The sequence below is a fragment of the Erythrolamprus reginae genome, chromosome 10, assembly GCF_031021105.1.
Source record: "Erythrolamprus reginae isolate rEryReg1 chromosome 10, rEryReg1.hap1, whole genome shotgun sequence".
NCBI classification, from domain to species: Eukaryota; Metazoa; Chordata; class Lepidosauria; order Squamata; family Dipsadidae; genus Erythrolamprus; species Erythrolamprus reginae.
This window is the reverse complement of record NC_091959.1, coordinates 39647637-39751528: the sequence shown is the minus strand read 5'-3', so window position 1 is coordinate 39751528 and position 103892 is coordinate 39647637. Positions and strand designations below refer to the sequence as shown.

The 103892-nt window shown below is 44.3% G+C and overlaps 2 protein-coding genes across 21 annotated transcripts; one reads left to right on the top strand and one right to left on the bottom strand.

The window, feature by feature from the left end:
- The first annotated feature begins 647 nt into the window (after positions 1–647).
- LOC139173121 (uncharacterized) lies at positions 648–34156 on the top strand. Its single transcript, XM_070762688.1, has 7 exons — positions 648–898; positions 20468–21423; positions 27510–27561; positions 27663–27765; positions 29102–29244; positions 30419–30670; positions 32947–34156. Exons 1-7 carry the CDS (start codon positions 827–829, stop codon positions 33652–33654), a joined length of 2286 nt encoding a protein of 761 aa, XP_070618789.1. The 5' UTR covers positions 648–826; the 3' UTR covers positions 33655–34156.
- Positions 34157–37554: 3398 nt separating this feature from the next.
- CHFR (checkpoint with forkhead and ring finger domains) lies at positions 37555–94314 on the bottom strand. 20 transcript variants are annotated; one of them, XR_011559983.1, is made up of 19 exons: positions 94159–94314; positions 91023–91177; positions 90098–90197; positions 88289–88398; positions 79458–79517; positions 79133–79342; positions 73006–73212; positions 70101–70257; positions 68630–68784; positions 64464–64626; positions 60179–60327; positions 56000–56119; positions 52297–52380; positions 50710–50780; positions 50197–50284; positions 44679–44786; positions 41551–41623; positions 40030–40206; positions 37555–39274 (listed from the first exon to the last, which is right to left on the bottom strand). XR_011559983.1 is itself a non-coding variant. In XM_070762705.1 (18 exons), exons 2-18 carry the CDS (start codon positions 91162–91164, stop codon positions 40164–40166), a joined length of 2040 nt encoding a protein of 679 aa, XP_070618806.1. In that variant the 5' UTR covers positions 91165–91177; positions 94159–94314; the 3' UTR covers positions 37555–40163. The 20 variants fall into 20 exon arrangements, 13 of the variants coding, with proteins under 13 accessions (XP_070618806.1, XP_070618803.1, XP_070618805.1 ...); XR_011559981.1 differs by having other exon boundaries at positions 56000–56140; positions 94159–94248; XR_011559985.1 differs by having other exon boundaries at positions 60185–60327; positions 94159–94248.
- Between the last annotated feature and the right edge of the window lie 9578 nt (positions 94315–103892).

Below are 103892 nucleotides of genomic sequence, written 5' to 3'. Positions count from 1 at the left end.
GGAACAATGCATTCAGTTTTGGTCACCATGATGTAAAAAAAGATGTGGAGACTCTAGAAAGAGTGCAGAGAAGAGCAACAGAGATGATTAGGGGGCTGGAGGCTAAAAATTGGGTACATTATTTTTATGTTCCAATATCTCAGGGGTTGCCACAAAGAAGAGGGAGTCAAACTATTCTCCAAATCCCCTGAAGGTTGAACAAGAAGCAATGGATGGAAACTAATCAAGGAGAGAAGCAACTTAGAACTAAGGAGGAATTTCCCCACGGAACAATTAATCCGTGGAACAGCCTGCCTCCAGAAGTTGTGAATGCCACAACTCTGGAAGTTTTTAAGAAGGTGTTGGATAGCCATCTGTCTGAAGTAGTGTAGGGTGTCCTGCCTAAGCAGGGGGTTGGACTAGAAGACCTCCAAGGTCCCTTCCAACTCTGTTGTTGTTGTTATTATAATAATAATAATTATTATTATTATTAAAAAGGACCCCAAGAAAGCCAAAGGGGGACCCCCTATCCAGCTGGCCGGGCCAAGCCCAACGGCGGCGCCTCCTCCCCTTCTCCCGTTAGCAGAAGTCTCCCCCCCCCCAACAAGGCTGGCTAGAGGAGGGAGGAGGGGAAGAGATCTCTAAGCCCCCCCTCCCCTGCAGGTGACCCGCCCGCCCCGGGGAGGCGGCCAGGAAAGCGACTGGGCGGCCGCGCGGGAGAAGCAGGCAGCGTCGGGGAAGGACGGAGAGGGGAGCCGGGCGCGGGCAAGCCAGCCCGCCCAGGCGGAAAGAGGCTGAGCCTCCGCTGCTTCGCCCAACAGGCAGCGTCCCAACCGGAGAAGCCAGGATGGGCCGTCCCGCCGGCTTGCTTCTGCTGACAGCGGCCACCCTGTGCTGGTCTTGGGGGGCTCGAGGCCAGGTAAGCCCTGGGAAGGGGGATTTTTTTTTGCCAAGGGGAGGGGGTCTCTCCCTCCCTCCCTCCTCTCATTTCTTCCCTTTCTTTCCTTCTATCTCTCTCCCTCTCTCTCCTTTCCTTCTCTCTCTCTCCCTCACTTTATTTCCCTCTTTCTCTCTCCCTTCCACCCCCTCGGCCACTCTGTCTCTCCTTTCCTCCTTCTTTCTCCCCTACCCTCTCCCCCGTTTCCTTTTCTCCTTCTCTTTCTCTCCCTCCCTCACTTTATTTCCCCTTTTATCTCCCCCTCTCTCCCTCCTCCTCCTCTCTCTCCTTGTCTCCCTCTCTCTCCCTCCCTCTCTCGCCTTCCCTCCCTTTCCCTCTGTCTCTTCCTCCCCCTCTCCTAACTCTCTCCTCCTCTCTTTACCTCTGTCTCTCCCTTCCCCTCTCCCTTCTTCCTCTCCTTCCCTCCATCTCTCTCTCTCTCTCCCCTCCCCACTTTCAGACCCCCGCTTCTCTTCCTCTGCCCTCCTCTTCCTCTAACACTGCTTTTCACTCCTTTGCAAAAAACCCCTCCGACGTCGTGGACTCTCTCCTGTTTTTCCTACCCCCAAAAGAACCCCCTCCCAACTCTGCCGCCACCTCCCCTTCAAACAACCCCCCCACGCCAACCTTGCATGGAAAAAGCCTCACCCGACTCCCGCGAAAGCCCAGGCACCTCTCCAAAGTGTGCCGGATTTCGCTGCGTAATTACGCTTCGCCCAGCCGATACTTTTGGAGGCGAGGTGGCCGGGAGGGAAGGAACAGGGCAGTGTGTGTATGAAGTGGGAAGGGGGGGGGGTTATCCGGACATGCCGGGGTGACTTTTCTCCCCCCCCCCCCCAATCTTTCTCCGTTTCCTGGGGCTCGGTGGAAAGTTGCGTGCAGAACAGAAGGGGAGAGGCAAAGCCGGAGGAGAGAGAGAGAGGCGGCGTGGGGGGAGCTTTGGCTCTCCAAACAGAGTCCATGTGGGTTTCATTGAAAAGGAAAATTGGGAGGGGGAAACGGGTGGGGTGGAACCACTCGGGGTTGTTTACGATCCTCGGAGCAGGGAGGGAAGGAAGGAAGGAAAAAGGCAGACGGGACTCGTTTAGGTTTCAAATTCCTCCCCAAAAGAAGCCGAGCTGATTTGGGCAGGGGGCCGCGGGGGCGCCGGAACGCGCTTTCCCGCTTGGAGGTCTCTTGGGAAGCCTTCGCTGTACCGTTAGTTAGCCCTGAAATTGCTAGCCACCTTGAAGGAAGGAAGGGAAGGGAGGGAGGGAGGGAGGGATGGGTGGGTGGATGGATGGATGGATGGAGAGAGAGGAGAGGCGGTTTCCATGCAGAGGTCTCCAAACTCGACAACTTTAAGACTTGTGGACTTCAACTCCCAGAATTCTCCAGCCGGCTGGAGAATGCTGGGAATTGAAGTCCACAAGTCTTAAAGTTGCCTAGTTTGGGGCCCCTGCGGCGGGATGGAAGCAATTAATTCACCCCTCCCCTCCAATGACCAAGGGTTGCTAGCTTCCTAGTTTTGATTCTTGGGGGGGGGGATCTAATATCAGTGGTAGTTCTGAATTTAAATCTCCACTGAAGCATGAAAGTTAGAGTTGATTTGGCCCCACAATCAGTGGTAAAATCCATTTTTAAAAAACTACCGGTTCTGTGGGCGTGGCTTGGTGGGTGCGGTAGGGGAATGATAGTGCAAAATGTATTTATTTATTATTTTATTAATTATATTTATAAGCCCCATTCCCACTCCACTTCAGGGGAAGGATATTGCAAAATCTCCATTCCCTCCCCAATATGGGGGGCCAGACAGATGGGGTGTTTGCCGGTTCTCACAACTACTCAAAATTCCCGCTATAGGTTCTGCAGAACCTGCTGGATTTCACCCGTGCCCACCATGTAACCTACCTGTATCTCAGTTGTGTTGATGCTATAACTCAGTGTTTCCCAACCTTGGCAACTTGAAGATACCTGGACTTCAACTCCCAGAATTCCCCAGCCAGCATTTGCTGGCTGGGGAATTCTGGGAGTTGAAGTCCAAATATCTTCAAGTTGCCAAGGTTGGGAAACACTGCTATAACTGATTGAAAAATTCCTACCTAGCATCTTAACAAAATGACAGCATTGGAAGGGGCCTTGGAGGCCTTCTAGACTAACCCTCTCTGCTTGAGCAGGAGATGCTATTCCATTCCAGAAAAGAGACTGTTCAGTCTCTTCTTGAAAGCCTCCAGTGATGGATCATATAATGAGCCGGAAAGGGGAAAATAGGGTCATGTATCCTATTGATCTTCTTGGAAATAATAAGAACTGGTGGGACCACAGAGGAGGAGGTGGGAGAAGGAGGAAGAGAAGGAGGAGGAGGAGGAGAATGAGAAGGAGGAAGAGGAGGAGGAAGAAAGAAAAGGAGGAAGGAGAAGGAAACAAGAAGGAGGAGGAGGAGGAAGAATGAGAAGAGAAGGAGGAAGAGAAGAGAAGGAGGCGGAAGAAAGAGAATGGAGTAGAAGGAGAAGAAGGAAAGGGAGAAGAAGAGAAGGAGAAGAGAAGGAGTACGAGGAAGAATGAGAAGGAAGGAGGGAGGAGAAGAGAAGGAGGAAGAGAAGAGAAGGAGGCAGAAGAAAGTAGTAGATCCTTGGAACAAACTTCCAGCAGACGTGGTTGGTAAATCCACAGTCACTGAATTTAAACATGCCTGGGATAAGATGCCTGGGATAAGATAAAACACAGGAAATAGTATAAGGGCAGACTAGATGGACCAGGAGGTCTTTTTCTGCCGTCAGTCTTCTATGTTTCTAAGAGAAGGAGAAGAGAAGAAGTAGAAAGAGAAGAAGGAAAGGGAGAAGAAGAAGAGGAGAAGGAGGAGGAGAAGAGAAGGAAGGGAGGAGGAGAAGGAGAAGAAGAGAAGGAGGAAGAGAAGGAGGTGGAAGAAAGAGAAAGAGAAAAGAAAGAGTAGGAGGAAAGGGAGAAGAAGAGAAGGAGTAGGAGGAAGAATGAGAAGAAGAGAAGGAAGAGGAGGGAGAAGGAGAAGAAGAGAAGGTGGAGGAGGAGGAAGAAGGAGGGGAAGGGGGAAAGAAAATAATCTAAAGTGCTCTGGAACTTTAGAATTCAGACAAACAAGCACCTGCCACACAACACCACAACAGTTGTTGATACAAAATACAAAAACACTGGCTAGTGGCTGTGGCGTTAGGTGGAGACAGCAGAATAGAAGAGAAAAAACTGGAGGACGCAGGGAGAAAGCACAAAATATACAACTTGCAACAGAAGAACAACTATGGTCCAAAAAAGCAAAGACGGCACCCATCGTGACAGGCACCCGGCATGCAATCCCAAAAACATCTCTGGGGCAACCCTTGAGCCCCACCAGCACTGACCAAACCCCCATGAGTCAATTGCAGAAGGCAGCTTGGCTTGGAACGGCTGACATCCTGCAACAAAACCTTCCACCCCCCCTAAAGATGGCAACATCTGTCTATCGCAGGTCCTCAACGGGTGGGCAAGAGGACCACGTCTCCAGTCTCAACATCTGGCTGTGTAGGGGACACCAGCCCTAATAACAAAGCATGTGAAGCAAGATGGATTGCCCATCCCCCTCTTCCACCCAGCCTTGCTCCTAAGCTCGGTAAAGTATTTGGAAGGGGAAAAAATCCTTCCGCTCCGAAACTATGTCCCTCAATTAGCAAAGAATGCAGTTTGATTAATAAAGTCTATGACATTTCAGCTATTAAATCTGGCAGCCAGGCCGAGATCACAGCTTGCTGCATTAGCTCCCTTGCCAGATCAACCCAGCAAATAATAGAAGCCAAATCTATGCAATAAATAATGCCAAACATGGGCCCCTTTGGCTTATAATAATAGATGTAGAGTTGTTTTGTAGCCGACAAAGGCCGCCACAATGAGGAAAGATTGGGGGGGGGGGGAGAGAGAGAGGTTGGGTCAACGACATGACCAAGAATGACCACTGTAGAAGGCAGGGATGGCGTACCTTTTTTCCCTCAAGTGCCGAAAGAGCGCTATCATATGCTGCATTCATATGCTGCAACGTCCTTCCAGTCAACGACTACTTCAGCTTCAACCGCAACAACACAAGAGCACACAACAGATTCAAACTTAATATTAACCGCTCCAAACTTGACTGTAAAAAATATGACTTTAACAATCGAGTTGTCGAAGCGTGGAACTCATTACCGGACTCAATAGTGTCAACCCCCAACCCCCAACACTTCTCCCTTAGACTCTCCACGATTGACCTCTCCAGGTTCCTAAGAGGCCAGTAAGGGGCGTACATAAGTGCACTGGTGTGCCTTTTGTCCCCTGTCCAATTGTCTTCCCTTATCTCATTTATCATATATATTCTCTCCTTATCTATATCTATATCTATATTATATATATATATATCATATATATTCTCTCCTTATCTCTTATATCATATATATTCTCTCCCTCCCATCTACTTCTCTTCTTTTTACTTTCTATCGTTATATATATTACTTAATGTCTATTCTCTTCCATATGTATTGTATATTGGACAAAGAATACACACACACAAATGCCAACACCGATATTCAATGTCTGGGGAGGGCAAATACAGCTTCCCCCACCCCAGAGGAAGCCCTCTGAAGGCTGGAAACGGCCTGTTTGTTTCCCAATCTCTGGTGGGCCCGGTAGGTTCGGGTTTCACCCTTCCCAGGCTCGAAAGGCTTTCGTGGAGCCAGGGGATGGTAAAAATGCCCTCGCCCATCCTCCTGGAGGCTCCTTGGAAGGCAAAACCACCCTCCCAGAGCCTTTGTGAGTGCCAAAAATCAGCTGGTCGGCACACACATGGCCATTGGAGCTGAGCTAGGGCAACGGCTCACGTGCCAGCAGATATGGCTCCACGTGCCACCTGTGGCACCCATGCCATAGGTTTGCCATCACTGGTATAGAGGAAAAAAGTTGCTCCTTGGATAATGCCTTCAACAAAGCATTGACATTCTGGGATCCACTCAGTAGAGTGATCTCAAGGGTCCTGCTTTTATCTCCATAGAGTCTATCGGTTCTTCTCCATTCGGAGGCTTTACAGCAGTATTGGGTTGCTACCCGATACGCACCACACTACACATCAGTAGTAAAAATGGAATTGCGCATGCTGCTCCATGTCTCTGGCTTGCACATGTGCACGTACCACCGAGATTTGTTCAAGATTTTTTCGCCTCTTCTTAAGAACCATTTTCCACTTACACACCCGAGCCTCCGAAACTGTAACAGGAAAAGGCAGGGAGAAGCCTCCATGGGGCCTCTCTAGGAATCTCCTGGGAGGAAACAGGTCCAGAAAAGGCGGGGAGAAGCCTCCGTGGGGCTTCTCCTGGGAGGAAACAGGTCCAGAAAAGGCAGGGAAAAGCCTCCGTGGGGCCTCTCTAGGAATCTCCTGGGAGAAAACAGGTCCAGAAAAGGCAGGGAAGAAGCCTCCGTGGGGCTTCTCCTGGGAGGAAACAGGTCCAGAAAAGGCAGGGAAAAGCCTCCGTGGGGCCTCTCTAGGAATCTCCTGGGAGAAAACAGGTCCAGAAAAGGTGGGAAGAAGCCTCCGTGGGGCTTCTCCTGGGAGGAAACAGGTCCAGAAAAGGCAGGGAAAAGCCTCCGTGGGGCCTCTCTAGGAATCTCCTGGGAGAAAACAGGTCCAGAAAAGGCAGGGAAAAGCCTCCGTGGGGCCTCTCTAGGAATCTCCTGGGAGGAAACAGGTCCAGAAAAGGCAGGGAAAAGCCTCCATTGTGCCTCTCTAGGAATCTCTTGGGAGAAAACAGGTCCAGAAAAGGCAGGGAAAAGCCTCCGTGGGGCCTCTCTAGGAATCTCCTGGGAGGAAACAGGCCCAGAAAAGGCAGGGAAAAGCCTCCGTGGGGCCTCTCTAGGAGTCTCCTGGGAGGAAACAGGTCCAGAAAAGGCAGGTAGAGAAGCCTCTGTGGGGCCTCTCTAGGAATCTCCTGGGAGGAAACAGGGCCTCCACCTGCCTTGTGGTTTCCCCAATAGTACGCATCATTTGCTTTTACATTGATTCCTATAGGAAAAATTGCTTCTTCTTACAAACTTTTCTACTCAAGAACCTGGTCATGGAATGAATTAAGTTCATAAGTAGAGGTACCACTGTACAATCGAAAACTCTGGCATTTGGTGGTCCGTAACTTTCTTAAAAGGAAGCAGGGAGGGGGAAATTAAATTATTCAAGACATCTGTGGAGGTTGAAACTCAGAGGAAGCAATCAAAATTATCTTCTATGGCCTGGCCTCTTTCGTTTCCCACATGTGGGTTGTTTTCTTATCCATATGGCCTTCTGTAGCTATGCTCAACATGTGGGAAGGTCCTGGGGCCTACATGAAAGAAAGTCTACTTTGCACTGTTCGAAAACAAAGTCAAGTTTCTGTTTTCATCTCCGCGTGGGGAGAGAGGAGAGGGGAAGGGAAGGAACTGAGCTCTGAAAACACAACTTCTAAAGAGCCTCTCCTAAAAAATTTTCCCCGTGGATTTGATTTGAGCCTCGCTTAAAATTTTCTCAGCAGATTCCTGGGCTGTGGTTATAAGCAGGGGAATCTGCAGGGCTGGGTTTTCTGAAGACAAGACCACTAAATTTATAAATTGGTAAATTAATTAGAAGAACCCAATCAAGGAGAGAAGCAACCTAGGACCAAGGAGTATCAGAATGGTCAGACAACTAGTAACTTCAAATCTCAACCAATAAATGCTCTGTCTTAACACATCGGCAAAAAGAGTCAGAAGACAAAATACAAGCTTGGAGGACACGACCTCTGTCAAGGACCTTGGAGTACTCAACCAATGACCCAAGTGGTAGAGCCCACTGTAACAACATTGCCCAAAAAAAAGCACTAAGAGTTGTTAATCTAATCTCTGGCAATATTACAGTACTAACCAAAACATTTGCTAGACCAATTCTTGAATACAGCTCACCTCTCTGGAACCCCCACTGCCCCGAGTTTTCAGAGAGGGGCGGCATACAAATCCAAATAATAAATATTAGACATCAATATACATGAGAGAGTCCAAAAATATTTCACAAGAAGAATTCTCCACTCCTTTGCTCATAACAGAATACCTTACTTGAAATTTGGGGCTTAGATAGCCTAGAACTTCATCACCTTCGATCTGACCTAAATGCTGTTCATAAAACCATCTACTACAATGTCCTACCTGCCAATGATTTCTTCAGCTTCAACCGCAATAACACATGAGCACACAATCAATTCAAGCTTAATGTAAACCACTCCAAACATGACTGCAGAAAATACAACTTCAGAATGATTGATGCCTGGAGTGCACTACTTGACACTGGGGTTTCTTCCCCAAACCCCCAAAACCTTAACCTTAGAATGTCTACAGTAGATCTCTCTTTCTAAGAGGTCTGCAAGGGGTGTGCATAAGCGCACCATTGTGCCTACTGTCCCTGTCCTATTGCCTAATTTACCGGTACCTACTTGGCTACCAATATCTACTAGCTTGTACATGTTTGATGAAAGAAAGAAAGAAAGAAAGAAAGAAAGAAGGATGGAAGGAAGGAAGGAAGAGAAGGCAAGGAAGGAAAGAAAGTAGGAAGGAAGGAAAGGAATGAAAGGAAAGGAAAGAAGGAAGGAAGGAAGAGAAGGCAAGGAAGGAAAGAAGGAAGGAAGGAAGGAAGGAAGGAAGGAGGAAGGAAGGAAGGAAGAAAGAAAGAAGGAAGGAAGGAAGGAAGGAAAGAAAGTAGGAAGGAAGGAAAGGAATGAAAGGAAAGGAAAGAAGGAAGGAAGAGAAGGCAAGGAAGGAAAGAAGGAGGAAGAAAGAAAGGAAGAAAGAAAGAAGGAAGGAAAGTAGGAAGGAAGAAAAGGAAGGAAAGGAAAGAAGGAAGGAAGGAAAGTAGGAAGGAAGAAAAGGAAGGAAAGGAAAGGAAAGAAGGAAGGAAGGAGGAAGAAAGAAAGAAAGAAAGAAAGAAAAGTCAGTCCCCTCCAACTCTGTTATTCTGATACAGCAACCCAGCTTTTTCAGTTTGGCTCATTTTGCTTGATTTAGACAAGGCTGCCTGGATGATAAGAAAACATCTATCAAACATTTTAAATGTATTGCACACTTATCTTTTTCCCCCCTCCCAAGTCTCCAGGAATAAAATACAGCTTCTGCATTGAGTACAGGTAGTCTTTGACTTATGACCTCAAACAAACCCAACTTTTTCAAAGTGAGTTTTGTCCCATTTCATGACCTTTCTCACCACGGCAGGTGCGGTTCCTAACTTATCTCGTTGCCGGTCCTCTTCCTCCCACACTTCATTTCATTTCATTTATTGGATTTATATGCCGCCCCTCTCTGAAAACATGTCTCGTGGGTGCGGGCAGTCCTCGACTTATGACCACAGTTGAGTGGACTCACGTTGTTAAGTGAGGCATTTCTTAAAGTAAGCTTTAACCCTGTTTTATGATCTTCTGCACTTGTTAAGCGAAGCGGTTGTTGAAGTTGTTCAATTAGTAAGACGGTTGTTAAGTGAAGCTGGCTTCCCCTGGACGGTCACAAAAGGGGATCACGTGACACACACAGACAAAAACACACATCCTGGGGAGGCTACAACCGGCATAAATACAAGCCAGTCGCCAGGTGTCTCAATTTTGACCACATGAGTGCGAGGATGCTGCAACGGTTCGTAAGCATTCATTCATTCATTCATTCATTCATTCATTCATTCATTTATTTATTGGATTTGTATGCCGCCCCTCTCCGTAGACTTGGGGCGGCTAACAACAGTAATAAAAAACATCATATAAATCCAATACTAAAACAACTAAAAACCCTTATTGTAAAACCAAACATCCCTACAAACAAACATAACATACATAAATTGTAGAAGCCTAGGGGGAAAGAATATCTCAGTTCCCCCATGCCTGATGGCAGAGGTGGGTTTTAAAGAGCTTACGAAAGGTGAGGAGGGGGGGGCAATTCTAATCTCCGTGGGGGAGTTGGTTCCAGAGGGCGGGGCCGCCACAGAGAAGGCTGTAAAAAACAGCATGAAAAACAGTCCTGTCACTTACTTTTTTTCATTACCCTTTGTAACTTTGAGCAGTCACTAATTGAACTGTTGCTAAGTCGAGGACTACTGTAGAGGAAGCTGGGTTTGTTTAATGACCGCAGGAGTCACTTACCAACGGCAGCAATTCGCTTAACCGTGGTCAAAGAAACCCCAAACAAACCATGATAATACAGTGAACGCCTCTACTTATGAACTTTTCTAGATAAGAACCGGGTGTTCAAGATTTTTTTGCCTCTTCTCAAGAACCATTTTCCACTTACAAACTGAGCCTCCAAAACTGTAACTGGGAAAAGCAGGTAGAAGCCTCCATGGGGCCTCTCTAGGAATCTCCTGGGAGGAAACAGGGCCAGAAAAGGCGGGGAAAAGCCTCTGTGGGGCCTCTCTAGGAACCTCTCCTGGGAGGAAACAGGGCCAGAAAAGGCGGGGAGAAGCCTCCGTGGGGCCTCTCTAGGAATCTCCTAGGAGGAAACAGGTCCAGAAAAGGCAGGGAGAAGCCTCCGTGGGGCCTCCCTAGGAATCTCCCAGGAGGAAACAGGGCCTCCACCCTCTCTGTAGTTTCCCCAATCGCACACATTATTTCCTTTTACATTGATTTCTATGGGGAAAATTGCTTCTTCTTACAAACCTTTCTACTTAAGAACCTGGTCACGGAACAAAATAAGTTTGCAAGTAGAGGTACCACTGCATTACCGTGGCTCACTGGACAAGCGCTTTGGGTTAGCAAGGGAAATTCTGGCTCCAAATTGAGGTTGTAAGTCAAGGACTAGGAAGAGGAAGGGAAAGACTCTCTCAGGAGGAAACAACAAACTGTTTTGTGTTGAAGACGGTTGTGAAGATAGCCACACCTTTTCTGAGCAAGCCGGCCTTCGTTGACTCACAAACAATTTTCCCTTGCCATACAATTACCAGACAGATCTTGGTTGGCATCCGAAGCTGTAATCAACAAGAGAAAAACATGTCAGCTAAGCTCAGGTAATTTGGCACTTTGGAAAAAAAATAATTTCTGGCTAAGCCCAAAGATCAGAAGCAATTCCTGCATCTTTTTCCTAATAAAGAGACAGCTGCATTGACCGTATAAAATCCAGCTGGTGGTTGTTGTTGTTGTTATTATTATTATTGTTGTTGTTGTTGTTGTTGTTATTTTGATTTGTATGCCGCCCCTCTCCGAAGACTTGGAGCGGCTCACACCCAACAATATACACAGTACAAATCCAATATTAAAAACAGTATTTAAAACCCTTATAATAAAAAAACAATCATACAACCCAAATCGACCATACATAAATCATAATAGCTGACGGATATATCAATACCCTTTATGGCACTGGACCAGGGTATCTACGAGACCGCCTTCTGCCGCACAAATCCCAGTGACCGGTTAGGTCCCACAGAGTTGGTCTCCTCCGGGTCCCGTCAACTAAACAATGTCGTTTGGCGGGACCCAGAGGAAGAGTCTTCTCTGTGGTGGCTCTGACCCTGTGGAATCAGCTCCCTCCAGAGATTAGAACAGCCCCCACCCTCCTTGCCTTTCGTAAACTCCTTAAAACCCACCTCTGTCGTCAGGCGTAGGGGAACTGAAACATCTCCCCCTGCCTATGTAGTTTTTTATGTACGATATGACTGTATGTATGTTTTTTAATATATTGGAGTTTTTTGCTTTTTAGCCTTTTTAAATGTATTATTGTTATTTTAGACTCTAACTATTAGATTTGTTATTATATATTGTTTTTATCATTGCTGTAAGCCGCCCTGAGTCTATGGAGAGGGGCGGCATACAAATCTAATAAATAATAATAATAATAATAATAATAATAATAATAATAATAATAATTTCCCCATGCCTGGCGACATAGGTGGGTTTTCAGGAGCTTACGAAAGGCAAAGCAGCAGGAGAGAATGCAACAATAATCTACTCCCGTGATGTGATGGCAAACCTATGGCATGCATGCCACATGGAGGTGGCACGCGGAGCCATATCGGAGGGCACGCGAGACTTTGCCATATTTCAGCTCCAGTGCGCCAGCTGATTTTCGGCCTTGAAAAAGGCCGTTTCGCCCTCTGGATGCTTCAGGGAAGGCTCGGAGGCAAAAAAAATTGCCCAAGAGACAAACCGGAAGTTCAGAAAAACGCACTTCCGGTTTGCCGTTGTGCTGGTTTTTGCACTCCAGAGAGTTAAGGGAAGCTTCCTAAAGTCCCAGATTGTAAAAAAACCAGCATAAGGGCAAACTGGAAGTGCATTTTCCAAACTTCTGGTTTGCCAATTGCCATCACTTGCATTAGAGTTCCAGATAATGTATAGAGGAAATTGATATACAGTGATCCCTCGATTTTCGTGATCTCGATTTTTGCGAAACGCTATATCGCGATTTTTCAAAAAATAATAATTAAAAAATACTCCCTGTTTTTTTTGCTATACTGTACCACAGTTTTTCTCACCCGATGACGTCATACGTCATCACCAAGAGTCACTTCTCTGTCTCTTTTTTTCTATCATTTCTCTCTCTCTTCCTTCCACTCTTCTCTCTCTCTTTCTTCCTCTCTCACACTCTCTTCCTCCCTCTCTCATCTCTTTCAGGGGGGGCGGCGGGTGGGCGGGTGCCTACGGGGGACGGTGGCTGCCAGCGCTGGACTCGGCGGTGAGAGGGGGCGGGTAGCGGCGAGCGAGCGGGCGGGGCGGGCAAGTGGCGGGCGGGCGGGCGGGTGCTTACGGGGAACGGTGGCCGCCAGCGCTGCTGCAGGAGGACTCGGCGGTGAGAGGGGCGGTAGCGGCGGGCGAGCGAGCGGCGAGGAGGCTGGAGGCGCTACCATTGGCCGGGAACAAGGCGCTGAACAGGAACCACTTGCCTGGTGGCAGGGTTGTCCCGCCCCACGGGGAAAGTAACCGGAGCCGAAGAGGCGCTCGGCTGGCAAGGGGCGGCAGGAGGGAGAGTTTGGCCGGGCGGGGGTGTGTGTTTGTGTGGTGGGGGAGAGCTTGCGTATCTTCGGGGATGGCGATACGCAGGCGGAGCGTTTCCATCTGCTCCGCTGGGACGGGCGCCTCTAAGCCCAGTGTCTGCTTTCTCTCCCCGGGAACTGCCTGCTTTCCTCCACTTCGAGCGGGGCGCCTGGGCTCCCGAGTACCCGCGTCTTTTCCATCACCCGGAGGAGGAGTGCGACTTCTGCCCAAGTGTTAAAGAGGCCGTAGAGGGCTTAACCCGCGTCGCTCCCTCCCTCCTTGCCATCCCCGGGACTTCAACTCTGGGTGGGGAAGGCGGTGATAGCGGCAAACGGCGGACAGGCGAGCGACAAACGGCGGGTGCTGGGGGGGCGGGGGCAGCCGGCATTCAAAGCAATCTGTCGGCTTCCGCACTCTCGTCGCTCCCAGCCTCCACCATCTGCGCATGCGCGGCCATGGGGAAAAGGCGTGCATGCGCAGATGGTGTTTTTACTTCCACACCGCTATATCGTGAAAAATCGATTATCGCGAGGGGTCTTGGAACAGAACCCTCGCGATAATCGAGGGATCACTGTAAAGTGTTCTCTCAATTTTCGTGGGGGCTGCGTTCCGAGACTGCCCGCGAAAGTTGAATTTCCGTGAAGTAGAGATACGGAAGTAAATACACTACAGTATCACAAGCCTTCCCTTAACACTTCAAACCCCTAAATTACCATTTCCCATTCCCTTAGCAACCATTTAGACTATTACTCACCACGTTTATTTATTAAAGTTTATTAAAAAAATATTTATTAAAGGCGGACGAAAGTTTGGCGATGACATATGACGTCATGGGGCGGGAAAAAGTGTAGTATAGGGAAAAAACCCGTGCAGTATTTTTTAATTAATATTTTTGAAAAACCGTGGTATAGACTTTTCGTGAAGTTCGAATCCGCGAAAATCAAGGGGACACTGTCCTGCAATTTGACTTAGAATTGAAACTAGAGACCTATCTTCTAGGGCTTGTTAGAGGGCAATACGTATAATCAAAATACTACCTGATCATTCATATAATAACTGTAGCGAGATTAGCCTATGCCCAAATGTGGAAAGATAATAACCTCCCAACAGACAATATGATTATAAACAAACTTATGGACTGCGCTGAAATGTCCAGGCTCACTTTTGAACTACAAAATAAACAAGAAAAAGACTTTTACACAATTTGGGAAAATCTTTATGAATGGCTTGAAACCAGAAGAAATAACCAATAAATAAGTAAATCTCCAGGACTGCCTTCTGCTGCACGAATCCCAGCGACTAGTTAGGTCCCACAGAGTTGACCTTCTCCAGGTCCCGTCAACTAAACAATGTCATTTGGCGGGACCCAGGGGAAGAGCCTTCTCTGTGGCGGCCCCGACCCTTTGGAACCAACCCCCCCAGATATCAGAGTTGCCCCCACCCTCCTTGCCTTTTGTAAGCTCCTTAAAACCCACCTCTGTCGTCAGGCATGGGGGAATTGAGATATTCCCTCCCTCTAGGCTTATAAAATTTATGCATGGTATGCTAGTATGTATGATTGGTTTCTAAATTGGGGTTTTTTAAATTAACTTAAATATTAGATTTGTTTACATTGTATTATTATTGCTGTGAGCCGCCCCAAGTCTGCGGAGAGGGGCGGCATACAAATCTGATTAATAAATAAATAAAATAATAAATAATATATGGATGTAATTGATAACTATAAATAACACAATAAAAATGTAAGCAATTGATATATGGATTAGATAAAGCAATAAGGAGATGTATAGAGCTTGCTTTTTGATTCACCAGGAATGCAAACAAAATGGAAATGATATACTATGTAACCATTTTTCTTTCTTTTTCTATTTTCTTTTTCTTCTATTTTCTTTTCTTTTTGTCTCTCTGTCCTTCTTTCTCGTTTCTCTTTCTCTTCGTCCGCCAGGTTTTTCCTTTTTTCTTCTTTCTTTTAATTATATGTTTGTAATAGTCGTTTATTATTCTTTTTGACTTGTATTGTTTTTCTATTTGTGGATAAAAACTTTAAAAAAATACTTTGCGGGAAAAAGCTTTATGAAATTTTGGGATCAGCCCTGAAAGTCCTGCTTTACCCTGGATTGGAGAAGAGGGCTTCATCTCTGCCTCTTCTTCTGACAGTCAAATATCTTGGCTTAATCCTTGTTTAAAGCCAAACAATATAATTTAGTGCAAACAAACCATGATGTGGAAAAGAAGGGTTGTGTGTGTGAAACAGGGGGAAAAAATAACTTTTCTCCAGAAGGGCTTTAGGTTTGCCTCCAGAAGTTGTGGGTGTCCATCAATGGTGGTTTTTAAGAAGAGATTGGACAGGATGCTATGCCTGACCAGTTGGACTACAAGACCTCTGGAGCTCTCTTTCAACTCTGTTATTCTCCAGCGAGTTTAATTTCAGACCGAGGGGGAAAGAATTTGCACTATTTCCACATCTGGGCTTAGACACAAACGCTGCGTGACTTCTCTGTTCTCTTGCCAAGATCCATTTGTGTTTAAGCAGACTAAAAATGACTTAATCCCTTTGTAGTTTCTTTTTTTTAAAAGAAAAAAACCTCCACTCTTTCCTCCACAATGAATGCCAGAAAATGGATGGCGTTTAGAAGAAAGTCCTGTTAATGGATAACTTTGCTCCATCCAAGTTTGATCGCGAGCAGGATAGGAAAATAAACGAGGATTTAGATGGTTTTTTGAGTCGGAGCTGAAATTCCATGAATGTTTTTGTATATATCAGCAATGGTGAAGCTTTTTTGGTGGTGGGGGGGGAAGAGTGTGTATGTGTGCCCACAACTATAATTCCTTTCACCCCCCCCCCCTGCATATGTGCATGACCTCTGTTCCTGGCACGTGATGACACATGTTTTTTGCTCTCTCCAAGTTCCAGAGCCTTTGAGCCTGGGGAGGGCGAAAACAGCCTTTCCCACTCCCCACCCCTGGAAATCCTCCGGAGGCCAAAAATGGCTAGTTTCACAACTTCCAACCAGGTCATTTTTAGCCTCCGCAAGGCCTCCGGGGGCTGGGGAAGGCCATTTTCGCCGACCCGGGCTCTTAGAAAAGCTCTGAAGCCTGGGGAGAACAAAAAAAGGGACCTGATCAGTAATGGGCAGCCACACTTTTTACTGCCACACTGTGGGTGTGGCTTATTTTGTGGGTGTGGCTTAGTGGTCATGTGACTGGGTAGGAGTAGTGGCTTGCCAGCCATGTGACCAGGTGGGAGTGGCTTGAACGATCATCATCGTTCAAGTGAACTGTTAAGTCCTCGACTTACAACCTTACCAGTGTCACTCGCTGGGGTGACAATTTGCTTTATTTATTTATTTATTAGATTTGTATGCCGCCCCTTTCCATAGACTCGGGCGGCTCACAACACAATAAAACAATTCATGACAAATCTAATAATTTACAATTTAAAATTTAAAATAGTTAAGAAAACCCCATTTTTAAACAGACATACCTTCAAACATACCATACATAAATTATATAGGCCCGGGGGAGATATCTCAATTCCCCCATGCCTGACGACAAAGGTGGGTTTTGAGGAGTTTACGAAAGGCAAGGAGGGTAGGGGCAGTTCTAATCTCTGGGGGGAGCTGGTTCCAGAGAGCCGGGGCCGCCACAGAGAAGGCTCTTCCCCTGGGGCCCACCAATCGACATTGTTTAGTTGATGGGACCCGGAGAAGGCCGACTCTGTGGGACCTAATCGGTCGCTGGAATTCGTGCGGCAGAAGGCGGTCTCGAAGATATTCTGGTCCGATGCCATGAAGGGGCTTTATAGGTCATTACCAACACTTTGAATTGTGACCGGAAATTGATCTGTAACCAATGCACACTGCATTTCCGCGCTCTCCTTCCTGGGTCGTCCCCCCCCCCCAACTTAGGCTGGGTAGCTAGGCGAACGGGTGCTTCCAGAAGCATAAATGCTGCCAGCGCCGCTTCCACCCACGCCTTCTGCTTGCACCTCAGGCTGGGGGGGGGGAGCCAGGCAGGAGAGAGGGAAGCTCATTGGAGGCCAGGAAGGAGGAAAGAGGAAAAAAGCGAGGAGCGCAGATACAGCAGCAGGGGGAAAAAAGGAGAGCCAAGCCGAGACCAGCAATCCAGGAAGTGACAGCCGCTGATCAGCTGGAGCTGTGCATGCATCTTCATTTCTGCCGGTAGAACTGCGTTCCACCCTGTCCTGCCTGCTGCCCACCCTTGGACCTGATCCAATCTGGAAAAAGTGTTGAAAACCTTCATTACTGGAAGCTTTCAAGGAGAGACTGGACTGCCATTTGTCTGAAATGATGTAGGGCAGTGACATAGAAACATAGAAACATAGAAGTCTGACGGCAGAAAAAGTCCTCATGGTCCATCTAGTCTGCCCTTATACTATTTCCTGTATTTTATCTTAGGATGGATATATGTTTATCCCTGGCATGTTTAAATTCAGTTACTGTGGATTTATCTACCACGTCTGCTGGAAGTTTGTTCCAAGGATCTACTACTCTTTCAGTAAAATAATATTTTCTCATGTTGCTTTTGATCTTTCCCCAAACTAACTGCGGACTTTTTTTGGTTCCCGTGCCAAAATGATGTGTGTGGGTATGCTAGCATGTGTGCATGTGGCCACACCCCTCCCCTCCACCATATATGCGCACACATACCCTGCAGTGCCCCTGTTAGGTGAAAAAAATATGCCCAAATGGCCAAACTGGACGTTTAGGAAGACGTACTTCTGGTTTGCCCATTGTGCTGTTTTTTGCACTCTGGGGCTTCAGGAAGCTCCCTTGAACCCTCCGGAGCATGACGGCAAACCGGAAGTGCATTTTTCTGAACTTCTGGTTTCTCCGTTTTGCCTCTAGGGCTTCTGGAAAGATTCCATGAACTGTCTGGAGGGCGAAACTTATTTGGGAAAGGCCGAAACTTATTTGGCCCGTGCGCTGGAGCTGAAACATGATAAATGTAAAATAATGCACTCGGGGAAAAGGAATCCTCAATCTGAGTATTGCATTGGCAGTTCTGTGTTAGCAAAAACTTCAGAAGAGAAGGATTGAGGGGTAGTGATTTCTGACAGTCTCAAAATGGGTGAGCAGTGTGGTCGGGCAGTAGGGAAAGCAAGTAGGATGCTTGGCTGCCTAGCTAGAGGTATAACAAGCAGGAAGAGGGAGATTGTGATCCCCTTATATAGAGCACTGGTGAGACCACATTTGGAATACTGTGTTCAGTTCTGGAGACCTCACCTACAAAAAGATATTGACAAAATTGAACGGGTCCAAAGACGGGCTACAAGAATGGTGGAAGGTCTTAAGCATAAAACGTATCAGGAAAGACTTCATGAACTCAATCTGTATAGTCTGGAGGACAGAAGGAAAAGGGGGGACATGATTGAAACATTTAAATATGTTAAAGGGTTAAATAAGGTTCAGGAGGGAAGTGTTTTTAATAGGAAAGTGAACACAAGAACAAGGGGACACAATCTGAAGTTAGTTGGGGGAAAGATCAAAAGCAACATGAGAAAATATTATTTTACTGAAAGAGTAGTAGATCCTTGGAACAAACTTCCAGCAGACGTGGTTGGTAAATCCACAGTAATTATGTTTCTATGTTTCTAAGTCTGAAACATGGAGCCTAGGTTCGCCATCAAAGGTGTAGGGTTTCCTGCTTGGGCAGGGATTAGACTAGATCAGTGATTTTCAACCTTTTTTGAGCTGCGGCACATTTTTTACATTTACAAAATCCTGGGGCACACTACCAACCAAAATGACACAAAATGACACTCTAAGACAACACATATTATACATATTATATCCCCCTTGTGTGTGTGTGTGTGTGTGTGTGTGTATACACACACTTGAACCATTTCCAAAAACAGGTGAGGGCTGTGTTTTTTCCTCTCTTATTCTTTGGGTGCTTTTTATCATATGCTTTAAATCAAGAGTCACTTCTCTCTCTCTTTTGTTTCTCTCTCTTTCCTTTCATTCTCCGCCTCAGTCATTTTCTCATTTATTTATTTTCTCTCATTTCTCTCTCCCTTCCTCTCCCCTCTCTCTTTCTTGCTTTCTCTCTCTCTCTCTCTCACTCACTCTTTCTCTCTCTTGCTTTTTCTCTCTCTCTCTTTCTCTCACACTCTTTATTTCTCTCTATTTCTCTCTCTCTTGCTTGCTTTCTTTCTCTCTATCTCTTGATTTCTCTCTCTCTTTCTCTCCCCCCCTCTCTTGCTGTCTCTCCCTCAGTGTCTCGCTCTCTTTCTTTCTTTCTCTCTCTCTTTCTTTTTTCTCTCTCTTGCTTTCTCTCTTTCTTTCTCTCTCTCTCTCTTGCTTTCTTTCTCTTTCTCTCTCCCCTCTCGCGGCACACCTAACCATGTTCCGCGGCACACTAGTGTGCCACGGCACACTGGTTGAAAAACACTGGACTAGATGACCTACAAGCAGTGATGGGCTCCTACAGGTATGGTCAGGTACGCAAGACCGGTAGCAAAATTTTGGTTTTTTTTTTCTTTTTCCCCCCTTCAGGACTCTGGGTATGTTTTTCCTATTGCAGTAAATGAGGTTGAATGTGTATCATTTTAGAAGAGCTGTGCATATGTGTGTGTACATACCCTGTATATATAGTAGATAATCATAGGTGGGCTATTGCCCAGACCTGGGGGGGGGGACACAGTGGGGTAGCGAAAATGGAGCTCCACCCCAGAGCACTCAATTTGCACTGAAAGATGTTGAAACAAAATGCATAAGCCCATAGTGTGTGTTGTGGTTAGCTCTGGCCCAGCTCCTGCCCCAAGGACTGTGGATGTGGGGGAGACATCCACATGCTGCAGGCCTGTTTTGCCCCCGGTGGAATCTGCTGATGAAGGCTCCTCTGACCAAGAAGACATGAGTGACAGGGAGGAGGAGAGTGGGGCAGACAGCTCAGAAGGAGATCAATTATCTAGCTCCTCCTTGGATTCAGAACAAGAGTTAATGATACAGCCACGCATGTGGAGAGCGATGCATAGGCAACAACAACTGAGAGATTATTATCAAAGAAAATGAGGCCACCTGTGGTTGGGTGGGGCTGTGGGTTTGGCCATTGTGGAGGATTATTTGATCGTTGTGTTTCCTGCCTGCTTTGCTGCCTTTGACCTTTTGTGTGCTGATTTTTCCCCACTTTGAAACTAAACCAGAGCAAAGTGTGTTTCACTTTGTGAAAAAAGAAGGACCGTGAATTGCCTCACAGCTGCAAGCTAAGTATCACAGAACTGATAAGGGACTTGTACAAACTATCAGTTTGTTCGAAGACGAGTGCTCTTTGCTATACAAAAAGAGGGCTTAGTTTAAGTGAATTTTCATTATAAAGAACATTGTTTTGAATTTTCAAACGTGTGTGTGTCTGAAATTTGTACCTGTGAATTTTCGGGAGGAGTCTACCAGAGAGCCCGACAGAACAGTGTGGTAGTAAAAATTTTGGTAGCCCATCACTGCCTACAAGGTTCCTTCCAACTCTGTTAATTTGCAAAAAAACAACAACTCAGAACTGATGGGTCCAAAAGGAGGGAGAACTTGGTCAGTTGAAAGAGCGAATGCTTTTGTGTGAATTTTCCTCCTTCTTGTTGTTCCAGGTCTATTATTCCTGTGGGGCCCAGTTCACTTCCTGGGAAAGAGGACTGATTTTATCTCCTGGCTTCCCCAACAATTATTCCTCGGGCATGCATTGTGTCTGGCGATTTCTTATTCCGGCTAAGTCCTACTTACTGTTTGAGATCTTTGACTTCGATGTCTTTGAAAGCATCAGTGAAGACCCGAATGCCTGGGATGGCTATTTTTCTTTGACCAAAAATACAAACAAGGATTCTTCCCCCAGAGAAGAACCCTCAGAATATTCAAGCACCGTCTTTCCAACCAAGGCTTCGGTTGATCCTGATCTTGACTCAACGGATCTCATTGAGGGTCTTCTAGAAGCCACTTCTCAAAACCTTGAGTGGAAAGAATTCCATCCAAGCGGAGAACCCAAAGCTGTCACTCAATCAAGTCAATTTCCAATCCAGGAAAGAATCAACGACACTTTGATGGGACAAGGTGGAAAACAGGAGAAGGAGGACTTGTTGGACAAAATATTCTTTGCTCACTACCCTGCTGATAAGGAAAATGGCAAAGGTCCTCAGAATGGTTTTGGGAAGGTGGTTTTTGGAGAAGATGCTGCCCTTTCCACCATGATCTTGCCGGTGAACAGCTCTTCCACGCCATCGTTCTCCGCTGATGTTTGTCCAGACGATGTCTTATATGTCTCAGACCTCATCACTTTCTCTTCTCGTTTCTGTGGGACCAAATCGCCCTTGAACCAAAACATGACCTTTGGGTCCTCTCTTAAGATGGTGGAAGTTATTGTAGAGCTGATCACCACCACCGACCGCGGCCGAGGCTTCGCCATGCTCTTTGAGTACAAGAACGAGACGACGGAGATGACGCCCACAAATGACATCAAGGACGAAGAAGAGAATACCATGATGTTGGTGGTCATCACTGGCATCTTGTTCTTTGCGATGGTCCTTTTGTCCTCGCTCTGCATTGCATGTAGGTAAGTGAGCGATGTTGGATTCTTCACTTGTGTTTTAAGTGTTAACAGATTAACAGATTTGGAAGGGACCTTGTAGGTCATCTAGTCTAACCTCTCACTCAAGCAGGAGACCCTACATCATTTCTGACAGATGGCAGTCCAATCTCTTCTTCAAAGCCTCCAGTGATGACGCTCCCACAACTTCCGAAGGCAACTTCTGTTCCATCGGTTTTTTGTTCTCACTGTCAGAAAATTCCTCCTTATTTCTAGAATCTCTCCTTCTTCAAGTTCCATCCATTGTTCCTTGTCTGGCTTTCAGGTGCTTTGGAAAATAGTTTGACCCCCTCCTCTCTGTGGTAGCCCCTCAAATATTGGAACACTGCTATCCTGTCTCCCCTGGTCCTTCTCTTCACTAGACTGGCCATGCCCAGGTCCTGCAACCGTTCTTCATATGTTTTAGGTCTGCAGGCCTTTGATCATCTTAGATAGATTCAGATTAACAAGCGTCCGAAGGGACCTTGTGGGTCATCTAGTCCAACCCCCCACCCAAGCAGTAAACCCTACACCGTTTCTGACAGATGGCAGTCCAGTCTCTTATTGAAAACGTCCAGTGATGAAGCTCCCACAAAGATCAAAAGCAACATGAGAAAATATTATTTTACTGAAAGAGTAGTAGATCCTTGGAACAAACCTCCAGCAGATGTGGTTGATAAATCCACAGTATCTGAATTTAAACCTGCCTGGGATAAACATAGATCCATCCTAAGATAAAATACAAAAAATAGTATAAAGGTAGACTAGATGGATCATGAGGTCTTTTTCTGCCATCAGTCTTCTATGTTTCTTTCTATGTTTCTGAAGGCAACTTCTGTTCCATTGGTTGATTATCAGAAAATTTATCTTTATTTACAGGTTGAATCTCTCCTTGTTCAGTTTCCATCCACTATTCCTTGTCTGGCCTTCGGGTGTTTTGGAAAACATCTTGATCCCTTCCTCTCTGTGGCAGCCCCTCAAATATTAGAACTCTGCTATCCTGTCTCCCCTGGTCCTTCTCTTCATTATCCAATCTCTTCTTGAAAGTCTCCAGTGTTGAAGATCTCATAACTTCTGAAGGCAACTTCTCTTCCATCAGTTGATTGTTCTCACTGTCAGAAAATTCCTTATTTCTAGGTTGAGTCTCTCCTCCTTCAAGTTCCATCCATTATTCCTTGTCTGCAGGAGAGGGTTCTACTTAAATTTCACCACCAGTTTGCATCGCGACAGCGAGTAGCCACTGTTTGCGGCAGTGTTTCCTCTAATTTGGGGGGGGGGGGGGCGGAAAAGTATAGTGTCTGAGCGGCAGTCCCTTTGGGACTGGGCAGCACAGAAATAATAAACAAATAAACAAACAAACAAACAGAATACCCTACGAAAATAGACTAACTATCCTGGGCCTTGAAAGCTTAGAACTACGGCGCCTAAAACACGATTTGAGTATTGCCCACAAGATCATATGCTGCAACGTCCTTCCGGTCAACGACTACTTCAGCTTCAACCGCAACAACACAAGAGCACACAACAGATTCAAACTTAATATTAATCGCTCCAAACTTGACTGTAAAAAATATGATTTTAACAATCGAGTTGTCGAAGCGTGGAACTCATTACCGGACTCAATAGTGTCAACCCCTAACCCCCAACACTTCCCCCTTGGACTCTCCACGATTGACCTCTCCAGGTTCCTAAGAGGCCAGTAAGGGGCGTACATAAGTGCACTGGAGTGCCTACCGTCCCGTGTCCAATTGTCTTTCCTTATCCCTTTTATCTTATATATTCTCTCCTTTATATATATTCTCTTCCTATCGACTTCACTTCTTTTTTACTTCCTATCTTTATATATACTACTTAATGTCTATTCTCTCTCATATGTATTGTATATTGGACAAAGAATAAATTTAAAAACAACAACAAACAAACAAACAAATATCAAATAAAAAACCCACCCTGTTTTGCCTCAGAGAATTTCAAAATAAAATAATGTATTGTGTGTCTATAACAGTGAGCTCATAATAGGGCAACTCTATCAATATCAAAATGCCACTTAAATAGTTGAGTTAGTTTCAAACTAGATTTTGATTTTCTTTCTCTCTTCCTTACTCCCATTCTTTTTCTTTCTCTTTTTCTTCCTCTCTTTTTTCTATCTGTTTCTCTCTCTTCCTCTCTTCCTCTCTCTCTCCTTCCCTCTCACTCTTTCCCTCTCGGCTTCTGGGCAGGTTTGGAAAACTCTGAGTTGATGATGATTTTTAAGTGAACGATTGCTCACTGCTCAGCTTAGAGGGAACTATGGTTTGCGGTGGTGTTTCCCTACCCTTGATGCTTCTCTTCGGTTCCTCCTTCTCGTTTTCATTGGTGAAGCTAAAAGTAGCAGCTGGGACCGATTCAGCAACCCAACCCAGACATATTTCTCCAATTCTGGCTGTGCAGGTCACTTAACACTGTTCTAATAGTGTGTGCTTGTGTGCGTAAATGAGTGGGGTGGGGGGAGAAGAGAAGAGGAAAAGACAGTTTTTCAGTGAAATGTCCAAAGATTCATTCTCTTCCACCACTCTCTGGGGATTCTCCCAAGATTTTTGCCACACTGCTTCCTTTGTGTACCGGTTGGAAAAGGAATGAAAGCTTCCCTTGTTGGTTGGCCAATCCTTCTAATTGCTTTTGGCCCCCGAATTCGTCTGGCCACCTTCGTGAGTATGAACCTTGCCAGGGGTGAAGTTCAACTTTCCCCCCCTACCGGCTCTTGGGGCGTGGCTTAGTGGGTGTGGCTTAGTGGTCATGTGACTGGGTAGATGGGGATGGCCAAGTCAACGTCACGTCTTTGCCTTTTCTACAAAAAGAACATATACCATTTATTTATTTACTTATTTATATTTATATTTTTAATTTTATTATTTTATATTTTATTTTATTTTATTTTATTTTATTTTTTATTTTACTTTATTTTATATTTTATTTTATTTTATTTTATTTTATATTTTATTTTATTTTATTTTTTGTTTGTTTGTTTGTTTGTTTGTTTGTTTATTTATTTATTTATTTATTTATTTATTTATTAGATTTGTATGCTGCCCCTCTCCGCAGACTCGGGGCGGCTAACAACAGTAAAAAGACAATATAAAGAAATCTAATATTAAAAGTAATTTTAAAAACCCCAATTTCAGGAACCAATCATACATACAAACATACCATGCATAAATTTTATAAGCCTAGGGGGAAGGGAAAGTCTCAATTCCCCCATGCCTGACGACAGAGGTGGGTTTTAAGAAGCTTACGAAAGGCAAGGAGGGTGGGGGCAACTCTGATATCTGGAGGGAGTTGTTTCCAGAGGGTCGGGGCCGCCACAGAGAAGACTCTTCCCCTGGGTCCCGCCAAACAACATTGTTTAGTCGACGGGACCCGGAGAAGGCCAACTCTGTGGGACCTAACTGGTCGCTGGGATTCGTGCGGCAGAAGACGGTCCCGGAGATAATCTGGCCCGGTGCCATGAAGGGCTTTATAAGTAATAACCAACACTTTGAATTGTGACCGGAAACTGATCGGCAACCAATGCAGACTGCGGAGTGTTGGTGTGATATGTGCATATTTAGGGAAGCCCATGATTGCTCTCGCAGCTGCATTCTGCACGATCTGAAGTTTCCGAACACTTTTCAAAGGTAGCCCCTTGTAGAGAGTGTTACAGTAGTCGAGCCTCGAGGTGATGAGGGCATGAGTGACTGTAATATACCAATTATTATAGACAATACAATTAAAGAGGCACACAAATAGTTACGTAAGAGCAGTAAGACACTTATTGCTCTTACGTATTTGTGTGCCCCTTTTATTGCTTTGTGTATAATAATTGGTATATCTTCTCTTTTTGACTTTCACCCAGATCTATCTACTTGCATTCCCCAACCTGGTGCTTTCCTGCTCATGATTAAACTACATGTCCCAGCATCCTTATAACCTCGGGGTTAACAGGAGTTTCGGTGTGACTAATAAAGTAGACAAGTGGAAGTGATGTAGAGTTTGCTACCTAAGCAGGGGGTTGGACTAGAAGACCTCCAAGGTCCCTTCCAACTCTGTTGTTGTTGTTGTAACTCTGTGGTTGTTGTTGCTGTTGTTACTATTGTTGTTGTTAAGACAAGAGTGGCGAGCGGGCGGGCACCAATATCTGAAAATATCATAAGAGTTGAAAAAGAATCCGAAGTCAATATTTTTGAGCGCTGTTGTAGCTTTGAACGGTCACTAAATGAACCGTTGTAAGCCTGGGACTTCCTGTACAGGTTCTCTCAGCAACTTCTCAACAGCCATCATGGGGCGACTTTTCTGGATGTCCCAGAGAGAAAACAGAACACGAGCTACTTCCTAGGCTCTTTTGGCAGCTGCTACACACTGCTGGCTCATAGTGAAGTGATTGTCCCCTAGGACAGTGTTTCCCAACCTTGGCAACTTGAAGATATTTGGACTTCAACTCCCAGAATTCCCCAGCCAGTGAACGCTGGCTGGGGAATTCTGGGAGTTGAAGTCCAGATATCTTGAAGTTGCCAAGGCTGGGAAACACTGACTTACGGGACCACCTTCTGCCACATAAATCCCAGTGGCCGGTTAAGTCCCGCAGAGTTGGCCTTCTCCAGGTCCCGTCAACCATCTGATTCCGGCCCTCTGGAATCAGCTCCCCCCAGAGATTCGCACTGGCCCCACCCTCCTCGCCTTCTGCAAGAGTCTTAAGATTCACCTATGTCACCAGGCTATGGGTGGGCAGCAATGACTGTAGGATTGTAGCTTTGTTGCTTGTATCCTTACAATTTATATTGACTGGTTTCCAATATGATTTGATTGCTTATTTGTATCTGGAGTATCATTAATTTTTGTACCATATGATTCTTGATGAACTTATCTTTTCTTTTATGTACACTGAGAGCATCTGCACCAAGGCAAATTCTTTGTGTGTCCAACCACACTTGGCCAATAAAAAAAAATCCATTCTATTCTATTCCATTCCATGCTATGCTATTTTATTATATTTCTATTTCTATTCTATTCAATTTCTATTCAATTTCTATTCTATTCTTTTCTAATTCTGCTCTATGATTTGATTGCTTATTTGTAACTATGACAATCATTAAGTGTTGTATCCCATGATTCTTGATAAATGTTTTATTTCATGTACACTGAGAGCATATGCACCAAGACAAATTCTTTGTGTGTCTAATCACACTTGGCCAATAAAAAAATTCTATTCTATTCTATTTCTATTCTATTCAATGTCTATTCAATTTCTATTCTATTACTTTCTAATTCTGTTCTATGATTTGATTGCTTATTTGTACCTATGACAATAATTAAGTGTTGTATCTCATGATTCTTGATAAATGTTTTATTTCATGTACACTGAGAGCATATGCACCAAGACAAATTCGTTGTGTGTCTAATCACACTTGGCTAATTAAAAAATTCTATTCTATTCTATTCTATTCTATTCTATTCCATTCCATTCTCCAAAACACCCAAAGGCTAGACAAGGAACAATGGATGGAAACCGGGGTGGCGCAGCAGGTAGAATGCTGTACTGCAGGCCACTGAAGCTGACTGTAGATCTGAAGGTCAGCGGTTCAAATCTCATCACCGGCTCAAGGTTGACTCAGCCTTCCATCCTTCCGAGGTGGGTCAAATGAGGACCCGGATTGTGGGGGCAATAGGCTGGCTTTGTTCAAAAGTGCTATTGCTAACAGGTTGTAAGCCACCCTGAGTCTAAGGAGAAGGGCGGCATAAAAATTGAATGAATGAATGAATGAATGAATGAATGAATAAATAAATAAATAAATAAACTGAACAAGGAGAGATTCAACCTGGAAATAAGGAGGGATTTTCTGACAGTGAGAGCAACCAACGCATGGAACAGAAGTTGCCTTCAGAAGTTGTGGGAACTTCATCACTGGAGGCTTTCAAGAAGAGAGTGGACTGCCCTCTGTCAGAAATGGTGTAGAGTTTTCTGCTTGGTTGTTGGGTTGGACTAAATGATCTACAAGGTCCCTTCCAACTCTGTTACTCTGTTAAATGATCGAAGTGTTTTCTGTTCCTTTATCTTTTAGGTGGAGGTTATGTCTCAAAAGAAGTTCTCTCGAAGTCCACAGTGATCAAGAAGTAAGTACTAATGATTCCAGGTCCTTCTGCGGACTTCGTTTACCACTTTTGAAACAGGTTGCTGATCAATTGCTTGAACTTGGAAATGTTTGGAATTGCAGAATCAGATCCAGAACTCCGGTATTGACATCAGCGAACTGCAGCTGGTGATCCCATGTCAAGAAAACGAAAACAACAATCATTCTCTTGGGGGAAATAGCATCGGTAAGTAGAAAAAGATTGTGGATTATGCGGTCCAATTCTTGTTTAGGGTGCAATAGTCCATTTCATCCTTGCCGTAATATCACGCAACCAAAGAGTATTACAAATTCTGTGGGTGTGGATTAAGGAATGATTTGCTAATACAGTGATACCCAGTCTTACAAACGCCTCGTCTTACAAACTTTTCGAGATACAAACCCGGGGTTTAAGATTTTTTGGCCTCTTCTTACAAACTATTTTCACTTTACAAACCCACCGCTGCTGCTGGGATGCCCCGCCTCCGGACTTCCGTTTCCAGCAAAGCACCTGTTTTTGCGCTGCTGGGATTCCACTGAGGCTCCCCTCCATGGGAAACCCCGCCTCTGGACTTCCGTGTTTTTATGATGCTGCAGGGGAATCCCCGCAGGGGAATCCCAGCAGCGCAAAAACGGGTGCTTCGCTGGCAACGGAAGTCCGGAGGTGGAGTTTCCCAGCAAGGGGAGCCTCAGTGAAATCGCAGCATCGCAAAAACACAGAGGTCTGGAGGTGGGGTTTCGAGGACTTCGGTGTTTTTGCGATGCTGCGATTTCACTGATGCTCCCTTCACTGGGAAACCCCACCTCCGGACTTCCGTTGCCAGTGAAGCGCTTGTTTTTGCGATGCTGGGATTCCCCTGCAGCATCACAAAAACACAGAAGTCCGGAGGTGGGGTTTCCCATGGAGGGGAACCTCAGGGGAATCCCAGCAGCGCAAAAACGGGTGCTTCGGCTGGCAAAAGGGGTGAATTTTGGGCTTGCACGCATTAATCGCTTTTCCATTGATTCCTATGGCAAACATTGTTTCGTCTTAAAAACTTTTCACCTTAAGAACCTCGTCCCGGAACCAATTAAGTTTGAAGACAAGGTATCACTGTATATTGGAGACATCTTTTAAGAGCATGTAGTTATTTCTGAACCACTGCAAGGAAATTGTTGGAAGTAAAGTCCAATGTATCTAGAGATCCTACAATCTTAGGGGAAGGTGATAGAAGACATAAAGAGACACTCTGGAGGTCTTCCAAGGAGAAGATCCATGACTTATAATAGTATTTCTCAACGGTGGGAACTTTAAGATGAGTGGACTTCAATTCCCAGAATTCCACAGCCAGCAAAGAGTGATGGAGGAGGAGGAGAATGAACCTCTGGGCAAAAGCTGGTTAGGGAATTCTGGGAGTTGAAGTCCACCCACCTTAAAGTTGCCAAATTTGAGAAACACTGCCAATTGAACATCTGAGAAGAATGCAGAAGGGGTGACAAATGATTTTGAAAACACGCTTGCTGTTTCTTTGGTACAAATAAATATATTTTGATATTTTCTCCAGTCGCCTCCTGCCCTGGCAATCTGGAACCCATCATCGATCTAGATGCTCCTCCAATGTCAGCAGTGATGGGAGGTGATGAAGTGTTTATTATTTCTGCCAATCCAGAGCCTGGTCATTTGAGTTTTACCTCTTGTAAAATGCAGGTAAGGAACAGGTAAGGGGCAGGGGGGAGAGAGAGAGAGGAAGGAAGGAAGAAAGAAAAAGAATAAAAGAGAGACAAAAAAGGGAAAAAAAGAGAAAGCAAATGTAAGAGAGAAATAGAGAAAGGCAGAAAGAAAGGAGGAGAGGAAAAAGATGAAAGAGAAGGAGAGAGAAAGAGAGAAAGATAAAAAGAGGGAGGAAGAGAGAATAAAAGAGAGAAAAGAAAAAGGAAAGAAAAGAAAGAGAAAGCAAGTGTGAGAAATAGAGAAAGGGAAAAAGAAAGAGGGAGATAAAAAAGATGAAAGAGAAGGAAAGAGAAAAGGGAGAGGGGAAGAAAGAGAGAAAAAGAGAAAGAATAAGAGAAAGAGAAAGAAAAGAGGGGGAAAAGAGAAAGCAAATGTAAGAGAGAAATAGAGAAAGGCAGAAAGAAAGGAGAGGAAAAAGATGAAAGAGAAGGAGAGAGAAAAAGAGAAGGGAGAAAGATAAAAAGAGAGAGGAAGAGAGAAAAAAGAGAAAGAATAAAAGAGAGAAGCGAAAGAGGAAAGACAAAGCAAGTGTGAGAAATAGAGAAAGGGAAAAAGAAAGAGGGAGAGAAAAAAGATGAAAGAGAAGGAAAGAGAGAAGGGAGAGAGAGGGGAAGAAAGAGAGAAAAAGAGAAAGAATAAGGAAAAGAGAAAGAAAAAGAAAAGAGGGAACAAAATCATGGGAGACAGAGGAAAAAAGGGAAAGAAAGGCAGAAAGAAAAGGGAGAGAAAAAAGATGAGAGAGAAAGAGAGAAGGGAGAAAGAGAGAGATAAAAAGAGAGAAACAGGAGAGAAAGAGAGATAAAAAGAGAGATAAAAAGATAAAGAGAGAAATAGAAGGAGAGAGAGAAAGAAAGAAAGAAAGAAAGTTACCTGTTCAGATTTTGTCTGCTTTTAATCTCATTTTTGCCAGCCAAACATTTTGTCTTTGCTTGCCATTTCATCAATAAACATCAAGCTATACAGTATATATATTTTCTGCACCGATTCTTGAATAAGAATAAGAGAGGCTATCTGGGCATGGGCTGGCTGCAGTGATCACCGTTTCCCTGCAAAGCTACAACGTGGCTCCGGAGAGGGTGTTCAATCCATCGACGCATTGGCGTGAAAATCCCACGCCATTTTCCCACGGGGTTTTTCTCTCTCTCCTTAGGACAAGAGGTTGACGAGAAGCGTTACCAGCCCAACGTCGGTGTCAGAATGGCTGATCCCCAAGCACCCGGAGCCCGGCGGCAGCCAAGCACCCAATTCCCGCGGGGAAATACACGCCAAGGGCGCTTCTCAGAAGCAGCAGGCGTGGCGCGCCCGGACTTTCCACGATCTCTTGGCTCCGTTCCCACAGCTGCAGGAGCAATGGGGCCACTGGACCAACCACGGTCCTTTCCCCAAAGGGGCCAAAAGCGGAGTGAGTATTGGTGCCCTGCAGGGGAGGGAGGAAATAGGGGTGAAAGTCAGGCCTTGAAATTGGAGATCCAGCTGTCCCACCGCTGGTTAAGGTCCAGGTTGTCCTTGACATAGGACTGTTTGTTCAAGGTTACAAGGGTGCTGAAAAAAATGGGATTGGCAATCCGTTGTCACCTGGGAAACTCATTCCAGGGTCCTCATGATCAAGCTCAGGGAGCGGCGGAATGTCATGTTGACAGTGGTGGTGGCACCATCCAGGGATCACGTGATCTCCATCTGGGACCTTCCCACAAGCCGAGTTAATGGGGAGGGGGAAGCTCGATTTGCCTAACAACCAAGGTGATTCGCTTAATGACCATAGCAAAATGGTAGTCAGATCAGGCACCGCTCAAAGGTAGAAGTTCTGAGCCCAGTTAGGGTAGTATATCAAGTACTCTTGGCATGTAAGAGTGGAACAAAATCTCTGCTGAACCAAACTGGCATTATATGCTCCAGCGCATATATATTCTATCACCTCATAGATAGATATATATATCTTTATATATAAAGATGATGATTGATTAGATAGCGATCAAATCTCTGTATCCATCATCTATTAATCTATCAATCATTCTACCTATTTCTATCTACCTATCTATCTGTCTGTCTGTCTGTCTGTCTATTTATCTATCATCTATCAATCATCTATCAATCACCTTTTAATCTAATCTATCAATCATTGTATCATCCATCCATCCATCATCTATCTACTATTATCTATTGATGGATAAATTATATATATATAAATATAAAATCTGCTATCATCTATCTAATCTATCATTCTATCATGTAATCTATCTATCTCTCTATCTATTATCTATCAATCATCTATCAATCACCTATTTATCTAATCTATCAATCATTCTATCATCCATCCATCCATCATCTACTATTATCTATTGATAAATTATATATATATATATAAATATAAAATCTGCTATCATCTATCTAATCTATCATTCTATCATGTCATCGATCATTCTATAATCTATCTATCTATCTATCTATCTATCTATCTATCTATCTATCTATCTATTCAATTTCTACCTTTATCATTCTACCATCTCTCAATCATTCTATCATAAATCAATCTATCCATCCATCCACCCACCTACCTCCCCACCCACCTTCTAGCTACTAATCTCTAATGATAGAGATAAATTATATATACTCTGTATCTATCTAATGTATCATTCTATTATCTAATCACCTATCATTCTATCAAACCTATCTATATCTAATCTAGATAACATCTATATCTCTATGTAATCTATCTATCTATCTATCTATCTATCTATCTATCTATCTATCTATCTATCTATCTATCTATCTGTTCTGTCTGGGTGCCCCCAGACTTCAACACCAACTGGAAAAAGCAGCCAGACACGCTGGTAAAAGCAAAAGCACTTTATAGTTTGAAAAATAAACACAGAGAAAAACCTGTTCTTCCCAACAGGCAGGCTATGAGAGTTCACAGCAGAGTCCTGATGGCCAGACAATACAGCAGACTTCTTGCTGGCACACCCACCACTGTAGAGAATAAGACCCACACCTTTCCCCCCCAAGGTTTCAGTATTCAAAGTCACAAACCAGAATTCCAAGACGCCAAAGATCACAGCCAGGTCCCAGGACTCCCAAAGATAATACTCCACAAGCCAGGAAGGGTGGGTCTGCTTTTTCAGCCTTTCCAGAGAGCACCACACCCAAACCCAGCTGTTGCCTCTTTAGTGCTGAAAGTACCTGGCTAATTGTCCCCTTCGTTGTGTTGCTCTTCTCTGCCGGAGATCGATTATTGCTTGTGCATTTTCATCTAAGGAATCCAGGCTGCATGCTGGGGAGAGCTCCCTCTCGGGGGACTCTGGCTGTCCTCCCTCTCCCTCAGCCTGAGATTCCTCCTCCCCGTCTGCCTGAACCTCCTGTTCCTCATCCTCCCCCTCTGAGCAGGAAGCCGGCAGAGGATCAGCCGTTCCCTGAGGGGCCTCAGACGGAATCACAACACTATCTATCTATCTATCTATCTATCTATCTATCTATCTATCTATCTATCTATCTATCTATCTATCTATCTATCTATCATCTCTATGTCTTATATTCTATTATCCATCAATCATCTATCTAATCATCAAACATTTTCTCTATTACACCTTCATTTCTTCCTCTCTCATCTGTAACTATCTAATCCGTACACAAAATGCTTCTTCTTTATTTTCTCAAAGTTCTTCTTCTCTTTCCTGCCAGGGTTTTTCGACCTCCACCCCAAACCAGCCCACCAGAATTCAAAAAGTTAGCTCCACTGAAGAAACTGAAGGAACTTCCGATGGGTCCCACTTGGAAGGTTTGACCAGTAGCCGGTGGACACCTTCGGCTCAGAAACCGCAAAAGCTGACCGGGGGTCCTAACTCGAGAAGGTCCCAATTTGCAAACCCCTCTTTTGATTTCTTGACCGGTTCTCCTGGCTGTGGCCACCTGAGATATCCTGAACACTCCAAAGTTGAGGCCTCTGTCCAAAGTCCCCATCTGGGAGGAAAGGATGCTCCGGACACTGCCCTCAGGTTGAAAAACAACCCCATCAACGGTTCCAAGCCCAAGGAAGCTTCTGTAGACATGGACGGGCCCAAAGCGGTCTTTGTGATTTCGGAAGATGGGGACGATCAACAGCCTTTGGTTTTGGCAGAGCACACCAATCAATGTGTCGATGTTTTGTCCGAGACGAATGCCGCCACCTGCGAAGGAGGAACGGCTGAGAGGAAGGAGCAGATGGTGGAATTATCGCTTGAAGACGACCCGGCGGAAGAGGCCACCAGAAGTAGGTTGGGCATGGATCTGTGGGGTTCTTACCAAGTTGACTTTCAAGGCGACAGCGATGAAACCTACCCTGCTGGCCCATCTCAACCGGAGTCACTGGCCCGTTTCAATTCAACAACTAGTCCAAACATGCTCTTTTGATCATCCATGAAAAGGTCCTCGTTTGTGGAACCAGAAGTGGCAAAGACCGAAATATTTTTTTTGAGATGGAACGGAGCCATTCTACATACAGACATTCGGAGATGGTCTTTGATCTGCTTAAGGGCAGGATCCTGCACTCAACGACACTGACCCCAAAACTTTTGTCTTAAGTTGGAGACAACGATTTATAGATGTTGCTGCGGAGCACAATTTTTGGTCCTGATGCATGAAGACCCACCTGACGTTTTCCTTCTGAAATAAGCTTGGCTGTTTTTTTTTGTTTTAATAATTGTGTTTGAATTGGGAGCTGTGATCAAATCTAAAGCCCATCAGGTTTTAGATAAAGGGACTGTTCTGGATATAATCCTTAGCAAGAAAGCAACCAAATTCTGACCATGATGATGAAGGGTGTAAAGTTCTATTATGTTTTCCCCAAAATAAAACCCTGTCCTATATTTTTTTTTTGAACTATGAAATAAACACTTGGCTTTATTGCCATGCACTCAAGAGCCCAATTGGGCTTATTATCAGGAGACGTATCATTTTGGGGGAAGCGAGGTACTGATGTTTGATCATAGTTTTTTAAAAAAAGTGACTATGAACAGAACTGGGATAACTAAAAATACAAACAATGCATGTGAAAAGGGGGCAATTTTTTAGATTAACTCATCAAAGGATTCACTGGCTTTTGTGAATCCCATCTCTCCCCCTACAGCAGAGGTCTTCAAACTTGGCAACTTTTAAGACTTGTGGACTTCAACTCCCAGAATTCTCCATGCTGGCTGGAGAATTCTGGGAGTTGAAGTCCATAAGTCTTTAAAGTTGCCAAGTTTGAAGACCTCTGCCATACAGTGAGCACAATGCAAAGATGAGCTTCAATTGATGGCAATGCCAAAGTCAGGTCAACGAAACGACGACACCATGCCAACAACAGGGTTTGGAACTCGCACAACACATCACGCCCAAGTGGTGCGAAGCTGAATTCAAGACTGGGTGGGTTGGCGTGTCACATGCGCTCAAGACAAAATCCGCCAAAGTTGTGAGAGTGCCAAAATGTTATTGTGCCAATGAAGAACGCTTAGGTGAATTCTGAAAGCGGGCTAGGCCTTTTGAGAAGGCTTTCTTTCAGATTTGAAGACCGTAATATGCTAGGGAGCAGACAATGGTCCTCCCACCACACCTACCTATATAGCAGTGATGGCAAACCTTTTTTTCTTTGGGTGCCAAGAGTGTGCTCATACCCATAATTCAATGCCTGGGGAGGGTGAAAACAGCGTTCCCCACCCCACTGGAGGCCCTCTTGTTTCCCAACTTCTGGTGGCCCCAGTAGGCTCCTGTTTTGACCTCCCCAGGCTCCAAAGGCTTCCCTGGAGCCGAAGGAGGGTAAAAACACCCTCCCTCATCCCCCCGGAGGCTCTCTGGAAGCCAAAAACGCCCTCCCAGAGCCTCTGTGCGAGCCAAAAATCAGCTGGCCGGCACACACATGCACACTGGAGCTGAGCTAGGGCGACGGCTCGTGTGCCAGCACATACGGCTCCGCATGCCATCTGTGGCAACTGTGCCATAGGTTCGCCATCACTGCTATACAGCTTTTTAAAGCAGCTGCATCTTTTCTGGGATCGCACAATGACAGAATGTGGGGTAGAGATGCGGTGGGTTTAAAGGTTTGCCGTCCTTGACACATATTTTGATGGCTGTTAAGAAGGCTTAAAATTAGCTGGCCAGAGTGCGCATATACGCTGGAGCCGACATAGATCAAGCCTTGCATGCCCTCAGATATGGGTCCATGTGTCGCCTGTGGCACACCTGCCGTAGGTTGTCTATCGCTGCCTTAGTAAAATGCAGTTAGAATTACAGTATTATTAGAGAATGGGGTGCACACTGAAGATTTGTGTGGTTCGAGAGTATTGAATAAAATGGTAGGTGATGGATAAAATATTAAGCAAACTTTGCTATGGTTTTTTACAGAAGATGCATGATTTATTTGCAAAGCCCATGACTATTTTGCAACTAGAGATAGTCCCTTGACTTACAACAATTCATTTAGTAACCATTCAAAATTACGAAGGCACTGAAAAAAAAAGCGATTTACGACTGCTTTTCTCATTTTACGGCCGTTGTAGCATCTCTGTTTAAAATTCAGACACTTGGCAAACTGGACTCGCACTTATGACGGTTGATCATGCGGTCCCCCTTTTGCGACTGTCCGATAAATGAAGTCCATGGAGCGACCAGATTCACCTAACAATTGTGTTACTAACTCTAACAACGGCAGCAATTAACTTCCTAAGCGTGGGCAAGAAAAATCGACAAATGGGACAAATTAACAAATGTCTCACTTAGCGGCATACGTTTTGGGCTCCATCGTGGTTGTAAGTTGAGGACTACCTGTAAACGCTTCCCTGGGGCCACTAAAACAGGACACCGCTGGGTCTTAATCGCACAACTTCATATCTGAATCAAAACCATTTTTTAAAAAAACCTAACGGCCCGGTTGGTATTTTAATGGTCTTGTCCCGGAATGTGATTTTAAATCTTCAGACTCTTTTGAGGCTGGAATAGAAGGGAATGTTATCAAAGTCTTGCATTTGGTTCGGGCAGCTGTTGGAGAAAGCCCCCGAAATATCTGCTGGAAAACAGGTGCCGAGGGAAGGAATGGGAAAATTCCAGCTCTATTAAATAAAGCATTTTTTGTTAGCGTTTTTCGGGGAGCTGTCTGGGAGCTTTTAAAACTGGCTCCGAAATTGCTTAACTCAGATTAATTCCTCGTTTCCACCTGCTGTTTTAAGCTTCCATCTGCGCTAGTTTAGACTACCGGGCGCAGTTGTGGAAGGGCTTGAGATTTGTGTGTGTGTGTGTTGTGTGCACATTTGCACTTTGCAATGAAGTATTTTCTCACCCGTAGCAATAGATTTGATGGTAGTAATGGGGAAATACAAGCAGAATTTATTAGTGCCTTGGAACTGAATTTTGTTTTCCTACCTGAGTTTAATCTTTCAAGACTGCTAGGAAATCTGTTTGGGTTCAAGCAGGAGAATTAAATTGAAGAATTCTCTCTCTCTCTTTCCTGCTGTTTTTGAAAAGAAGATATATCAATGTATAAGAAGTTTGTTTGAACTTTCTTCTCTCCCCAAAAAGCTGGAGTTGGGGTTTTTTTTTTGTATTTGTGTGTGTGGGTTTTTTCTATTACATTTTCACACCTTGTAGCTTACATGATCAGCGCAGGAGATATGTCTACGTGTAAAAAAACTAAATAAAAACACAAAATTGCTAAAACACCTTTCCAGCTTTTATACGTTACTGGTTTGGGTAGAAAGCAAGCTGGGGTGGAGTCCGTATTTGTAAAAAAACACCTCAATTTCGTAGCTGGTGGTTCCAAATTTGGGCATCTGAATTCTAAGCCAACCAGACGGCAAGAATTGTTGTCACTTGTGTTGCAATTTTCCCCCCATGGGTTGTCACACCAGGTTCTCAACGTAGGACCAACAGAGGGGATCAGGCGTTCAGTTACCAAGTAAGGCAGTTAAGAGAATCGGGCCTGTACTCCTAAAGTGGTCGTCTAATCCAGTGTTTCCCAAGCTGGGCAACTTGAAGATATCTGGACTTCAACTCCCAGAATTCCCCAGCCAGCAAATGCTGGCTGAGGAATTCTGGGAGTTGAAGTCCAAATATCTTCAAGTTGCCCAGCTTGGGAAACACTGGTCTAATCCACACAGCAAGAACGCTCCTTCCCATTGGCTAATATTTCTTTGGGTTTCCTTTGGCTTCCAATCAATCGCGTGGAAACATTTTGAGGTAAAATGGTCTGGAATGCCATATTTAAGGCCTCACACAATTAACCCAACCTTGGCTTGCGTGCCAGCCTGGGCGGAACATCCAAAGACAAGCAAAGCAAAGGAGTCCAACATTGTGCATTTTTAATAGTTTTCCAATGATAAATCATAAAGCCCAACAGTTATTGGGATACTTGTCTACCCCCGGTTTCCCAGCCACCAGGCTTGTGTACAAAGGGAAAGGAACTCAAAACATTTCTTCTTAAGAGCAGATAAACTTTTCAAAGTCCCAACCATCCATCCTAAGCGTGGAGCGAACCCTCTAAATCCCCTGGAAGACTCTTGTAGGATTGGAATGAAGGAAGAAGGGGTAAAATTTAGCTGGGGTGCTGGAGGAAAGCCAACCACTGTTTTTTAAATTCTTCTATTTATGTTTTGGCTGGCTACGTGGAGGGTCACGTCAACGGAGCGGAGAGAACCAAATTTTATTCTCTCTTCTTTTTTAATTCACTTTGGAAGGGGAGAAGTACTTGACGGCCTCACCTGGAGTAGCCAGAAGCTAACCTAGGAGAAACTGACATGGCTCTGGGCAGTTTTGCAGCCTGCTTTGTTTCATCCATTCCCCGAGACGGGAAAACGCACAACAGTTGCAATTCAAACTTTGATGGCTGCAAGGTCCACCGGTTTTTTAATCATTTTTCCTGCAGCCGGCGTGGAATTCCTCCATCGTGTCTAGCAGACCACTTAACGTGGCTTGTGAATATGAGGAGCCACAGCTGCCGAAGCCTTTACATGGCTTTAGACAGTTAGCATACGGGCTCTGAACCTGGCAACTTGTAGACTTCAACTCTCAGAATTCCCCAGCATGGGAAAGTCAAAGTCCACAAGTCTTAAAAAGTTTCCAATTTTGGAAAGCCCTGCTGTACAGGATAATCTTCCAGAAGCTCTCGTATTTTTTAAAAGGAGAGCAAAAGAGGTCTGCAGATAGAAAATGAACCAATCTTTACCAACCTTCTTTAACATAAAGGGCATTAAATCCTAGAGGGCTTTCCCATTGGACCACTCCCAACATTAGCTCTTCAAGACCCGGTTCTGAAAAGATTACTCTTTCAGTACATAAAAATATAACGTGGGTTGAGTTCAAGGTTCAATCATTGTGCCCAGCACATCATTATTCGGTTAAATCCCTTTGAATTTGAACGTAGAGGGAAAGAAGCCAATAATTTTAGTAACTTGGAATGAGGCCACTATTGCTATGAAGTTGTGTTTCTCCTGCAACTTTTAAGATGGTTGGACTTCAGTTCCCAGAATCCCCCAGGAGTTGAAGTTCACCCATCTTACAAGTTACCAAGGTTGAGAAACACAGCTAGAAAGGAAGACGGGATCCTGGCTACGGAACCAGCACATCGGTGCAAATATTTTAAACCACGAGAAGTACAAAAATGGGGTTCAGCGTAGACCAGTCTTCTGTAAGTTTTTCAGATTGCAACTTACAAATCGATTAGCTGTCCCTGCCATGGTTCAACTAACTCAGGACTCTGGCACATGGACTAGCTAGCAACATTAATGTCCTACATTCAGCAATAGTGTTGGAAAAAGAATCTTCAGCGGTTTGATTATGCCAAATTCTCTTTCGTCGTGAAGACTTCTTCATCATCAGGGGATTTACAAAAAAAAAATTCCTAGCGGAATTTGACCAGCAAGAGTGGAAAAATGCATAGCTGTTTTGAAGCACAACTCTCAACTGGTGAAGAAGGAATTCCTGGGAGGAGGGGAAACTTTTTCGTGGAGCCCAAAGGAAGATGGCGGAGGCGAAATTCGGTTTAAGAGAGCACCAGTTCTGAAACCTAGAATTGAGCAGGGGGAAAAGAAACGATAAGATCTAAGGAAGAGGACAGGGAAAAAAAGACTGAACAAGAAGAAAAAGAAAGGAGGACTGAAACGATTGGATCTTTCCTTATCAAAGGAGGCTAGGTCAACTGGAGTGCGTCAAGAAAGAAGACGACACCCTACGGTTGGCTTTCTCTTTTAGATGGTTGGACTGTCAATTCCCAGAGTTCCTCAGCTAGCATGGATGGCTGGGGAAGTCTGGAATATTGAAGTCCTCGTCTCAACATGTCCAAGAGCTGAGAAATATGGCCTTAAATGGTCAATGTTTAGCCTTGGTCAATCCAGCTGTGATCTTTGACTGAGGAGCCAAGAAGTCTAGACCATCAATTCTGGCGAGATGTTGCATTGGTCCAAGAAATTGACAAGATTGCATGGCAGTGCCCAGCGAGGATGTGCTTCTCTTTTGCTGTGTGCTGCCTTCTCAGTTAAGACTTCGTTTCATTCCACAATCGTTCACCGAGAACTGTTCCACTTCTACCATTCAAGCCTCATTCAGCAAGTCTTTAACACTCCTACAGTAGCTCAAATTCAGGAAGAATAAAAACAGGGGCAACTGCAAAACAAAACCAACTTTTCTTTTTTGAAAAAGAAAACAAAAAAACCCAACAACCATAAAGCCAAGGAGAACGAGAACGCAGGGTGGCAGAAAAATGACAAAATTAATAATTGTGTAAGGAAAGGAAAAAAAGAACACACTAGCACATCAGAGTACCTGATGTAAAAAGTTGCCAATCCCCTTTTTTTGTGGGAACAACCAGGCAAAAAACTGTACAGTTGGTGTTTCTGGGTTTAATTTTCCCATCCTCTACAAACACGGAGACCAGTTAAATGCCCCAGGAATCCTTCTTAGTTTTTGAACCGTGTTTGTTCGCAAATGTGATTGAACTTCCTGAAATTAAAAAAGCCAAGGAGAGAAAATTAGTATATATATATATAAAATATATTTTGAATGTCACATGAAAGAGATTTTCAACAAAGGAGAGCAGTTTGGCTTCCTAATTAATACCCTTGGGGCCTCCAAAAAATATTTGGCACCTCTTAATTCATTTCTCCAATTCTAGACCCATTCTGAGCTCGGGATATTTCTGCTAAGACTGGAACAGCTGAAAATACTTTGCATAGCACTACTAGCGATTCTGAGCTTAATATCTAAAGCCTGCGAAATGAAACAGCTAGGATAGTCTGCCAAGAACTGCCAATAAATTTGATGGACAGATGATAGAGAGGGGGAGGGGATAGAGATAGATAGATAGATTGATGGATAGGTGACATAGAAGATAGAGGATAGACAGATATATAGATAAGATAGATAGATAGATAGATAAGATAGATAGATAAGATAGATAGATAGATAGATAGATAGATAGATAGATAGATGATATAGAAGATAGAGATGGATGGATGGATAGATACATGATATCGAAGATAGAAAAATGATAGAGAGATGATAGATAGATAGATAGATAGATAGATAGATAAGATAGATAGATTAGATAGATAGATGATATAGAAGATAGAGATGGATGGATGGATACATGATATTGAAGATAGAAAGATGATAGAGATAGATAGATAGATAGATACATGATATAGAAGATAGTCAAAGGATAGATAGTTGGATAGATAGATAGATACATGATATAGAAAAAAGAGAGATGATAGAGAGGATGGATAGACAGACAGACAGACAGACACACACACACATAATATAGAAGATAGACAAAGGATAGATGGTTGGATAGATAGATACATGATATAGAAAAAAGAGAGATGATAGAGAGGATGGATAGATAGATAGATAGACAGACAGACAGACAGACAGACACATAATATAGAAGATAGACAAAGGATAGATGGATGGATAGATAAATAGATACATGATATAGAAAAAAAAGAGATGATAGAGAGGATGGATAGATGGATAGACAGACAGATACATGATATAGAAGATAGAGAAGATAGAGAGGATAGATAGATGATATAGAAGAGAGATGATATAGTTGGATAGCTAGATAGATTAGATATAAAGAGAAATTTAGACAGACAGCAGAGAGATAAGCTTCACGCCCATCAATTTAATACATTCGATAACTAAAATGTATTGATTTGAGCTGGATTAGCAGATTAGCCACAGAATTCTATTCGCTCCACAAGAGAAAATGTCTCTCTTTTGTGTCCTCTGCCTACGAAATTCTGTTCTGCAAACTCTGAGCTCGCAAAGAGGCTCACTCACGTAGCATGGTGGGCTTTCACCTGAGTGCGACAGTTGCGACCCCAGTAACAGTCGGGACGGGATGTGACAGCGGCTGCAAGACAAAACCCACGCAGAGGTTCATGCATGGCTGAGACCGACCAAAATCCCAGGGGAATTTTCATCTCGGGTGGACTTGTGATAACGTAAGCCAATACCAAGGCCATATTTTAATGCAGAGAAGATTCTTCAAAAACAAACTGGAGATATATTTTCCTTTAGGACTACTGGACACAGGAACTTGGGGGGGAAAAAACCCAGATCTGGAACCTTGTTATGCTATATGTTGTCCGCAGCGAGAATTCTGCACGCGGGGAAAAAATGGAAGGCTTTTATTACAGCTAGTCCTCGGTTTCCGAAAATTGGTTTAGCAAACGTTCCGAGTTAAAACTTTTTTGAACAGCTAGAGCCCCTCCATGTGGAGATGGGCGGTTAGGAACTTTGACAGACAAGTAAAATGCTAAAATCGGCATGGGAAAAAAGGTTCTTGCATCTGTGACAGTCATTGCATCCACCTCAATTAGAACAGAGCTGGAAGGGACCTTGGAGGTCTTCTAGTCCAACCCCCCCTTGCTCAAGCAGGAGACCCTAACAGGTGACTGTCCAGTCTCTTCTTAAAAACCTCCAGTGATGAAGTTTCTACAACTTCTGAAGGTAGCTTCTCTTCTACGGGTTGATTGTCCTGACTTCTAGGAAGTTTCTCCTCAATTCCAGGTTGCTTTTTCTCCTTGATTAGTTTCCATCCATTATTTCTTCTCCTGCCCTCTGGTGCTTTGGAAAACAATTTGACCCACTCTTCTTTGTGGAAGCCCCTCAAATATTGGACTATTGCTATCGTGTCCCTTCTAGTACTCCATTTTTCTCTACAATGGACATACCCAATTCCTGCCACCGTTCTTCATTAAGTTTTGAGCTCCAGGCCTTTAATCATCTTAGTTGCTCTTCTCAACATCTTTTTCTAAGCACTACTCAATTTTGATTGTGTGACCCTGGCGATGCTGTGACAGTCATTTAGAAACGTAGAAACATAGAAGACTGACGGCAGAAAAAGACCTCATGGTGCATCTAGTCTGCCCTTATACTATTTCCTGAATTTTATCTTACAATGGATATATGTTTATCCCAGGCATGTTTAAATTCAGTTACTGTGGATTTACCAACCACGTCTGCTGGAAGTTTGTTCCAAGGATCTACTAATCTTTCAGTGAAATAATATTTTCTCACGTTACTTTTGATCTTTCCAACAACTAACTTCAGATTGTGTCCCCTTGTTCTTGTGTTCACTTTCCTATTAAAAACACTTCCCTCCTGAACCTTATTTAACCCTTTAACATATTTAAATGTTTCGATCATGTCCCCCCTTTTCCTTCTGTCCTCCAGACTGTACAGATTGAGTTCATGAAGTCTTTCCTGATACGTTTTATGCTTAAGACCTTCCACCATTCTTGTAGCCCGTCTTTAGACCCGTTCAATTTTGTCAATATCTTTTTGTAGGTGAGGTCTCCAGAACTGAACACAGTACAGTGGAACCCCGACATAAGAGCTGCTCTACTTAAGAGCAACTCGAGATAAGAGCTGGGAGGGGAGAGATATTTTTGTTCTACTTACAAGCCCAAATTCGAGATACAAGCGCCAAGGAGCTGTCTCCTGAAGCCAAACGCTAACTTCCGCGTTCAGTTTCAGGAGACAGCTGCGAAGCGGCGCGCATGTTTTAAAAGGTTGCAGCCGGCCTGGGGGGCTCGGGGGGGTGCTTGCAGCTTTCTTTCTTGCTCTTTTTCTTTCTCTCTTTTACCTTCCCTTCCTCTATTTCTTCTTTTCTTTCTCCTTCCCACCTTCTTCCCTCCCTCCCTCCCTTCACTCATTCCTCTCTTACTCTCCCCTTTCATAAGTTTCCTTGCTTCCTTCCTCTGTTCCTGTCCCTTCCCCCTTTCTTTCTTTCTTGCTTTCTTTCTTGCTCTTTTTCTTTCTCTCTTTTACCTTCCCTTCCTCTATTTCTTCTTTTCTTTCTCCTTCCCACCTTCTTCCCTCCCTCCCTCCCTTCACTCATTCCTCTCTTACTCTCCACTTTCATAAGTTTCCTTGCTTCCTTCCTCTGTTCCTGTCCCTTCCCTCTTTCCTTCCTTCCTTCCCACCCTCCGTCCATTCATTCACCCATTCCTCTCTTGATCGCTTAAAGCCGGTCCCTGGTGCAAAAAGGGTTGGGGACCTCTGTCCTACAGGATTGGGTGGCAGAGAAGTTGAACATATGTAAATTTAAAAGTTTAAGAAAGTTTACAAGTTAAGTGAAAGAAACTTCATTATTCATTTATATGTACATGTACATTTCTTCATTAAAAACACGTCTTTCTGCATAATTTAGACTAACTTTGTGAGTTTTTTGAGGGCTGGAACCAATTAAAATTATTTACATTAATTCCTATGGGGAAAAGTCGTTCGAGATAAGAGCTGCTCGACTTAAGAGCCCAGGTCCGGAACGAATTAAACTCGTATCTCGAGGTACCACTGTATTCCAAATGTGGTCTCGCCAGCGCTCTATATAAGGGGATCACAATCTCCCTCTTCCTGCTTGTTATAACTCTAGCGATGCAGCCAAGCATCCTACTTGCTTTTCCTACTGCCCGACCACACTGCTCACCCATTTTGAGGCTGTCAGAAATCACTACCCCTAAATCCTTCTCTTCTGAAGTTTTTGCTAACAAAGAACTGCCAATGCAATACTCAGATTGAGGATTCCTTTTCCCCAAGTGCATTATTTTACATTTGGAAACATTAAACTGCAGTTTCCATTGCTTTGACCATTTATCTAGTAAAGCTAAATCATTTACCATATTACAGACCCCTCCAGGAATATCAACCCTATTTAAGTGCGCAGACTGGGAAAATTTGCTTTTCTAGGGTTGCATTTTCAAACAGTCGCTGAACAAATGCTTGTAAGTCGAGGACTACCCCTATTATGATTTTCTTTCTCTTTCCTCTTCCCTGTTTTTCCTATTTGTCTTTGTATTTTTTTAGGGTGTGTGTGTGTGTATGTTATATCATAAACCAATAAAAACGGTTAAAAAGACAGACTCCGTTGCTCTCTGCAAGGGCCTGAGTCAGTCTCCTCGTACCTGGCAAGTTCTCGCTGGGAATATTCTGCCTGTACTGGTAAGCAAGATTTCGGAAAACCCGTAGGCCGCAAAAATAACAGAGCACCGTTTCTCCCGTGATCCGGTAATCTGAAAGAGAAAATTGGGGTCCTAGGTTATGAAGAGGATATTTATTTGAAGAATAAACCTCTCAGGTGGGTGATTAATCTCCCCCTGGTGAGCTGGGCTTAGAAGGTGTCCTTGTGAGGTTGGCAAGTAGGATAACAAAAGTTGGAAGGGACCTTGGAGGTCATCTAGTCCAGTGTTTCCCAACTGTTCTAGTTCAACAGTAAATACAGGGAGTCCCTGACGTACGACCAGAATCGAGCCCAATGTTTCTGTTGCTGAGACCGTTGTTCAGTGACTTTTGCCCCATTTTATATCAGATTAACAGAGTTGGAAGGGACCTTGTAGGTCATCTAGTCCAGTGTTTCCCAACCTTGGCAACTTGAAGATATCTGGACTTCAACTCCCAGAATGCCCCAGCCAGCAAATGCAACGCTCTCTATATGGGGCTACCTTTGAAAAGTGTTCGGAAACTTCTGATCGTGCAGAACGTAGCCGCGAGAGCTATCGTGGGGCTTCCTAGATTTGCCCACGTTTCTACAACACTCTGTGGCCTGCACTGGCTGCCGATCGGTTTCTGGGCACAATTCAAAGTGTTGGTAATGACCTTTAAAGCCCTTCATGACATTGGACCAGAATACCTCCGGAACCGCCTTCTACCGCACGAATCCCAGCGGCCGATAAGGTCCCACAGAGTTGGCCTTCTCCGGGTCCCATCGACCAAACAATGTCGTTTGGCAGGCCCCAGTGGAAGAGCCTTCTCTGTGGCGGCCCCGGCCCTCTGGAATCAACTCCCCCCGGAGATTAGAACAGCTCCCACCCTCCCTGTCTTTCGCAAGTTACTCAAGACCCACCTATATTGCCAGGCATGGGGGAATTAAGACATCTCCCCCAGGCTTTCCTATATTTTATGTTTGGTATGTATGTGCTGTATGGTTTTTAAATGGTTGGGGTTTTTTATATGATTTTATTATTAGATTTGTTCCATTGTTATACTGTTTTTTATTACTGTTGTGAGCCGCCCCGAGTCTTCGGAGAGGGGCGGCATACAAATCTAATAAATTGAATTGAATTGAATTGAATCTTCAAGTTGCCAAGGTTGGGAAACACCGTTCTAGTCCAACCCCCTGCTCAACCAAAACACCTGACACCAATTCAGTTAACTGTTGTCCAATATTTTCTTAAAACCTCCAGTGACTGAGCACCTACAACTTCTGAATTGCAAGCCTTCCACTGATTGTTCTAACCATCAGTAAATTTCTCTTTTAATTCTAGGTTGCTCCTCTCCTTGTTTAGTTTCCACCCATTGCTTCTTGTCCTGCCTTCAGCTGCTTTGGATAATAGATTGACTCCCTCTTCTTTGTGGCAACCCCCAAGATATCGGAGGACTGCTATCATGTCTCCCCTAGTCCTTCTTTTCACTAGAGATACCCAATTCCTTCATCTTTTGTTGCTCTTCTCTTCTTTTACGTCGCATAGACATGCAAAATATTACACAGGGCAAAACCCGAACTCAGAACAATCTACATATACATATACATATATCAAGAATAGTCCTAAAAATGCGAGTTCCAGGTACGTGTGTGAATGATGAGGCAGCAGCCATCTCGATCACCGGAACATAGAAACTTTAATAAAACCACTTAGCTTTCGTTAGCGTGCTGCTAACTTCGTCAGAGTATTAAAATGCCATGGGAGACAATCACCTTTATAAAGCATTATTCAGTCTGCTCATTGCCCGCGTCATAGGGCCACACCCTTCCCTCCCCTCTGCGGCAAGCCTAATTGTGGGCTTACTCATGCTGGCTAAAGGGGGATCTACCGCTTTTACTTGTGTCTGTTGCCTCTTTCCCTCCCCAAGGGAGGAGGTGGAGTTACGAGGCCTAATTGTGGGCTTACTCATGCTGGCTAAAGGGGGATCTACCGCTTTTACTCGTGTCTGTTGCCTCTTTCCCTCCCCAAGGGAGGAGGTGGAGTTACGAGGCAATACTTCGGAGGTGTTTGGTATTACTTTCTCCCCCCCATTATCGTTGTTACTTTCTATAGTGGTACATGTCTGCTCTTGCAATTTTTTTGCCCATGCCCTCGTCTTAGGTCTGCACTGTTCTAATCCCCCCTTGTCCCCTGTGTTGGAACTGCATTGTGCCCCTCCCCCTCTACCTCCATGTTGCTCCAGTATGTTCCCTTGCTTCCCGTTGGGGGTTGCTCTACCCTCATTTAGCTGGTTTCTATGCCCGGCCTGGGGAATTCTGTTAGGGGCTGTATCCAATCCTAATGACCTATCCCCTTTAAGTCGTTGCTGGTGCCTTAAAGCCTGGTATGCCGCTGGCATATCAATATGTCTATTTAAAGAATTTTCATTGGAGAACCAGGCTTCCTTTAGGAGGCGACCTCCCTTGGTTTCATCTCGCGCCACTATGTGGGGGAAACGGCAAAAAGATTGAGAACTCGTATACACGAACACAAATTGGCGGTCCGACGTCATGAACAGCGTTCCCAGATTTGGATACACATGGAGGAGCAGGATCATGGCTTCGATTTCCAGGGAACTGAGATTCTGGCGCGAGATGAAACCAAGGGAGGTCGCTAAATGAGGGTAGAGCAACCCCCAACGGGAAGCAAGGGAACATACTGGAGCAACATGGAGGTAGAGGGGGAGGGGCACAATGCAGTTCCAACACAGGGGACAAGGGGGGATTAGAACAGTGCAGACCTAAGACGAGGGCATGGGCAAAAAAATGGCAAGAGCAGACATGTACCACTATAGAAAGTAACAACGATAATGGGGGGGAGAAAGTAATACCAAACACCTCCGAAGTATTGCCTCGTAACTCCACCTCCTCCCTTGGGGAGGGAAAGAGGCAACAGACACGAGTAAAAGCGGTAGATCCCCCTTTAGCCAGCATGAGTAAGCCCACAATTAGGCCTCGTAACTCCACCTCCTCCCTTGGGGAGGGAAAGAGGCAACAGACACGAGTAAAAGCGGTAGATCCCCCTTTAGGCAGCATGAGTAAGCCCACAATTAGGCCTCGTAACTCCACCTCCTCCCTTGGGGAGGGAAAGAGGCAACAGACACGAGTAAAAGCGGTAGATCCCCCTTTAGCCAGCATGAGTAAGCCCACAATTAGGCTTGCCGCAGAGGGGAGGGAAGGGTGTGGCCCTATGACGCGGGCAATGAGCAGACTGAATAATGCTTTATAAAGGTGATTGTCTCCCATGGCATTTTAATACTCTGACGAAGTTAGCAGCACGCTAACGAAAGCTAAGTGGTTTTATTAAAGTTTCTATGTTCCGGTGATCGAGATGGCTGCTGCCTCATCATTCATATACAGTACATATATATATATATATTGTAAATATGGTTATATAAAACAAACATAAAACAGTGCACAGTGCGTGTGCCCATCACCCGACCGACAATAACCATCACCACCAATTGCAGGGAGTTAAAATATTTACTAGTTTATATACTGTATATATATTTCCTTGGCTCTACTTTGCATTTGTTATTATTGAAAGAGTGATTGGAGTTTATTTTTCACATTTGCGTCACAGATTCTACACAGCATATAACCTTTCACCTTATTCCATCGTGCCATCAGCTTGTCCAGTTTATTTTCATCAAAGTTGTTTAATCTTATTTCCATGATTTCAAAATGAATGTGGTCCACCATGTATCAGTACCAGTTCTGTAGTGTCCATTTTATAGACTCTTTCCAACCCAATACCACTACTGCTTGAGTGCTTTCCAGTGCTGCAGTTTTTATTTCTTTAAAATCTCTTAGTCCTTCGTTTAATTAATATCGCTATTTCTTTTGTAATTATCCAATTAATATTTAACATTTTATTTATTTCGTTCTGCACTTCCTTCCAAAATTTCTGAATTTCTACACACTCCCAGAACATATGTATGTTCCCGAGGGAGGGAAATAAAGATTTACCTAGTAAAATACTTCTATAAATGAAGAAACTATACAGAATTATACTACTCTACTTTCTGTGTATTGCATATGAAAATACTGAGATATTTACTTATGTAACACAAATGAAATAGTTGTTGGAAAAGAAATGGGTGACTCTGTCTATTGAAAACATTGTTTTTATATTATAATAAAGATGGAATACAATAATGTATAATATTGTAAACTGTTAATGTACAAGAAAATACCCTTGAGAATCTGTAAAAGGGAATTGTTAATGTTCTACTTGATTTTGTCTTAGGTGTATGCTATGTCTATGCTGTATGTTGTAAGTGTTTTATTTGTATGTTTTTGTATACATGTATGTTTGTTTTATATATATATACAGTGTTCCCTCGATTTTTGCGGGTTCGAACTTCGCGAAAAGTCTATACCACGGGTTTTCAAAAATATTAATTAAAAAATACTTTGTGGTTTCCCCCCCTATACCACGGTTTTTCCCACCCGATGACATCATATATCATCATCAAACTTTTGTCCACCTTTAATAAATATTTTTTTTAATAAACTTTAATAAAGAAACATGGTGAGTAATAATCTAAATGGTTGCTAAGGGAATGGGAAATTGCAATTTAGGGGTTTAAAGTGTTAAGGGATGGCTTGTGATACTGTTCATAGCCAAAAATAGTGTATTTACTTCCGCATCTCTACTTCGCGGAAATTCGACTTTCGCGGGCGGTCTCAGAACGCATCCCCCCGCGAAAATCGAGGGAACACTGTATATACAAAAACAAATATACATATATAAAAAACATACAAATAAAACACTTACAACATACAGCAGAGGTCTTCAAACTTGGTAACTTTTAAGACTTGTGGACTTCAATTCCCAGAATTCTCCAGCCAGCATAGCTTGCTGGAGAATTCTGGGAGTTGAAGTCCACTGGTCTTAAAGTTGCCAAGTTTGAGGACTCCTGACATATAGCATACACCTAAGACAAAATCAAGTAGAACATGAACAATTTCCTTTTACAGATTCTCAAGGCTATTTTCTTGTACATTAACAGTTTACAATATTATACATCATTTTATTCCATTATATATATATATATATATATATATAATTTTAATTTTAAAAACATGTGACACATACAGATAGAATTGTCGGCTATTAATAAAATTAACTGCCTTGGAAATGGCCCTGGGTTGGGCCGAGAGGCAAATAAGGAGCTGTTGATGTTCCTTCAATACACCAGGGTGATTCGACACAAAAATATATAACCCTTCCCTGGTGCAGAGCTGAAGGGATTGGATACTGTAGCCTAGAGGATAATTCTCTGCCTTACGAGGCAAAGGTTGCAGGTTCAAGTCCCAGTGGGTATGGCTAGCTGATGAGGCCAAAACAAGGCCGAAATAGATCTATCCTAGTCTCCCTTATTTTTCAAATTCAGCAAAAAAACATGTGACATATATATATGTATATATACTATTTTTTCCCCCCAAAATAGATTTACCTGGTAAAATAAAAGTCCCTTTTTGGAGAGCTAGGAGGCTTTCATTCAGCACGTTTTTCCATGTCAACCCTCTAGACTTCAAGTAATCCTAGAAGAGAAGACAGGTAAAATGAAGAATGTTCAGAAGAACTTTCAAGTGGAGATTTCAAACTCCTTGGGAAAGGACGAGGAATGAAAGTGACAGTTCTCGAAAACACAAGAGTGGACATAGAAACATAGCAACATAGAAGATGGACGGCAGAAAAAGACCTCCTGGCCCATCTAGTCTGCCCTGTATTTTATCTTAGGATGGATCTATGTTTATCCCAGGCATGTTTAAATTCAGTTACTGTGGATTTGCCAACCACGTCTGCTGGAAAGTTTGTTCCAAGCATCTACCACTCTTTCAGTAAAATAATAATGGATAATAATGGACCTCACACGTTCTTACAAAATGCTTATCTCAAAAACAAACAAACAAACAAAAAACAAACCCACCCCAAAATAGCCCCCTCAACCTTTTGCAAACCATACCTTTAGAATATCTGATTCATAGTTATTGCCGTTAAGAACACCGTCTAAACATTTGTTACCAAGATTGAGTTCTGTTTAAAAAAGAAAAGGAAAAACATTATTAAGGTATATCTCTCTCTTGTTATCTATAGCGCTCTCTGTCTCTCAATCATCCTGTCGTCCTGTCTGTCTGTCGTCCTGTCCATCCATCCACCCACCCACCTGTTTCAGTATAGCAAATTATGTTAGAATAGGATTGTATTAAATCTGGATTTCTAGCATAAAAAATACTCTATTTCTATAAAACCCAGGACAAGGAAGGGCAATAAACTCGCCTAATCTGCATTCCTGGCAGTTACAACAGGGAAACAAACGGGGCTCAGATAAACAGCTCAAATAAACAAAGTTTTCACCACTCTGGACAGGACATTATAGGATCAAAGGGGGGAAATTTTCATTGCCTGGAGCACACAAACAGCAGGGCAATTAAGGAAGATTAGCCAGATAAAGAAGAAGCCTTCAGAGAAATTAGGTGTGAATAAACATCTGCTTTTAGGAAGTTCCAAGAAGATTGTTTCTTGATATCTATGGGAAAGGAAGAACTCAAAGATACGTTTGAAGTTGTATGGTTGATGTATCATTTTGACATGTATATGTAATTATACCCCATTTCCTTATGTTCCCAAATAAAAAGGAGCGCATGGCTCTACTCCATGTCACTTCACCCAGAGAGAGACAATGTGTCCAAGCTTTCTTTCTAGGATTCGTGTTCGTGAGTGACCCCACACGGCTGGGTTGCTCTTAGCCTCTTTTGAAGGCATTGCTTTCATTGGGGACTCAGCAGCATCCACACCCACCCACCCACCCAACCATCCATCCATGCATCTATCCATGCATCCACCCACCCATGCATCCATCCACCCACGCATCCATCCATCCATCCAACCATCCATCCATGCATCTATCCATCCATCCATCCATCCATCCAACCATTCCTCCCTCCCTCCCTCCCACCCATCCAGTTTTCCCACAAAACAAGACATTCCCTGACCATGATCTCAATCGGGCTTCTGAGTGCAGTGCAATAGGGCCAAGCATTTATTTCAGGGTTCAAAAAAAATATAACACAGGGTCTTATTTTCAGGGAAACACCATAGTGTCCTGAAGAAGCTGCAAGGTATTTCATGAATTAGTCAGGATCTCTTAGAATCGAGCTGCAGTTTCCCAAAGCAGGTGCCACTAGTATATTATCCTAGATCAGTGTTTCCCAACCTTGGCAACTTGAAGATATCTGGACTTCAACTCCCAGAATTCCCCAGCCAGCGAATGCTGGCTGGGGAATTCTGGGAGTTGAAGTCCAGATATCTTCAAGTTGCCAAGGTTGGGAAACACTGTCCTAGATGAAGGAAGAGGGGTTCTACTTTACTGTGTATAAGTCTATAGCTTTATTTATGGAAAAAGACTTACTCATGGAAGCCAACTGCCCCCTGCAGAAGGCAGACTGGAAGCCAAGGGGGGGAAGAATCTCAGCAGTGCCAGTAAACTGCAACAGAGGTTGGGGTTTTTTTTGCAAGGGGAAAGAGGGGATGATTGCAAACAGGATCATACCGCAGAATGGGGCTAAACAGCCCAAGCAGGAAACACGGGGACATCCCCAATACATATGGCAGAAGGACTGGTGGCAAAGGGTACCTGTGAAGATGGAAATGAAAAATATAGACAGAGGCCACTGGTTAAATTCCCTGCCCTCCCCATTTATTTTCAGTCATCAGAACGTTTAGGTGGGACTGGATCTCCCAAGCTCCTGGTGATTGGCCCAGAGTCACCTAGCCAGCTTTCACGCCTAAGGCAGGACTGGAACGCACCACCTCCTTGGTGACTGTTCCAAAGTCGCCCAGTTGGCTTTTATTAGAGCCGATGTGGTGCAGTGCAATGGCTCACTCTGCTGACTGCCAGGAGTTTGATCCTGACTGGCTCAAGGTTGAGTCAGGCTTCTATCTTTCTGAGGTGGGTAAAATGAGGACCCAGATTGTTGTGGGGTAATAGGCTGACTTTGTAAACTGCTTAGAGAGCCGAAAAGTGCTTTGAAGCAGTATATAAGTCAAAGGGCTTTTGCTATTTTCCTTCATTCCTTCCTTCCTTCCTCCCCTTCCTTCCTTCCCTCCCTCCTTCCTCCCTCCCTCCCCTTCCTTCCCTCCCACCCTCCTTCCTCCCCTTCCTTCCTTCCGGTTGACTCAGCCTTCCATCCTTCTGAGGTGGGTAAAATGAGGTCCCAGATTGTTGTGGGGTAATAGGCTGACTTTGTAAACTGCTTCGAGGGGGCTGGACAGTGCTGTGAAGCAATATATAACCTTAGGGGCTATTGCTATTGCCCTTCCTTCCTTCCCTTCCTTCCTCCCCTTCCTCCCTCCCTCCCCTTCCTTCCTTCCCTCCCTTTCCTTCCTTCCCTCCCTTCCTCCCTCCCTTTCCTTCCTCCCCTTCCTCCCTCCCCTTCCTTCCCTTCCTTCCTCCCTCCTTTCCTTCCTTCCTCCCTCTCTTCTGGTTGACTCAGCCTTCCATCCTTCTGAGGTGGGTAAAATGAGGTCCCAGATTGTTGTATGCTGAGTTTGTAAACTTCTTCGAGGGGGCTGGACAGCGCTGTGAAGCGATATATAACCTTAAGGGCTATTGCCCTCCCCTCCCTCCCTCTTTCCTTCCTTCCTTCTGGTTGACTCAGCCTTCCATCCTTCCGATGCAAGTAAAATGAGGACCCAGATGGTTGGGGGCAAAAGGCTGACTCTGTCAAACTGCTTAAAGAGGACTGTAAAGCAGTATAGAAGTCAAAGTGTTATTGCTATTCCACTTCCCTTCCCTCCTTCTCTCCCTCCCTCCCTCTCCCCCTGTTGTTAGAAAGTAGTATTGCAGGCTAACTCTGCTGACTGCCAGGAATTCGATCCTGACCAGCTCAAGGTTGACTCAGCCTTCCATCCTTCCGAGGTGGGTAAAATGAGGATCCAGACTGTTGGGGGCAAGATGCTGACTCTGTAAACCGCTTAGAGAGGGCTGTAAAAGCACTATGAAGCGGTATATAAGTCTAAGTGCTATTGCTATTATGGTTAAGGCCAAACTAGAACTCACCATCCCTGGCTTTCTAGCTTTCAAGCCTTAACCATTGGACTAGGCTCTAACTAGATGGGAGTAAGAAGCAGAAGGAAAAATTTCTAACAAAGTGGGCTGACCAGCTATGATGGTGTTCAAGACATCTGCCAACTCCTTCAACTCCATCTTTGGTCAGTGAAAGTGCTGTATCACCGCCCCAAATATAGGAGGAATATGGGAGGAAACAGGGTCTATAAAATAGTTGGTACCTCTACTTAAGAACTTTTCTAGATAAGAACCGGGTGTCCAAGATTTTTTTGCCTCTTCTTAAGAACCATTTTCTACTTAAGAACCTGAGCCTGGAAAAATTTCCCAGGAAATTTGAGAGCAGCACGAAGGCCCGGCCAGTTTCCTGCCATTCCCCTGGGTTTCTCTCTCTGGCGCAGTGTAGGGGAGGCAGCCTCGCGTCGGGTGTATGGGAGACGCATGCTCCTCCTCGCCGTCTCAGAGTCCCTCTTTTTTTTTTTTAAGCCTTAAAGTTTTGGATTTTTTTGATTCCCCTCCCCTTACCGTCTTCCTTCGGCAGCGACTGTCCTCCTCCTCTTCCTCCTCCTCCTCCTCCCACCCAAATTCCAAGCTTTTATTTCTTTCCTAATGGGTTTGCACACATTATCTGCTTTTAGAAACATAGAAACATAGAAGACTGACGGCAGAAAAAGACCTCATGGTCCATCTAGTCTGCCCTTATACTATTTCCTGTATTTTATCTTACAATGGATAAATGTTTATCCCAGGCATGTTTAAATTCAGTGACTGTGGATTTACCAACCACGTTTGCTGGAAGTTTGTTCCAAAGATCTACTACTCTTTCAGTGAAATAATATTTTCTCACGTTGCTTTTGATCTTTCCCCCTTCAGATTGTGTCCCTTTGTTCTTGTGTTCACTTTCCTATTAAAAACACTTCCCTCCTGAACCTTATTTAACCCTTTAACGTATTTAAATGTTTCGATCATGTCCCCCCTTTCCCTCTGTCCTCCAGACTATACAGATTGAGTTCATTAAGTCTTTCCTGATACGTTTTATGCTTAAGACCTTCCACCATTCTTGTAGCCTGTCTTACATTGATTCCTATGGGAAAAATTGCTTCTACAGTGGAACCTCGACATACGAGCAGCTCTACTTACGAGCTACTCGAGATAAGAGCTGGGAGGGGAGCGACATTTTTGTTTGCCTCCCGAGCTCACATTCGGGATACGAGCGCCAAGGAGCTGTCTCCTGAAGCCGAACGATAACTTCCGCGTTCGGCTTCAGGAGACAGCTCCTTGGCGCTCGTATCCCGCGTGTTTTAAAAGGTTGCAGCCAGCCTGGGGGGCTCGGGGGGGTGCTGGCAAGCCCCCCAGGCCGGCTGCAACCTTTTAAAACACGCGCGCCGCTTCGCAGCTGTCTCCTGAAGCCGAACGCTAACTTCCGCGTTTGGCTTCAGGAGACAGCTGCGAAGCGGCGCGGGTGTTTTAAAACGTGGCAGCCGGCCTGGGGGGCTCGGGGGGGTGCTGGCAAGCCCCCCAGGCCGGCTGCAACCTTTTAAAACACGTGCGCCGCTTCGCAGCTGTCTCCTGAAGCCGAACGCTAACTTCCGCGTTTGGCTTCAGGAGACAGCTGCGAAGCGGCGCGCGTGTTTTAAAACGTGGCAGCCAGCCTGGGGGGCTCGGGGGCTTCCCCCCGAGCCCCCCAGGCCGGCTGTGACGTTTTAAAACACGCGCGCCGCTTCGCAGCTGTCTCCTGAAGCCAAACGCTAACTTCCGCGTTCGGTGGCAGCGGTTTTTTTTGTTGTTGCACGGATTAATTGACTTTACATTGTTTCCTATGGGAAACAATGTTTCGTCATCCGAGCGTTCCGACTTACGAGCCTCCTTCCGGAACCAATTAGTCTCGTAAGTCGGGGTTCTACTGTACTTACAAACCTTTCTACTTAAGAACCTGGTCATGGAACAAATTAAGTTCTTAAGTAGAGGTGTCACTGTATTCTGCATTAGCAATTTTCCCTAAAGATACATGGACTCTTTTCTGTGATCTCTTCGGACTCAATATGCATATTGATCTTTTCTTTTGACTTTGTTTGCAATAAAGTTTTTTTTCTGGCTTTCATTATTCCTGATCCTGGGGTTTCCCCCCCCCCCCCCCCTACAGGCTGAAAGGCCCATGTTTTTCCAAGGAGAAAGCTCTCTTGCTTACACTGCTGTGGGGCGATGTTCGGGTTCTGTTCCCGGTCCGCTCGACGGTCCGGCATGGGTTGGAAACAGCAAGTGCAGAAGACGTGGCTTCCTTGAGCTGGGCAGACATATTCCTGGAGTGCTGCGGGAGGAGAAATCGCCACTGACAGGTGGTACAAAATACAGAGATACCTCGTCTTACAAACGCCTCGTCATACAAACTTTTTGAGATACAAACCCGGGGTTTAAGATTTTCCCCCCTCTATTTTCACCTTACAAACCCACCGCCGCCCATGGGATTCCCTGCCTCCGGACTTCCGTTGCCAACGAAGCACCCGTTTTTGCACTGCTGGGATTCCCCTGAGGCTCCCCTCCATGGGAAACCCCACCTCCGGACATCCGTGTTTTTGTGATGCTGCAGGGGAATCCCAGCAGGAAAATCCCAGCAGCGCAAAAACGGGCGCTTCGCTGGCAACGGAAGTCCAGAGGTGGGGTTTCCCAGCGAGGGGAGCCTCAGTGAAATCGCAGCATCGCATAAACACAGAGGTCTGGAGGTGGGTTTTCGAGGACTTCGGTGTTTTTGCGATGCTGCGATTTCACTGATGCTCCCTTCGCTGGGAAATCCCACCTCCGGACTTCCGTTGCCAGCGAAGCGCTCGTTTTTGCGATGCTGGGATTCCCCTGCTGGGATTCCCCTGCAACATTGCAAAAACACAGAAGTCCGATCTCCCTTTGAAAGCCTCCAGGGATGAAGTTCCCATGTTAAGAGCCGGGGTGGCGCAGTGGTTAGAGTGCATCACTGCAGGCTATTTCAGCTAACTGTCAGGCCCAAAGTCATTATGTGAAGTTAGAGGTTTTTGGCTTGACAGCAGCAGCGATAGGGGTGAGAGAGAGAGAGAGATTTATACCAACACACACTTATTTATTTTATTTATTTATTTATTAATTAGATTTGTATGCCGCCCCTCTCCGAATACTCGGGACGGCTAACAACAATAAAGAAAACAATGTAACAAATCTAATATTAAAAAATAATCTAAAAAAACCCAATTTAAGAGACCAATCATACAAACAAGCATACCATGTATAAATTCTATAAGGCTAGAGGGAAGGGGGGGGAAAATTCAATTCCCCCATGCCTGACAACAGAGGTGGGTTTTAAGGAGCTTGCGAAAGGCAAGGAGGGTGGGGGCAACTCTGATATCTGGGGGGAGCTGGTTCCAGAGGGTCAGGGCCGCCACAGAGAAGGCTCTTCTCCTGGGTCCCGCCAAATGACATTGTTTAGTTGACGGGACCCGGAGAAGACCAACCCTGTGGGACCTGACCGGTCGCTGGGATTCCACTCCTTTACGCAGAGCCCAAGGTCAACTGAACGATTGAAGAAACCAATAATCCCTGCACCGGATTGGTCCACATGATTGCACTTGTGGGGAATGTGAAATGAACTTTAACCTGGATGGAAACTGAAAGGGAAATTCAGTGTTGGGAATAAATCAAACCTTGTGTGAGAATACAGGAGTGGAGTGTGACTTATTTCTCAAATGCTACTCGGTTCGCTGCTAGCTGTAGTTCAGCAAGTTCAAATCTCACTATCTTGGCTCAAGGTTGACTCAGCCTTCCCATCTTTCCGAGGTGGGTCAAATGAGGACCCAGATTGTTGGGGGTAATAGGCCGATTCTGTAAACCGCTGTAAAGGCACTACAAAGTGGAAAATAAGTCTAAATGCTATTGCTATCAAACAACTTGCCTGACAGCTGTGGACAGCTTCTCTCCAATGACTCTCTCCAAGAAGGATTGTGGGCAGCGTAGGAGCAAACTCAAACTCAACCCAGACAAGACGGAGTGGCTGTGGGTCTTGCCTCCCAAGGACAATTCCATCTGTCCATCCATCACCCTGGGGGGAAGAATCATTGACCTCCTCAGAGAGGGTTCGCAACTTGGGCATCCTCCTCGATCCACAGCTCACATTAGAGAAACATCTTTCAGCTGTGGCAAAGGGGACGTTTGCCCAGGTTCGCCTGGTGCACCAGTTGCGGCCCTATTTGGACCGGGAGTCACTGCTCACAGTCACTCATGCCCTCATCACCTCAAGGTTCGACTACTGTAATGCTCTCTACATGGCGCTACCTTTGAAAAGTGTTCGGAAACTGCTGCGAGAGCAATCATGGGCTTCCCAAGGTATGCCCATGTTACACCAACACTCCGCAGTCTGCATTGGTTGCCGATCAGTTTCCGGTCACAATTCAAAGTGTTGCTTATGACGTATAAAGCCCTTCATGGCACCGGACCAGATTATCTCAGGGACCGCCTTCTGCGGCACGAATCCCAGCGACCAGTTAGGTCCCACAGAGTGGGTCTTCTCTGGGTCACGTCGACTAAACAATGCCGCTTGGCGGGACCCAGGGGAAGAGCCTAATCTGTGGCCGCCCCGGCCCTCTGGAACCAATTCCCCCCAGAGATTAGAATTGCCCCCACCCTCCTTGCCTTTCGTAAGCTACTTAAAACCCACCTCTGCCGCCAGCCATGGCGGAATTAAGATTCCTTTTCCCCCTAGGCCTTTACAATTTTATGCATGGTATGTTTATATGTATGTTTGGTTTTTTATATTAAGGGGTTTTTAATTCGCTTTTAGTATTGGATTATTATTGTACACTGTTTATGATTGCTGTTAGCCGCCCCGAGTCTTCAGGGAGGAGTGGCATATAAATCCAATAAATAAATAAATAAAATAAATACAAATGCATACCAGCGGTATCAGAAAAACTGTGCAGAGGCAGAATAAACAGCACAGGGCCCCCCCACCCACATTTCACTGGGGCGCGCAGTAGAAAAATCAGCCTTCTCTGTGGCAGCCCCAGCCCTCTGGAATTAACTCCTCCCGGAGATTAGAACTGCCCCCACCCTCCTTGTCTTTCGTAAATTACTCAAGACCCATCTATACCGCCAGGCACGGGGGAGTTGCGACACCTTTTCCTCAGGCTTTTTTTAATATTTATGTTTGGGTATGTATATGTTGTTTGCTTTTTTAAATATGATAGGGTTTTAATATTAGATTTGTTTTCGCTGGAATATTGTTTTTATTATTGTTGTGAGCCGCCCCGAGTCTTCGTAGAGGGGCGGCATACAAATCTAATAAATTGAATTGAATTGAATTTTTTTCCCCCCAGGGAAGCCAAGATCTTGATAGGCTCGTGAAAAAGTTACAAGGTCCATCTGGCCTTTCCAACTCAAGAAGATAACACCTGGATGCAGTGGGCTGCACAGAAATTTAACAACTGGTTCGCCTAGTGCAGAACTGAAAATGTGGGTGAACACAGTGTGATTTCATGCGCGCGTGCTTCCAGCACATCTTTCTCAGGCAGCTGCATGAAACATAGAAACATAGAAGACTGACGGCAGAAAAAGACCTCATGGTCCATCTAGTCTGCCCTTATACTATTTCCTGTATTTTATCTTACAATGCATATATGTTTATCCCAGGCATGTTTAAATTCAGTTACTGTGGATTTACCAACCACGTCTGCTGGAAGTTTGTTCCAAGGATCTACTACTCTTTCAGTAAAATAATATTTTCTCATGTTGCCTTTGATCATTCCCCCAACTAACTTCAGATTGTGTCCCCTTGTTCTTGTGTTCACTTTCCTATTAAAAACACTTCCCTCCTGGACCTTATTTAACCCTTTAACATATTTCAATGTTTCGATCATGTCCCCCCTTTTCCTTCTGTCCTCCAGACTGTACAGATTGAGTTCATGAAGTCTTTCCTAATACGTTTTATGCTTAAGACCTTCCACCATTCTTGTAGCCCGTCTTTGGACCCGTTCCATTTTGTCAATATCTTTTTGTAGGTGAGGTCTCCAGAACCGAACACAGTACTCCAAATGTGGTCTCACCAGCGCTCTATATAAGGGGATCACAATCTCCCTCTACCTGCTTGTTATACCTCTAGCTATGCAGCCGAGCATCCTACTTGCTTTTCCTACTGCCCGACCACACTGCTCACCCATTTTGAGACTGTCAGAAATCACTACCCCTAAATCCTTCTCTTCTGAAGTTTTTGCTAACACAGAGTGAGTGATACGCTGGTTGAACGAGCCAGATTGAGATATATAGGACGGGATAGCGCCAGGCTGGTGGGTGGGCCCAGCTGCTGGTTGGAACTACCAGTTCACCAAACCAGTCTGAACTGCCAACAGCTCACCTCTACCTGCTGGGAAGTTGGAAGAAGTCGATGGGGAATCTCCAGGAACCTGCCCAGGTTCTGGTCTTTCGTCCTCCTCGTGAAAGGTGAAATGTGGGACACTTTGCCGACGATAACCAGGACACTGCCGGCATACGACGTATGTCTGACTGCAAAGATGGAGAGGCATGTTTGTGAAATTGCCACGGTAATTGCCACAAAGTGAGTTCCGATCCAGCCCAAATAGCCACCTTGAAGTCTAACTGGTTCATTATGCCGTTAGAACAATGGACAATTAGCCAGTGGAACAGCCTGCCTCCAGAAGTTGTGAGTACTCCATCACTGGAGGTTTTTAAGGCAACTTCTGTTCCGCTGGTTGATCTCACTCTCTGAAAATTCTTCCTTATTTCCAGGTTGAATCTCTCCTTGTTCAGTTTCCATCCATTGTTCCTTGCCTGGCTTTCAGGTGCTTTGGAAAACCTACCCCTCTCTAGGGCAGCCCCTCAAATATTGGAATGCTACTATTCTGTCTCCCCGGGTCCTTCTCTTCACTATACTAGCCATGCCACGTTCCTTTCTTGCCACTTTGTTAAATCAAATCACTGCAGTTCTTAAGTTAGTATCTGTTCTGTCGGGCTCTCTGGTAGAATCCTCCCAAAAATTCACAGGTACAAATTTCAGACACACACACGTTTGAAAATTCAAAACAATCTTCTTTGTAATGAAAATTCACTTAAACTAAGCCCTCTTTTGGTATAGCCAAGAGCACTCGTCTCCAAACAAACTGGTAAATTATACAAGTCCCTTATCAGTTCTGTGATAGTTAGCTTGCAGCTGTGAGGCAATTTACAGTCCTTCTTTCACAAAGTGAAACACACTTTGCTCTGGTTTAGTTTCAAAGCAGGGAAAAATCAGCACACAAAAGGTCAAAGTCAGTAAAGCAGTCACGAAACACAACGATCAGATAATCCTCCACAATGGCCAAACCCACAGGCTGCTCTTTATAGCAGCCTCACTAATTACCACAGCCCCACCCAACCACAGGTGGCCTCATATTCTTTGATAATAATCTCTCAGTTGTTGTTGCCTATGCATCGCTCTCCGCATGCCTGTGTGTATCATTAACTCTTGTTCTGAATCCAAGGAGGAGCTAGATAATTGATCTCCTTCTGAGCTGTCTGCCACACTCTCCTCCTCCCTGTCACTCATGTCTTCTTGGTCAGAGGAGCCTTCATCAGCAGATTCCACCGGGGGCAAAACAGGCCTGCAGCATGTGGATGTCTCCCCCACATCCACAGTCCTTGGGGCAGGAGCTGGGCCAGAGCTAACCACAACAGTATCCAAGGGGATTAAGTGGATTCTCCAATTTGATTGTTTGTTTGTTTGTTTGTTTGTTCATTCGTTCATTCATTAGATTTGTATTAAGACTCTGCACTGCAAACCAGAACAACTGGACACAAGGAGAGTCCCCCCCCCCCAAAATGCAATCACTCTGCTCAACAACTAATTTCCACAACACCATCAAATACTTTACTAAGACTGTATTGCTATTATTCTTCTCATCCTTCCTCTCTTCCCACTTACGACTATGACTATGTAGCTTGTATCTTTATGAAATATATTGTCTTATTTAATTCCCTAGTAGTATTTGATTGCTTATTAGTAACCTATGACTATCACTAATGCTTATTGTTTATCACAAAGTCTGAAAAGGGCATCACAAAAGGTCACAAATGTTGATCATGTGACTCCGGACCACTGCAACCACCATAAAATATGAGTTGGTTGCCAAGCCTCTCCAAATTCTGAATGATCAAGAAGAATCTGATTTTTATATTATTTGGAATAAAGTTTATACATGGATAGATAAAAATAAAATTAAAATTAAGGTTACGAAAATTGCATGAATATATCCAAATGTTATTGATATTTGTTGTTGTTGTTGGTTTTTCTTTTTTCTTTTTTTTATTAACTTAACCCTATGTTTATTAGAATATGTAGACAAAATTCTTCTTTTCACTTAAAATATTATGTTTAAAGACTTAAGAATATATCCTTTTTTCTGTATTAAAAATTGACTTCAAGAAAAGAGGGGTAATTGTAACCCCTATTATGTGTTTTAAATGTTTGTGAGTTTGTATATCTTTTTATGGAAAAAATAATAAAGTATATTTTAAGAAAAAAAATTCTGATCGTGTAATCGAGGGTGTTGCTACATGGTTGTTAAGTATGAAAACCAGTTCACAGTTCATTCCCCCCCCCCCTGTTGTCATTTTGAATGGCTACTAAATGAAGCGTTAGAAATCAAGGACCACCTGTTCTGCTTTAATGAAAATTGTTTGCACATTTGAGAGTGTCCTGAAGTTGGCTGAGACCGGCTTGGAGGCTTCGGTGTTGTCTGGTGACGAGGGGAACAGGGGTGGGAGTTGGAATAGAGATAGCTGGGGTTTTGCAGCCAAAACAAAATAGTTCCTTGGAAACCAAGGACAGTCCAACAGGTGGCTGGAGAGAAGAGGAGGAGGAGTACAGAACCAGGCAAACAGCCAGCAACTAGATTAGATAATATGACTTATTGTTTGGGGGAAAGGAAATTTCCATTGGGGGCCTGTATATTGCACGGACAAAAAGAGAGCTGTGAAAATATCTATAGACCTTTCACATCCTGGACATAAATTGTTTCAACTTCTACCCTCAAAACAACACTATGGAGCACTGCACACCAGAACAACTGGACACAAGGGGAGTTTCCCCCCACAAATGCCATCACTCTGCTCAATAACTAATTTCCACAACACCGTCAAATAATTTACTAAGACTGTATTACTATTATTCTCATCCTTCCTCTCTTCCCACTTATGACTATAACTAGGTTGCTTGTATCTTGATGAAATATACTTGTCTTATTTAGGTTCCTAGTAGTATTTGCTTATTAGTAACCTATGACTATCACTAAGTGTTGTGTCTTTATGATTTTTGATGAATGTATTTTATTTTTCTTTATGTATACCGAGAGCATATGCACCAAAGGCAAATTCCTTCAGTATCCAATCACACTTGGCCAATGAAGTATTCAATTCTAATTCCTCTATTCTAATTCCAATATTGCTCTACTCTAATTCCAAATTCAAATATTCCTTAATTTTAATTCCAAATTGCACTATTCCTCTATTCTAATTCCAAATTCCACTATTACTGTATTCTAATTCCAAATTCCACTACAGTGTTCCCTCGATTTTCGCGGGTTCAAACTTCGCGAAACGGCTATACCACGGTTTTTCAAAAAATATTAATTAAAAAATACTCCGTGGTTTTTTTTCTATACCACGGTTTTTTCCACCCAATTATGTCATACGTCATCACCAAGAGTCACTTCTCTCTCTCTTTCCTGTCATTCTCTGCTTCAATCATTTTCTCATTTCTCTTTTTTTCTCCCCTTTTTTCTATCATTTCTCTCTCTACCTTTCACTCTCCTCCCCTCTTGCTCTCTCTCTCTCTCTCCCTCTCTCCTTTCTATCTCGCTCTGTCTGTTGCTCTCTCTCTGTGAGAATGCCTGCCCCGCCTCTCCTGTAGCCCCCTCGCTGACAGCTGGGACGAAAGCGCTCTCAGCTATGGGACTGCGAGAGGGGCGGGGCAGGCATTCTCAAAGCGCTCAGAGCGGCTAGCAGCCAAATGAGGAGGACGAGAAGCCGTAGTCGCCAGCGCTGCTACAGGAGGACCCATGCTCCAAGAAAGCCGGTGAGAGGGGCGGATCAGGCGGGCGGGGGGTAGCGGCGAGGGGGCCGGAGGCGCGATGGCGGCCGACATTCAAAACAATCTTTGCCGGCCTCCGCACTTTCGTCGCTCCCCGCCCCTAACTTCAAGCCCGGCTCCTTGCGCGGCCTTGGAAAAGGGTGCGCGGGGGTAGTTTTTGGCTGTCCATAGCCAAAAATTGTGTTTTTACTTCCGCATCTCTGCTTCGCAGAAATTCGACTTTCATGGGCAGTCTGGGAACGCAACGCCCACGAAAATCGAGGGATCACTGTATTCCACTATTCTAATTCCAAATTCCACTATTCTAATTTCCCCAGTCCTCTTTATTCTACTCTACCCTACTGTACCCTAACATACCTTTTACTTTTTAATTAGGTGAAAACTTGTGGGAACTCTCTCACCAGAGTTGTGTCAATGTTACCTCCAAATAAAACTGTTCTTTGAGGAATCTACCTGCCTCATAGTTCTGTTTGCTATGGGTGTATTACTTCAGAGGCTGACACCTGTTGTAAGAGAACCCACCCAAGTATATCCGCTGCCCACATGATCTTTTTACCTAATATCAGAGGATTCGCTGTCTACATCTGACAGATCCAGCATGTCTTCTGAACTTCCATCTTCATCTGAAAAGGATCTTCGAATCTTCGGCTGTAGCATGTCCTGAGTGATTTTGTTCCGAGCATCCATACTTTTAAGGTCTTCTTCACTACGACACTTATCTAGAAAGTAAAAAAACAAATAAACTTCTGTTATGGTCGAAATGCGGATCATAGAATTATTATTTATTAATTTATTATTATTATTTATTAAATTTGTATGCCACCCCTCTCCGCAGACTCGGGGCGGCTCACAGCAGCAATAGAAAACAATATACAATACAAATCTAATATTACAAAGTTAAAAACACATAATTTAAAGAACATGCATACAACATGCCATACATAAACTATATAGGCCTGGGGAAGATGTCTCAGTTTCCCCATGCCTGACGGCAGAGGTGGGTCTTAAGAAGTTTACGAAAAGCAAGGAGGGTGGGGGCAATCCTAATCTCTGGGGAGAGCTGGTTCCAGTGGGTCGGGGCCGCCACAGAGAAGGCTCTTTCCCTGGGTCCCGCCAGACGACATTGTTTAGTCGACGGGACCCGGGGAAGGCCGACTATGTGGGACCTGACTGGTTGCTGGGATTTGTGCGGCAGAAGGCAGTCCCGGAGATATTCTGGTCCGATGCCATGAAGGGCTTTAAAGGTCATAACCAACACTTTGAATTGTGACCGGAAACTGATCGGCAACCAATGCAGACTGCGGAGTGTTGGTGTAACATGGGCATACCTGGGGAAGCTCATGATTGCTCTCGAAGCTGCATTCTGCACGATCTGAAGTTTCCGAACACTTTTCAAAGGTAGCCCCATGTAAAGAGCATTACAGTAGTCGAATCTCGAGGTGATGAGGGCATGAGTGACTGTGAGCAGTGAGTCCCGGTCCAGATAGGGCTGCAACTGGTGCACCAGGCAAACATCCCCCTCGCCACAGCTGAAAGATGGTTCTCTAATGTGAGCTGTGGATCGAGGAGGACGCCCAAGTTGCGGACCCTCTCTGAGAGGGTCAATAATTCCCCCCACAGGGTTATGGACGGGAGGCAGAACCCACAGCCACTCCGTCTTATCCGGGTTTGTTGCTTAGTTCCAAAGGTGTTTTTTTCAAAAGGACTTTTTGGTTTTTCCCTGAAGACATTTCGCTCCCCATCCAATAAGCTTCTTCAGTTTCTAACTGAATGGTGAAGAATGGAAGGATTTATATTCCTTGCAGCCATCTGGTTGTTAGCCCTGTTTCTGAGAGTTGTTGCAGCCATTTAATGGATTATCTGTACCTGAATAGTGCAAATGGGTGTGGAAAATTCTTGGAATTGCTGATAGGACTGTGTTGTAAATGCAGAAGGCTCCACACCCATTTGCACTTCTCAGGGGACCTTGAAGACATAAATACCCCCTTTCCAAGTGTCCTCAACGATTCTCCCCAAGAATGCAAATGACCAACTGTATTAATCCTTCCATTCCCCAGCACTTCCTCGGGATTCGAATAATGTTTGAAAAGATACCCCCAAACCCGATTCATGGCTGGTCCTCACAAACTCAAACTCAACCCAGACAAGACGGAGTGGCTGTGGGTCTTGCCTCCCAAGGACAATTCCATCTGTCCGTCCATCACCCTGGGGGGAGAATCATTGACCCCCTCAGAGAGGGTTCGCAACTTGGGCGTCCTCCTCGATCCACAGCTCACATTAGAGAAACATCTTTCAGCTGTGGCGAGGGGGGCGTTCGCCCAGGTTCGCCTGGTGCATCAGTTGCGGCCCTATTTGGACAGGGACTCACTGCTCACAGTCACTCATGCCCTCATCACCTCGAGGCTCGACTACTGTAACGCTCTCTACATGGGGCTGCCTTTGAAAAGTGTTCGGAAACTTCAGATCGTGCAGAATGCAGCTGCGAGAGCAGTCATGGGCTTCCCCAAATATGCCCATGTCACACCAACACTCAGCAGTCTGCATTGGTTGCCGACCAGTTTCCGGTCACAATTCAAAGTGTTGGTTATGACCTATAAAGCCCTTCATGGCACCGGACCAGATTATCTCAGGGACCACCTTCTGCCGCACGAAACCCAGCGGCCAGTTAGGTCCCACAGAGTGGGTCGTCTCCGGGTCCCGTCAACTAAACAATGCCAGTTGGGACCCAGGGGAAGAGCCTTCTCTGTGGCGGCCCCGGCCCTCTGGAACCAACTCCCCCCAGAGATTAGAATTGCCCCCACCCTCCTTGCCTTTCGTAAGCTACTTAAAACCCACCTCTGCCGCCAGGCATGGGGGAATTAAGACTTCTTCTCCCCCTAGGCCGTTACAACTGTATGCATGGTATGTTTGTATGTATATTTGGTTTTATATATTGAGGGGTTTTAATTTGCTTTTAGTATTGGATTTTATTGTATATTGTTCATGATTGTTGTTAGTCGCCCCGAGTTTTCGGAGAGGGGCGGCATATAAATCCAATAAACTTAAACATACATATGACCACCGTAGTATCCTCATAGTCATGCGATCAAACTTTGAGTGGCAACCCACCTGGACTTAGGACAGTTGCAATGTTCTGGGGTCAGGAGGACATTTGGCCCTTTCCCAACGAAGTCAGTGGAGAAAGTCAGATTAACAAGTAGGGGTCTTAAATTTGGGTACAACTGCCTTTCTTAGCAACCAAAATTCTCTACCCAATTGTCATAGGTTCATCTACTGGAATTCTGGCAAATTGTTCCTACTTTCATCTTAACAAATCTTGTAAAAGAAAATTGAGATGTACACTGAGAAAAATCACTTTTAGTTCAAGAAGCTATCCATGGGTTAATGCAGACAGCCCTCGGTTTACAACAGCTCTTTTGGTCACCATTCAAAGTTACGACAACACTGAAAAAAGCGACTCACGACCATTTTTCACATTTATGACCTACGTCAACCGTCCCGAGGTCATTTAATCACATTTTGGGACCGACTGAGTAAAATCAATGGGGAAAAGCCAGATTCATTTAACGACAGTGTTACTAATTTAACAACTGCAGGGACTCACTAAACGGAAGCAAGAAGAGTCGTGAAACGGGGCAAAACTAACTTAACAAATTTCTCACTTAGCAACGTAAATTTTAGGGAGGGGGCTCATTTGTGGTTGTAAGTCAAGGACTACCTAAAGTCCATTCCCAAAGTATTGCCAATTTTCCTTTTTTTTCTCAACTGTCTCAGAGTAGATTGGATTAGTATTAAAGTTGGAAGGGACATTATAGGTCAGTGGTGGCGAACCTATGGCACAGGTGCCACAGCTGGTACGTGGAGCCATATCTGTTGGCACATGAGCCGTTGCCCTAGCTCAACTCCAACAAACATGTGTGTGCCGGTCAGCTGATTTTTGGCTTGCGCAGAGGCTCTTGGGGGGCGTTTTTGGCTCCCAGAGAGCCTCAGGGGGGATCAGGGAGGGTGTTTTTACTCTGCCCCGGCTCCAGGGAAGCCTTTGGAACCTGGGAGTGCGAAACGTGAGCCTACTGGGCACAGCAGCAGTTGGGAAACAGGCCATTTCTGGCCTCCAGAAGGCCTCGGGGGGAGGGGGGAAGCAGTTTTTGCCCTCCCCAAGCATTGAATTGCCCTCCCCAAGCCCCCACCCTTCTTGCCTTTCGTAAGCTCCTTAAAACCCACCTCTGTCGTCAGGCATGGGGGAATTAAGATATTCTTTCCCCCTTGGCTTCCACAATTTATGTATGGTACGTTTGTATGTATGATTGGTTTTAAAATAAGGGTTTTTAGCTACTTTAGTATTGGATTGTCGCATGTTGTTTTTACCACTGTTGTTAGCCGCCCCGAGTCTACGGAGAGGGGCGGCATACAAATCCAATAAAATGAAATGAAATGAAATAAAATGAATTATGGGTGTAGGCACTTGTGCATGCGTGATAGTGCGCGCACACGCTCTTTTGACACCTGAGAAAAAAAGGTTCGCCATCACTGTTATAGGTCATCTAGTCCAACCCCCTCCTGCCCCCCCCCCCCAAAAAATACAAATCAAGAGTACAAATCATTGGGTTTGTTGTTGGTCTGTACATCACCCTACATCATCCGGACAATGTTGACTTGGGAAAAAACAGCACAAGTATTTTTAATGACAAGAACGCTTGTACAGATCCCATGTTCCTCACGTGCCTGGGTGTTGGATGAGATAGGCTTCGACCAAGTTGTTCAAAATGTGATTTTTACAGATCCGTTCCACGGGACAGCGGCATGTTGGACAGAGAGGTGATCGCTCCATCCACCCTGAGTAGCAAGCGGCGCAGAAAGTGTGCATACAGGGCTGCAAACTAAAGACAGGAAAAGGAGGAGGGAGATGGATTATCTATGTATCTATGTATCTATCTATGTATCTATCTATGTATCTATCTATGTATCTATCTATGTATCTATCTATGTATGTATCTATGTACAGTGGTACCTCGGTACTCGAACGCTTCCTTTCTCGTACATTTCGGATACCGAACAAAATTTTCGGCAAAAATTTGCTTCGGTATCTGAACAAAAATTCAGATACCGAACAGCCACAGAAAATTTTGTTTATTATCCGAAATGCTACAAGATCTGAGGGGACGGGGTGAGACGGAATGGGAGTCGGAATCCGACACGCCCATCCTGGCCGCCCACTAAACAGCCACCCATGTCTCTAGTCTAAACGCTCCAAGCTGTAGGAAGGGACCTGAGGCGGCGTCAGACCCAACTTTTTTTTTTTTGCTCTCTTCCCCCGGCCGCGCTGCTCTCCGTTTCTGTTCCGAACTCGGCTTCTAGTCCGCCATGAGGCTGTGGCGCGCGCCCCGTCCTAAGTCTGGACGGGCCATGGTGCCTCGAGCCCCTCATGGAGTACCTCACCACCTTCACGGGCAAGAGTGGCCGCCTGCTGAGGGGCACCGCCAACCGTCTCTGGGGCGCCGTCCCCGGTGTGGGGAGCCTCCGCCAAGTCCACTTCCAGGATCCCCAACACGACGGGGTTCCCTCGCCGTCCGCTTGGCAAGATAACTTGGTCCCAGTTGGGCCGGCGGGTTTCGGGAGGGAGGGAGTAGAATGGTTTCCTTTGTAGCTGGTCAGTCAGAGAGAAACAAAACGTCTGTCCCTCGGTCCCCCCAGAATGCGCGACCAAATCGGTTCTCGACCACACTTCTGGAACGAATTGTGGTCAAGAACCGAGGTACCACTGTATCTATCTATCTATCTATCTATCTATCTATCTATCTATCTATCTATCTATCTATCTATCTATCTATCTATCTATCTATCTACCTACCTACCTACCTACCTACCCACCCACTCAATCCTTCTCAATGCTGCTTGAGTTGAACCAACATTTGGCTCTTGGGCTTCAAGACAAAATAGAGGCAGCAAGGCAACCTTGTCTATTCTCAATCCTATTCAAAGGCTAGAAAAGTGATGTATGACCAAGCTTCTCAACTGTGCTCCTGACAAAGGCTACTTTTCTTTGAAGTCCTACTGCAGAGAAAATGAGCTAGTTCAACCCTTTCCCTCCATCCAACCTTCTTCACTTTATTTTTCCCACCAGACATCCTCTCTCCAGCTCATCTGGACTCTTCCATTCTCTCTTAGTCAACTTATGATCACTGTCCATCCATACCTGACGCAGTCGTGAAGCAGTTCCTGGCAGATGATACAGGTCAGGCTATCTCCCATTTTGTCAGATTTCATGGTCGCTGATTTGGCAACTCCAGGGTCAGGTCCCATTGCATGTTCCTCTGGGGTGACCACCTGAAGGGCAGAGCTGGCTTCACCATCTGCAAGAGAGGTTCTTATGTCACATTGGGGAAGGCATGTGGAGGAAAAGATAGCATGGAACCCAACACATTGTTGCTCAACAATCAAGAGGTTGAGTGTTGGCCACAGAAATGAAGGCAGCTCTTTAATGTTCACGACCACGGATTAATCTGTGGAATATCTTGTCTTCCAGACATGTGTGTACTGGTCACTGGAGATTGTCCAAAATAGACTGGACAACCATTTGTCTGAGATCGTGTAAGGTCTACTGCATTGAGAAGGAGGTTGGGCTGGAAGATCTCCAAGTTCCCTATGATTCTATGTTCCATATTCTAAGGGCTGTTGTGTTGCCAGTGGTGCTGGCGGCAGATTCCGACGATGAGAAGGTTGGGGAGGAACCTGGGCCCCAATTCTGGAGTCTGGGGAAGGCTCTGCATTGGACACAGAGATAGAGCCAGGGCTGTCCAAGATTTTCCAGCGCCCATGGAAGCTGAGATAATTGGGAGGAAGAACAGCTGGGGCCTGTTCCAGATGCACATATGCACAGAGCATTTAGGAGAGGAGAACAACCAGGGACAAGAAGCCAACTTGGGAAGAAAGGCATAAGTGAATGCTGAATTCCCCTGGCTGGGGAATGAATTGGATGCCCAGGGGGAAAGCATTTTGAAATTCCCTGGTATTTCCCTGTAACTTGCGATCTACTTAAGTCAATGTTTCCCAACCTTGGCAACTTGAAGATATCCAAATATCTTCAAGTTGCCAAGGTTGGGAAACACTGACTTAAGGCACAATCGTAGATGACATCATACCAAACGGCTAAGCCATGGAGACATATCGGCAGCTGAGGAAGCAAGTTGTTGCCACAGTTATGCTCATTTTTGCTTGACTCTGCCAGGCAGCGTGATCCGGGATTTTTTTACATGATTTTTCCCTGATTTTTAAACATTTTAATACAGTTTGGGTTTTCCCCCTGATTTATTCAGGTTTTTTTTTCACAACTTCCCTGATATTTCCCGAGCTGCCAATTTCTCTGATAATTCCCTAATTTCCCTGTTTTCCAGGTTTGCTGGACACCCTGATAAATAGAAGAAAAAGGGAGTGGGGTTTGTAGGAGACATCTGTTTCACGGACTGCTTGCCAGAACTTAAGTTGCAGCTTTGTGGCTGGAAGCTGGCAATTATCTCAATGAACTGATAAGGTCTTGTTACTACAGTTAACTCTTTGAAGGACTATTGCCTGGACTTTTCGGTGTGTGAATGCCATTAATTCACAGGAGATAAATAAAGAGGGTTTTTTCCAGGACAAAGAGTCTGTTTCTTGTTGTGCTAAGGCTTGGTCTAAGAACATTGTGATCTTAACTACCTGCATAAGTGCCTTTGTGCCTACCATTCCTGTCCTAATGTCTTTTTATCTTTTTTATCTTTATTTTATACTTATGTTAAACATACTACAATACAATACTATATTTGTATGACAAATAAAAAAATAAAAAGTAGGTATCAAAAGGTTGATTGAATATAGAATACTTTATAATACTTTATAACAGTTTCTTAATTTTGGTAGTTATTTTTATTTATTCATTTAGTAGTAGTAGAGTCATGAATTTTGATAAAATTTATAAATCTATGAAATATATTAAGGTGACTTAAGTAGGTTTGATTAACATTACTAAGGTTTATTCAATTCGGTTTAGTTTGTTAATTGGGGTTCATAGATTTGAAAATCAAAAGCATTTGTTTTTATTGCTTAGCTTTAATTTACCAAGAGGGATGAAATATAATAATGGCATAATGATAAGTAATGAATTTAAATATTTGTTTTTGTTGGTTTTTTAAACTGATAAAGTGTAAGTACAGTGTTCCCTCGATTTCCGCGGGGATGCGTTCCGAGACCGCCCGCAAAAGTCGAATTTCCGCAAAGTAGAGATGCGGAAGTAAATACACCATTTTTGGCTATGGACAGTATCACAAGCCATCCCTTAACACTTTAAACCCCTAAATTACCATTTCCCATTCCCTTAACAACCATTTACTCACCATTATTACTGGTACTCACCCTTGAATAAGACGCTTAGTGATCCTGATATTTATAAACATAATTATTTATTAACAATTATTTTTTTTGTTATTTATTTGCAAAAATTATTAGTTTGGCGATGACATATGATGTCATCGGGTGGGGAAAAACCGTGGTATAGGAAAAAAACGTGAAGTTTTTTTTAATTTATATTGTTTGAAAAACCGTGGCATAGGCTATTCGCGAAGTTTGAACCCGCGAAAATCGAGGGAACACTGTATACAATTTTTACACTGATCAAATTAGGTATAAGGGTTTTTAGTCCATTTTGAGATTTGTACTAAGAGGGAAGAAGGCACTACGGTTTTGATATTAAGATTACAAGATGTTAAAGATATTGATTTTATCAATAGTGATGGACTTAATTAGAGATTAATGGAGATTTATCTGGGTGACAAAATTAGAAAGAATGGAATAAGGGTGTGTGCGATGATAACTGAAATTAAATAGATGGGATTTAAGAATGTATAATTTGATTATATAAGATTTACTAATCCAAAACTATTTTATTGTAACAAAATAGAGGGTACTGTATATTGTTTTTTGTATGTTATGATGTGGAGGAAATTTTTTAAAAAAATTACTCCTGGGGGGAAAAAAGTAGGTATCAAATCTCTCCCTGCAGAACAGGGAGTCCATGGAGAGGGGCGGCATACAAATCCAATAAATAAATAAATATACCATATACCAACCTCTTCGGGTTTTCTTCCTAACGGGGAAGGGCAAATCTTCTTCTTCACTTCCTGAAACCTGGAACGTGGCTGTTTTCTCTGCGTCCCTCAAAGCACCAGAAGTTTTTGAATTTACAACAGGCGGCCTGAGTTGAAACAATGTCTGCGCTGTGGGTGCTACCAATCTGATCAAAGCGGGTGCAACAATTAAGGTGCGAGGTTGGGGTCCTGCAATCATGGAAAGAATGGTGATCACAAGTGAAGGATCTTTGGACGCAACCAAATGAAACTCTGGAGCAGGGGGGCACCAAGCTTGGCCACCTTAAGGTATGTGGACTTCCAACTCCCAGGATTCCCCAGTCAGCACAGCTGGCTCAGGAATTCTGGGAGTTGAAGTCTACAAGCCTTAAAGCTCTCAGGTTTGGAGACATAGAAACATAGAAGACTGACGGCAGAAAAAGACCTCATGGTCCATCTCGTCTGCCCTTATACTATTTAGAATAGAATAGAATAGAATTTTTATTGGCCAAGTGTGATTGGACACACAAGGAATTTGTCTTGGTGCATATGCTCTCAGCGTACATAAAATAAAATATACATTTGTCAAGAATCATGTGATACAACACTTAATGATTGTCATAGGGGTCAAATAAGCAATGAAGAAGCAAAAGTCTTCGGAGAGGGGCGGCATACAAATCTAAGTAATAAATAAATAATAAATAAAATATTAATAAAAATCTTAGGATATAAGCAATAAGTTACAGTCATACAGTCAACATGGGAGGAAATGGGTGATAGGAATGATGAGAAGAACTAGTAGAATAGAAGTGCAGATTTAGTAGAAAGTCTGACAGTGTTGAGGGAATTATTTGTTTAGTAGAGTGATGGCGTTCGGAAAAAAACTGTTCTTGTGTCTAGTTGTCTTGATGTGCAGTGCTCTATAGCGATGTTTTGAGGGTAGGAGTTGAAACAATTTGTGATAAAATATTTCCTGTATTTTATCTTAGGGTGGATCTATGTTTATCCCAGGCATGTTTAAATTCAGTCACTGTGGATTTACCAACCACGTCTGCTGGAAGTTTGTTCCAAGGATCTACTACTCTTTCACTAAAATGATATTTTCTCATGTTGCTTTTGATCTTTCCCCCAACTAACTTCAGATTGTGTCCCCTTGTTCTTGCGTTCACTTTCCTATTAAAAACACTTCCCTCCTGGATCTCATTTAACCCTTTAACATATTTAAATGTTTTGATCATGTCCCCCCCCTTTTCCTTCTGTCCTCCAAACTATACAGATTGAGTTCATTAAGTCTTCCCTGCTCTGAAGGAACAATTCTCTACTTCTTGAGCCAATCCAAAAGGTGATTTTTCAGGGGGCAACTGGACTTTGTTTTTTTCGTTGAAGACGTTTCGCTTCTCATTGAAGAAACTCCTTCAGCTCTTGGGGAATTGAAGGATGAAACCCCCCCCCCCCCTTGGAATGGTGTGGGAGAAGGAATGGATTTCCAGAGAGAGAGAAAAATTTCTAACTACAGGAACTAATAGCGCTGCTCATCTGACCTTGAGGACACAAATAAATCTTCTGCTTCAAATGATCCTCTAAACCAGTGGTTCTCAACCTTCCTGTTGTGATTTGCTCTGGCCCAGCTCCTGCCCCAAGGACTGTGGATGTGGGGGAGACATCCACATGCTGCAGGGCCTGTTTTGCCCCCCCCGGTGGAATCTGCTGATGAAGGCTCCTCTGACCAAGACATGAGTGACAGGGAGGAGGAGAGTGGGGCAGACAGCTCAGAAGGAGATCAATTATCTAGGTCCTCCTTGGATTCAGAACAAGAGTTAATGATACAGCCACGCATGCGGAGAGCGATGCATAGGCAGCAACAACTGAGAGATTATTATCAAAGAAAACGAGGCCACCTGTGGTTGGGTGGGGCTGTGGTCATTAGTGAGGCTGCTATAAATAGCAGCCTGTGGGTTTGGCCATTGTGGAGGATTATCTGATCTTTGTGTTTCGTGACTGCTTTGCTGACTTTGACCTTTTGTGTGCTGATTTTTCCCCGCTTGGAAATTAAACCAGAGCAAAGTGTGTTTCACTTTGTGAAAGAAGGAGGACTGTAAATTGCCTCACAGCTGCAAGCTAAGTATCACAGAACTGATAAGGGACTTGTACAAATTACCAGTTTGTTTGGAGACCAATGCTCTTTGCTATACCAAAAGAGGGCTTGGTTTAAGTGAATTTTCATTATAAAGACCATTGTTTTGAATTTTCAAACGTGTGTGTGTCTGAAATTTGTACCTGTGAATTTTTGGGAGGAGTCTACCAGAGAGCCCGACAGAACACTTCCTAATGCCACAACCCCTTAATACAGTTCTTCATGTTGTGGTGACCCCTAACCATAAGCCAGAGCTGAAGAAGCTTCTTCGATGAAAAGTGAAACGTCTTCAAAGAAAAAACAAAGTCCAGTTGCCCCCTGAAAAAGCCCCTTTCGGATTGGCTCAGGAAGTAGAGAATTGTTCCTTCAGAGTAGGTTGTCTCCAAACTTGAAAGCTTTAAGGCTTGTAGACTTCAATTCCCAGAATTATCCCAACAGAGCTTTAATCTGATTGGCAGGAAGATCAGAGGGACACCCCATTGTAAACGCCTGATTGGTTGGATTGTAAAAAAATATGTTCCAAGGCACTAGAACAGAAGCTTTAGTTCCTGACACCATGGGAAATTTGACTTTCCCCAGGGTCTTAGGTGAACCCTGTGAAATGACTGTTCGACCTCCAAAGGGGTCCCACCAGCTGTCTGGTCACTGTACTGAGAGATGAAGAAGCTCATGCCCATGTTACACCAACACTCAACAGTCTGCATTGGTTGCCAATCAGTTTCCAGTCACAATTCAAAGTGTTGGTTATGACCTATAAAGCCCTTCATGGCATCGGACCAGAATATCTCTGGGACCGCCTTCTGCCGATTAGGTCCCACAGAGTTGGCCTTCTCCGGGTCCCGTCAACTAAACAATGTCGGTTGGCGGGCCCCAGAGGAAGAGCCTTCTTTGTGGCGGCCCCGACTCTCTGGAACCAGCTCCCCCCAGAGATTAGAACTGCCCCTACCCTCCTTGCCTTTCGTAAACTTCTCAAAACCCACCTTTGTTGTCAGGCATGGGGGAACTTAGATATTTCCCCCGGGCCTATATAATTTATGTATGGTATATTTGTATGTATGTCTTTTTAATAATGGGGTTTTTAAATATTTTAAATTGTAAATTATTAGATTTGTCATGAACTGTTTTATTCTATTGTGAGCCGCCCCGAGTCTACGGAGAGGGGCGGCATACAAATCTAATAAGTAAGTAAGTAAGTAAGTAAGTAAGTAAGTAAGTAAGTAAGTAAGTAAGTAAGTAAGTAAATAAATAAATAAATCTTCACAAAGAAAAACAAAGAGCGGTCCAGATGCCTTTTGAAAAAGCACCTTTGGGACAACCATGACCTGGATGATTGAGAATTTCTACAGACTTTTAGCTATACAATTTGGGAGGAGCGTCCCTGGAATGATGGGAGAGTAGGAATGGATTTCCAGAGGGGGAAAAAAATTGCAGACTACAGGAAGCATTTGCACCGCTCAGGTGACTCTGGGGACACAGATAAACCTCCAAGTGGCCTCAACGACCTCTAAAAGGACGCAAATGACCAGTTGCCTGCAAGGAGTATCAATCCTTCCATTCCCCACCGTCCAGTCAGAGCTGGAGAAGCTTCTGGGATGAGAAGCGAAACGCCTTCAAAAGAAAAACCAACACAGCCCAGTTGCCTCCTGAAAAAAGCACCTTTGGTGCAACTGTGACGTGGATGGCTGAGAATCTTTCCGAGCCAACCTTTGCCTATCCACCCACTTCCAGCAATACAATGGTACCTTTACTTAATTCGTTCTGTGACCGGGTTCTTAAGTAAAAAAATTGGTAACAAGCAATTTTCCCCATAGGAATCAATGTAAAAGGAAATAATGTGTGCGATTGGGGAAACCACAGGGAGGGTGGAGACCCTGTTTCCTCCCAGGAGATTCCTAGAGAGGCCCCACGGAGACTTCTCCCCACCTTTTCCGGCCCTGTTTCCTCCCAGGATATTCCTAGAGAGACCCCACCGAGCCTTCTCCCCACCTTTTCTGGACCGGTTTCCTCCCAGGAGATTCCTAGAGAGGCCCCACGGAGACTTCTCCCCACCTTCTCCGGCCCTGTTTCCTCCCAGGAGATACCTAGAGAGGCCCCACGGAGACTTCTCCCCACCTTTTCCGGCCCCGTTTCTTCCCAGGAGATTCCTAGAGAGGCCCCACGGAGACTTCTCCCCACCTTTTCCGGCCCCGTTTCCTCCCAGGAGATTCCTAGAGAGACCCCACCGAGGCTTCTCCCCACCTTTTCGGCCCTGTTTCCTCCCAGGAGATTCCTAGAGAGACCCCACGGAGGCTTCTTCCCACCTTTTCCGGTCCCGTTTCCTCCCAGGAGATTCCTAGAGAGACCCCACCGAGGCTTCTCCCCACCTTTTCCGGCCCTGTTTCCTCCCAGGAGATACCTAGAGAGGCCCCACGGAGACTTCTCCCCACCTTTTCCGGCCCCGTTTCTTCCCAGGAGATTCCTAGAGAGGCCCCACGGAGACTTCTCCCCACCTTTTCCGGCCCCGTTTCCTCCCAGGAGATTCCTAGAGAGACCCCACCGAGGCTTCTCCCCACCTTTTCCGGCCCTGTTTCCTCCCAGGAGATTCCTAGAGAGGCCCCACGGAGGCTTCTTCCCATCTTTTCCGGCCCTGTTTCCTCCCAGGAGATTCCTAGAGAGGCCCCACGGAGGCTTCTCCCCATATTTCCTGGCCCTGTTTCCTTCCAAGGAGATTCCTAGAGAGACCCCACCGAGGCTTCTCCCCACCTTTTCTGGCCCTGTTTCCTCTCAGAAAATTCCTAGAGAGGCCCCACGGAGGCTTCTTCCCATCTTTTCCGGCCCTGTTTCCTCCCAGGAGATTCCTAGAGAGGCCCCACGGAGGCTTCTCCCCATATTTCCTGGCCCTGTTTCCTTCCAAGGAGATTCCTAGAGAGGCCCCACGGAGACTTCTCCCCACCTTTTCCGGCCCCGTTTCTTCCCAGGAGATTCCTAGGGAGGCCCCACGGAGGCTTCTCCCCATCTTTCCCGGCCCTGTTTCCTCCCAGGAGATTCCTAAAGAGGCCCCACGGAGACTTCTCCCCACCTTTTCCGGCCCCGTTTCTTCCCAGGAGATTCCTAGAGAGGCCCCACGGAGACTTCTCCCCACCTTTTCCGGCCCTGTTTCCTCCCAGGAGATTCCTAGAGAGGCCCCACGGAGGCTTCTCCCCATATTTCCTGGCCCTGTTTCCTTCCAAGGAGATTCCTAGAGAGGCCCCACGGAGACTTCTCCCCACCTTTTCCGGCCCCGTTTCCTCCCAGGAGATTCCTAGAGAGACCCCACCGAGGCTTCTCCCCACCTTTTCTGGCCCTGTTTCCTCTCAGAAGATTCCTAGAGAGGCCCCACGGAGGCTTCTTCCCATCTTTTCCGGCCCTGTTTCCTCCCAGGAGATTCCTAGAGAGGCCCCACGGAGGCTTCTCCCCATATTTCCTGGCCCTGTTTCCTTCCAAGGAGATTCCTAGAGAGGCCCCACGGAGACTTCTCCCCACCTTTTCCGGCCCCGTTTCTTCCCAGGAGATTCCTAGGGAGGCCCCACGGAGGCTTCTCCCCATCTTTCCCGGCCCTGTTTCCTCCCAGGAGATTCCTAAAGAGGCCCCACGGAGACTTCTCCCCACCTTTTCCGGCCCCGTTTCTTCCCAGGAGATTCCTAGAGAGGCCCCACGGAGACTTCTCCCCACCTTTTCCGGCCCCGTTTCCTCCCAGGAGATTCCTAGAGAGGTCCCACGGAGGCTTCTCCCCACCTTTTCCGGCCCTGTTTCCTCCCAGGAGATTCCTAGAGAGGCCCCATGGAGGCTTCTCCCCACCTTTCCCGGTTACAGTTTCAGAGGCTTGGGTTTGTAAGTGGAAAATTATTCTTGAGAAGAGGCAAAAAAATCTTGAACACCCAGTTCTTATCTAGAAAAGTTCGTAAGTAGAGGCTTTCCTAGGGAGAGGTACCACTTGTACTATGGTCACCCTTCAATCTTGGGCCAAAGAGATTCTACCTTTGCCGACTACTGAAGAGTTCGCCTTCTCAGTGGATGTGGACACGGCGGGAGAGGTAGGAACGATTTCAAAGAGGTTTGACGTCGAAGTGGATGGCTGCGGGTCTTCGTAGCTTGTCCGAGGAGCTGACACTGTTGAGATCCTAACATGGCGTCCTGCGGTGCTTGAGGTATCTTTGGTCGTGTGGCATGCACACTCAAGCTGGGCTTCTGGAGATGGAGAAAGAGGGAGAGTGTGACCTCAACGAGGCCAGGAGAGCTGCAAAGAGCTGAAATGTCTCCTGGGTAGGTCCGTGGCTCGATTCTCCCACGCGGCTTTACTCACCTCCTGGATCGTTGGCTCCATCCTTTTTGGGGTGCAAATATTCGTACAGGAACGCAATGTCTGAAAGGGAAGAAGATGGTTTGAGCTCAACGCAGCAAAGCAAGGCGGACCTCCTTATAGGTCGTGGCTGCTACATCCCTGGAGGTTTTTAAAGGAGACTGGACAACCGTTTTGTCTGAAATGGTATAGGGATGTGATGGTGACGCTATGGCACGCATGCCACAGGTGTTTTTTCGCACTTCTGAGGGTTCAGGGAAGCTTCCGCGAGAGCCATTGTGGGGCTTCCAAGATTCGCCCACATTTCCACAACACTCCGTGGCTTGCATTGGCTGCCGATCAGTTTCCGGTCACAATTCAAAGTGTTGGTTATGACCTTTAAAGCCCTACATGGCATTGGACCAGAGAACCTCCGGAACCGCCTGCTACCGCACGAATCCCAGCGACCGATAAGGTCCCACAGAGTTGGCCTTCTCCGGGTCCTGTCGACTAAACAATGTCGTTTGGCGGGCCCCAGGGGAAGAGCCTTCTCTGCGGCGGCCCCGGCCCTCGGGAATCAACTCCCCCCGGAGATTAGAATTGCCCCCACCCTCCCTGTCTTTCGTAAACTACTCAAGACTCACTTAGACCGCCAGGCATGGGGGAGTTGAGACACCTTTCCCCCAGGCTCTTTTTATGTTTGGTATGAATGTGTTGTTTGGTTTTTAAAATAATGATAGGGTTTTATATGTTTTTTAATATTAGATTTGTTCTACTATAATATTGTTTTTATTATTGTTGTGAGCCGCCCCGAGTCTTCGGAGAGGGGCGGCATACAAATCTAATAAATAATAATAATAATAATAATAATAATAATAATAATAATAATAGTGTGTGGGAGGGGAATTGTGCACATGAACATAGGCAGTGCAGGGTGTGTGAATGCAGGGGAGGGGGAAGGGAACGCTAGCACACCCACACCCACCCTTTTGGAACACGAACAAATAGAGATGCGCCATCACTGGTATAGGGTCTCCTGCCTGAGCAGAAGGGTGGACTAGATCAGTGTTTCCCAACCATGGCAACTTGAAGATATCTGGACTTCAACTCCTAGAATTCTCCAGCCAGCAAATGCTGGCTGGGGAATTCTGGGAGTTGAAGTCCAGATATCTTCAAGTTGCCAAGGTTGGGAAACACTGGACTAGATGGCCTCAAGACTACTCAAGACTCACTTATGCCACCAGGCATGGGGGAGTTAAGATATTCCTTCCCCCTAGGCCATTACAAGTTATGCATGGTATGTCTGTGTGTATGTCTGGTTTTATAATAAGGGTTTTTAGTTGTTTTATTAATTGGATTGTTACATGCTGTTTTTATCATTGTTGTTAGCCGCCCCGAGTCTACGGAGAGGGGCGGCATACAAATCGAATAAATAAATAAATAAAATAAAATAAATAAAGGTGCCTTCCAACTCTGTTATTCCGGTTTAAACTCTTACCAAGCAAGGAGCAAATGAATAAGTATCACCATCCCATTAAGCCCAATAAGACCTTCATCGGAGCACCCCAAACCTATACAGATCCCGTGACCAGCAGTGATGATAATCATGTTGAATGGTAACCAAGAATTTGGTTAACTGTCAAGACTTTGTGGATCAACAGTCAAAGCAAGGGCATTTGCATTTATCTATCTATCTATCTATCTATCTATCTATCTATCTATCTATCTATCTATCTATCTATCTATCTTTCTATCTATCTATCTATCTATCTATCTATCTATCTATCTATCTATCTATCTATCTATCTATCTATCTATCTATCTATTTATTGGATTGGATTTGATTTGATTTGTATGCCGCCCCTTTCCGTGGACTCGGGGCGGCTCACAACACAATAAAACAATTCATAACAAATCTAATAATATACAATTTAAAATTTTAAAATAGTTTAAAAACCCCATTTTTAAGCAGACATACCTACAAACATACCATACATAAATTATATAGGTCCGGGGGAGATATCTCAATTCCCCCATGCCTGACGACAAAGGTGGGTTTTGAGGAGTTTACGAAAGGCAAGGAGGGTAGGGGCAGTTCTAATTTAGACTTACATACTGCGTCACATGCCTCACAGCCCTCTCTATGTGGTTTACAGACAGTCATCATCTTGCCCCCAACAATCTGGGTCCTCATTTTACCGACCTTGGAAGGATGGAAGGCTGAGTCGACCTTGAGCCTGCTGAGATTCAGTCTGCCAAACTGCTGACAGCTGGTGATCAGCAGAAGTAGATTGCAGTACTGCGGTCTTACCACTGCACCAACAAGGCTGTTGTGGTTTGGGCAGATCAATTGGTTGTTGTCAGAGGTGCGCTGCTAAGGTGGAACAGTGTGCTTGCCCCCGTGCGCCCCTGAATGTCCATGCACGATTTTGCTACCTGCCCAGGTGCAGTGGCATAATTGTGCTGGACTCCGCTAGACTCAGAGCCACCTCTGGTTGTGGTGGTCCATCAGCGGCCTGTGGAGCTGGAAACAGAGTCGCCCAGCGAGGGGGCTGGGGGAGGACCATGGGTCAGGCCTAGAGATTGGAGAAGGCTTGGTATCGGAGGCAGAGATCCAGCCCGGGGCCATCTGGGAGTTTTGTGCTGACTCCTAAGCCTCCAGAGTCCGACATGAGCGAGGCAGAGAAAGAAGGTATGAACTTCTAGACGAACATCTGATTTATATGTTACTTATATATTCTGCTTCTATTTTCTTTTATATGTTATTTAAAAGAGACAAATTTATTTATTTATTATTATTATTATTTATTGGATTTATATGCCGCCCCTCTCCGCAGACTCGGGGCAGCTAACAACAATGATAAAAAACAACATGTAACAATCCAATTTAATAAAACAACTAAAAACCCCTATTATAAAAACCAAACATACACACAAACATACCATACATAATTTGTAATGGCCTAGGGGGAAGGAATATCCTAACTCCCCCATGCCTGGCGACAAAGGTGGGTCTTGAGTAATTTGCGTAATCTAATTTATTAGATTTGTATGCCGCCCCTCTCCGAAGACTCGGGGCGGCTAACAACAATAAAAAAGACAATGTGAACAAATCTAATATTAAAAATAATCTTAAAAACCCCAATTTAAAGAACCACTTATACATACAAGCATACCATGTATAAATTCTATAAGCCTAGGGGGAAGGGAAAATTTCAATTCCCCCATGCCTGACGACATGAAATTGAATTTTGATAATAACTGTAACTGGCTAAAGAAAATTTGCATAGTTTCAGAAGAATTTACAGACTGATCCTGTACTCGCCTATATTTTAATATGTACTTGTGATGTATTTTTTTTCTTTTTATATACGTTTTCTTTTCTTTCTTTCTGTGTATATTTATACGTGTAAATAAGAATTTATAATTTTTTTTTAAAAAAAGAAAAGAAAGCAGGGGAGCCTGCTCCCTATGTGGCATGCACAGAGCTGCCAGAAGGCAAGAACTGTTATGGAGGGAAAGGGCTACTCGGGAGTAAGGCTTGGAGATGACTGGCCCCTCCCGTAGGACATAAAAGAGGAGCAAGGGGATCTGGTCCTTGCAGGAAGGAACTTTGCTCAACTCATGTCATTTGAGTTCTGACTTTCTGTTTGGCCTTGCAAAGCTAATTGGCCTTTGGCAGCGTGGCCTTTGGCAGCGTGTCAAAAGAGATAAAGTTGCTGTGCCTACCTGCCTTCTTCCAGAAAGACTTCTTGTCTTACTTTGTCGGACTCATTAAATATTGTCTGGGACTTATTACGGCTGGGAACGAACATAATTGCCTTTCGTAAACTCCTTAAAACCCACCTCTGTCGTCAAGCGTGGGGGAACTGAAACATCTCCCCCTGCCTATGTAGAGGGGTTTTTTGTGTGTGTGTATGATATGACTGTATGTATGTTTTTTATATATTGGGGTTTCTGGTTTTTTTATACTTTTTAAATGTATTACAGTGATCCCTCAAGTTTCGCGATCTCGATCTTCGCGAAACGCTATATCGCGATTTTTCCACCCGATGACGTCACTCCCTTCCTTTCTCATCTTTCTTTCTCTCTCTCTTTCTCTATCTTGCTTCTTCCTCTCTCACACTCTCTTCCTCCCTCTCTCATCTCTTTCTTTCCTTCTCTCTCTTTCTCTATCTCTCCCCCTCTTGCTCTCGAGCGGCGGGCGGCACCCAGGGAAGGTTCCTTCGGCCGCCCAGCAGCTGATCTGCTCGGCAGCGCAGTAGCAGCGAGGAGCCGAAGATGGGGTTTCCCCCTTTGCGTGGGCAACGGGGAAACCCCATCTTCGGCTCCTCGCTGCTACTGCGCTGCCGAGCAGATCAGCTGCTGGGCGGCCGAAGGAACCTTCCCTGGGTCTTCAACTCCCAGAATTCCCCGCCGCCCACGCAAAGGGGAAACCCCGATCGTGCACCGAGCGGCGGGCAGGCGAGCGGCGGGCGGGCAGCGGACAAGCGGCGGGCGGACAAGCGGCGGGCAGCTCCTCAGCTGCTGGGCGGCGGAAGGAACCTTCCCTGGGTCTTCCCAGGTGCGGAAGTAAAAACACCATCTGCGCATGCGCGGCCATGGAAAAAGGGGCGCGCATGCGCAGATGGTGTTTTTACTTCCGCACCACTACATTGCGAAAAATCGAGTATCGCGAGGGGTCTTGGAACGTAACCCTCGCGATACTCAAGGGATCACTGTATTGTTATTTTAGATTCTAACTATTAGATTTGTCATTGTACAGTGGTACCTCGAGATACGAGTTTAATTCCTTCCGGACCTGGGCTCTTAAGTCGAGCAGCTCTTATCTCGAACAACTTTTCCCCATAGGAATTAATGTAAATAATTTTAATTGGTTCCAGCCCTCAAAAAACTCACAAAGTTAGTCTAAATTATGCAGAAAGACATGTTTTTAATGAAGAAATGTACATGTACATATAAATGAATAATGAAGTTTCTTTCACTTAACTTGTAAACTTTCTTAAACTTTTAAATTTACATAAGTTCAACTTCTCTGCCACCCAATCCTGTAGGACAGAGGTCCCCAACCCTTTTTGCACCAGGGACCGGCTTTAAGCGATCAAGAGAGGAATGGGTGAATGAATGGACGGAGGGTGGGAAGGAAGGAAGGAAAGAGGGAAGGGACAGGAACAGAGGAAGGAAGCAAGGAAACTTATGAAAGGGGAGAGTAAGAGAGGAATGAGTGAAGGGAGGGAGGGAGGGAAGAAGGTGGGAAGGAGAAAGAAAAGAAGAAATAGAGGAATGGAAGGTAAAAGAGAGAAAGAAAAAGAGCAAGAAAGAAAGAAAGAAAGAAAGAAAGGGGGAAGGGACAGGAACAGAGGAAGGAAGCAAGGAAACTTATGAAAGGGGAGAGTAAGAGAGGAATGAGTGAAGGGAGGGAGTGAAGAAGGTGGGAAGGAGAAAGAAAAGAAGAAATAGAGGAAGGGAAGGTAAAAGAGAGAAAGAAAAAGAGCAAGAAAGAAAGAAAGAAAGAAAGAAAGAAAGGGGGAAGGGACAGGAACAGAGGAAGGAAGCAAGGAAACTTATGAAAGGGGAGAGTAAGAGAGGAATGAGTGAAGGGAGGGAGGGAAGAAGGTGGGAAGGAGAAAGAAAAGAAGAAATAGAGGAAGGGAAGGTAAAAGAGAGAAAGAAAAAGAGCAAGAAAGAAAGAAAGAAAGAAAGGGGGAAGGGACAGGAACAGAGGAAGGAAGCAAGGAAACTTATGAAAGGGGAGAGTAAGAGAGGAATGAGTGAAGGGAGGGAGGGAGGGAAGAAGGTGGGAAGGAGAAAGAAAAGAAGAAATAGAGGAAGGGAAGGTAAAAGAGAGAAAGAAAAAGAGCAAGAAAGAAAGCTGCAAGCACCCCCCCGAGCCCCCCAGGCCGGCTGCAACCTTTTAAAACACGCGCGCCGCTTCGCAGCTGTCTCCTGAAGCCGAACGCGGAAGTTAGCGTTTGGCTTCAGGAGACAGCTCCTTGGCGCTTGTATCTCGAATTTGGGCTTGTAAGTAGAACAAAAATATCTCTCCCCTCCCAGCTCTTATCTCGAGTTGCTCTTAAGTAGAGCAGCTCTTATGTCGGGGTTCCACTGTATATTGTTTTTATCATTGCTGTGAGCCGCCCCGAGTCTACAGAGAGGGGTGGCATACAAATCTAATTAATAATAATAATAATAATAATAATAATAATAATAATAATTCACGGCCCTTAAAATAAAAGGGTTTTTTGGACGCTGTTTGTACTATATTTATTTATCAGGAAGCTTAGGTCAGAACATTGCTGCCCCGAGTCTGCGGAGAGGGGCGGCATACAAATTATTATATAAATTATAGAAATAATAATAAATTATTATTATTATTGATATTCCCCTAGACCCTTTGGGCTTCAATTCCCATTGACCACATTAAATTAAGAGGAATAAATCGGAGTCCAGAGGGCTCCCTCTTATCTACTTATCCTAGTCCCTGAGTAGGAGCTCTGCTATTCTGCTACTATCTCTTTCTGCACTACAAAAAGGGAAATAGAATTTCAGTTGGAGCCTGGAGCTCCCCCAACCTCTTCCCCCCAATGATCTCAAATCGGATACAGATTAACAGAGTTGAAAGGGACATTGAAAGTCATCTCTTCCAGTGTTTCCCAACCTTGGCAACTTGAAGATATATGGACTTCAACTCCCAGAATTCTGGGAATTGAAGTCCAAATATCTTTAAGTTGCCAAGGTTGGGAAACACTGATCTATTTATTTATTTATTTATTTTTATTTATTTATTTTGTCCAATACAAAATGAGGGTTTTAGTGGGTATATATCTATATACACATAGTAAAATACATGATGAAGGTTATAGAAGAGATACTCATAGTAAAATATATCTAAGAAATAATAGAAAAGAAGGTATAGTAATAATAGTAATGTATAGGAGATATAGGAGAGCAATAGGACAGGGGACGGAAGGCACTCTAGTGCACTTGTACTCGCCCCTTTCTGACCTCTTAGGAATCTGGATAGGTCAACCATAGATAATCTAAGGGTAAAAGTGTTGGGGGGTTTGGGGATGACACTATGGAGTCCGGTAATGAGTTCCACGCTTCAACAACTCGGTTACTGAAGTCGTATTTGTTACAGTCAAGTTTGGAGCGGTTAATATTAAGTTTAAATCTGTTGTGTGCTCTTGTGTTGTTGTGGTTGAAGCTGAAGTAGTCGCCGACAGGCAGGACGTTGCAGCATATGATCTTGTGGGCAATACTTAGACCTTGTTTTAGGTGTCTTAGTTCTAAACTTTCTAGGCCCAGGATTGAAAGTCTAGTCTTATAGGGTATTCTATTTTGAGTGGAGGAGTGAAGGGCTCTTCTGGTGAAGTATCTTTGGACTCATTTTCAAGAGTGTTTATGTCTGAGATGCGATATGGGTTCCAAACAGATGAGCTGTATTCGAGGATGGGTCCAGCCCCCTCCCCCTAGCAGACCCTAGATCATCAGAACTCCATGTTGAGTTATCCCTGGGTTGCTTAGTTGGAGCTGTTTGTTCAAGAAAAGTTAAAATACAAACACCAAAACATTTTTTTAAAGGAGGGGGGGGGGGTGGTTACACAGAGCAACCAAGGGAAGAAAAAGCTGCCTTAAAAATAAAAGACTAACACACCTACTTATAAACTCCTCTGTTGTAAAATACAACAGTGTTTCATTTGTCCACTCCTTGTGAAACAGGCCAAAAGGCTTTTATAACCAACACATCAATTTACAAATTTGTCACTCTCTCGTCTGTAGGGTTTTAAGTTGTCTTTGACAAACCTAATCACTTGTAAACTTTAGAACTACTGTACCGCAGTAGCTGCAGCCCAAAAGGTCAGGGATTTAACCTTTGAAAGAGGCTGCTCTGGCTCACCTGCCCCTTTCCCTTATTGCAGAGGGCTCCAACCTTGGCAATTTTAAGACATGTGGACTTCAACTCCCAGACTTCCTCGGCCAGCAAAACCTGGGAACTTCCAGAGTTCTTCAATCAGCAAAGCATGTGGACTTCAGCTCCCAGAGTTGAAAGCTGACTGAGGAACTCTGGGAGTTGAAGTCCACAAGTCTTAAAGTTGCCAAGGTTGGAGAGCCCTGCCTTATTGTATAAAGCTGTTTTGTTTTTGTTTTATTTTACAAATGTGACATACAAGACAAAGGAAAAAAACATACATAAAAACATATATATACAACATTTGGGAAATGAAAGTTTCCCCACTTTTTTTTTTGGGATATTTGATCAGAGAATTACACTTCTTTTACATAATATTAATTTTTGAATTCTTTTATTTGATGTGTTGCTTTGCATAAATTTTTATTTATTTATTTCTTTTAGCCAATCATAAAATTTTGCCCATGTTTTATAGTAATCTGATTCTTCTTTTCCCTCTAATCCTTTGGATAGCCTGTCCATCTCCGCACAGTCTAGTATTTTTTTAATTATTATGTTTTCTTCCGGTATTTTATCTGTTTTCCACTGTTGGGCATATACTATTCTGGCAGCTGTTAGTATATGTATAACTAGGTATCTTACTTCTTTTTCTATTTTTTAATTAAAAATACCCAATAAATATAATTCTGGTTTTTTTCCTGATTTCTTCATTTGCTATTTCTTTTAAGCAATTTGTTATTTTATTCCAAAACTTTTTTGCCTGTGTGCATGTCCACCATTTATGGTAGAACGTGCCTCTTTCTTTTTTACACTTCCAACATATTGGAGAGGTTTTAGGGAACATTTTTGCAAGTCTTTCTGGTGATAGGTGCCACCTGTAGAACATTTTAATTGGTTTTCCTTGAATAAAGCTGTTAAAGGGGATGGAATAAGACTTTCTTACTGTTTCCTGGATCGTATTTCCTGTAAACAACGTAGATCACGTCTCCAGTGTGTAAAGGGCAGGTCTGTTTCTTCACCACTTTCTGTTTATTGATCACTGTTCCATTAGTGCTGCAGAGGAAGGCAAGAAACACAGGTGGGATCAAGATAGAATTCTTTTATTGGCCCTTGTGTGATTGGACATACAAAAAAATTGGTGCGTAAGCTCTCATATAAAAGCCAAATGCCACTCAAGCATCATTACGAAATCTCCAGAATCGTAAAGCCTACAAACTTGAAACTTGGCACCTATGTTCCTCTTGGCGTCTAGTGCTTGCTAAGAAAGGATTTTTTGAAATGTGTCGAGGGGCGCGTTTGCTCAGGTTTGCCAGGTGCACCAGTTGTGGCCCTACCTGGATGGGGAGTCTCTAATGTACTACATGGGGCTACCTTCGAAGAGCGCTCGGAAACTACAGTTCGTGCAGAATGCAGCCGCACGAGTGGTCATGGGCCTCCCTATGTATGCCCATGTTTCTCCAACACTCTGCAGGCTGCATTGGCTGCCGATCGGTTTCCAAACACAATTCAAAGTGTTGGTTATGACCTATAAAGCCCTACAGGCCATCGGACCAGATTACTTACGGGACAGCCTTCTGATGCATGAGTCCCAGCGACCGGTCAGGTCCCACAGAGTTGGCCTTCTACAGGTCCCGTAGATTAGAAAACGTCGCTTGGCGGGGCTTAGGGGAAGAGCCTTCTCTGTGGGGGGCCCAGCCCTTTGGAATCAGTTCGCCTTAGAGATTTGTACCGCCCCCACCCTCCTTGCCTTTTGTAAGAATTTGAAAACTTATTTATGCCACCAAGCCTGGGAACACCAATCATCAGCCCCTGCCTATCAATTAATGTATATTAAAGCCCTTCATGGCATCGGACCAGAATATCTCTGGAACCGCCTTCTGCCGCACGAATCCCAGCGACCAGTTAGGTCCCACAGAGTTGGCCTTCTCCGGGTCACGTCAACTAAACAATGTCATCTGGCGGGACCCAGGGGAAGAGCCTTCTCTGTGGCGGCCCCGACCCTCTGGAACCAGCTCCCCCCAGAGATTAGGATTGCCCCCACCCTCCTTGCCTTTTGTAAACTCCTTAAAACCCACCTCTGCCGTCAGGCATGGTGGAATTGAGATATCTCCCCCAGGCCTATATAATTTATGCATGGTATGTTTATGTGTATGTCTTGTTTTTAAATAAGGGGTTTTTAGATATTTTTAAATATTACATTTGTTATTGTACATTGTTTTTATTATTGCTGTGAGCCGCTCTGAGTCTAGGGAGAGGGACGGCATACAAATCTAATAAATAATAATAATAATAGAATGGAAAGTATGTTGGTGGATTGAATATGACTGCTTTTAGATTAAATTGGTGTTTTAGACCGTTTGTTTTTAGTTTTATTGGAAGCCGCCCCGAGTCCTCGGTGAGGGGTGGGATAGAAATCCAATAAATAAATAAATAAGACAGGTCATAAAATGGGGCAAAACTCACTTAACAACTGCCTTGCTTAGCAGCAGCAATATTGGGTTCAATTGTGGCTGTTAAGTCGAAGACCACCTGTATTAATTACATGGAACTTCGTCCATTTATAATAGAAATAGAATTCTTTATTGGCCAAGTGTGGTTGGACACACAAGGAAATTTGTGTCTTTGGTGCAAATGCTCTCAGTGTACGTAAAAGAAAAATCAGAAGAAAAACCCAAGCCTTTCAAAAGAGACACACGTGAAATATGTGTTTTCACCCGCAGAAACACCGAAAAAGGGTAAAAACAGCGCTGACCTGGTATCCTGCAGCCAAACCTGCCCCGATTTTTCATCCACGGTTATTTTACAGTGATAGCCAGACACCAATTTATTGCCAGGGAAAGACAAGTCGCAACCTTTGGAGACACAGAGAGGGAGGGGGAATAAAAGGACATTGCTAAATTTGTTAATTTCACCTGAACTTTCTACAAAACCTTATTCATTTTTATTATTTATTTATTCATTTGGCCAATACACAAATACATAGGAAGAAAAATAGACATGTAGTAATATATATAAGGGTAAAGTGAACTTAGAGGAGAGGATATATGAAAGAAAGAAAATATATATGATAAGTGAGAGAAAGGAAAGACAATTGGACAGGGGACGAAAGACACACCAGTGCACTTATGTACGCCCCTTCTGCCATTTCTCCCCAACACCCCCAAATTTTGCTCATCATTTCACAATGGAAGGACAGTTAATATTTGTTTTACGAGTGCAAGACTATAGAGCAGTGATGGCGAACCTTCTTTTCCTCGGGAGGGGAAAGAGCATGGGGATGCACTATTGTGCATGCGCGAGTGCCCACACCCATAATTCAATGCATGGGGAGGGCAAAAAGAGCTTCCCCCCCCCCCCAGGAGGCCCTCTGGAGGCTGGAAATGCCCTGTTTCCCAACTTCTGGTGGGCCCAGTAGACTCGTGTTTCGCCCTCCCCAGGCTCCAAAGGCTTCCCTGGAGCCAAAGGAGGGTAAAAATGCCTTCCCCATCCCACTGGAGGTTCTTTGGAAGGCAGAAACACCCTCCTAGAGCCTCTGTGTAACCCAAAAAAATCAGCTGCACATTGGAGCTGAGCTAGGACAACAGCTGGCGTGCCAGCAGATATGGCTCCGTGTGCCACCTGTGGCACCCATGCCATAGGTTCGCCATCACTGCTACAGAGTTTTGGGAGCACCGTACATCTTTTCCTGCCAATGGTCCACTCGTTTTTCAGCAACATGAGATGGGGCTCGGTTTGTTCTACCCCCAACCGGATCAACTTTCCCCAAGGTTGAGGCTTTCCGGTGGGTTGGATCTGCCCTCCGTGGTCCATGTGCTCCATCTGGACTTTACATCTGCAAAGGAAAAGAAGAAATACAAGGATGCTGGAGATGGGTGGGTTAAGTTGATTGGTTGAGCTTTTGGGAAACTGGGCTCAACTGTTTATTTATTTATTTATTATTTATTAGATTTGTATGCCGCCCCTTTCCGTAGACTCGTTTGTAAGAACAGTTTGTAAGAAGCCCACAAGAATATGCTATATATATACACAGTGGATACATATATATAGTCGTATATATATGATTATATATCAAATTCAGCACAAACATGTGACACATACATAATGTAGTTTGTTGACTATGAATAAATTAACTGCCTTGGAAATGGCTCTGGATTGGGCCAAGAGGCAAAAAGGAAGCTGTGATGCTCCTTCAATATACCAGGGTGATTCGACACAAAAAAAAACATGTAACCCTTTCCCTGGTGCAGAGCTGGAGGGTCCCAGTGAGGGTATGGCTAGCTGATGAGGACAGAACAAGGCTGAAATAGATCTATCTTAGTCTCCCTTAATTTTCAAATTCAGCAAAAACACACACACACACATATATATATATATGATTCGACACAAAAATATGTAACCCTTCCCTGGTGCAGAGCTGAAGGGATTGGATACTGTAGCCTAGAGGATAATGTAAGATAATTATATTATCTCATAATTACATTTACGTGCTATTATAATTTAGGGTAAAAATATTTCACAAATGCATTTTTTATCCTGCCATTTATACAAAGGCACTCCGAGTCCTCGGAGAGGGGCGGCATACAAATATAATAAATAAATAAATAAATAATAATATGAGTCACTCAAGCCAGCAAACAGGCCAAATGCTATGTGCCTTATTTTCTCCCCTACAGTGCTGAAAGTGGGCCCAGCTTTTAATATTTATACACCACACAACTCCACACACAACCTGCGTTCCTCTGGGAAAAGAAACAGCTAAGGAAGCCCTGTCCTCATATTTCTCACTTGCATTGGCTCTACTAAATTCCTTTTCACACTTCCACACTTGTCCTTTGCAGGTGTGTACATATTCACACACAAAAAAAATGCTTGGGAAAAGAAATGACTTTGCTAAGTAAGGAAGCACCGCCCCCATATTCCTCAGCTGCACTGGTTCTTCCCTTTGCACACTTGCACACTAGTCTCCTTTCCTTTGCATGTGTGCACATGAACACAAAGAAAAATATCTATATTTAAAAGTGTGTCTGTATGTTTTGTTTTGTTTATTATTAAAAAAAAGAAAAATGCTTAGGAAAACAAATGACTTTGCTAAGGAAGCATTGTTCCCATATTCCTCAGCTGCACTGGTTCTTCCACATCCCTTTGCACATTTGCACACACATCCCCCTCCATTTGCACATGGGCCTGCGTGCACACACGCACACGCTTGGCAAAAGAAATGACTTTGCTAAGGAAGCTCCGCCCCATATTCCTCAGTTGCATTGGCTCCTCTATATCCCTTTGCACATTTGCACACTACTCTCCTTTCCTTTGACCGTGGATACATTCAAAAAGTGTGCACTGCCTCTTCGACAACCCTTTGCACATTTGCACACGCATCCCCCTCCCTCTGCAAGCCTGCAAACGCACACACACAACTGCTTGGGAAAAGAAATGACTTTGCAAAGGGAGCCCCGTCCTCCATATTCCTCAGCTGCATTGGCTCTTCCCCCTCCCTTTACACCCTTGCACACTCGTCCCCCTCCCTTTGCACACGTTGCATGCCTTCCCAGCCGCCCGAACCGCTTTTTGCAACCCCAGGTCGGCCCCATTATTCCAGGCAAGGAGGGACCCCTAGGAATGGGCTGGCCTCCCCCTTCCCCTCCGCTCCTCCCCCGTCCCTCCCCTCCCCAGCCGGGCCTCCCTGGCCCGCGAGACCCTGCTGGCTGTGGATACTGGGACCTGTAGTCCTGCCCCACAGGGAAGGAGCGGCGCCCGGTCCGAGCCTCCCCGCGGCCTCTCCCTCGTCGGAAGCGCGGCCGAAAGCAGGCCCAGGGAGCCGCGCCGGGCCCCGCCGCTCACGCCCCGCTCCGGCCACCCGGGAAGCCGCTGCCGCCGCTGTCAACACACCCGGCCAGCCCTCAGCTGATCCGGAGGGGCGGGGCCGGGAGCTGGGGCTCGCCTCTCATTGGCTGGCGGGGCTGCATGGCGCCGCGGGGGGACGGGGAAAGGAAGCGGCGGCGGACGTGAGCGAGACGGCGGCCAGAGCGTCCCGGGAGAGCCATAGAGAGGACGCTAGAGCGGCGCTCTTTGGGCAAAGACACGTGCTTTGGCCAATCAGCCAGTTCAGTTACGTCTATATTCGGTCTTTCAATTGTATGTACGTCTATATAAGTAATTGTATATCAATATAGATAAAGGTATAAAGATACCCAGATATACATGTATACACATATACATATATAGATACCTACATATACCTTACACATATACTGTATATATACACACACATATGCATATACATACAGTATATATATAGACACAAAAATTATATTTATCTCTCTATATATAATACACACGTATATATACACGTATACACTATATATGTTCAAGTACATGAATTTATAAACATTGTAATACAAAGTACTGTATTACATTATGCAAATACATTGTATATTGTATAATATATTCAAATGGGTGATAAATATTTGTTTCTTTGGATTTGTATGTCACCCAACTCCCAAAGGACTCTGGCCGGCTCACAACCCAAAAATACCACAAAGTGTAATATTAAAACCCCTTAAAAACAGTTCAGGACAATTTAAAACCAACAATTAAAAACAATATTTTTTTTAAAACATGCATTAATGGCCGGATATAATGAAATATATAGCTTATAAAGTACAGTATGTTGTATCTGATAAGTTGCGAATATATTCACATAGCATTAAGATGTACAGTATAACTATCTCCAAGAATTAAAAATTACGTTTGTGTACCATAATTGAATCTTCTAACAACCTAAACACATGAAATACAGCTATAGACACTCACCTATTTCAAAATATCACTATAGTCCACAGCTTCCAGCTCCCAAGCACAAGGAGCAAAAACCAAACCACCATTCACTAATCCCAACTAGGATTAGAAAGGCAGGTTTATAGAAGTATAAATTAAAAGCCCCATTCTCTCTGATCCCTCATTGGCTGTGAAAATGAAAAGGAGGGACTTAAAATGAAAACAGCTATTGGCTATTTCCAGGGTTAATTATTGGGTTAAAAAAAAAAGGAATGAATTGCTTGAAGCCAGGCAGCTGAATGTTGAAACGTTTCATGACCCAGCCAGGTGATATCATCAATGTTGATATCAGTGTTTAGAAGGGAGTGGCATTTTTTCTATTCCAGTGGTTTGCCCTATCAGTGTTCGTGGGAGAGTTTTTGTTGGTTCCAGACACCCTGATCAAGAAACTACCAAGACCATATTAAAGATATTAATGAAGGGGGGGGGGAGCTAATGGTAACAAGGTCAGCTATGAATAGACATAGCAAATGGAATAGAATTCTTTATTGGCTAAGTACGATTGGACACACAAGGAATTTGTCTTTGTTTTTTAAATATTTTTTTAAAATTTTAATAATGAACAAACAAAAGACATACAGACAAACTTTCAGATATACAGTATAACAACAACAAAATGAATTAGCTTAATACTTTACAATTCTGTTTCCATTGATTCATTCTTTTTCTTAAACCTTAGTTCATTTTCTTTTCTTTTCTATCCAACTATATAATTTCCCCCAAACTCTGTAGTAGTCTTTTTTAAAATTCTGTAATTTGTATGTTAATTTGCTTAATTTAGCACAATCTAGCATTTTCCTAATCACCATTTCTTCATTTGGTATATTTTCTTTTTTTCCAAGTTTGGGCAAACACCAACCTTGCTGATGTTAATATATGTGTTATCAGAAATTTGACTTTGGTGCAGATACTCTCAGTGTACATAAAAGATACTGCTGGAAAAAATAAAGGTAACATTCAAAGAACACATCCTAGATCTGAATGAATGAAATATTCTCATTGAATACTTTGTTCTGTACAAAGTTGAATGTGCACAACAGCATGTGCAATTGATTGTCAATCAGTGTTGCTTCCTAAGTGGGACAGTTTGGTTTCACAGAAGTTTGATTTACTTGGAGTTATATTCTGTTGTTTTAGTGTTCCCTTTATTTTTTTCAGCAGTGTATATGTCTGTAAAGAATCATTCTAGTCTATTCTTTTCGGTTATTTCTATTATGTTGAAGAAGAATCTATAATGGTATTGTAAATACTCATCTGTTATTCTTGTATACAAAGAAGTTTCTTATTTCAATCAATCCTATTGCATTAATCTGCCTGTGCGTGCTTTCTGGATAGATAGATAGATAGATAGATAGATAGATAGATAGATAGATAGATAGATAGATAGATAGATAGATTTTGTCGTCTTTCTCCTTACAATATGTTAGCAATAGCACTTTTTAACACTGTGATTTTCAACCTTTTTTGAGCCGGGACACATTTTTTACATTTTAAAATCCTGGGGCACACCACCAACCAAAATGACACAAAATGACATCCTAAGACACTCTCCTCTCTTTTTCCATCCATCTCCTCCCCACCCTTGTGTGTGTATACACACTCTTGAACCATTTCCAAAACAGGTGAGGGCTGGGGGTTTTTTCTCTTATTCTTTGGGTGCTTTTTATCATATGATTTAAATCAAGAGTCACTTCTCTCTCTTTTGTTTCTCTCTCTATCCTCTCATTCTCTGTCTCAATCATTTTCTCATTTCTCATTTTCCTCCCCTTTTTGCTCATTTCTCTCTCCCTCCCTCTCCTTTTCTCTCTCTCTCTCTTGCTTTCTCTCTCTCTCTCTCTCTTGCTTTCTCTCTCTCTCACTCTTGCTTTCTCTGTTTCTCTCTTTTCTTTCTCTCTCTTGCTTTCTCTCTCTCACTCTTTCTCTCTCTCTTTCTCTCTCTTTTGCTTTCTTTCTCTCTCTTTCTCTCTCTCTTGCTTTCTTTCTCTCTCTCTCTCTCACTCTCACTCTCTCAGGAAAAAATTGCGAGACCGGAACCTGAACTTCCTTCTTTGCGGCACAACTGACCATGTTTCACGGCACACTGGTTGAAAAACACTGTTTTAACAGAGCCAGCATATTGCCCCCACCATCTGGGTCCTCCTTTTACCCACCTCGGAAGGCTGAGTCAACCTTGAACAGGTGATGGGATTTGAACTGCTGACTTGCAGATCTAGCAGTCAGCTTTAGTGGCCTGCAAGTACTGCAGTCTACCCACTGGATAAAAAAGGATTTAATTTTTGCAACAAACTCTGATAGATCATTCCCGCCACTGGAACAGAGAGCAAACCCCACTCCCTTCTAGCCCTGATAGACAGTTGGGTCATGAGATGTCTGCAAGCCCCACCCACCCCCTCAACTCAAGAAGCACCCATTGGCATCGATTCTAACTTTTACAAAAGATGGCAGCAGTAAATTCCTTTGTCAACCAAGAAAACCACAGGAAATCAAAAATGTAAAAGTTGACATTATGGGAGGGTCCGTAACTTTATGGTTTCGCAACTTGCTGGCACATAAACAATCAACAATGTTTATGATTGTAAAGATGGGGAGATTTTGCTTTGGAGAAATACCAGAAGATATTTCCTTGAAGGAAAATCCAAAATCAGACCCACTCCAAATTTGATTAAACTGCTTCTTCCAGAAGAAAAATAAACAATAACCTCGTAAATTCTTAAGTATAAGCTACTGATTTTATGTTGGGATTGAGTTCAATTCCACCCACCTCTTAGAAGTTGTAAACTCATCAAAGGTTTGCATTTTAGGAGACTGATAAGCCGGTAACTTATCTTTTAAAAATATATTCAGGATGATTATGGATTATGCTGAAATGAATAAGACTACTATGAAAATTAGAGACATAGACAATATAGAATTTTATAAAATTTTATGAATGGATTGAAGAGGAAAATGGATAAATCTGTAAGTATTCTGAAAGCAATTTAAAGGAATTAGAAATAAGTACAGTATGTAAAAACCTAGATAATAAAAAAGAGAAATGGTGGCAGCTTTTGATAAACTATGTAACACAGATTTAAAGGAATGCAGATCTAAGAAAATGGTTATTTAGAAGTTGAAAAAATGTGTATTTTGAATTTAATGTTTTATTTTGTTTTTTCCTTTTCATCATTATTATTATTATTATTATTATTATTATTATTATTTATTAGATTTGTGTGCCGCCCCTCTCCTTAGACTCGGGGCGGCTCACAACAACAATAAAACAATGTATAACAAATGTAATAATTAAAAGTCACTAAAAACCCCTTATTAAAAAGCAAAACATATACACAAACATACCATGCATAAACTGTATTTTACGCTAGACTAATTTAGTCTTTCGTTTTTAGACACAACTCAGTTTTTGAACTATGAATTTATTATGTAAGATGGTTTTAGATATATATGCCGTTAAAATATAAATACACTTATATACTCTTAGATATGATTGATTATGATGATATATGTGTTTTCATTTATGTATGTTTTAAGGTGCAGGAAAAAACCCCTTATACTCAAAAAACCCTTTTAAAAATATATTCAGGATGATAATAGTTTCTCATTTTATTCTACCTAATCCAGGGCTTTGCAGAGCCAGGCAGGACTGCGGGACTAAGTCTAACATTACTGATTGTGAGGTTTTGATGAATGGTTGAACTGTGGAAGGTTTTTGATGGATGGAGACCAGGAATGCCTACGATGGGTTGCTAATCAGAGCCAAACCTGTCTGCTGAATACAAATCACAGCATTAAGAGACAACAGCCTCTCTTTCTTCTAAATATAGTTCAGAGTTAACCTTTCTTCCTCTTACCGTGGTTCTGGTTCACACATGGACAGTGACCTCAAGTTTGGTCAAATTCCAGCTTAGAAACTCTTGTTAATTTTAAAAATCAGGTCAGGTCTCTGACCCTTCCCTCCCTTTGATTAAAACCTCCAGGCAGTTACTTGTAAGAGTCTGGAAAGAAGAGAGATAAACCCTTTTCTGTGCTAATTTTTCTGCTGACAGAATCAATTTGTTCTCTTCCAACCTAGGCTGGTCTGTTCCATTTGGTTTCAAATTGGATTTGGACCTCCGGGGATTTGGGATGTCAGTTTCCCTAATGTAGTGTCAGTCGAAAGAGGCAAAGAGATAAAAAGTCAGCTTCGGTTAACGAAAGATCCCCACCCCGCCAAGCCTGCCTGGGTTTTAACCTGGTTTGTCTGGCTTTCTCATCCTCTTTTGGTCGGCTAAGAGCAGCATAAAGAGGCTTGTTTATTATTTATTGATTTGATTATATTTCTTTGGCGCCCCAACTCCGTAGGAGACTCAGGGCATCTCACAACAAAAATGAACATGAATCAGTATAAAGGGAAACGGTTCTTTTTGGGAATGCTTGGCTTTGCTACATCATGAAACAGGGTTTATCTAGGTTGCTCTTTTCTTTTCTCTCCTTTTCTCTTTCCTTTTCTCTTCTCCCTTTCCTTTCTTTTCCTCTCCTTTCCTTTCCTGTCCTCTCCCCTTCTACCTTTCCCACTCTCCTTTCCTTTCCCTTCCTTTCCCCTTTCCTCTCCTTCTGTCCTCTTTTCCTTCCTTCCTTCCTTCCTTCCTTCCTTCCCTCCTTCTTTTCTTCCTGTTCATGTCAGAGGTGGTTCTGGTTTTTACCTGCCTTAGCTTTTTAACCAAGTATGGAAGGCCATTTCACAAAGGTGGGGAACAGCCAGCCTTCCAAAGTTGAATTTATTTTATTTATTGGTCAAACATGTATAGGATAGTAGTGGTTTGCATAAACATAAGTAAAAAGTAACAATAAAAGAGGACAATAGAACAGGGATGGTAGGCACAGTGGTGCGCTTATGCACGCCCCTTATAGACTCTTGGAAACAGGGAGAGGTCAACTGTAGACAATCTAAGGTTAAAGTTTTTAGGGTTTGGGGGAAGAAACCAGAATCAGGTAGTGCACTCCAGCATTGATTACAACTCATTTCTCCTCCTTGGCCATCTTTTAGTATTGATTTGGCCAATACTGAAGGTTCTATACTCCCAGGAGGCAGTACAGATAGTCCTCTGTTTACAGCAATGTGTTTAATGACTGTTTGAAATGACAACAGCACTAAAAAAAAAAAGGTGATTTACAAGCGGGCTTTGCCACTTCTGGTTGTCACAGCGTTCCTGTGGTCATGGGATCAGAATTCAGGTGCCTGACCACCATGTGTTTAGGATAATAATAATAATAATAATAATAATAATAATAATAATAATAATAATAATAATAATAATAAAATAATAATAATAATAATAATAATAATAATAATAATAATAATAATTTATTAGATTTCTATGTCGGCCCTCTCCGAAGACCAGGAGTACAGCATCCTGGGATTCTGCCTTCCCAGCCGAATTTTTGACAAGTTGAAGTCGCTCGGTTTTGTAAATGCACTTGGTTACAAATGTGCAAAAGTCACAGCACGCCAAAGAAAAGCGAAGGACAAGGCTTACTGCAGCAACTTGGCACTTGATGGCACTGTGGGTCTTCTGAAATTTTCATCCATTGCATTTTGCAATTCTTCCTTCCTTTCTTTCTCTCTCTTTCCCTCCCCCTCTCTTTCCCTCCTCTCTCTGTTTCTCTTTCTTCTCTCTCTTTCCCTCCTCTCTCTCTTTCCCTCCACTCTTTCTTTCTCTTTCTTCTCTCTCTTTCCCTCCCCTCTCTTTGCCTCCTCTCTCTGTTTCTCTTTCTTCTCTCTCTTTCCCTCCTCTCTCTGTTTCTCTTTCTTCTCTCTCTTTCCCTCCTCTCTCTTTCCCTCCACTCTTTCTTTGTCTTTCTTCTCTCTCTTTCCCTCCCCTCTCTTTCCCTCCTGTTTCTTTCCCTCCTCTCTGTTTCTCTCCTCTCTTTCTCTCCACTGTTTCTCTCTCTCTCTCTCTTTCCCTCCCCTCTCTCTTTCTCTCTTTCTCTTTCCCTTCTCTCTCTCTATCTTTTTCTCTCTTTCCCTCCCCCTCTCTTTCCTTCCACTCTCTTTCTCTCTCTTTCCCTCTTCTCTCTCTCCCTCTTCCTTCCTTCCTTCCCCCCCTCTCTTTTTCTCTTCCTCTCTCCTTCCCTGCCCTTTTCTTTAGATTTCAATTTAGCCCTTTCTGGCTTGGCTGCTTTATCTTTGGCCTTCCCCTCCCCTTCTTCTTGTAAACTCTTTGTAAGCCCTCTGGCAGTTTAACAGATAAAATGAGAATGTGGGGAGGGGGGGGGAGGAGGAAAAGCCCAGGCTGAATTTCTCAACCACCTTCCTTATCTGCACCTCCTTGTAACAACTACAGAGTTTCCTCCCTCCTCTGAAAGCAGCTGCAACCTCCGACCCCCTCCAGCCTGCCACAATAGCTCTGCTTTGGGTGAGCACAAAGGGTTGCGAAGGAAGCCTGTGGGATCCTAAGCACATGTCGATGTTGAGGATCTGGCAGTGTTTAACAAAACAATGCAGGTATTCCTCGACTTGCCACAATTCATTTAGTGACCTTTTTGAAGTTTACAACAGCACCGAAGCAAGTGACTTACAACCGTTTCTTTCTTTCTTTCTTTCTTTCTTTCTTTCTTTCCTTTCTTCCTTCCTTCCTTTCTTCCTTCTCTCTCTCTTTCCTTTCTTCCTTCCTCCCTCCCTTCCTTCCCCTCTTTCTTTCTTTCTCTTTTCTTTGTTTCTCCTTTCTTTCTTTCTTTCTTTCTTTCTTTCTTTCCTTCCTTTCTTCTCTCTCTCTCTCCTTCCTTCCTTCCCTCCCCCCTCTTTCTTTCTTTCTTTCTTTCTTTCTTTCTTTCTTAATTGGATTTGTATGCTGCCCCCTCTCCGCGGACTCAGGGCAGCTCACAACATATCAAAACAATAAGCAATATACATATCTAAAAAAATCCAATTAATATAGCTAAAAAACTTTTAAAACTCTAATAACATTTAAAACCATTCATTCCCATTCACACAGCAAGACATACTACACTCATCGGGCAGGGGGCAAAGGTCTCATGACCCCAAGACTGGAGGCACAGATAGGTCTTTAAACCTTTACGGAAAGCGAGGAGGGTGGGGGCAGTGTGAATCTTGGGGGGGGGGAGCTGATTCCAGAGGGCCGGGCCCCCCACAGAGAAGGCTCTTCCCCTAGGCCAGTGATGGCAAATCTTTTTTTCCTTAGGTGCCAAAAGAATGTGGGTACATAATATTGCACATGTGCAAGTGCCCACACCCATAATTCAATGCCTGGGGAGGGCGAAAGCAATTTCTCCTGCCCCCTGGAGGCCCTCTGGGGGCCGGAAACGGACTGTTTCCCAACATCTGGTGGGTCCAGTAGGCTCGTGTTTTGCCCTCCTCAGGCTCCAAAGGCTTCCCTGGAACCGCCCTTCCCCATCCTCCTGGATGAATTGCACACAGAGGTATATAAACTGCATTATACCTACGGGGGGGGGGGGGGGGGGAACAAAAAAATGGAAACACTTGACTTTTTGGCATCATGTTTGAACATGTTCAAATCAATCAAAACTTGACATATTTTAATGTTTTTTTTAAAAAATCTGTTATTTGATATGTTTTTTTAAACTACCTTTTTTTTAAACAGAAATTTAAGGAAATTGGTTATAACCTTCTAGAATTGGCAGACCTCTCAGACTTTCAAAGAGGCCAAATTGTTGGTGCTCGAATGGCAGGCGCCAGTGTAACAATAAGTGCCCGAATGTTTGGCGTTTCAAGAGGTCATGTCTCAAAAATAATGACTGCTTTTGAAAGAGAAGGGGAAACGTCCTCAGCCAAGCACAGGTCTGGTCGAAAGTCGAAGTTGTCTGAGAGAGACCGTCGGACTCCAAAGCGAATGGTTAGAGCGGATCGCAAGACCACAGCTCCTAAAATCACTGCAGAGCTCAATAGACACGTACAGAACCCAGTTTCCACAAAACTGTTCGAAGGAGCTTCACAAATCTGGATTTTCAAGGTGTTTCCATGTTTTTTTCCACCCCTGTATGTAAACGGTTAGGTCCCACAGAGTTGGCCTTCTCCGGGTCCCATCGACGAAACAATGTCGTCTGGCGGGACCCAGGGGAAGAGCCTTCTCTGTGGTGGCCCCGACCCTCTGGAACCAACTCCCCCCCCCAGAGATCAGAGTTGCCCTCACCCTCCTCACCTTTCGTAAGCTCCTTAAAACCCACCTCTGCCGTCAGGCATGGGAAATTGATTCCCCTGGGCCGTTTCCACTTTATGTATGGTCTGTATGGTTGTTTTTATGTTAAGGGTTTTAAACTGTTTTAAATATTGGATTTGTACTGTTTTCTTGTTATGAGCTGCTCCGAGTCCTCGGAAAGGGCCGGCATACAAATCTAAATAATAATAATAATAATAATAATAATAATAATAATAATAATAATACCAATAATAATACCAATACTGTACATACGTCCTTGACAAAATGAATAAATAAAATGAAATGGGTGCAGGAACTATCCCTTCCTGCCCTTTTCCAACCTCTCTGGAGATGGAGGGTCCATCTGTCCCTGCCCCTGAAAAGGGCAAAGGGCTGGAAGGATATGGGTGGCATTTGGGGGGGGGGTCTTCCAGGAGCCATGGCCCAGAGGGGAGCTTCAACTCTTCCTTTTGGTTCAACTCTCTGCTCTTTGAAACAGGGGCCTGGTGTGTTTTGACGGTGCTAAGTAGCTGTGGCTTTCACACCCCAGCAGGTGCTAAAACAAATATCGTTTCTGGTGACGGTACGCAGGAAGGTGATGGAGAAAGTCAGGCGGAGGGGAAGGGACCCCCGGGGTGGGTGGGAGGGTGGGGGGAGAGACGAGGAAGAAGACACACAGTTATTCATCCCTGGCAGGCAAAGACGTCGTCGCTGGCTGCACGCAGCTCTGGCTGTCAGCATGGATTTAAACCTCTCGGCCTGCGATGATGCTCCGAGTCGGGCTGACGGACTCTCTCAAAGTCACTTTCCCCTCCCGGGGGAGGGGGGGGAGGACGTGCCACTTTGAAAGCGATGGACGTCCTCTCAAGAGGAAGGGGCACTGCCAAGGCCTGGGGGCCTGGAATCGACGTGGTTCTGTCCCTGGCAGGCTCTTGGGTTGGGACAAGAGGATTTCAGCCACCACAAGCAGTGGCGCAGGACCCATAGCGGTCGTAGGCTGGGGGTCCCAAGGGTTTTATGATTTTTTTATTAATAATTTTTATTGATTGTATTAAAAACAACAAAGAAAAACAACAACATAATAAGAAAAAAACAACAACATAATAAGACAAGCAAAGATAAATATAAGCAACAAATTTGGTCAACCGTACTGTTGACGGCCAGTTGCGACTTTTAAAAATTGTTTTTTTAAGATGACCTGAGCAAGATCGAAGCATTGTCTTCCTCTTCTTCTTCTTGTCTTCTTTTCCTTCTCCTCCTCCCCTTTCTCCTTCTCTTCTTTTCCTTCTCCTCTTTCTCCTTCTCTTTTTTCCCTCTCGTCCTTCTCCCCTTCTTTCCTTCTCTTCCTCCTCCCCTCCTTTCTCTTCCTCCCTCCCCTTTCTCCCTCTCTTGTCCTCCTCCTCTTTCTCATCCTCCCCTTTTGTCCTTCCCTCCTCCTCCTCTTCCTTTCCTTCTCTCCCTCTTCCTCCCCTTTATCCTTCTCCTTCTCCCCTCCTTCTAATCTCCTCCTCTGCTTTTCCTTCTCCTCTTCTTCCTCCCTTTATCCTTCTCCCCCTT

Bases quoted from the DNA above. Each gene is read 5' to 3' on its own strand.
- LOC139173121 (XM_070762688.1), top strand. From the start codon at position 827: ATGGGCCGTCCCGCCGGCTTGCTTCTGCTGACAGCGGCCACCCTGTGC. The intron at 21,424-27,509 runs GTAAGTGAGCGA...TTTATCTTTTAG, and splicing joins TCGCTCTGCATTGCATGTAG to GTGGAGGTTATGTCTCAAAA. The intron at 29,245-30,418 runs GTAAGGAACAGG...CTCTCTCCTTAG, and splicing joins TTACCTCTTGTAAAATGCAG to GACAAGAGGTTGACGAGAAG.
- CHFR (XM_070762702.1), bottom strand. From the start codon at position 91,164: ATGGAGCACATGGACCACGGAGGGCAGATCCAACCCACCGGAAAGCCT. The intron at 79,518-88,288 runs GTAAGAAAGTCT...CTTCCCTTTCAG, and splicing joins GAAATACGATCCAGGAAACA to ACATTGCGTTCCTGTACGAA. The intron at 40,207-41,550 runs GTGAGTGAGCCT...TTTTAATTTCAG, and splicing joins GTGAAAGCCCACCATGCTAC to GAAGTTCAATCACATTTGCG.